Source organism: Mustela nigripes, chromosome 12 (assembly GCF_022355385.1).
Source record: "Mustela nigripes isolate SB6536 chromosome 12, MUSNIG.SB6536, whole genome shotgun sequence".
Classification (NCBI taxonomy): Eukaryota; Metazoa; Chordata; class Mammalia; order Carnivora; family Mustelidae; genus Mustela; species Mustela nigripes.
In genome coordinates this window covers 96,748,270-96,883,547 of record NC_081568.1, presented here as the reverse complement: position 1 = coordinate 96,883,547, position 135,278 = coordinate 96,748,270, and the positions used below count along the sequence as shown (strand labels likewise).

Below are 135,278 nucleotides of genomic sequence, written 5' to 3'. Positions count from 1 at the left end.
AAGAACTTTCTAGGGTCAGAGTAAGTTGAGACCATCTTTTTTTTTTTAAGATTTTATTTATTTATTTGACAGAGAGAGATCACAAGTAGATGGAGAGGCAGTCAGAGAGAGAGAAGCAGGCGCCCTGCTGAGCAGAGAGCCCGATGCGGGACTCGATCCCAGGACCCTGAGATCATGACCTGAGCCGAAGGCAGCGGCTTAACCCACTGAGCCACCCAGGTGCCCCAGTTGAGACCATCTGAAGAGGGAATGGGGGTGTGACACTTTACCCCACATACTTCAGCGTGGACTCCTAAGAACCGAGACAGTCTCCTACACAGCCACAGTCAGTGTGTGCTGCTACAAACAGAATACCGTAGACTGGGTGTGTTATAAACAACAGAAATTTCTTTCTCACAGTTTGGAGCATGGAAGTCAGGAGACCAGGGTGCCTGCACGGTCAGGTTCTGGTGAGAAGCCTTCCCCCAGATGCACATAGTAGTTTCCCCTTACCGGCTGAAGGTGGGGAGATCTCGCTCTGGGGTCTTTTGGGAGGGCACTATTCCCATTCACAAGGGGTCCACCCTCGTGACCTAATCTCCCAAAAGGCCCCACCTTCTAAAACCATCAGGTTGGTTAGGATTTTAACATAAGAATTTCAGGGGGATACAAACATTCAGATCATAGCAACCCCCATACCACTAGCAGACCCCCGAAAATGAATACTAATACATAATCATATCTAATACGTAGAACATACTCACGTAGTTACAGTTGTTCCAGAAATGTCTTTTATGGTTTGTTGTTGTTGTTCAAAGATTTTATTTATTTGAGAGGGGGGGGGTGTGCACAAGCGGGCGGGGAGGAGCAGAGGAAGAGGAAAAGAAATTCTCAAACAGACTCTGGAAGAGTGTGGGCGGTGGCTGGGCTCGATCTCACGACTCCAAGATTACAACCTGAGCCAAAACCCAGAGTCAAATGCTCAATGGGCTGAGCTGCCCAGGCAACCCCGTTGTTGCTGTTGTTTTAAATCCAGGCGCCAGGGGTGCCTTGGGTGGCTAGTGGGTTAGGCCTCTGCCTTTGGCTCGGGTCGTGGTCTTGGGATCCTGGGGTAGAGTCCTGCGGTACTGAGTCGAGTCCCGAGTCAGGCTCTCTGCTCGGTGGGGAGCCTGCTTCCTCCTCTCTCTCACTCTGCCTGCCTCTCTGCCTGCTTGTGGTCTCTCTCTGTCAAATAAGTAAAATCTTAAAAATCAATCAATTAATCAATCAATCCATGAACCAGGGTTCCTGGATGGCTTAGTCAGTTAAGCATCTGCCTTTGGTTCAGGTCATGATTCCAGGATCCTGGGATTGAGTCCCCACATCAGGCTCCCTGCTAGTCTTCTTCCCTCTCTGCCTTTCCCCCTGCTCCTGCTTGTGCTCTCCCTCTCTCTCATACACAAAAATAAATAAAATCCTAAAAAAAAAATCCAGGAGCCAGTCCAGGATTATTCCTTGGATTGCACTGTCGTGTCTCTTTAGTCTCCTTAATTCTTGAATAGTCCCATTACCATTTCTGTCCCTCATGACATTGTCATTTTTAGAAAAAGAATCTGGTCCAGTTGTTCTGTTGAATGCCTCATGATTTGGATTTGTACACCCCCTCCCCCTGCTAAATGTTAAAGCAAACCTTACTGGCAAGAACACTATATAGATGATGGGACTCCATCCCATTAGGAGGCTGACACTATGAAGCTGTCCCAGTATGAGTGATGCTAACTTTGAATCAGGTGGTGTCTTCCCTTTATAATCAAGAAGTACTCCTTGGGGTCTTACTCTGTAGCAACCTTTCATCGTGAAAGCTCTCAGTGTCCATTGCTGACTCCTGCCCCACTCAAGTGTTCCATCAGTTGGTGCGTTGTGTCTGCTAGTACTAATCAAGAATTAGCATCAACACTATCGAGTACCACCAAGAAAAAGAAAATACAAAGAATTTCCACATGTTAGAAAAAGAAGGTGGAACACATTCTAAGTCATTAACATATTGACCTCACATGAGAAAAGTTTCCTTTTTGAGGTACAATTTTTTTTCTGTGTTGCCTTTAAAAAGTCAACCAGTTCCTGGGGCACCTGGGTGACTTAGTTGGTTAAGTGTCTGCCTTTGGGGGGCGCCTGGGTGGCTCAGTGGCTTAAGCCTCTGCCCTCGGCTCAGGTCATGATCTCAGGGTCCTGGGATCGAGGCCCACATCGGGCTCTCTGCTCAGCGGGGAGCCTGCTTCCCCCTCTCTCTCTGCCTGCCTCTCTGCCTACTTGTGATCTTTCCCCTCTGCTTGTGCTCTCTCTTTCTCAAATAAATAAATAAAATCTAAAAAATATTTTATTTATTTATTTGAGAAAGAGAGAGCACAAATTCGACCAATTCCCTTAACTGCATAATATATATACTGAGTGTTTATTTGGGAAGGAGGGCAGCTGATGTGGGAAGAATGCAAAGCCTACTTTTGTAGAGCTCTCTTCCCTCACACAGCCTACGAGATAAGGTGTACACTCATAAAAATGAAAAATAATAAAACAAAGGACAGATAAGTGCTGTGTGAGTGGTAACAATAAGAACACTCTCTTTTCTGAGTAAGTGCACCTGCTTACCTGACCATCTGTATGCTCTTCCTACTTGTGTCTCTGCAACTTGCTCTTTGCTCACACTTATTCTTCTACCTGGAACCTTCTCCTTCCACCTTTGCATCTGCAGGCTCATGTATTAAGATATTGCTGCTGCTTCAAGGCTGAGCTACTCCATCTTCTATTAAAAAAAAAAAAAAAAAAGGCAACAAAGACACTTCTTTAGTTTCTCCTCTTCTTTATTTTTTTTAAAATTCTTTAAAACATTTTATTTTATTTATTCATTTGACAGAGGGGGAGAGTACAAGCAGAGGGAGAAGGAGAAGCAGATCCCCACCGAGCGGGGAGCCTGATGAGGGACTCGATCCCAGAACCCCGGGATCATGACCTGAACTGAAGGTAGTCGCCCAACCGACTGAGCCACCCAGGCGCCCTCTCCTCTTCTTTAAACAGTGGTTTCTCCCAGTTCTGCACAAATTCCAGAATCAACTTATCTACATCTTTTGGCTGCCCAGTGTCACACCGCTTTCTAACTTGGATTATCTAAGTGTGTGGCTCCTTCTAGACTGTAGGCTGACTGAGGGTGAGCTCCCCTTCTGCCTTGCCTGGGTTCCCAGCGGGCCCCTCTCTCTGGTATTTTGCACTTGTCTTGCTTTGAGTAAATGAACAACAGTCAATGCTTCAATAAACTGTCCTTATATTTATTGAGGTTGAATTATGCTGGTAATAATCTTGATGAGAAACTCTGCACTTGGCCTCTGTGCTTATTTTTTTCCAAACATGTTCCTTAGAGTACTAAGTTAACCAGGAAGTTTCCTTTACTCCCTTCCTCTAGACAGAGGGAAAAAAATAACAGGAAACCAACCCGCAGCAAACAATGAAGATGAATATCAAATATTTATTCCTTTCCGTCCTACAGGAGTTAGCACAATATTAGGTCATCATGGTACCACTTGAAACAATCAAAGTTGCTTTGAGCTTTAAGAACTTTCAGTAGAGCAATTTGGCTGTTTTTATTGAAATGAGGTCAAGTTAAAATACAGCTACAGAAATCAGTAGATATTATTCCAAGTGTCCACAAGTGTCACTTGAAAGCCATGCTTGCTCTCAACCTTGTGATTCAGGAACGAGGTCTGAGGCTGTTGGCAGACAACTTCCTTTCTTTCTGTGCTCCCATACATTTTGGACATGGTAAGAAAAGAAATCGGAACTACCAAGTAACTTTTCTGTGTCACTATGACATCACAAGCTAAATATTAACTCCATCTTGTAGATAAGAAAACTCAGTTTCATAGACAATAAAAACTTGCTTCAAATTACACAGCTAGGGAAGGTTAAAGCCAGGATTCAAACATACATGTCTTTTGGACCCAAATCCATGCCATCATCACAGGACATGCTTTTAACAGATTTTTTTTTAATTTGAGAGAGAGTGAGAAAGAGAGAGACAGTGAGCAAGAGAGAGAGAGAGACAGAGACAGAGCATGAGGAGGGGGGAGGAGCAGAGGGAAAGGGAGAAGAGATCACGACCCCAGCCCAAGGCAGCACTTAACTGACTGAACCACCTGGATGCCCCAGGACTGTGCTTTTGTTAGATGCCTGCCCCCTATACCAAAGTGTGCGGTCCTTCGGTCCACAATACCTACCATAATGGCTGGAGCATGAATACTGAATATATTCGAGTATTTCCCCGTTTCCATTCCCCCTTTCCTCTATCTCACCGAATGTCAAGTTCAGTCTTATATTCATCCTCCCCATACAGCCAGAGGCTTCAGAAGAAGCTGACTCCACCCCAGCTCCATCAGCGGGAAACTGGACCTCCTGCTCCACTGCTGTTGGCAGCCATCTTACAACCACAAGGGGAATCAACATAGACGACATCAAGTCCACACCAGACACGGCAGAGATAAGAGAACCAAGAAAAACCAGAGCCTAGAGTCCACTCTGGATTTCCACGAATGTGAGATAAAACATTACCTTATTCTTTAAACTACTTCAAAAATGTTCATCGTTGTTGCATTGAGCTGAAATGGTCCTGATACAGAGTGTGTACTTCATAAATGTCCATGGATGAATATTTCTTTTGCATCAGGAATAGCCCTTCCAAGGCCCTTCCTTATCCTGGATAAGGAAATTAAACCTCAGCAGGTTAAGTGATTTGCTTAAGGTCACAGAACTGTTGAGGTGAAAAATGAATTCAGAACTCAAACTAGGATCTCTTGATTCTGTGGGTCCCTTACCTCCCATACAAATGAAGGGGGTGAGGGTCTTCATTCTGTGACAACCTTTTGCTTAAGAAAAAACTTACAAGAAGTGATAAGACCATTTCTTGGCAAGATTAATTTTTCTACCTCATTTACTAAACAGACATTTCCACAAACTTTCGTTGACATTGACCAAAACATCCATGTCCAAAATGGCCAAGCACTCATGGTGATTCAATCAACATAGTCTAGGTTGTGCAGAATTAACAAAAGCCTCACAAAGTCTTGGTGCCTAAACACAACAAATGTTTATTTTTGTTCATGCTCCATATCTAAAGAGGGTTGGTTAGACACACTGCATCAGAGTTTTCTTACTCTAGGACCCAGGCTGTCAGAGAAGCCACCATTTCAAATGTTACCCAACACAGTAAAGGAAAAGAAAGTTCTGGAGGCTCTCACATGGACAGTTAAGTGCTTTAGGTCAGAAGTGATGCAAGTCACTTTCATTAACCATATACTGCCAGAACTAGACCTATGGCTCCACCCAGCCACAGTCTTCTGTGTGCCTGGAAGGGGAAGAAAACCGGGTACCTAAGTGGTGAGCAGCAGTCATGACCACACGGCAGGTTATATTGATGACTGCGCTAATGTTTGTTCCTTTTTTTTTTAAACATTATTTATTTATTTGATAGACAGAGATCACAAGCAGGCAGAGAGGCAGGCAGAGAGAGGAAGGGAAGCAGGCTCCCTGCTGAGCAGAGAGCCTGATGCGGGCCTCAATCCCAGGACCCTGGGATCATGACCGGAGCTGAAGGCAGAGGCTTTAACCCACTGAGCCACCCAGCCGCCCCTAATGTTTGTTCTTAAACGAAGACAACATAATGTAAAATGTAGAGCTTACAAATTTCACAGAGCCCTTCAAAACACTTCGCCAAAGTGCGCCTGGGTGGCTCAGTGGTTAGAGACTTTGCCTTCAGCTCAGGTTGTGATCCCAGGGTCCTGAGATTGAGCCCCGCATGGGGCTCTCTGCTCAGCAGGGAGCCTGCTTCCCTTCCTCTCTCTGCCTGCCTCTCTGCCTGCTTGTGATCTGTGTCTGTCAAATAAATAAATAAAATCTTAAAAAGAAAACAACAACAACAATTCGCCAAGGTACTTTTACTAACATTTTTATCTGCACCGCAACCCTATGACAGCGTGTGAGCACATCAAAGTGTCGTCAAACACAGGACAAATATTAGCCTTAGAAATAAGACAATACATGAGGTTTCCTCTGCCAGATTCCATAACTCGATATACTAATAGGACACATGGTAAGAGTCATCCATTACACACACACATAATTAGGCTGAAGGATAGAGGTAGCCTGGTTACCTACCACACCATGGCCTTCCAGGGACAAAACCGTATGAAGCCTTCTAAGAAGTAGTGAAAGAATGACCAAAATGTCTCTTTCTTCTTTCCTTCCCCTGTGACATCAGTGATGGCAGCAAGAGAGAAGAAAGAGGAAGAGAGGAAGACTTGCTAAGGAAACTGGACTAGAATTGAGGAGACCCAGTTATTCTCAGTTCTGTCAGAAACCAGCTATGTTTTTTAAAAAGTTTTATTTATTTATTTAGCGCATGAGAGCTGGGGGAGGGGCAAGGGGAAAGAGAGAAAGAGAGAAACAGGTTCCCTGCTGAGTGCAGAGCCCAAAAGAGGGTCATAGTGCAAGTGGGGGGTGGACTCTAGCCCATCACCCTGAGATCATGACCTGAGCCAAAACCAAGAGCTTGTTGCTTAACCAACTGAGTCACCCAGACACCCCAGAAACCAGCTATGTAACTTTAAGCCAGTTTTTTACTATCTTACCAGTGACAATAAAATGATGTCTATTATTTTAAAAGGTTTTGTTATATATTATTTTTACTATACATTTTATTATATATTTTAATAATGTCTATTATAAGAGGTTTTAGAAATATAAAGTGCTCTAAGTAATTAATCATCCAATACTAAGCTGTTCTTTGTGCTTGGTCTCAGGGGAATACAAGAATAAAGACATGATCTATGCCATGGGCATCTGTTATTTTTGAATGGCTGACTTCTGTTAAGAACACCCAGCTCAGGTGAGCCTTCAGCTTAGGTCATGATTCTGGACTCCTGGACGGGACAGAGTCCCAAATCACATGGGGCTCCCTACACAGCAGAGCATCAGCTTCTCTCTCTCCCTCCACCCCTCCCTCCCCTCATGCTCTCTCTCTCTCTCTTTCTCTCTCTCTCTCTCACTCTGTCTCTCTCTCAAATAAATAAAATCTTTAGGAGCATGTGGGTGGCTCAATGGGCTAAAGCCTCTGCCTTCGGCTCAGGTCATGGTCCCAGGGTCCTGGGATCGAGTCCTGCATGGGGCTCTCTGCTCAGTTGGGAGTCTGCTTCCTGTTCTCTCTCTTTCTGCCTGCTTCTCTGCCTGCTAGTGATCTCTCTCTCTGTCAAATAAACAAATAGAATCTTAAAAAATAAAATAAAATCTTTATGTTTTTTTAAAGATTGTATTTATTTATTTGACAGAGATGGAGATCACAAGTAGGCAGAGAGGCAGGCAGAGAGAGAGAGGGAAGCAGGCTCCCTGCTGAGCAGAGAGCCCCCAAAATAAAATCTTTAAAAAAGAAAAAGAACACACAGCTCTTCCTTTGAAGACTTGTCCCTTCCCCTACTTCATGAGGTCTGCCAGAGCTGTCAGTCACAATGCTGTGTCCCCACAGCAGAGAGTAGACTAATGAGATGTGGCAATTGGCTCACAGAGGACACGAGACCCAGTCAAGTTTTCCCAGAGATGTGGTAGAGAATTGCTGGAAGAGAATCTCGTGTAATCCTGGACATAACCATGGCACATAGGGGGCTGAGCCATCTTCCTCAGTTACACAGGATTATAAATAGAGGAAAATGAGACTAATGCGCTGTGAGAAGCAGAGAAGACAGAGGATGGGCTGCCAGGGAGCGCTGAAGCCAAGTCAACTCCTGAACTGTTCTGTCCTTTAAATCAGTACGTTCAGTCAGTCTCACTTTCTTACCCTGCTTTGTGAGGGCTCAACTTTGTGAGGGCTCACTCCGGGCTCAATTCCCACCTTATCTCTTTATCCAAATATTCTCTGGCCATTCCAGCCTATGGTAGCCTCTCTGGAACTCCCCTCCCCCTCCCCAGAATTCCTGGCTCTACTGGGCTCTGTTAATCCTGAGATGAGCTCTATAAAAAAGTGCTTAAGAGGGGTGCCTGGGTGGCTCAGTGGATTAAGCCGCTGCCTTCGGCTCAGGTCATGATCTCAGGGTCCTGGGATCGAGCCCCACGTCTGGCTCTCTGCTCAGCAGGTAGCCTGCTTCCCCCTCTGTCTCTGCCTACCTCTCTGCCTACTTGTGATCTCGCTCTCTGTCAAATAAAAAATAAATAAAATCTTAAAAAAAAAAAAAAGTGCTTAAGAAAGAAGGATTACATAAATGTGAAAGTATCTGTTGTGAAAGTAAAGTAAAAGAGAAAATAGTGTGTGTTGAATTGTTAAACATATTCCATCATCCTGAGGTCAGCAGAATTAAAAACGCTCTTCAAACTGCTTTAAATACCAAAGAGCACTCTACTTGCTAATACCAGCTCACTTCATCATTCTCAAACCCTGTCTAGCCTTCACATTCTTTCAAGCTTGTCTCAACCAAGCTTTGTTATTACTGAGAACATCTGGGCCACTTCACCCTTCTCGAATGGTCTCTAGAGTCAACCCCAACCCTCTCCTTCTGTTCTCCGCTCCCTCTCCCCACATTACACCCCCCCTCAGAGTTAGCTTTTGCTCTGCAAGTGCACCTCCTATGGCTGTCCACTAATCCCCAAACTGGAAGTCCTTTCCTTGATTCCTGGGTTCAAAAATGCAGGAATTCCTTTTTTCTTTTTAAGGAGTAAATTTTTATAGAACACCAAGTCATTCAAGTTATTAAAGGTAACTCATCTTTGCTATTCATAAACCAGAGCATTGGCTCTTCACTCAAGTTTACATTGTGCTGAGAAGCTGAGTTTCCAGCAATTTTGCAAAGCTCCCACTACACAATTACCCGGATAGTTGGAATTCCTTAGTTTTCCAGCTAGAAGGCTTTGCTAAGGTGCATTATCAGTGTTGACTCAGGTTTGTCTTTAGGTATTAGGTTGGTTTAGTCCTTCCTTGAAATGTCAATTATTGTTAGTCTAGCTTTATTATTATCCTTTGGTGGGTTGCTTTGCTAACCATATGGTTTTTTTAAGGCTTTATTGTACCACTAGGATTTTGGAGCCATAATTTTCAAGGAACTAGATTCTAAGATGTGTATGGTTTGTATCCTAATAGAACTCCTTTATACCTGTAGAGCTAAATCAGATGTTTTTATAATTCCCTAGAATGTGCTCATATTATGACACTTCATTGTTTATATGCTTTTCATGAATGTGTGTTACTTATATAACTATGACCTAGAATCCAGATTAAGTGTAATGAAACCACTGGGTTATTTTTATATTTATGAGACTTTGTTTTACAATATAAAATCATGTGAGCAAGCTCATATTTTTCTGTTATCAAGTAAATGGTAAGTGTCTGACGAAAAACATATTAATGATACCCTTTGTCTAAAATGTGGTATCATGTTGTGATGTAATATTGCCATTTATTGTTTTGTTTAAAATATATTGCTATTTTAGGGCGCCTGGGTGGCTCAGTGGGTTAAGCCGCTGCCTTCGGCTCAGGTCGTGATCTCAGAGTCCTGGGATCGAGTCCCGCATCGGGCTCTCTGCTCAGCAGGGAGCCTGCTTCCCCCTCTCTCTCTGCCTGCCTCTCCATCTACTTGTGATTTCTCTCTGTCAAATAAATAAATAAAATCTTTAAAAAAAAAAAAAAAAAAAAAAAAAAATAAAATATATTGCTATTTTAGACAAGGATGCCAAGGCTATTCAATGGGCAAAGGACAGTCTTTTCAACAATTGTTGAGAAAAACCAGATATCCATAAGCAAGGAAATGAAGTTGCATGCCTACCTTTGACTGTATAAAAAAATTAACTCGGGGTTATTATATTGCCAAATTGCTACCTATAGAAGATGCAACAATTTATACTCCTTTTGCTAAAAATGTAAATGATGGTTTCCCAAACTCCGGTCAACAGGGGGTTATCACATCTTTGGTACTCTGATAAATGACAAAAGAGCATTTTGACTTAATTCTAATTTGTATTATCTAATAATAGTGAAGTGAGCTGAACAATTTTGCATGTGTTTAACAAGCCATTTGTATTATTTTTCAGTGAACCGTCCCAATCCTTCCCAAATTTTCTATTGTATTATCCATCTTTATTGATTTATAGGGACTCTATTTATTAATGAAATTAGCCCTGTGATGGACACTGGGCAGCTTATGTGCTATGGGGAGTGCTATGAATTATTTAAGACTGAAAAACCACAGACCTGTACCCCTAAAACAAATAATACATTATATGTTAATTAAAAAAAAAAAAAAACAACACTTCACCAGATACAAGAGGGGAAAAAATGATATTCCTGAAGGAATACCAATCCCTTCCCAGTCTTTTTTATATCACTGCTGATCATAGGGTTCTGGTATGTTCTCAGTGTTTATTTGTCTGCTGGTGCTAATTGTGTTTTTAATACTTCTGCTATTCACTGTCATATTACATTCTGTGCTTTCTTATTTACTTGAAAAATATTTACAAAACAAAATAGAATAGAAAAGGAAATTAGCTCTTTGCACTACAAGTGACAGATTTTTCCCCCTGGTGTGTCACCTGTCACTTTTCTTTTTGTTTTTTGGTGGTTGTTTTTGGGGGAGGCATGGGGCATTGCCATGAAAACATGTGTTGAGATACTGTACACCCAAATTTCAGATGGATCACATGCCAACATTAATAGGAAACTATGGAAGAACTTTCTTTTGGTCTCAAAGTAGGAAGCGCCTTTCAAAGAATGAATTAAAAACCCCCAAAGACCCATAACCTTGATTCTATGAATAAAGTATGTCTTCATAGCAACATCTGACAGACTAACGCCCAGTACCTTAGAATGTAACCTTATTTGGAAATAGAGACCTTGCAGATATAGTTAAGGTAAAATAATGTCCTACTGGAGTGAGGTGGGTCCTGAATCCACCATGACTAGTGTCCTTATGAGAAGAGAAGAGAAGAGAAGAGAAGAGGACTCAGAGATAGAGACCCAGGGAAGACACCACATGACAATAGAGACAGAGACCCATTGTGCTGCAGCTAAAAGCCAAAGAATGCCGAGAGTGGTCACCAACCACCAAAAGCTGGGAGAGACACAGAGAAAGATTCTCCCCTGTGGGTTTCAGAGGGAACACCACCCTGCTATCACCAGAACTGTTCAACAATATATTTCTGTTGTTGTAAGCCACCCAGATAGTGGTACTTTGTTACAGTAGCCCTAGGAAATGAAGAGACCCAGCTTCCTTTCTGGCTGGGTAAGACAACTAGTCTTTTTTTTTTTTTTTTTTTTTTTTTTTTAAGATTTTATTTATTTATTTGACAGACAGAGATCACAAGTAGGCAGAGAGGCAGTCAGAGAGAGAGAGAGGAGGAAGCAGGCTCCCCTTTGAGCAGAGAGCCCGATGCGGGCTCCATCCCAGGACCCTAGGATTATGACTTGAGCCCAAGGCAGAGGCTTTAACCCACTGAGCCATGCAGGCGCCCCAGACAACTAGTCTGATCAAATGAAAGGTTTTGTTCTGAATCACTCTGGGAAAACGCATGGAGGTATAAAACACAGGGTACATTTACTTGCCTAGAAGTATTCTTATGGTGATACATTGTGAGCAATGTATAGAATTGTTGAATCACTGTATTGAACACCTGAAATGAATAGAACATTGTATGTTAATTACATTGGGATTAAAAAGGTAAATAAATAGGGTGCCTGGGTGGCTCAGTGGGTTAACCCTCTGCTTTCAGCTCAGGTCATAATCCCAGGGTCCTGAGATTGAGCCCCACATCAGGCTCTCTGCTCATCTGGGAGCCTGCTTCCCCCTCCCTCTCTGCCTGCTTCTCTGCCTACATGTGATGTCTCTCTCTCTCTGTCAAATAAATAAATAAAATCTTTAAAAAAAAAAAAGGTAAATAAATAAAAGTTTGTTAAAGTGGCCTCCCCTGACCCCCCACTTTTAGGTAGCCATAGAGCTCTCTCTTTGACATCATAATTCCTCTCTGATACTAATCTTATTTACCTTTGCTTCATGAGAACACAAACTGCATGACAGGGAGAATTTTCCTTTCTGTTCACCACTCTGTCCTGAGGTGATCCCTTAAAAGATGGTAGATAGTCAATACTATTTGGATGATGAATGAATAAAAACCATAAAGAATTCTAGCACATCACTGATTCTGTGCCCTAAGTCATGTTCTGGAGCTGTTCCATCTCTCTGGGTCTTCATCCGTGAAATGGGGAGAAGGGTCCGTGCTGCGGGTTGAGGAGAACGGGGGCCACGGGGAGTGGTGGTGTTTTGGGGGGAGCAATCAGCCAGACTGTAAGCTCTGCTGGGTTCCCCACCAGACTGATTAACGGCCGTGTGCCCCACAGCTACTGTGGCCTGACACATAGTAGGTGGTCAAGAAATTTACTGAGTAAGTGAATGGAAGGCCTCAGGAGGCGGCGGTTTGGAGAAATACTTGGAATGTAAAACCTGGTACTGAAGTGGATGTTGGGGAGATTAAAGTAATGACGCCACATCCTCTCTTCAGCCTTGGGAACTGGTGTGAGCTGTCCACAGATTTTAACACTTGTGAAGCAAAGGAAATAACACCCCTCCAGGGCTTTTGAACCGTCAAGCCTTACCCTTGGATTTCCACCACCCCAGCCCCTCAGAGAAGAAAAGGCAGACTTTCAAAGCGGGCAAAATAACAAAGTTTGGCGTTTTAAATGGAAACAAAAACAAACATGAACAAGCCTTTTTCCACTTCTCAGCCTCCTCCAGGCAAAGGTTTAATAAGTAAATATTTGCCTTCTGTCCTCTCAAAAAAACCCACAACACTTTTCTCCTTACAACTTAATATATTAAATTAAGTGCGGATGCGATATTCAAATATATATGATTTCAGTCTCCCTCCCTCCTTTTTTTTTTTTTTTTTGAAGATTTCATTCATTTTGACAGAGACACGGCAAGAGAGGGAACACAAGCAGGGGGAATGGGAGAGGGAGAAGAAGCAGGCTTCCCGCTGAGCAGAGAGCCTGATGCAGGGCTTGATCCCAGGACCCTGGGATCATGACCTGAGCCTAAGGCAGACGCTTAATGACTGAGCCACCCAGGTGCCCCTGTTTTCAGTCCCTTCTTATAGATTAACAAACCCCAGGATTTTAAAAATTATTTATGTATTCATATTAGGTAAAGATTTTGTTAAGTGATTTTGGGAGCATTTTTTAACTGTTACCCCCTTCTTGTTTGGAAAATATGTTGAATGAATATAATGAAATGGTACATAGAGATCGTTTTCTATAAAGTTAGATATTTGGATAGAACCGTTTTTTGTGTTGCTATTTTGAAAAGATGCATTTTTGTCAGAATGGTGCTTTGGTTATTTGTAACATTCATGGGACTGTCTCAACACTTAAATGCTTATATCTTCAGTGTAAAGGCTTCAACTACACTGCAAACAAGGCAAAGGTTACATTGTGAAAGTAAACATTTCATTGTTTCTTAAAATAACTCTGCCAGCTGCAATATTCCCATAAAACAGTGTTTCTAAAACCAGCTCCAAGGGTGAAAACCATAACTGGGTATTTAAAAAAATTTTTAAACTCTATCTCTAAAAGTATACTTCTGAAAAATGACTTTCATAATCTTAGTCAATATTTATACATCTAAATGTCCATTCCTCAGTGTCTCTGAAAGTGACCTGTCACAGTGTACTCCTAATTTCATTCTTAGGTCTTACAGTATGTTCATCAAGTGTATACTCTATCTGCTTCAGACTCTTTTGACCTAGAAGGTCCTTGAATGATACCCTGGAGCACTCCTTCTCCCACTACAAGCCATAATACCTCTGAAACTTCTCCCTTCATTTCCTGGTGGTTCAGTAAAGAGGCCAGCAGCAACCCTGGGTACCACGGTACCCGGAAACACAGGCCTAAAAAGAGACTTGACTTTAGTTGCTTGCCATTTTTGTGTATGTGACCTACTGTCCTGACCTAATCTGGCGAGGCCAGCCAGCAGTCTATCTGTCATGCCTGTTGACTTAAGCACACACACACCCCCAACATTAAATTCCCATCAGATTTTATTATTTTATATTATGCTTCTGAAGATAATCTAGTTAAGATTATTTTCTGGAGTGTATATTTATAGATTTTTCTGATGAACAAACATGGATTTATTCAAGTTCAAAACTAAATCAAGTCCAGAATAAAGAACGTTTACAACTCAACAATGAAAAAAAACAAATAAACAATAAAAAAAGGGGACAGAGGTCTTACGTAGACATTTCTCCACCAAAAATACACATGTGACCCATAAGCACATGAAAAGATGCTCCACATTTCTAATCATTAGGGAAACACACAACAAAACCATAATGAGATATCCCTTCACAACCACTAGGATGGCCATTTTTTAAAAAGGAGAAAGAAAGTAACAAGTGTTGGTGAGAATGTTAAGAGATTGGAACTCTCAAGCACTGCCAAAGGGAATGTAAAATGGTGCAACCACTGCGGAAAAGAGTTTAGTGGTCCCTCAAGAAATTAAACAGAGAATTACACATGATCCAGCGATTTTGCTCCAACGTATATAAACCAAATAGCTGAAAATGGGGATTCAAACATATCAATATTCATAGCAGCATTATTCACAATAGCCAAAAGATGGAAACAATCCATATCAACAGATGAATGAATAAGCAAATACCCTACCACAAGCAAAGAGAACTCATTGGCATAAATAAAACCATATTAGAAAAAAAGCATATTTTGTGACAATTTGCTAATAATTTGCAAATGTTTGGTCTGCTACTGTGTGCAAAGACACTGTCCTAAGTGTGCTTTACATGTTTTAGTTCAATTAATCTTTACAAAGGCCTTAGGGGGCAAGTGATATTATTCTCATTATACAATAAGAAACCTGAGGCACAGAGAGGTGAAGTCACTTGGCAAAGGTTACACAGCATGTAAGTGGCACTGCCAGGATTTGGACCCAGACAGTCTGGTTCCGGAGCCAGTACTCTCTGCCACTCCATTCAAACTTCCCACAAAGTTCCTGAGCATATGGTACACAAATGAACTCTGTGAGAGAAAGAAAACATGGTTATGTCTCATGGACAGTGTAACCAAAGCACTTACTTTGTACACGGGAGGTGCTCAAGTCACAGACAGCTAACGTTGCAAAAGGGAGATGGGTAGATCAGGGAGGCACTGAAAATTATTCCAGCCTCGACATGAGCTGATGAGGACTTGAGTGTCCCCCAAATTTTCAATGGTCCTCTCATGCAGTACCAGTTTCTCATCATGAGAAGAGGGAAAATCAAGGAGCCCCCTGTAGTGACTCTCGAAGAGTCACTCACCCACGCTGGCATATTGACCACAGACACCGACAAGAACCCTTTTGCAGTATGTGATCTCTCCAAATTCTCTGCTTTCAAGCCCTTAGGCCCCAGGGTTTCTAAGAAAATCCTAGATATCACCACTGATTGTACGAGCAGCCACAGACCGTTTCCACCACACTGTTGTATCTGGGTGGCTAAATCCCACAGCGGGCACCTTCCAAATACTTTTGAAGGCAGTTCTGCATAGCTTCATCCCACGGCTTAACTTGGGCTTGCCCTCTGGCAAGATCAATCTGCAGAGTACGCTTGAATATTAACAACACTGGCAGGCTTCCTGGTCACGAACAAGATTTAAATAGAGAAGGGCTGCTGCTTTTCACACATTACCAACAAACAGTATTTTCCTCACCAGTTGTCCATCCTGCAACCAGCCCCTTGGCCTACACCCAAAGGCAGTTCATGGGCACTGATACAGCAATGTTGGAGGGAAAGCATGTCAACAGGTAAAAATAATTTTAAGGTTCACTCATTTGTAAACTTTATGTTTTTGAGCTGCACACAGAGGAAAAGGTGGAGAAAATGATTAGAATCTGCCATCTCAGATGGAGACTCAGTTCACAGTCACAAACACAATCTTGGATTTCAAACAGGACTCATCAAGCCAACAGTTTCAAGACTGTTGTGTTGCTCTAGTTATACATGTTCTCCAGAGACTGCTAGAAAACTAAGCAGTTTCTTTTCCCTTTTTTTTTTTTTTTTAAGATTTTATTTATTTATTTCACAGAGAGAGAGAGATAACAAGTAGGTAGAGAGAGAGAGGGAGAAGGGCGCAAGCTCCCTGCTGAGCAGAGAGCCCAATGCGGGGCTCGATCCTAGGACCCTGAGATCATGACCTAAGCCGAAGGCAGAGGCTTAACCCACTGAACCACCCAGGTGCCCCTAAATTTTTTAAATAATTATTTTTTATATAAAACAGACATATGTTAGGGGCAAAAAGTGAGCAAATCTCAAGGGTAGAGCGAAACAAATATTTAAATATGTATGTACCTGTGTAACTACCATCAAGAATAGTATACAGAACATTCTCATACCTAAGAATGCTCCCTCATACCCCTTTCCCAGTTAATAACCAGCTCTCCTGGAAACAAACAAACAAACAAACAAAAACAAAAACAAAAAAACACCTGCAAAAAACTGGGAGCCTGCCTGGCTCAGTCAGTAGAGCATTCAGCTCTTGGTCTCAGGGTCCTGAGTTCAAGCCTCATGTTGGGCATGCAGACTACTTTAAAAAAATAAATAAAATGGGGCGCCTGGGTGGCTCAGTGGGTTAAGCCACTGCCTTCGGCTCAGGTCATGATCTCAGGGTCCTGGGATCAAGTCCCACATCGGGCTCTCTGCTCAGCAGGAAGCCTGCTTCCTCCTCTCTCTCTCTGCCTGCCTCTCTGCCTACTTGTGATCTCTCTCTGTCAAATAAATAAATAAAATCTTAAAAAAAAAAAAAAAAGTCTTAAAAAAAAAAAATAAATAAATAAAATGACTGGCTCTCCTGAAGTCATCCCTATTTGTACGTCACCCTTGCTTAGTTTTGCATCTTTGGGGGTTTAGATAAATTGTGCACTGTGCATTCTTGTCTGGCTTTTGTTCAACACTATGTCACGGTTTACATAAAACAGCAATTTGTCCTTTATTTATTGCTCTGTTATATTCTATGACTATTTCATAATTTGTTCTTATTTCTACTACTCAGCTGGTTTTTTAAATATTTATTTATAAATAATAAAATAAATAATTAATTATAGTTATAATAATTAATAAATAAATATTATTCATAAATAAAAAATTAATTATTTATATATAGAGAGAGAACACACGTGCACAAGCAGGTAGAGCAGCGGGCAGAGGGAGAAGCAGACTCCTGGCTGAGCAGAGAGCCCAATGTAGAACTTGATCCCAGGACCCTGAGATCATGACCTGAGCCAAAGGCAGATGTTTAACCGATTGAGCCACCCAGGTGTCCGTTGACTGTTTATTTATTTATTTATTTATTTATCCGACAGACAGAGATCACAAGTAGGCAGAGAGGCAGGCCCAGAGAGAGGAAGGGAAGCAGGCTCCCCACTGAGCAGAGTCCGATGTGGGGCTTGATCCCAGGACCCTGAGATCATGACCTGAGCGGAAGGCAGCGGCTTAACCCACTGAGCCACCCAGGCGCCCCGACTGTTTCTTTTTAATGTAGATTTTATTTATTTATTTTAGAGAGAAAGAAAGTGTGTGGTAGCAGGGGAAGGGGCAAAGGGAATATATCCCAAGCAGACTCCCCGATGAACCAGGAGCCCAAGGCAGGGCTGGATCTCATGACCCGGAGTCGAAAGCAAGAGTTGAACGTTTAACTGAGCCACCCAGGTGCCCCTCTACAATTCTACTGTTGATGGACATCTGGGTTATTGCCTATTTGGGGCTATTATGTGTAAAGCTGCTAAGCACATTCTGTACATGTCTTTGGCAAACATATACACTCATTTCAATAAAAAGTACAGGAGTCTTGGGTATATAGGAAAATTTGACCTATTCTAGTAAGTCCAGGAAATTATTGCACTAAAACGCTTTTTGGGTGCTAATGTTTTCTGAATCTCAAACTTGGAGGTCAGGAACACATCTCCTATGTCTAGGAAGTTAGTTGGGACCCTTCCTGCCTTTTCTCTTGGTCCTAGAAGTGCTAAGGTTAAAGACGTTTTGGCACTGGCTGTCACTTATGTATTTGGACTCTGTAAATGAGTAAGATAAAGCCCTGACTACACTCACAATTCAGACAACTACTATTCTGTAGGAGATAGCTGTTTTCCTTTTGCTGTCAGCATCCAAATCCCTTCATAGCTTGGGGATTTCCCCACGGGATGACTCTTAGTTGCAAGGCCCAGCCCACATGCTGAAGCTGAAAAGGCCCTTCTACCGCAGTCTCCTTTGTAACCAGAGCACGGCAAGTGACGTGCTTGCATGGATCCACCTGTTGCTCTGAATCACCTGAGTCTGGGTCATGAATCTTCCCGGCGTCCAAGAATGGTAGAGTTGGCGTTGCATTTAGCACACAGAGGGCAGCAGGAACGGCAGAGCTGCTCCTAGCAGATGGGAGTGTAGTCATTTTTTTAAAAATTTTTTTAAAAGATTTTATTTATTTATTTGACAGGCAGAGATTACAAGTAGGCTGAGAGGCAGGCAGAGAGAGAGAAGGAGGAAGAAGGCTCCCTGCCGAGCAGAGAGCCCGATGCGGGGCTCGATCCCAGGACCCTGGGATCATGACCTGAGCCGAAGGCAGAGGCTTTAACCCACTGAGCCACCCAGGCGCCCCTAGATGTCATTTTCAACATTGTTCCTGTTGCATGGCCTCCAACTCAGTTCCTCAGCTGTCCCAGCCATGCCGTAAGCTAGCAGTACATGCTAATCCATTCCTTTTTTTTTTTTTTTTTTAAAGTACGAGCAGAGAGCCTGAAGCAGGACTCGATCCCAGGACCCTAAGATCATGACCTGAGCCGAAGGCAACGGCTTAACCCACTGAGCCACCCAGGCGCCCTAATCCATTCCTTTTGTACTTCAACCCGCCAGCTTTGGTTTCTGTGGCTTATAACTAAGAACCCTGACTGCTAAATCCTCCTAAGCAAATTTTCCTGTTAATGTTGATTACAAGTATTTGCTGTTACTACAGAACTAGAACAAAAAAACCCTAAAGAGGGGCGCCTGGGTGGCTCAGTGGATTAAGCTGCTACCTTCGGCTCAGGTCATGATCTCAGGGTCCTGGGATCGAGCCCCGCATCTGGCTCTCTGCTCAGAGGGAAGGAGCCTGCTTCCCCTTCTCTCTCTGCCTGACTCTCTGCCTACTTGTGATCTCTCTCTTCTCTGTCAAATAAAATAAATAAAATCTTAAAAAAAAAAAAAAAAAAAAGAACCCTAAAGATTGTATGAAGTCACAAAAGACTTTGAACAGCCAAAGCAATCTTGAGAAAGAACCACCAAGCTGGGCTCACCTGGGTGGCTCAGTCAGTTCAGTGTCTGCCTTCGGCTCAGGTCATGATCTGAGGGCCTTGGGATCAAGCCCCACTTGAGGCTCCCTGCTCAGACCCTGTTGCTCCCCCTGCTTGTGCTCTCTTTCTCGTTTACTCTCTTTCAAATAAATAAATAAAATCTAAAAAAAAAACCCCCAAAACAAAAAACCAAAACCACCAATACTAGATTTCAAGCCATACTACAAAGTTACTGGTACTGGCACAAAAAAAGACACATAGATCAATGGAACAGACACAGAACCCAGAAATAAACTCGCCCTTAGGGGCGCCTGAGTGGCTCAGTGGGTTAAAACCTCTGCCTTCAGCTCGGGTCATGATCCCAGGGTCCTGAGATAGAGCCCCGCATCAGGCTCTCTGCTCTGCAGAGGGCCTGCTTCCTCCTCTCTCTCTGCCTGCCTCTCTGCTTACTTGGGATCTCTCTCTGTCAAATGAATAAATAAAATCTTTAAAACAAACAAACAAAACCTCGCCCTTATATGGTCAATTAACCTCCAATAAATGAGGCAAGAATATACAATGGGAGTAAAGACACTCTCTTCATAAGGATGCTGGGAAAACTGGATGGTTTTAGGCAAAGAATGACACTGGACCATTGCCTTACACCATACATAAAAATAAACACAAAATAGATTAAAGACTTAAATGTGAGACCTGAAACCATAAAATTCCTTGAAGAAAACATAACCTATATACCCATGGACATTAACCTTAGCAATATTTTCCTGGATGTCTCAGGAAATATGTTTCCCAAGAAAGAGAAACAAAAGCAAAAATAAATAATTGGGGCTACACTGAACCAAAAATCTTTTGCAGTGAAGGAAATCATGAACAAAACAAAAAGGCAATCTACTGAATGGGAGAAGATATTTACTAATGATTTATTTGATAAGGAGTTAATATCTTAAATATATAAAGAATTTATACAATACCAATGCACAAATCACCTGAATAAAAATGGACAGATAACCTGGAGACATTTTTTAAGGATTTTTTTTTTTTTTTAAGTAATCTCCACACCCAAAATGGAGCTCAAACTCCTAACCCTGAGACCAAGAGTCACGTGTTCTACTGACTGAGCCAGTCGGACTTCCCTGAATAGACTTTTTTCCAAAGAAGACATACATACAGATGGCCAACAGACACATGGAAGGATGCTTAATATCACTATTCATTAGGGAAATGCAAATCAAACCCACAATGAGATAACACATTACACCAGTCAGAATGGCTAGAATCAAAAAGACAAGAAATAACAAGCATTGGTGATGTTGTAGAGAAAAGGGAACCCTTGTGCACTGTTGGTGGGAATGTAAATTGGTGCAACCACTGTGGAAAACAGTATGGAGTTTCCTCAAAAAACTTCAAATAGGACCAAAAATGTAAAATTAAATGTAAGCATTTTCATAGAGAGTTTGTTTACGATATGATTGCAGGTTTGTTTGTTTGTTTTTTAAATCTCATATGCTCTCATTGCTCAGAAGAGTTAAGTGACTTGCCTGAGGGTCACACAGTTTAGACTTAGATTTAACTCCCATTCCTTGCTTTTTATGATGTGAACATCAATAACTTTAAAACAGGAACATCTGGGGGCACCTGGGTGGCTCAGAGAGTTAAGCCTCTGCCTTCGGCTCAGGTCATGATCTCAGGTTCCTGGGCTCGAGCCCCGCTTCGGGCTCTCTGCTCAGCAGGGAGCCTGCTTCCCCCTCTCTCTCTGCCTGCCTCTCTGCCTACTTGTGATCTCTATCTCTCTCTCTCTGTCAAATAAATAAAATCTTTAAAAAAACAAAACAAAACAGGAACATCTGGTGGCTCAGTCAGTTTAGCATCTGCTTTTGACTCAGGTCAGGTTCCCCCTGGTCCGAGGATCAAGCCCCTTGTCAGGCTTCCTGCTCAGAGGGCAGCCTGCTTCTCCCTCTCCATCTGGATTCCCTCCCCCATTCCCCCAGTGTGCGCATGCTCTAATAAATAAATAAAATCTTTAAAAGAAAATAACTTTAAAACAATTATGTAACTGGGGCGTCTGGGTGGCTCAGTGGTTTAAGGCCTCTGACTTCGGCTCAGGACATAATCCCAGGGTCCTGGGATCGAGCCCCACATCGGGCTCTCTGCTCAGTGGGGAGCCTGCTTCCTCCTCTTTCTCTCTGCCTGCCTCTCTCACTACTTCTGATCTCTCTGTCCTGTCAAATAAATAAATAAATAAAATCTTAAAAAAAAATTATGTAACTGAATTGCATTAAAATGAAATAGAGAACATAAAAACTCAGAAAAATTAAATGATCTAGTTTTAGTTAAAACACAAAAATTTAAAAAAAATTTTTGTGGATACCAAAGCTCTTCTTTATATATGTAAGAAATACATACCTGAGTAAGATGAGAATGGAGGGATATGCTCCAAAATGTTACCAGGGACTACCTCTGAGGGCTGGAATTATGGGCAATTTTATTTGTGTGTGTTTGGGAGGACAAGTATGAGCTTACCTTCATCTTCTAAATTTTCTGCAATAAATGTGCTACCTATACTTTCTGAAAAAGCCTTTTATTACTGATATTATTAGTCATTTTGATATTGTACCTTTAAAATAGCCAACTCATTATCTAACTCAATGACAAGTATACTTTTCACCACTTATTGAGCAACATCTCCCTGATGCATGTATGTCACATGCATCATTCCGTTTTAATTTTTTTTTTTACTTTCTTTTTTTTTTTTTTTTTTTAAGATTTTATTTATTTGCCAGAGAGAAATCACAAGTAGATGGAGAGGCAGGCAGGGAGAGAGAGAGGGAAGCAGGCTCCCTGCTGAGCAGAGAGCCCGATGTGGGGCTCGATCCCAGGACCCTGAGATCATGACCTGAGCCGAAGGCAGCGGCTTAACCCACTGAGCCACCCAGGCGCCCCGACTTTATTTCTTTATTTGACAGAGAGAGAGCATAAGCAGGTAGAGAGGCAAGCAGAGGGAGAGGGAGAAGCAGGCTCCCCACTGAGTAAGGAACCTGATGTGGGGCTCATTCCCAGGACCATGGGGTCATGACCTGAGCTGAAGGCAGACACTCAAGGAACTGAGCCACTCAGGTGATCCCCCTGCCCCTGTTTTAATTTGTACAACAGTTTCATCAGGTAATAATGGTATCATCATGTCACAGATAAAGAGGCTGATGCTTACAGAGGTTCAACGGTCAAGATCACACAGGAAGTAATGGAGTCTGGGTTGTAGTGAGCTCAAAAGTCCACCTTCTCCGTCTGCTGGGCTGCACGAACTCTCCTACCTTCTGACTGCTCCCAGTTTCTCTAGTATAGGAGAGTTGCTCTTTAAAGGCTGGTGTGGCCTCTCAGTTACTCTTCTTTAAAAACACACTTAAGGGGGCACCTGGGTGGTTCAGTGGGTTAAAGCCTCTGCCTTCGGCTCAGGTCATGATCCCAGGGTCCTGGGATCGAGCCCCACGTCAGTCTCTCTGCTCAGCAGGAAGCCTGCTTCCTCCTCTCTCTCTCTCTGCCTGCCTCTCTGCTTACTTGTGATCTCTGTCTGTCAAATAAATAAATAAAATCTTTTAAAAAAACACACACACTTAAGGTATTAAACAATTTAAAAATGATTATATGTATCATAAAGACTGGAAGGATATGTTCCAAACAGTATATACTGCCAGGGCATGGGATTGATATCAGTGGGACTTTTATTTACTTATTTTTAAAGTACTCTGTCCCCAACGTGGGGCTTGAACTCACAATCCCAAGATGAAGAGTCACATGCTCTACTGAATGAGCCAGCCAGACATCCCAATAGTGTTGGGACTTTTATTTTCTAAGCTTTTATACTTAACTAGTTGTTTTTACTTAAAAATTTTTTCTGCAGTGCCTGGGTGGCTCAGTGGGTTAAAGCCTCTGCCTTCAGCTCAGGTCATGCTCCCAGGGTCCTCGGATAGAGTCCCGCATCTGGCTCTCTGCTCAGCAGGGAGCCTGCTTCCTCCTCTCTCTCTGCCTGCTACCTGCTTGTGATTTCTGTCTGTCAAATAAATAAATAAAAATCTTTAAAAAAGGGGCGCCTGGGTGGCTCATAGGTTAAAGCCTCTGCCTTCAGCTCAGGTTGTGATATCAGGGTTCTGGGATCGAGCCTGTTTCCTCCTCTCTCTCCGCCTGCCTCTCTGCCTACTTGTGATCTCATCTGTCAAATAAATAAATAAAATCTTAAAAAAAAAATCTTAAAAAATTTTTTTCTGTAATAGTTTTCTTTTTTTAAAAGATGAGAATCAGAAAAAAATTACAGATTTTTCCTATATTGCCTATCTTTTGAACACTGGTGCATCCCAAGATTAGGCTCAGTACACAAACCATTTCTAGAGATGCGCATAACAGAAACATGTACTTCGTCACCAAGCCCAGGCCTTCTCACTCAGATATCCCCTTAGACAATAGCCCCAGGTTCTTGGCTTTACCAACTACTGGGTCCTCCATGCTAGAACAGTATCTGGCCGACAAAAGCATTTGGCACAGAACTGGCAAATGCATGACTTAAGAATATGTACTTTCTTCTAAGTTTTAGATATACTGACATATTCTCCTATTAAGTTTCAAATTAGGATACATGTTAAAGTCATCTGGAAAAAGGAAAATGTACAGGGAAATATCTTTGCTTCCAGATTTCACAACTTTGCTACAGGTAATAGCAAAGGTTGAATAGTATTCCTCCCCCTGGAAAAAAAGTTCTAACCTCTGGTACACCAAGAATGTGATGTTATTTGGAAACTGAGTCTTTGCAGGGGTAATTAGTTAAGATAAGGTCACAGATGAGAGGGTGGGTCCATAATCCAATATGACTGGTGTCCTGAGAAGAAGAGAGCCAAATGAAGCCTAAGACACAAGGAGAAGGCAGTGTGAAGGCAGAGGACTGGGGTGAGGATTGGGGTGATAAACACACAAGCCAAGGAACGTCAAAGATTGCCAGCAAACCACCAAAAGCTAAGAAGGATTTCCCTACTGGTTTCGGAGAGCATGGCCCTGCTGACATCTTGACATCCGCCTGCAGAACCGTGAGACAATAGATTTCTGTTGTTGTAAGCCACTCAGCTTGTGGTACACAGTGGCCTTGGCTTTGAATTTTTGCAAATAATGGGGGAGGAGGAAACTGTCACCTGAACATCATGACCTACAGGTTTTCAATGACTTTCCAGTTTGTTTTCTGATAATGGAAAATATTTTCAAGAACATGCCCAGTCAACACAGGAATGCTAAAAAAACAAACAAGGAAGGGCACACAGAAAAAACAAGTAGTTGAAATTTTAATAAGCCTAGGTACTGACATGAGAAATTTTAAAAGTTAGTGTTACAACACTGGTTTTCAAAGATTAACATTTACAATTATAGTAAAATTAAGTTTCACAAAGTTAAACATTTTAACACCTTATTTCACTATGAATCTAACTCCTTACGATCCATCAAAATCGTATTGTTCATGGTTTGGTATTTTTTTTCCCTTTTTTAAAGCACCGGTGTGCTTCTTAAGCAAAATATTAAGATGGGACCCTAACATATAAAACAGAAAGTGAGGCTGTTCCAGTTAAAGGGGGGGGCTTTGAAAGGGATCTCACATTTCCCTAGGTGTCACCTCTTGAGACACACAGGGTATCTCAGAGTAAGCATACTCTGGGAGCCACGGTATTAAAATAGTACCAATAAACACTAAGTAAGATTTCAAAGATAAAGAAAAACAAGGAAGTCCATTCAATATCCAACGCTTTTGCAGTCAAATGCTCTACCCCTGAGCTCTACCCCCAATATCCAACGCTTTTGAAGGCTCTGCTTTTCCACATGCTTTTCTTTGGTTTCATTGCTTTAGAAAATTGTCTGAACATTACTTGTTTGAATGGCAGCTGTGTGTACTTCTGCACCCAGGAAACTTGCCACAGGACAGATGCTGCTGAATAGGATCCAGGAGCAATGACTTCTTAAAAACATTTGTTTAGGTAGTCCATTGTTCATACTACCAAAACTACTTCTCATGGACAAAGCCCCACAGCCGAGAGAGTGTTTGGGAAGATGAAGCATCACAATAAATCGAAAGGAGATTCTAAACAAATGTAGGGTCATGGGGCCTTAGCCAACAGGGCAGAAGAGGCAACGGGGGTCACACAATCCTGGCATCGGGCTGGGCTGTGGGGAGGTGGACCTCTGTGCACAGTGATAGCGATTCATGATAGGAAGGGTGCGGTGGACCCCAGTGGCCACAGAACCACAGGGAAGCACCTGCTTAAGGCTACATGTGGTAAGAGTTATTAATGACAAAAAAAGAAACCCATGAGACAGGTGGGCCTTCTGGTTAACTGGTTGAGCGTGCTCAGTAAGAACCTTCCCTTGGCAGTGTGTTCACGTCACAATCACTTCTATGGACTGCATGTGCTAATGGACTGTGTGTAATGTGCCGCAGTCTCTTTTAAGAGCTTTACAAACATTACTTACTTCAGCCTCACAACAACCCTACAAGGTAGGCACTACCATTAGCTCCATTTTTGCAGATGAGAAAATAGGCACAGAGAGATATGGAAACTTGCCTGAGATCCCAAGACTTGGAAATGTTGATCCTGGATTCAAGGCCCTTCCAAGAGAAGGCAGGATGCCTTGGCTCGGAAGACAAACATGTCCGAGAGAAACCCCAGGAGCTGGCCTGAGTTAAAAAGGAGAAAACGGCCCCAGAATGATGCTCTGTGTGCTCATCACACTGTGAGGATAAGACCTCTAAACAACTTTTACCTCTAACAGGTTAAATATAAACTGTACACAGATGGACACAGCATTTCTTCCATTCTGAGTAAAGGTCCTTGGTAAATCTGGACTTGTTTTGAAATGTCTGAAGTGAAGTCATACTATCATAGCATGGCAGACCAGCTAAACCAACAAGAAGCTGATGCAGAAAGCACATGTTTCTCTATCACAGACTAGCATGGAAAAAACAGTAAATAAATATTAAGTTTAACATTAAAAAAGTGGTTTCAAATAAGGTTTAAGAATAACCTTGCACATTCCAGTTCATTACTTTATCATATTCTTGAATTCTTTGCTTTATATGAGAAAGTTTATTTTTCAGATAATCACAGCGTTCTTTTTTTTCCAGAAATGTGGGATCCTGCAAAGGAAACACAACCAATATTTTCATTTCTAGTTTCCTCAGAGAAGAACACAGAAACGTATTATCACCTAGAAAATGACCCTTCATAGCAGATTTCTTGCAACAGATTTTAAAATCTTCCTAAGAAGAATAGCGGCTCCTTACATTTTTAAAGATGATTTTATTTTTTAGAATACTTTCCATTTCATAGCAAAACTGAGTGGGAAATACAGAAAGCTGAGAACAACTTTAACTTCAATAGTTTAAAATATATTAAAGAGCAAATAAGTAAGTACAGAAAAGATTAACAGAAGCTCTCTCCAGCCTCTACTGTGCAATTAAGGATGGAATGAAAAATAGAAAATGACTTTTTTTTTGAAGGAAATGTCAGTGAGAAGTCCTATATTGGTGCTCCTTTCTATAGGTTGCTAAAAACCAGGTTGTAACAGAATGCGCTCACGACAGAGAGGAGAAGAAAAGGCATTCAGGAGCCACTCCTGTTCTCTAGTAAGTAGCATCTGAAGAAATATTTAAAGAGAACTACTTTAGCTGAAAGAATCTAAGGTCTGTCAGCTGTCACCACTGTACATGCATACGAATATACTCTGAAGAAAAAAATGGGTTTACTCACATTCTTTTTTTTCTTAAACTCTTCATGGATTCTTGAAATTCTCTCACGTTCCTAAAAATAATATATTGTACACTTGAATTAAAACACCTGCATTTACTCAAATCATATCTTAAGAATATCTAAGTACACTGGGAATTTGAACAGAAAATTATTTTTATCTAAGACTATAATGAAAGTATTCACACACTAAAATTCGATTCACTGGACAAAGGTTAGAAGGCTTCCTGCCTGCCACACACATTGGAGTCTAGGGGTGAACAAAAGAGGAAGGCCCCGCCCGCATGAAACCAGCACTGAGTCCCAGGGCCACCACACAGCAGCTGTGTAGCCTGGGCAACCAGTTGGTCCCAGGACTCTGTTACCTTCCTGGCAACCCCAAGTTTCGGAGAAGGTTCACATATTTGAAATGACCCTGGTAAAGTGCTTAGTATGTAATAACCACATTACACACTGGGATTAAGAGGCTGAGACTATTTGACTTTCAAAAATAACTAAGTAAGGTTCCTTCTAACTAAAAATGTATTTATAACAAATACGAAATTTGTTAATGGACTGAACAGTCTATCCAAGAGGAACAGGTTACTAGAGCAATTGATCCATGTAAAACCTGTGCTTTAGAGTTGTCAGATACCATAAATCCAATAAGTAAAACAGGAAAAAAAATATTTGTAGTTCTAAAAAGCTCTCCCTGAGAACATTTCTCATCACCCACCCACATTCTTTTTGCGACCTATTCTAATTCTTTCGTGCCTTTTGCAGGAGTGTCATTTGTGCTTTGATTGTTTGCCAGCATAGAGGTGACTGGCTAATTTAGTTGTCACCTCTCTGAAGAGGGCCTGGCCTGGGAAGAAACTAGCTGCTGGGGCCAGCGGTGTGGTGAGGGTGATGCAGGCTGAGATAAGAATGGCAAAACCTAGGGCGCCTGGGTGGCTCAGAGGGTTAAACCTCTGCCTTCGGCTCAGGTCAGGATCTCAGGGTCCTGGGATCGAGTTCCGCATTGGGCTCTCTGCTCAGCAGGGAACCTGCTTCCCCTTCTCTCTCTGCCTGCCTCTCTGCCTACTTGTGATCTCTCTCTGTCAAATAAATAAATAAAATCTTAAAAAAAAAAAAATGAATGGCAAAACCTATCCTAGAGGCTGTCAGAAAAATGGAACTTTAGGGACACCTGGGTGGCTCAGTGGGTTAAGCCTCTGCCTTTGGCTCAGGTCATGATCCCAGGGTCCTGGGATGGAGCCCGGAGGGCTCTCTGCTCTGCGGGGAGCCTGCTTCCCCCTCTCTCTCTGCCTGCCTCTCTGCCTACTTGTGATCTCTCTCTCTGTTAAATAAATAAATAAAATCTTAAAAAAAAAAAAAAAAAGACAAACAGAACTTTAGAAAGTGAGGATCAGATTATTTTGAGCAATATTCTTATTTTATAGGCATAGAAAAGTCATGTAATTTATTTTTCAAGGGCACACAAGCAGGTCCGTGAGAAAACCTATCGCTCCAAACCAGACCGCTGGGCTTTTGAACACCACCCTGGGGACCTGTCAGGAAACCAAAAGGCCTTCCCTCTGACTCCAGGCAATGGCAAAGCTCAGCCTGTGGCGGATGAGAAGTTAACTTTTGTGATACAACTAATATTTCTACTTTAGATAGGGACTTGAGGAGACATGGAGACTAACAGTGGCCTTGTCATTTGGCTACTTACTTACCATGCTCTGTACAAACCACAGAAAACAACTACTGTTAATACTGTACAGAAATATCACGGGAGGACCCAGTCTCAGTCCCTACTATAATCAGGTCCTTCCCATCCATCAGGTGCAGACTCAATTGGCAGAGCTCTTGCCCATTCACACAAAGCCATAAACCAGAGCCCACTGAGTCCAGGTTCAAAGATGACAACACTAGACTGCTCAGCATCCTGTCTGTCAGCCAGCTTGCTCTTCCCAGGCTGTGCCGACACAGTCTCCAGGGGCCTGCTCAATCCTTCCTGCACTCCTTTGAGGGCCTATAAATTTGGGCATCCTTCTTGGACCTCTGAACCCTGTTTGTCTTTCAAATGGTACCAAGTGATCCTTGACCTGCAATATTTGCGGGATTTTTCCTGCTTCCTGGTACTGGCACCTCCTAGAAAACACCATTCCTTTGCTCCAGGAGTGGGAAAAGTTACTACGCTGGACATTATGGCTTAGAGAGGTCATAATTATAACTGATTTAAATGTACACTTAATAGTCTGTGGTCAAAACAAAGATGCCTAGTCCTTACGGATCACAGGAGCAGAAAACACATATATAAAATATGTGTTAGTTATATATATACATTAACTTGCTTGACATTTGTTAAAAATGCTGTGAGTTTTAAAAATTTGAATTATAGGGGCACCTGGGTGGCTCAGTCAGTTAAGCATCTGCCTTCGGCTCAGCTCATGATCCCAGGCTCCTGAGCCCCGCAACAGGCTCCTTGCTCAGTGGAAACCCTCTTTCTCCCTCTCCCTCTGCCTGCCATTCCCCTTGCTTATGTTCTCTCTGCGTGCCAAACAAAGAAATAAAAATCTTTATAAAAATTTTTGAATTATACAAATAATATCTTAGACTAATACACAGTCTTTTAAAAAGTTAGGATATTACAGATAAATGTTCAGAGCATTACTCATAACAGACAAAAAGTGGAAAAAAACTGAAATGTTCATCAGGTGATAAGTTGATAAAGAAAATGTGGTACATACAATAAATATCACAGATAGGAATGAAATACTGAATCTTACTACAATATAAATGAACCTTAAAAGTGTTATGAAAAGCCAGATGCAAAAGGCCACATATTACATCATTCCATTTATAAAAATGTTCAAAATAAGGAACTCTATAGAGAAAGTACATTATTACTTGTCAGTGGGAGAGGGGCAGGGATGGGGAATATGTACTGATGGGTATGGGGTTTCTTGCTGGAGTGATGACAATGTTCTGGAATTACGGGGTACTAATGGTTATACAACTTTGCGAATGTACTAAAACCCTGTGAATTGTTCAGTCTAAAAGGATGAATTTTATGGCATGTGAATTGTGTCTCAATAAAAAATGTACATCTGATAAAAAGTGCTACAGATTATCACGGCATCCTGATTTCAGAAATATTAAAATGCGACACCCTCCCCAACTCCCACCCAAACTCTAGAACCTTACGGAAAGTGACTGAGTCCCTGGTGACTGCTGTGACTCTTCCCTAGCTCCCACTGTCATGATCACAGTTATCCGTATAATGTGTGGATGTGTGTGCCCAGTGGCTCAGATCTACTCTGTTGTTACGCACTGTGCTCTTTGGATCTGGGGTGCTCACGGCTTGGCTGTCACTTACCCCTGGACAATCTGGAGAATGCATTAACCCTGGTTGCTCCCCTACACCCTGCCCACACCTTTGTGAATAAATCTTTTTCGAATTGTCTCAGTTTGAGTGTGCCATCAGTCTCCTTTAGGACCCTGATGGATTCAGTATATATTTTAGGAAAATTTATTTTTTGCCTAAGAAAACAAAATGATTGTTTTATAACTGTTTAATAACTAAGAGCAGAAGATATGAAACTATATAATGTGAATTATAATCCTGACTAGTGCCCTTGAAGACCTCAAATAACTTTCTGAGACATAGACAGCAGATGCACATGGTGATTATGGCTGCCCCACATTCACGTGAAGGCCAGATTTTACCTTTCCTTCCTCAGGGCCCTTCCTAGGCAGCTGCAGGCACTGACCTGTTGGTTTTCTGAACAACGAGGCAATCTGCTCATCACTGCATCCAGCTCGTCGAACTTCCTCAAGACGGCCTGGACTTCTGCAGAGAGCTCTTTGTACTCTGAAAACTGGTCTTGGAACACAGCTTTGTAGCGTTCTCGTTCATCTTCCGTCTGAATCACAGGGTATTTTCTGATGGAAAAAATTAACCAACGCTGTGACTTTTTCATTGAAAACAGGCTGAACGGAAAATCAGCCTAGCTTATTCCTCACTGACCATGCCGTATCTTCAATTCAATATCCTACCTCTCTAGGAACAAACAATTGTTTAAATATAAATGTTGTAAAGCAAAGAGCATGACCTTGGAGACAAATGGGATCTCTCCATTTCTGCCTTGAAGAAGAATTTAAACAGACACTCACGCGACATAGTCAGGCATCACAATAGGTTTAGGGATGTGGCCTGCAGGGATGTGCCCACTCAGAAGTTCGGGTTTCATTTTTGTTGGTCTCAATTCTTTGACATTAACTTCTTGGTCTCTCTGTCTGTCACCACCAGTGGCCATATCACACTACAGTATGGGAGAAAAAGAGGATTTATTTGTAAATGGAAGTGGAGGAAGAGGAAAAAAAAAAACACATGAATTTATGTTAGAAGAAAATGGTGGGGAGAAACAGAGGGAAGAAAAGTAGAAGCAGCAATTAACATTTCACTTGAGAACTGCATGTTTTATAGTCACAAAATCATCTGAATGTCTTTGTAATAGCTAAGGGGAACCACACTGAGGTACAGGAGTGAATGACAGGTAAAACCATTGTGTGTATATTAAATGTGGATGATGAAATACTAAATGTAGGGTCTTAAGTACTTTATTTAGGTTGTATACCCCAACTATAAAACAATACAAACTGCAGGGCGTCTGGGTGGCTCAGTGGGTTAAGCCTCTGCCTTCAGCTCAGGTCATGGAATCAAGTCCCACACTGGGCTCCCTGCTTAGTAGAGAGCCTGCTTCTTCTTCTACCCCTTCCCCAGCTTGTGATCTCTCTCTCATTCTCCCTCTCAAACAAACAAACAAACAAACAAACAAATAAATAAATAAAATCTTTCAAAAAGAATACAAAATGTAGTTCAAAATAGGAAATTCGGGGGGAAATATGGAATAAGGGTACTTAAATAGAAAGAGAAAAAATGTCCTGGGGAACTTGAGATGAATCAGCCACAAGTAGCCAACACTTAGTTTGGAAAGGGAGATGAGTTACATTGTTTTCACTGCCTGAAAAGGAAAGCAAGCAAATCCAGAGGAAAGGTGGTAGTAAAGGCCTTTCAGCTATCCATGAGTTCTGAACCTGTGGCTCCTTGTTTTAAGTCACCCTGGTTTCTCAACTGGAAAGATCTCAGAAGTCTTTAGCAAAAAATGGGACATTCAAAAGAGGAGAAGTAGCAGAAGATAAAATAACCTGGAGAGGAAGTAGCTCTGACGTATGATGTAAGGAAGCAGGGGTGTCAATGTCCAGGGAAACCCACTCTGGAATGGGCAGGCTCACACAGACATGCAGATTTAGGGAAAGACCGTTGCATGGCCCCAGGGGGCAGGGCCCACAACATGGACCACAGTGGTGAGGTAGGTGGATGCCAGGAGAGGGGTTTCCATTTTACACGGGAACCAGCAAGGTTCAGAGAGGTGAAGTAAATTTTCTAGGGCATCAGAGCTTGGAAGTGGAAAAACCACAATTAAAACCCTGAACTTTTGGGGGGGCACCTAGATGGCTCAGTCTGTTAAACGTCTGATTCCTGATCACACAGCTCAGGTCTTCATCTCAGGGTTATGAGTTCAAGCCCTGGCTTGGGGTCCACGAAGGGCATGGAGCCTACTTAAAACAAACAGGGGCATCTGAGGGGCTCAGTCAGTTGAGGGTCTGCCTTTGGTTCAGGCTGTGATTTCGGGGTCCTGGAATTGAGTCCTCAGTTGGGCTCCCTGCTCAGTGGGGAGTCTGCTTCTCCCTTTGCCTCTGCCCCTCCCCTGCTCCTGCTCTGTCTCTCAAAAAACAAACAAAAAAACAACAATAGAACTTTTCAGCTTATTGATGCTTTAAATGGTATACTTAAATGCATACCATTCAATCCTAAAGTGCCCTGCAATTCTGGTAGCTCCCTAGAAATGGCTGATTTCTCATTACAGCAGTCAGCCCCCCTCCACTGGGCCCCTGGGACTTTGGCATACACTTGTTGAATTAAACTTCCTGAACTAAACTGAGAGCAGCTCGGGAGGGCTCCCACTTGGCTGAAAACAAACTACAACACATTTAAAAAAAAAAGATTTTGTTTATTTATTGGGTAGAGAGAGAGAGATCACAAGTAGGCCAAGAGGCAGGCAGAGAGATGGGGAAGCATGCTCCCTGCTGAGCAGAGAGCCCCATGCGGGGCTTGTTCCCAGGACCATGAGACCCTGGGACCATGACCTGAGCTGAAGGCAGAGGCTTAACCCACTGAGCCACCCAGGCGCTCCAACTACAACACATTTTACAACTTTGCTCTTTCTCTTGCCAGGCAGAGCTTTAAAATCCTTTTGTTCCCGGGCGCCTGGGTGGCTCAATGGTTTAAGCCGCTGCCTTCGGCTCAGGTCATGATCTCGGGGTGCTGGGATCGAGTCCCGCATCGGGCTCTCTGCTCAGCGGGGAGCCTGCTTCCCTCTGTCTCTCTCTGCCTGCCTCTCCATCTACTTGTGATTTCTCTCTGTCAAATAAATACATAAATAAAATCTTTAAAAAAAAAAAAAAATTCTTTTGTTTCCCTATCTCTGAGGCGGTGTCTGAGGTGTGGCTTAAGATTACCTCATCCTAAAAATCACCAGCTTTTAACTCCCCAAAGAGCACAGACCACGCATTGGCGCATTGGAGGGTGAGGTAGCTAACCAACCCTGGGGGAGGGTTGTGCAGAGAAGGGCTGCCCACAGCATCCAGGAGAAGGCTGGAAGTGGAACCAGACGGCCTTGGTGTAGGAGACATGCTGGCCACTGGGTCCCAAACAGCAAGGATCCAAGTAAGGAGCAGGAAACTCCCAAGGAAAGGAGACTAAGCAGGAGTATTTCAGGGTACACTTTCTGAGGTTAGTATTTATTCTCCTTTTTCTCCACTTTTTAAGAAGCCATTTCTTCAAATGAATGAATTCTTACCTGTTTGATCTTGATAATGAATGACAGTATTAAAAAGAGAACAGGGACCCCTGGATGGCTCAGTCAGCTAAGCGTCTGCCTTCAGCTCAGGTCATGATCCTGAAGTTCTGGGACTGAGTCCCCATCAGGGGACTCAGTGGGGAGCCTAGTTCTCTCTTCCTCCCTCTCCCACACCCCATACCCTCGCTTGTATTCTTTCTCTCTCAAATAAACAAATAAAATCTTTAAAAAATAAAATGAGGTGAAACTTTTTTTGCTTAAATAAATGGATCTCTATTTCATGGTCTCCCTCTTTAGCTTCTAAATAGTTAACAACCCATTTGTCACACTGCTGTCTGAGGGGGACCTGGCTGATGGAGCTGCTATGGATAACGCTGACCCTTCAGAGCTTAGCAGCAGCCGCAGGTGTCAAGCTCAGATTTCCGGGTCAAAATCATAAATTCTGCCCAGGTAGAATTTTTTCCCCTAAGTTAAGTTTTTCAAGCAGGAAGTATTCATTTTCCTTACTTGCGCATCCCTAATTCAAAGATTCACTTTTTATTTAAAAAGGAAGCTTTAAGAAGTCAGAATATTTTCAGACTACTTCATCTGCTTTAAATTATTATTTTTTAAAGATTTTATTTATCCATTTAACAGACAGAGATCACAAGTAGGCAGAGAGGCAGGCAGAGAGAGGAAGAGAAGCAGGCTCTCTGCTGAGCAGAGAGCTCAACACAGGGCTGGATCCCAGGACCCTGAGATCCTGACCTGAGCTGAAGGCAGAGGCTTTAATCCACTAAGCCCCCCAGGCACCCCTAAATGTATTCACTGTATTTGGGTGAAGTTCACTGAACCTCACTGAACATCAATTCAGAAAACCTTACTGAGGAAAAAAGAATCTGAAAGTACACGGAAGACAAATAATCAAAACCTCATTAGCCTCTTATTAGAAGGCTGTGTTTGGCTCTAGCCCTGGGACACACCAATCTCAGTATTCCTGACTACAAACACAGGGCCCCAGGTTTCATAGGACCTTTCTTTGCTTCTAAAAAAACTGAGTCTCTGTCAGCAAATAACAGAAAAGCTTTATTGTGAGGCAAAATAAAGTAATTAAACAATGGGGTAAGTAATGCTATGGTTACAATTACTAAGCTTTTCAAATTAAAACATGCACTGATGAGGAGGGTGGGGGTAGGCATAATGGGTGAAGGTGAGGGGGAGGTCCCTTTCCAGTTAACTTATTCAAGGCGATGAAAGGCACAGCATAAGGAATACAGTCAATGTGACTGTTGTTTGATGACATATGGCAGCTACACTGTGGTGAGCACAGCATAGGTGTATAGAGAGGTTGAATCACTACATTGTACACCTGAAACTAATGTAACATTGTGTGTCAACTAACTTCAATTAAAAAAAAATGCTTTAGACAAAAATGGACTTAATATGCTACCAAGTTAGAAATAGTGTGCAGGGCACCTGGGTGGCTCAGTCAGTTAAGCATTTGCCTTCGGCTCAGGTCATGATCCCTGGGTTCTGGGATCAAGCTCCACATCAGTCTTCTTGCTCAGCGGGAGGCCTGCTTCTCCCTCTCCCACTCCCCCTACTTGCGTTCCCTCTCTCACTGTCTTTCTCTGTCAAATTAATAAATAAAATCTTAAAAAAAAAAAAAAGCGTGCACTTGTCCAAATACTAAGTCTCTCTCTCTGAGCACACCATGCACTGATGCAGAGGCCGTGATCCCAAACCCACACTACCACCTTCAATGTTCAGGTTAGATTCTGACTTTTCTAGCTTGGAAAAAAACCTGTCCAGCACTTAGGGATTTATTAGAATTTGTTTCTGTCTCTGTCTGATCTTACTTTATGTCTGTATATTTCTTTTTAAAAATGATTTTGCTTTTCAAAAAGTATATTTGTTAAAATACAAAATAAAAAGTTACAGGGTAGTATATGATTGCAAACAAGGGACAGGAAACTTACGTTCAGAGAGGGTAAGTAACTTCTTCAGAATCACAGAGCTAGTAGTAATAAAATTCAGATTTGCCTGATTCCAAGCTTTATTTTGTCTTCATCATACTACACTGCCTCTCCTGTGGTAGCCTGCCAATTCTTCCCTACCAAGAACTGGGAAAGAAGCAAGTGAAAAATCAATGAGAAATTGGAGATCCAACCTTTCCTAAAGGTTTCTAGTAGGTAAGTCTAATAGAAATTACCCAGCTGAGTCACAGGATTCCCTCCCAGAGGTCTGCCTCTAGAATATACCTGAACGTGGATCCACTGTGATTCACTTCCCAGAGAAAGAGCCCTGTGAAACGGTGCCCTCTGCATTCGGCTCCCATATCTTGAAAGTTTAAGTTAAAGGGATTGGTAGGATTTTCAAAGGAGCCCTATGAATGGGGGTTCTAACTCCACTAAAATTATTCCTGACTATTCCAGGACCTCTCGGGAGCCGGGAACCTACAACAGACCCCGGACATGCCCAGTACCAGCCTTCTAGGGCAGCCTGAAAGGGGTACCCTAGCACTTGCTGGCAGAGCTCCCTAATCCTGTCCTACCTGTCCAGTCCACTTCAGCCATATTCTCACCAAACAATCATGCTGACCACCCTCATTGCATTCGGGGCAACTTCCCCAATTCAGCCAGGCCTTTCAGGTTGACTCTACTCTGCGCTTAAACAATTGGAAAATCCCATTACCTCAAAGGGAGTGGTGAGGAAGCCCATAAATTCCACCATGGCAAAGAATGACTACCATTGCCACATCATTGCCACATTGCAGCCCCATGAGACAGTCCGGTCTCATGGACTGAACAATCAGCATCTGCAAAATGTACATCACTGTTAACCCCCACAAGCAAACAGATTCTTAAGTCCCTGAGGATGATCAGAAACATACTTCCTAATGCTAGCACTCTGAATTGCTACCCCTGATATCAGAGTATGCTATCACCTGTTCCCATGACTGCCAACTTTTTTTTTTTTTTTTTAAGATTTTATTTATTTATCTGACAGACAGAGATCACAAGTAGTCAGAGGCAGGCAAAGAGAGAGGAAGGGAAGCAAGGTCCCCGCTGAGCAGAGAGCCAGACTCTGAGCTCCATCCTAGGACCCTGAGATCATGACCTGAGCGAAAGGCAGAGGCTTTAACCCACTGAGCCACCCAGATGCCCTGTGAATTTCCTTATATAGAAGATTTTAGACCCCTTTTCCATTATAAAACAGCTGTGTAACCCTGATCTATCTTCTACACTAAAGTCTTTTAAAGTTGATATTTTCCATGCAGTGAGCATGATTTTAGGACTCTCACCAGGCTGTGATGCAGCCATGATGGTCATTCCTGGCCAGGGTAGGGTTCATGAGTCTCCCTGTCAGTCCCTCTGAGGGAGCAGGATTTACAGAAGAGTTAAAGCAGTGCTGGCAATCTGGAATAAGAGTATTGGCAATAATTAGGCCAAACCACTCTCATGACTCCCAACTGGGAAGAGTGCTCTCTTCCTTTGGTCAAGGTCACTAACACTGGAAGGCAGGCCATAGGGTAAGTTAGGGAAGCTGCTCTTAAATCTCAGACAAAGGGCCAGTGTTATTAATTATTTAAGCATTAGCTCTACATTGCTTATGTCAATTTTATTTGAAGTATTTATTTAATTTGTTAAAAACTTAAACATTTTTGAATAGGTAATATGTATATACATGACATATAATTCAAACATCCAATAGGGTATATAATGAAAAGTAAGTCTCCCTCTCTCCTTGTCTTCCCAAAGTTAGGCAGTGGCCCTCCTAAAGGTAACTACTATCTACCTAGCTATTCATCTATCTATGTAACAGTTTAAAAGTGAGCATCCATTTCGCTTACTGTGACTGTACCACTGAGTTAAGAAGTCTAACTGAAATACACATCCTGAAAGCAATAATAAAATATTTAAAGCTAGGAAGTTAGGAAGTGAAAGTTAGCTAAAGTTAGAAAGTGAAAACAAAGTACAATAAAAGCAAATTAAAAGCCACAGGCACAGAGTCGTGTGTGTGACTAACTCTATGAAGAATGTTTCAAGTGCATAGGTTTATAGCACTCAGGTCCACGCTGCAAGAGGAACTCTTCAATATTCCGTAGACCAACCGATCCCAGCCTCATTTATCCCATGCCTGGTTAGTCAGGGCTGCTCAAGTATCTCATGATTACTAAAGATTTATGGATCCTGGTAAGACGCAATGGCAGAATGCAATTCAGATGACTTTACATACATGTCAGAAGTAATTTAAGGCAACTGACCCACTAAAATCTGTGGCTAATTACAGATCCCAATTGTTTTGACCAATAACAATGCTGAATTTGAAACATTATCATCCATAATCTGATTTCCCCAGAAGATAGCAGAGAACTCCAATCTCTCCTTTTTTTGAGAAACAAATCTTTTTTTTTTTTTTTTTAAGATTTTATTTATTTATTTGACAGAGAGAGAGAGAGAGAGAGAGGTCACAAGTAGGCAGAGAGGCAGGCAGAGAGAGAGGGGGAAGCAGGCTCCCTGCTGAGCAGAGAACCTGATGTCGGGCTGGACCCAACACCCTGAGACCATGATCTGAGCTGAAGGCAGAGGTTTAACCCACTGAGCCACCCAGGTGCCCAAGAAACAAATCTTTAAGCAACTTCAGTTTTAGGGTTCTTGCTCACTCTTTCACATATATACATACTTTACTAACACTGTGGGTTTTTTTTTTTTTTTTTTTTTTCACAAGATTTGTAAGCTCCTGGGAAATGGAGATGATGTACCTTGTAGTATCCCTATCACTAGCCTACAATCTAATTGGGACATGTTTGTTCAATGAATGAATGATAACACTGATGTATTAATCACAATCCCTTGGACAAAGTGTCATTTGTCCACTTCAGAAATCCCTTACTTTACTGCGAACAGAACATTTTCATATTATATTTGTGTTAAAGAGAATAATGTTTAGAAAAACCTATAAAAGGTATTTTCAAAATGCATGCACTTAAAGGATTTGTATAAATTAGCAACTCAATTAAAAAGTAGAAGGGGGAGAGGGGTGCCTGGGTGGCTCAGTGGGTTAAGCCCCTGCCTTTCGCTCAGGTCACCATCTCAGGGTCCTGGGATTGAGCCCCGCATCAGGCTCTCTGCTCAGTGGGGAGTCTGCTTCCCCTCCCTCTCTGCCTGCCTCTCTGCCTACTGTCTGCCTATTTATCTGCAAATAAATAAATAAAATCTTTTTAAAAAATTAAAAAAAAAAGAAAAAAGACAGGATACGAAGAGTAAACAGGGAAGAAAAAGCAAACATAACATGTGAAAAATGGTCAGTCTCACTCCTTAAAAGACAAATGCAAATTATAACTACCTTAGACACCATTTTTCACCTATCAAGTTGACAGATGTCAACAATTTTCCTAACACTGTGTTGGTCAAGGTGTGAGGAAGACTATAGTGCTTCTGGGAGTGGAACTTGGTAAAACTACCATTGGGCAACCAGGCAGTCAAAATAAACAAGAGCATCCATACAATGCAGTACTATACAGTTATAAAAAGAGAATGCAGAAGTTCTTTATGTACTAATAAGGAAATGTCTTAGAAATGTATTGTTAAGAGAAGAAAATAAGGGGCATAACAGTGGGTATGGTATGCCAGCATTTGTGTGAAAGGGGGAGTAAAGTGTGTGTGTGTGTGTGTATACATTTCATATACAGATAATATAAACACATGTCTAAAAGGAAACACAAGGCACTGATAACAATGGTTCCTTCCAAGTGGGCGAGCTGGGAAGCTGAGGCATGAGGTATGAGAGAAAACATTGAGAGAAGACATTTAGTTTTGAACCAAGTACTACACTCCCTTTACAAAGAAGGGAAATCCAAAGGCTGGATTCCAACTTCTTGCTTAGAAATAATGCTCAATATCTTTACAAAAAGGACTTTAAAATGAGATAAAATTATGATTATTAAAATATATTGTTTTTACATATATGCTATTAAATATAATAACAGTATTTCATTTAATTCTCTCGGCAAATGTGAGGTAGGAATCAATTTTTTTTTTTAAGAGTCAAAAAAATTTTATTTTTTTTTTTTTTAGGAATCAATTATTATTCCAACTTTACAGAGGAACAAATGAAGGCATGGAAAGGTAAATATCTTGACTACTGCCATGATATTAGTCAATTCTGGAATAGGAATTTTCTTCTTGCCACAACAAAATTTAGCATCCAAAAGCAAGGTGAGAAAAAGAACAGCAAAGAACTTTGAAAAGAACTTTGGGGGGCACCTGGGTGGCTCAGTGGGTTAAGCCTCTGCCTTCAGTAGGTCATGATCTCAGAGTCCTGGGATCAAGCCCCACATCAGGCTCTCTGCTCAGCAGGGAGCCTGCTTCCCCTCCCTCTCTGCCTGCTTTCTGCCTACTGTGTTCTCTCTCTGTCAAATAAATAAAATAAAATAAAATAAAATTAAAAAAAAAAAAAGAAAAGAAAAGAACTTTGAAAAGACTAAAGAAAGTTTGAGAGAATCCCCTGGGCTTAAAAAATTTTAACTTAATTTTTAAAATTAAATTTAATTTCATTTGTAATTTAATTTTAAACATAAGAAGAAATGGCTGTTCACTTGCTTAATCTTAACAAAATGAAAAGAAGCTAAAAAAATGATAGCCCTTACAGTTTTGCCAACATACACCATGTGCACATCTAATTTGATCCTTTCATTATGAGAAAAAAGCTGAAAGTTGAACTAGATATTCAGTTAGGAACTCAATGTAATAGATACACTTTCACAGACAGATGATCTACTCTGTAGGTAACAGGTAAGATAGAAAACATTTAACAAGCTAGACATAATATACAATGTGAACTTTATTCTTACCATTTTCCTTTTGGATGGCAATGATGGCTCACTTATCTAGAATAAAAAAGAGTGAAAATGATTTTTCAGTGAGGTGTGAGTCTACTTTGTAAATATTTTCATCCATTTGTATTTATAGCCCAATCTCAATTTCACAGACTTGGATTCTCTACTTGACAGATGTTCCCTGCTCATCTGGGTGACTTTGGATGGGCTAGCGAAGAAGCAGAGGAGGTGGGTTAACTGTAACTCCCTGTCTGTCAGGAACACACAGAGGTACAGACCTAATACAGACTATTAGGTAAATTGCATTGAATTACCTAGAAGTTTTAATTTATTCTTGGCTTCCACTACCCTCTGCAATTAAATAATTTAAACTGTTATAGGTATAAAATTAGTAGAAAAAACCCACAGGCCATTAAAGCCGCTAACTCTTAAGAAGTTACAGCAACTGGGACACCTGGGTGGCTCAGTCGTAAAGCCTCTGCCTTCGGCTCAGGTCATGATCCCAGGGTCCTGGGATTGGCCCCACATCGGGCTCCCTGCTCAGCGGAAAGCCTGCTTCTCCCTCTCCCATTCCCCCTGCTTGTGTTCCCTCTCATGCTGTGTCTCTCTCTGTCAAATAAGTAAATGAAATCTTTAAAAAAAAAAAAAAAAAAGTTACAGCAACAAAGTGGCGCAACCTCCTACATGAGAGCTAATTCAAGTCTAATCAACCAACATAAAAAGTCTTACAGGGGGCACCTGGGTGGCTCAGTCAGTTAAATGTCTGCCTTTGGCTCAGATCACAATCCCAGGGTCCTGGGATCCAGCACCACATCAAGCTCCTTGTTCACAGGAAGCCTGCTTCCCCCTATCCTCCCTGCTTGTGCTCTCTCTTGCTTGCTCTCTCTCCCCCAAAAAAGGAAAAAAAAAGTCTTATGGAAACAAGTTTTGAGAAAGGAGACAGAAATGAATGTTTTATGTTGATAATTATAGTCACACTCATGTAGAATTTTGAAATGATGTTAAGAAGTCTGTTGACGGGCGCCAGGGTGCCTCAATACATTTAGCATCTGCCTTCAGCTCAGGTCATGATCCCAGGGTCCTGGGATCAAGGCCCACATTGAGCCCCTTCCTTGGCAGGGAGCCTGCTTCTCCTTCTCCCTCTGCCTGTTGCTCTCCCTGTTTGTGCGCTCTCTCTCTCTCACTCTGTCAAGTCAAAAATAAAATACTTAAAAAAAAAATAAGTTTGCTGTTATTAGACTTACATAAAATCATGAAGAAGTGTGTTTCACTATCCACACTTCACACTGATTAAAATTTGAAATTATTTTGTATACACTGATGTAAATTTAAGAAATATGCTTAATGTGCTGAGATAAATTTTTAGAAATAACTTGAATCTATGTGGAGTTCTAATAAGATTAATATATTTTGTGATGAGAGAGTATGGATCACAATGAAACATGTTGAGGTTCTTCATATAACACATGAGGTAGCTGTTACAAAATTAATGCAGTTTTTTGTTGTTATATGTAAGATTGTACAAAAGATTAAACACAAAATGTACAGGTGAGTAAATAAACAGGTTACTGAGTAAATAAGGGCAGGATTTTATTTTATTTTATTTTATTTTTATTTATTTATTTATTTTTAAGATTTTATTTATTTATTTGTCAGAGAGAGAGAGAGAGAGCAAGAGCGAGCACAGGCAGGCAGAGTGGCAGGCAGAGTCAGAGGGAGAAGCAGGCTCCTCGCGGAGCAAGGAGCCCGATGCGGGACCGATCCCAGGACGCCGGGATTATGACCTGAGCCGAAGGCAGCTGCCCAACCAAGCCACCCAGGCGTCCCGGGCAGGATTTCATTTTAACCTAGATTTGCCCATATATATAGTATTTGCAATTATATAGTATCTAGGAAATCTTTGAAAAGTGGGAAAAGAGGGCACCTGGGTGGATCAGTCAGTTAAACATCTGCCTTCTACTCAGGTCATGATCCCAGGGACTTGGGATCAAGTCTCGCATCAGGCTTCCTGCTCAGCACAGAGTCTACTTCTCTCTCTACCCTCCCCATGTTCATGTTCTCTATCTCATTCTCTCTCTCAAATAAATAAAAAATCTTTTTTTTTAAATAAAAAATCTTAAGAAAAAAGTGGGAAAAGAAAAATGCATAATAAGGTGACTCAAAATTAAGAAAAAATTAATAAGACATTGTTGGTAGCATAGGTAATTCTACTGCACACTTCTCCTTAAAAGAAAACAAAACATTAGCTCATTTCAGGGTATAATGAAGCTAAAGGAACACACTCTAATATTTTTGCTACTGTTCAAATAAAATAATTTTAAATATGGCTTTTATATAATCTTATCCTCCAGGCATCATTATCATTATTATTATTAGTCCTCCTTCTCCTCCTTCTTCTGTTTAATTAGTTAAATCCTGGAAATAAAAACAAGTGCCAGGCTCCCATTCTAATTTGGGAACACTCAAATCACTTATATCCCAAAATAAGAATGAAACATCAAAATGCCTGGGCAAGTTTTCAGAGTATGTTCATTACAACTCAGCCTCTCAATACTTAAAAAAAAACCAAATGTGGTTCACTGTATTCTTACATGACTTTATTTAAGTCACTGGAGGAAAGTGCCACTCATCATAACTTATAAATGAGCACTTTCCACCTAACACCTAAAAGTTTTGTTTTTTTATTGAACTTTACCACACTAAAGAATCAACCCTGTTCTCAAATTTGCTTTAATGACCAGACAGTCATTGTACTGAAAACGGTATTATTCTTTGTTACAGAAATTTTCCCAGTAAGCATCACAGGCATAGCACAGCTGACAAACCATATACCGTGTTCCCCCATCGGATGCCCACTCGCAATGTTACACATCAGTGACACGCCACAGTGGGTTATCTCACCAAAAGCAGGTCGGATACTGAGCCAGGACTTTCGAATTTTGGATCATTTAAAAAACAAAAATGGCTTTTATAAAATCCTTGTTTTGACAACTGTACATATTTAGCAAGAAAATAACCAAAAAAAAAAATTGAAAAATGAATGAAGGATGGTGAAATTCCTTACCTCCTGATGTTCCATCCACTCCCTGTGTCTCCGAGCTGCCTCGTGCCTCCACAACTTTAGGCAAACCAAAGCACTAATGAGATAAACGATCATGGTAACAAACAGGAAGATCATCGCTGCTATCTGCCCTCCTTCCACGCGGCAGAACACCGCATTCATCGGAGTATTAAATAACGGATAGTAGCAGAGTCCACCTCGGTTGGTATCATTCACATAGACTATGGCTGCAGCCATATACAAAATAAACAAGGCAACGTTAATTCCAAATTCAGTTAGAGGCCACCAATTAGAATCCAAAAGAATGGTCCGATAATACATGGACATGCCAAGAACTAGAATAATAACGGTGGTGACCCAAGCTAATCCAGCGACCACGAGTACAAAAGGGGTTTTGGGGCCACTGTAATAATATCCCCCATATGTGCTGCCCAGGCCACCAATGCCTCCCATGCCATAGGGCTGTGAATATCCAAACAGGTTATACCACTCGCTGTCCTTGTAAATGTAAGCTGTGACACAAGCAAAGACGCCAGCTCCCAAAAGCAGCTCCACTACACCGAGAATTCGCAGCAGGCCTGCCCACGACTTCATGTAGGAATACCTCAGGTTATACTCTTCCACCTTCTCACTGTACGTTTGGGCTGTCTGTGTGTGTCGGCCGAGGGAACTGTAGGGATCGTGGTGAAACATGGCCTCAGCCTCTTTCTGGGAATTAAAGGTTCCTTCTGACCCTCCGCAAGGATCTTTGCAGGAGTTGAGGGGTGAGCGGTGGTTTGGTCTTGCTGGAGAGGCTGGAGGTGAACACAGCACTCCATCCGAGATGTATCTGATGTCAGACACTGGCTTATCCCATCCTAGGTCCTTTTTCTTCCCTCTGAAGAAGTTCTTCCAGGACTCAGGGACAAAGCGCCTTACGGGTTTGAGATCTGGGGCTATGGCCGGTTCCTCTGTGTCACTTGAGTAGAAGTCGGGGCCGAATGGTGGCTGTAACGGGAGAGGGGGTGGTGGCAAGGGATCAGCGCTCACAGCCAGCTCACTGTCACGAAGAGTCTGGAGGGTTCCTATGGTGCCGTCGTGATAGGGTGAGTCCCTATCTCTTGGGACTTCATCATAATGTCTGTCCCGATTCCTGAACCTTCCATCATTGGACAACATTTGTGACTTTATACCTGTGGCCAAGAAGTTAAAATTATCACTTATGCCTAGCTATTTATTCCTTCACTGATCCTGATTTTATTTACTTAATGGCAGATGATCATATTTAGGAAACCAATATGATCATGTCTAATTATCATGATATGTAAAAAGGATAATAGATATATTTTAAAAATATACAACATATTAGTCAGGGGTAACATCATCATTCTATATGATTTTAAGGGCAATCAAAATTAAAATCTTAGTTCTCAATTTAAAATATTTCTAAGTCTAACTTACCTATGAGCCCTTTAAACAACAAAGTGTAGAAACCATATAAAAGCTAAATTTTAATAATACAGGATACCAACAGATCCCAAGCAGAACTCTTTTCTCAAATGCCTAAATCAAAATATTTAGTAGTTTGGGCATACCGAAGTTTGATGTGTCAGCAAATACTCTTCATTCATTACCTCAAATCTCCTTTGGAATGGCCTGGGAGAAGCAGCTCTATTAAATACAGGGACTGAAAAGCCCCTTTCTTTCTCGAATCAGGGAAGTTAGTTTAGGGGAAATTGCTTCTTCCACTCTAAAATATTAATTATTGATACTCAGTTTTAAAAACTGAATTCTCAGAGGGAAAAAAAAATCACTGAAGGTTGATTCCCCAGAAGTACAACACAGAGCAACCATGTGTATCACGTGTAGCACTCTTTCCAGAGGGGCCACCTAAAGGTGATTTGCTGTTGCCATAGCAACACTCAAACAGTATCTCAGAGGTTTTATCCACCTAAAAAATAAAGCAGACAAAAAGCACTTTTACTAAACCTGTTGACTTCCTTCACGAAATCAGTGACCTACATGTACACACAAAAAAGGATACTATTCGCTAATATAACTACTAGGTTTAAGGACAATGAATTTCTCCCTCTCATTGTTTATAAGCAAGTATTTACTGAAAACTAACTGGACATACAGTACTATACTTGGCACTATGAAGCTCTCAGAATTTAAATGGAGAACCCCACCTCTGTAGTGTTGAACCATTTAGAAGTTCCTTAGGCTTTGGGTGTTTTGTTTTGTTTTGCTTTTAAATTGAGAGAGAAAGAGAGTAGGAGAGAGAGAATCTTAAGCAGACTCCATGCCCAGTGCGAGTCTGATGAGGGGCTCGAGCTCATGACCCTGAGATCATGACCTGAGCGGGATGCTTAATCAACCGAGCCACACAGGTACCCTCCTAAGGCTTTGCTTTATTTCATTTTGTAAAATGGAGACCTATCCATTCAACAAATATTTACCAAACATCTGCTATGCACCAGGTATGCTAAAAAGTGTATTAGTGAAAAAAAAAAAACCAACAACAACTGAGGGGCGCCTGGGTGGCTCAGTGGGTTAAAGCCTCTGCCTTTGGCTCAGGTCCCCGAGCTGAGCCCCGAATCAGGCTCTCTGCTCAGCAGGGAGCCTGCTTCCTCTCCCTGTCTGCCTCCCTACCTACTTGTGATCTCTGTCTGTCAAATAAATAAATAAAATCTTAAAAAAAAAAACAAAACCAACAACTGAAATCTCTGAGTTCATGGAACTTAAGTCTCAATGGGGGGATGACAGATGACAGATTAGGAAAATGAAATACACTGAGTGCTAAGGAACAAAGTTAAGAAAGGTGATAAGGAGCTCTCTGCCACAGGGTGTTACAATTTTACATGGAATGACCTGAGAAGCCTTCATAGAGAATATATCATCTGAACACAGAAATGAAGGAGGGGAGAGGAGGAAGCCAGACAGGTTATCAGGGGAAGCGGTCCAGGTGGATGGAACAGCTAGTGCAAAAGCCTTGAGGCAGGAGTGCCTGGCAAGTTCAAGAACTATTAAGTCATGGAGGCAAAGGTGGCCGCAAGAGTGAGTGAGAGGGTAAGCAGCAGAATTAAGTCCATCTGAATCATTAGGGCCTTGAGAACCAGGGGAAAGGATTTTGGTTTTTACCAGGAGTGAGAGGAGAAGCGCATGAAACATTCTGAGTAGAGCAGTAACAAGATCTGACATGTTTTAATAGGATCACTCTGGATACCAAGTCGAGAGTACACTCCAGGTGACAAGGAAGAAAACAGGGAGATTGGCTAAGATGCCACTGACTGAATCCAATGGATCATGGTGGTAGCAATGGAGATAGAAAGAAGTCAGGTTTTTTAACACAAGGAATTAAAATTTTTTTATTATAGAAAATTTCAAACATAATAAAAAGTGAAAAGAATAGTATCATGAACCCTATGTATACCCATCAACCAACTTCAATAATTATCCATTGATGACCGATCCTGTATCGTCTATCTCTCCTGCCAACAGATTACTTTGAAGCAAATCTCAGACATCGGATAGTTTCATATGCAACATTTCTCCACCCCTCCAAACTGGAGAAAGCCCTGGGGATATGCAGCCTGAAGAGTTTTAGATACCCATTAGAAATCCAGGTGGAGAGGAGCAGTAGGCAGTGTACACACAGAAGGATAAGTACCACCATAGACTAGTCATCCACGGAATGGGTGAAAATGTAGAGAGTTCTAAATTTCTGGGTTTTCTAGTGGGGTATCCCAATTTAGAGAATTAACTGCTAGTTCCAGCATGGTGCCCAGGGCAAAGTAGGATATAAATGACAGCAATTAGCAGTTATTTTTGTCTCTGTCATTTATCTCATCTGTGTCTAAAAACATTGATTTTACTTTTTAAAAGACTTTAAATTTACTTGACAGAGACAGAGAGAGCCAGCGTACACGTAGGGGGAGCCGAAAGCAGGAGGAGAGGCGGAAGCAGGTTCCCTCAGTCCCAGGACCTTGGGCTCTGAAGGCAGAGCCTTAATCCACAGCCACGCAGGCGCCCCCTGTGTCTAAAAACATTTCAATTCTAGAAATGCCCTGTACTATTGCTGTTTCTAAATATATTTTCTTAAGAAAAGTCGAAGCAAAAGCGCAGAAATAACTGCAGCAAGTTCTACATAAGTCAATATCCCAATGCTTAATTTAACACACTGGTAAAAACGTGTGCTTCACTGAAATGGGTTTATCTTCACCTGTGTGAAGTGACTCATTTAAATCAGAACACCTTATCGACGTTTACATAATAAAAATAATTTTTACATAAAAAGCAAAAAATAAACGTGGGGAATCATGGAATAACAAAAGACGTGATTTTAGAAGGAATGGCCAGCGGTATTCGCCGACGTCGCGGTTACTAGCTACGCCTCGCGTCTCTCTCAGGGCGCCCCTGGTAGCCTTCTCGGATTCAGCACGCTCAGGCACTGAGGGTCTTTGTTTTGGACAAGCCCCGGACTCTGGCTCCCTTCCGTAGGCGCACACAGCTCTGAAAGCCAGAGCGGGGGGAGGATACGTGGTTTCCCCCCAGGAAAGTGACACGGGAACCGAACTTGTCGCCTTTACAAAAACCTGAAGCATCGCTTTCAAGTTCTGCTGGGCTCACGAGATGTTTCTGGGCTTCCTGGGAGCTGGGAAAGGCCCGAGCGTTTTAAGTTAACTCACGCGTGAGTGACAAGGGACACCGAGCACGGGCGCTGGGGTCGCTCCCGAGCCCGCCGCTCGCCGTTCGGTCCGCTAGTCTCCCTCTTACTCCCCGGGACTGCCCACCCCGGGGACCGCTCGGTCTGCGCGTTCGACAGAAAATCCAATCTCGGTCAGTCGAGACGACGCCCCAAAGCGGCCGGAACTAAGTCCGCGCGCAGATCGGGATCAGAGGATCCCGGCGCCGGGGAAGGGCGTCCGCTGGACGCGCCTCGCCGCGCACCTGTGTCCCCTGAATGAAAGCGGGCTGGCTAAGCGGCCCTCCTGACGCGCAGGCCTCGCGCTCCCCGGCGCCCTCACCTCTCTCTCTGCGCCTCCGTCCGGCCTCGGCCGCAGGTTATGGCGGGGGTGAGTGGCGAGCGCCGCGGGCCCGGGCGCGCGCCGAGGGGCCCAAGGCCTCTCCTTCCCCAACCGCGCACCTGCCTGGGCGGAGGGGGGGTGGCGGGAGCGGGCCCCTCCCCGTCCGCCGCCGCCTCACGAGGGCCCCACCCCTCGGGCCCACTCACCTGCGCGGCTGCCGGGAAGAGCGTGCACGCCGCCCACCGCAGGGAAAGCCCGCTCAGCTCTCGGGGCGGGGCCGAGCCAAGTTTGCCCCGCCCGGCTTTGTCAGGCCCGGACTTTCGCTCCGCACCCGGGAGGGTCGCGGCCCGCCCCGCACCTCGGAGCGGCGGTTACACACTCAGCTCCGCCCGCGCCTCGGAGCGAGCACACAGCTCGGAAAGGTAGTAAAAGGTGTGATTAGTCCCACCGGAGAGTTCTCATCGCAAGGTTGCCATTCCCTTCCCTGTTTTTGAAAAGTTAACAACGGATAAAGGGAGAGTCATGTATGCCCAATGATACGTGGCCGAAACTATATGTTAGGAAACAGTTAAAAAAAGAAACGAAAAGAAATTCAACATTTTAATTTTGATATAAATTAAATACTTTCCAAAAAGCATCTAAAATAGTCCACTGTACAGCATATAAAAACGGTACTTGAGAAGTTAGAGACCATAGAGAAATTGTGGATAAGGCACAAGGTTTATTTACACTCATAATTGCATGCTAAACTGTTTCATAATTCATATTTACAACCCCATAAAGTTTTAGTATTCTGAGTTATTCCTTCACATTCTTTGATATTTGGCATAATGTTCAAACACACGTCATTCACACTGACCTCCTCTCCCAACCACTCACAAGACTAAATAAATACTAGAGAAAAAAAATTAAGATATTATTTGAAACTTGATCTGTTTACTTCAAAATGACAAGAGAAGTCAGTTTCTTGTGCTGAAATACTACAAGAGTGAAGTATTAAGCTGTCATTCATTTGAAAAGTATATTATCTCTGTCCAAATACCACTGAATAAAATGCACATGAACCTGCCAAGTAGTACCACGACCGGCAGGCTGGTTTCTATGTCCCATCGCTCTCATAGTCTTCTATTATCAGCTCTTCTTCTTCCATGTCTTGTGCGGAAAAGCGCTGAGGCTGGCTGGCAGGCAGTTCACTCCCACTATTTTGACTCAAAGGCAGACAGCACGTTTCAGTTTCCGCGGTATGAGTGGGTTCACCCAGAGCTTCCTCTGCAGGCTGCCCTCCTCCATTAAGATGGGCTTCATCTCCACTGTCTGGGTCTATCAATCCAGGTTCCCGGTCGGTCAGGGCTTCCATTTTCAACCTGCCAGATTCATAATGCAGGCATCATAATAACGAAAAAACAGGTTATCTTTAAATTATGCCATGCGTGTGAGAATTATGAAGCCATCTCTAGACTTTCACTTACCCTGACTGAGCTCGCTATTTAGTCAAGCCCTTTAGTTTATTTCATGGTATAAAAGAGTACAAGGTAAATGACAATATGTGAAAAAATCATTACAACTTACAATATAAATGACTTGATCAATGACTTTGCTAAACAGTTCTTACAAATTAAAAAGAAAAATTAAATAGAATAGTAAAATGGGTAGGGGCGCCTGGGTGGCTCAGCCGGTTAAGTGTCATACTCCTGATTCAGACTCAGGTCATGATCTCAGGGTTCAGATCGGCTCCACACTGAGAGTGGAGCCTGCTTAATATTTTCTCTCTCCCTAGCCCTCTGCCCTTCCTTCACCTTGTGGGTACACATCCATGCACTCTCTCTCTTTAGAAAAAAAAAAAAGAAAAAAAGAAAAAGAAAAAAATGGGTATAAATGGGAGAATTTACATAAAAAATAGAAATGGTAACTAAATTGTTCAACCTAATTAATTTTAAAAATTGAAATTAGGGACACCTGGGTGGCTCAGTTGGTTAAGCGGCCGCCTTCGGCTCAGGTCATGATCCCAGCGTCCTGGGATCGAGTCCCACATCGGGCTCCTTGCTCGGCAGGGAGCCTGCTTCTCCCTCTGCCTTTGACTGCCACTCTGTCTGCCTATGCTCACTCACGTTCTCTCTCTCTCTGACAATTAAATAAATGAAAATCTTTAAAAAAAATAAAAATTGAAATTAAAATAATGTACTACCATCATCTTTAAAACTGGCAAAGACCTTTATTTATTTAGTTAGTTAGTTATTAAAGTTTCATTTATTTACGTAATCTCTACACTCAATGTGGGACTCAAACACAAGATTAATCTCTACACCCAACGTGGGACTCAATCCCGAGATCGAGAGTCTCATACTCTTCTGACTAAGCCAGCCAAGTGCCACAAGACTTTTTAGGAAGATTTTAATAAAACCCAGTGATGCTAAGAGCTAGGAGAAAAGAATATATTGATACACTGTAAGTGGACATAAAACTGACAAAATATTCTTGGAAGTAATCTGGCAATATAGAATAAAGGCTTCAGAAAAGTGTATATCTATGGATCCAGCAAGTTTATTTTTAGGAATACATTCTATGTAAATAGCATTTGATGTTCACAATGATTAAAGCTACAAGGAAAATTGTGATAAAATTGGAAATAAGCTAAATGTACAAAAATAAGGTGTAGGTTATATTACAGAAACTAGAGAACTATTAAATATTAACTATCAAGCTATATATTAATGTTTAATATTGTCAACATGAATCAATGATAATATTAAATATGGTCATCATGATTGTTTATTTAAATAATCTCTATATCCAGTGTGGGGCTCGCACTCACAACCTGAGATTGAGAGTCTCATACTCTATCTTCACTGTGCCAGCCAGGCATCCCTAAATACGGTTATCATGAATGACTATAGTAAATAGCACTGACAAATCCTGTCTCCCAAGTTAGATCAAGTAGTTGAACCAGTAATAGCAGTTAAAAAGCCCTTTTAAAACTTTTAAAATTTGACCTTACAAATAAGCTAAGTAGAAATGAAACATAGGTATTGTCTTAATCACTGTATTAGCCCAGAAGTGATTTTGGAATAAAAGGAATAGCACAAATAAAGATTTACCTCTCTATATCTGTGGTTTTGTTTTGTTTTGTTTTTTAATTTGTCTGAATCTACTAAGAGAAGGAAGTTTAAAAAAAAAAAAAAAAGAGTGCTTTTGTGGTAGTTGCTGGTCAATGCAGGCATGAAACACAGGCTAAGAACACCTCTGGGCAGGAAAGGTTGAAAAGGGGTTTCCACGTATGCAAGATTTGTTAAATGAAGAATTTTTAAAATCCCCTTACTTTTATGATTGTGAGCCAGTGAAAATATATGTGAGCCAGTGAAAATATACTGTTATATGTAATAAAATGATGGATCTACAACACAATCATATGGTCACTAATCACTGGGAATAACAACTATTTCTTAGATTTTACAGATAAATTTTACTGGCTGTATACTTAATAAATAGGTAACATTCAGTGGACATTTCAGTAACAGGTTTTGAAACAGGTTTTTTTTGTTTGTTATCTGCTTTGGTTTTTTTTAAGAATTTATTTATTTATTTGACAGAGAAAGATCACAAGTAGGCAGAGAGGCACGCATAGAGAGAGAGAGAGGGGGAAGCAGGCTCGCTGCTGAGCAGAGCCTAAAGTGGGGCTCGATCCCAGGACCCTGAGATCACGACCTTAGCCGAAGGCAGAGGCTTAACCCACTGTGTCTCCCAGGCGCCCCTTGAAACAAGTTTTTAAAATTAATTCAGCTTACCTTCCAAAGTGTCGTTTCAGAGGAAGCCTTCCAATATCTTGAATAAAAGAAATCTGAGCTGAAACAGATTTTTAAAAAGCTTTAGACAGACAATTCTCTGAAGATAAACAAATGGACAACAAGCACATGAAAATCATGAATACTCTGGAAAATTCAAATGAAAACCACAGGACACCATTTCACATCCTTTACGATGTCTATTATTAAAAAAAAAAAAGAAAAAGAAGTTTCACAAAGATGTGCAGAAAGTGAAACCCTTGGGGATTGTTAGTGGAAATGTAAAATGGTATAACTGCTGTGGAAAATGGTAAGGCAGTTCCTTAAAAAATTAAATACAGAATTACTGTATGACTTAGCAATTCCATTTCTGGGTATATACCCAAAAGAACTGACAGCACAGTCTCAAAAAGTATTTGTACACCCATGTTCGTAACAGCATCATTCACAATAGCCAAAAGGTGGACAACTTATACGTCCATCAGCAGATGAATGGATAAACAAAATGTGGTATATACACACAATGTGGTATTATTCAACCTTAAAAAGGAAATTCTGATACATATAATTTTAAATATATATTATTTTATTTTGTGGGGGGAGAGGGATAGAGGGAAAGGAGAAAGAGAATCTTAGGCAGGCTCCACAGCCAGTGTGGAGCTCGAAGTGGGGTTCCATCTCATGACCCTCAGATAATGACCTGAGCCAAAACCAAGAATCAGATGCTTAAATGACTGAGCCAAATTGGCTCCCTGACATATACTGTAATATAAATGAACTTAGATGCCATGCTGTGAGAAGTAAGTCACAAAAGGACAAACATTGCATGAGTCCACTTAGGTGAGGTACTTAAAGTAATCAAATTCAGAAAGAGAAGATAGGTGGTGGGCAGGGAGTGGGAGGTAGTGTTTAACGTGTGTAGTTTCAAATTTGCAAGATTACAAAGTTCTAGGGATTGGTTTTACAAAGTGAATATGCTCATCTCCACTGAACTACATACTTAAAAATGGTTTAAGATGATAAATTTTTATATTCTGAAAAAACATTTATTCAGGAAAATCTAACAACAAGAGTCTGTGGCATTTGAACCAGGACTCACTCCATTGCTTCTTTAGCTTTAGAGAGACTTCATGCTAGGTGGGTGCAGCCAAGGACCCATAGGACTCCTTCCCTCCTGTGGCTAGCCAAAAATTCAGGACTCCCTTTCTCCAACCTAAAGCATGAAAGCTCTATCCTATTAGAACAGCAGGCTGAGAATCCTGCTTCCTCCTTGAACTACAATGGCCCTCACCCAAGTTCCTTTAGGGAAGTGGGTCCACACTGTGAAGGTCCCAGCCATGATGATCAGAGGCTACTTACTTACACTTTAGCACTCACCTAGAACAGTGACTCACTACAGGGGCTCAAGAGTAGATTTGAACTGGCTGAAGAAAGAATTAGTCAACTTGAACAGGACTGATAAATACTGTGTAATCAAAGGAGAGAGAGAAAATGGAGAGAAATGAACAAAGCTATCAAAGGTATGTGGTATACCTTTAAGCATAAATAAAAGACAAAGAGAATAAAAGACAAAGAGAAAGAAGTAAAAAGTAAATAAATAATGTCTAAAATGACATGTAAATAAAGAAATGGGGCAAAAATGATAAGTAAAACATATATATATTTTCTTTTTTTTAAAGTAGGGTCCACGCCCCAATTTAACTCCCACCCCAAGATCAAGAGTTGCATGCCTCGTTTTGCAGTGGGTTGAGTGTCCAACTCTTGGTTTCAGCTCAGGTCACGATCTCAGGGCTGTGGGATGGAGCCTGAGGGCTCTATGCTCAGCACTGAGTTGGCCTAAGACTCTTCTCTCTTTCACCCCACCCAACCCTCCCCCCTGCACATGCTCTTTAATAAATACTGGGGGGAAAAAAAAAGTTGCATGCTCTACCAACCCAGCCAGCCAGCCAGGAGGCCTCAAAACATTTCTTCTTACTTTGTTATGTTAGTCACCATACAATACATCATTAGTTTTTGATGTAGTGTTCCATGACTCATTGCTTGCATATTATACCCAGTGCTCCATGCACTATGTGCCCTCCTTAATACCCATCACCGGACTAACCCATCCCTTCTACCCCCTCCCCACTAAAACCCTCCGTTTGTTTCAAGGAGTCCATGGTCTCTCATGGTTTGTCTCCTCCTTCATTTTCCCCTTCCTTCTCCTAATGTCCTCCATGCTATACTTTATGCTCCACAAATAAGTGAAACCATATGATAATTGGCTTTCTCTGCTTGTCTTATTTCACTCAGCATAATCTCCTCCAGTCCCATTCATGTTGATGCAAAAGTTGGGAATTCATCCCTTCTGATGGCTGAGTAACATTCCATTATATACATGGACCACATCTTCTTTCACCATTCATCTGTTGAGGGGCATTTCAGCTTTTTCCACAGTTTAGTTATTGGGGACACTGGTGCTATGAACACTGCGGGGAGCATGAGGTCCTTCTTTTCACTACATCTGTATCTTTGGGGTAAATACCCAGTAGTGCAATCGCTAAGTCATAAGGCAGTTCTATTTTTAATTTTTTGAGGAATTTCCACACTGTTTTCCAAAGTGGCTATACCAACCTGCATTCCCACCAACAGTGTAAGAGGGTTCCCCCTTCTCCACAAGCTCTCTCAACATTTGTTGTTCCTTGCCTTGTCAATTTTTGCCATTCTGACTGGTGTAAGGTGGTATCTTGATGTGATTTTGATTTGAATTTCCCTGATGGCTAATGATGATGAACATTTTTCATGTGTATGCCTTCTTTGGAGAAGTGTCTGTTTATGTCTTCTGCCGATTTCTTTTTTAAAGATTTTATTTATTTATTTGACAGAGATCACAAGTAGGCAGAGAGAGGGGGGAAGCAGGCTCCCCACCAAGCAGAGAGCCTGATGCGGGGCTCGATCCCAGGACCCGGAGATCATGACCTGAGCTGAAGGTAGAGGCTTAATCCACTGAGCCACCCAGGTGCCCCTTTTCTGCCCATTTTTTTACTTGGTTATTTGTTTTTTGGGTGTTTAGTTTGAGAAGTTCTTTATAGATCCTGGATATCAGCCCTTTGTAGTGTCATTTGTAAATATCTTCTCCCATTCCATGGGTTGCCTCTTTGTATTGTTGACTATTTCCTTTGCTTTTCAGAAGCTTTTTATCTTGATGAAGTGCCAAAAGTTCACTTTTGCTTTTGTTTCCCTTGCCTTTGGAGACGTGTCTTGAACGAAGTTGCTATGGCCAATGCTGAAGGTTACTGCCTATGTTCTCCTCTAGAATTCTGATGGATTCCTGTCTCGCACTGAGGTCTTTCATCCATTTTGAGTTTATCTTTGTGTATGGTGTAAGAGAATGGTCGAGTTTCATTCTTCTGTATACAGCTATCCAATTTTCCCAGCACCATTTATTGAAGAGACTGTCTTTCATCCATAGGATATTTCTTCCTGCTTTGTTGAGGATTACTTGACCATAGAATTGAGGGTCCATATCTGGGCTCTCTATTCTGTTCCACTGGCTTATGTCTCTGTTTTTGTGCCAGTACCATGCTGTCTTGGTGATTATAGCTTTGTAATATAGCTTAAAATCAGGCAACATGATGCCCCCAGCTTTTCTTTTTCAAAATCATATCCTTGGCGCTTCGGGGTCTTTTCTGATTCTATACAAATTTTAGGATTGTTTGTTCCAGCACTTTGAAAAATGCCATTGGTATTTTGATTGGGATAGCTTTGGAAGTATAGATTGCTCTGGCCAGCAGATTTTAACAATATTTATTCTTCCAACCCATGAACATGGAATGTTTTTGTATCTTTTTGTTTCTTCTTCAATTTCTTTCATGAGTGTTCTGTAGTTTCTAGAGTGTAGTAGATCCCTTGCCTCTTTGGTTAGGTTTATTCCAAGGTATCTTATGGGTTTTGGTGCTACTATAAATGGAATCTATTCTCTAATTTCTCTTTCTACAGTTACATTGTTAGTGTATTAGAAAGCAACTGATTTCTTTTTAAATTATTAACTTTATTAACATTACATCAATTCTTATGTATTAATAATATTAATAATCATATTAATAATCATGTATTATTAGCACCATTATTAGCCCCATACAGGTCTGTGAATCGCCACATTTACACACTTCACAGCACATACCCTCCCCCAATGTCCATAACCCAACCACCCTCTCCCCCACTCCCACCCCTGCCAGCAACCCTCAGTTTGTTTTGTGAGATTAAGAGTCTCTTATGGTTTGTCTCCCTCCCAATCCCATCTTGTTTCATTTTTTCCTTCCCTACCCCCCAAGCCCCTACATTGCTTCTCAAATTCCTCATATCAGGGAGTTCACATGATAACTGTCTTTCTTGGATTGACTTATTTCACTCAGCATAATACCCTCTAGTTCCACCCATGTCGTCACAAATGTTGATTCTTTTGATGGCTGCATAGTATTCCATTGTAGATATACCACATCTTCTTTATTCATTCATCTGTTGATGGACATCTAGGAGTTTGGCTATTGTGGACATTGCTGTTATAAACATTCGGGTGCACGTGCCCCTTTGGATCACTCCATTTGTATCTTTAGGGTAAATACCCAGTAGTGTGATTGCTGGGTCACAGGGTAGCTCTGTTTTCATCTTTTTTTTTTTTTTTAAGATTTTATTTATTTGACAGAAAGAGATCACAAGCAGGCAGAGAGAGAGAGGGAAGCAGGCTCCCTGCTGAGCAGAGAGTCCGATGCGGGGCTCCATCCCAGGACCCTGATATCATGACCTGAGCCAAAGGCAGCGGCTTAACCCCCTAAGGCACCCAGGCACCCTATTTTCAACTTTTTGAGGAGCCTCCATGCTGTCTTCCAGAGTGGCTGCACCAGCTTGCATTCCCACCAACAATGAAGGAGGGTTCCCCTTTCTCCACACCCTCACCAGCATCTGTTGTTTCCTGATTTAGCAACTGATTTCTGTACATTGATTTTGTATCCTGCCACATTACTGAATTAGAGTTCTAGTAATTTGGGGGTGGAATCTTTTGGGTTTTCTACATAAAGTATCATGTCATCTGCAAACAGAGAGAGTTTGACTTCTACTTTGCCAATCAGAGTACCTTTTCTCTTTGTTGTCTGATTGCTGTGGTTAGACTTCCAATACTACGTTGAACAAAAGTGGCAAGAGTGGACATCCTTGTTGTGTTCCTGATTTCAAGGGAAAGGCTCTCAGCTTTTCCCCATTGAGAATGATATTCGGGGTGGATTTTTCACAGATGGATTTTATGATATTGAGGAGTATTCCCTCTATCCCTATACTCCAAAGAGTTTTAATCAGGAAAGGATGCTGTATTTTTTCAAATATTTTTTTTTGCATCAATTGAGAGGACCATACAGTTCTTCTCTCTCCTCTTATTAATGTGTTCTATCATATTGATTTGTGAATGTTGAACACCGTTGCACCCCAGGGATGAATCCCACTTGGTCGTGGTGGATAATCTTTTTAATGTACTATTGGATCCTATTAGCTAGGATCTTGTTGAAAATTTTGTCATCCATATTCATCAGGAATATTGGTCTGAAATTCTCCTTTTTGAAAGGGTCTTTGCCTGGTTTGGGGAGCAAGCAAGGTAATGCTGGACTCACAGAATGAGTCTGTAAGTTTTCCTTCTAATTTTTGAAACAGCTTCAGGAAAATAGGTTTTATTTCTTCTTTGGATATTTGGTAGAATTTACCAGTGAATCCATCAGGTCCTGGACTCTGGTTTTTGGGAGGTTTTTGATCACTGCTTTAATGTCATTACTGGTTATTGGTCTATTCAGGTTATCCATTTCTTCCTTGGTAGTTTCTAGTTTTCCAGAAATGCATCCATTTCTTCTAGGTTGCTTAATTTATTCACATATAGTTGTTGTTGATAATTTCTGATAGTTGTTTCTATTTCCTTGGTGTTAGACATGACTGTGCCCTTTCATTCATAATTTTATTAATTTGGATCCTTTCTCTCTTTTTTTTTTTTGGATAAGTCTGGCAAGTGGTTTATTGATCTTATTCTTTCAAAGAAACCGCTTCCAGTTTCGTTGATGTGTTCTACTGTATTTCTGGTTTCTAATTCATTGATCTCTGCTCTAAACTTAATTATTTCCCTTCTAGTGCATGCATTGGGCTTAATTTGTTGTTGCTTCTCCAGTTCAAGGTGTAAACATAGTTTGTGTATTCTGGCTTTTTCTATTTTCTTGAGTGAGGCTTGGATGGTATGTATTTCCCCCTGAGGACCACCTTTGCTGTATCCCATTGGTTTTGGACTGATATGTTTTTGTTCTCACTGGTTTCCATGAATTGTTTAAGTTCTTCTTTGATTTCCTGGTTGACGCAAACATTTTTTCTTTTTAAAGATTTTATTTATTTATTTGACAGAAAGAGCGAGAGAGAGAGATCACAAGTAGGCAGAGAAAGAAGGAAGCAGGCTCCCTGCTGAGCAGAGAGCCTGAGGTGGGGCTCAATCCCAGGACCCTGAGATCATGACCTGAGTGAAGACAGAGGCTTCTGAGCCACCCAGGTACCCTGACCCAAACATTCTTGAGCAGGATAGTCTTTAGCTTCCGAGTGTTTGAATTTCTTCCAAACTTTTTCTTCTGATTGAGTTTTGGTTTCAAAGCATTGTGGTATGTGACTATACATGGAATAATCTCAATCTTTGGTATTGGTTGAACCTGATTTGTGACCCATTATGTGATCTATTTTGGAGAAAGCTCCATGTCTGCTGAAGAATGAGCATTCTGTTGCTTTAGGGTGGAATGTTCTGTATTTATCTATGACGTCCATTTGGTCCACTGAGTCATTCAAAGCTCTTGTTTCTTTGCTGATTTTCTGCTAAGATGTGGAGTGTTGGGTCTCCTATTAGTGATTGTGTGGAGTGTTGAGTCTCCTACTAGTAATGTATTATTATCAATATGTCTTTCTCTCTCTCTCTCTTTTTTTTTTTTTTCAGTATGTCTCTTTATTTTGGTTAACAGGTGGCTTATATAGTTGGCTGCTCCCACGCTAGGGGCATAGATATTTAAAATTGTTAGATCTTCTTGTTGGATAGATCTGTTTCCCCCTCTTCCTCTGCCTGCCTTTCTGCCTACTTGTGATTTCTTTCTCTGTCAAATAAATAAATAAAATCTTAAAAAATAAAAAAGAGTATCTAGATTAGACTGGATCTCATTGATAGCATTTTTAAGTTCTGCCAGATCAGCTCTCATTTGTGCCCTTAGAGAATATATGTTGCCATTAATGGTTTTCTCCATCCTAGCTACTGTCTGCATAAATGTTACCTTGAAGTCTATTTCTGACATCTTTTTTTATATCCATATCCATTAGTTCTGTAGCAGAGGTCACAGTCTGGGGGTTCCTCCCTTAGTCATTCTGTTGAGGGATGGCTGAGGGAATGTACAGAGTCCGAATTATTGATCACAACTCAAGCAAGATGCCCCTATTTTATAGAGACCTTAAAGTTGTCAGCCTCTTGTTCTCCCATCCTGTCTTCTGGGGAGGGACCTGCCTTGCTGTTACTCAGGCAATCGTTTTTGGGCAGAGTTGCCCTGCCCCTTGTTGGTGGGGGATAGACTGAGTGAAAACTGGTTTTTTGAGGCTTTTGTTCTCTGGTAGCTTTCCCCGGCATCTTTCTGCATTTCTTCCAACAGAGCAGAAGTGATCATATCTATAAACCTCTGTCTCAGAACAGAGAGAGCGCAGTCTGTTCTTCAGTGAACTTTCCAAGCGATAGTATCTCTGTTTTTGTCTGTGCTGCTAAAAACCACAGCATCCTGGGTTGTGTGCACCCCACAGAAGCACTCTCAGCCCTCACGTCCAGGTCCAGCCATGTCTCTGCCCTTTGTCTTTCTAAAACTGTCAGCAACCCCCAGTTCGCATTTGCGCCCCTGCAGCTTCAGGTTTCAGCTTGGGGGGCTGCCCTAAAGTTCTTCCTCCACCTCTATGGTATGCAAGTCTCTGTTTGGGCCCCAGCACGAGAGCCTTTTGCACTCCAGTGGTATAGGATCCCAGAGGCTCCCTCCCACTTCCATTTATCTTCCAATACCTGCCCATAAAATCATGGCTCCCTGCTTCATACCTCGAAACTAAACACTGGAGATATCTGTTTGTAGAGATCCAGATATATCCTCCTATGTCTCAGGCAGATTTTGTAGGTATTCAGAGTGCTGTGGTAGATATCCAGCTTACTTACTTCAGGGGACTGGCTAAAATAGGGTCCCCTATCCTCCACCATCTTTGCAACCTCCCCAAACACCTTATTTTTGACTGAATTTTATAAACCCTTCGACGTTTGTTAATCTAACACTGTGAGGGGTCTTGCATACTCACCTTATTAAAGATCCACTACAGAACAGAATTAGGATTTTTTTAAAAACAGCTTTTTGATATGGAAAACTGAGTTTGTGATCCCATAATCTGAATTTTTAATTAGTAGATAAATGAATCTCCAGATAATTCCAATGTAAGTAGTCTAAACCAGTACTAGATAATAAACTGGGAAAGGTGAGAATAAACTCTGTGGTGTTAGGCTAAAACAGAATGTATTGTTGTGAACTCATGGTTTACACACGCATCATACACACACACATGCACACACACTTCCTAGCTTTGTTCCACTGAAACAGCCTAGACACAATGATATTCCAGTAGCAAGGACCATATCTAGTGTCCTGATCCTAAATTCTTTTTTTTTTAGGCTATATGCCCAATATGGAGATTGAACTCACAACCCCTAGATCAAGAGTCACATGCTCTATCAACAGAGCAAGCGAGGCAGCCCCAGACCCTAAATCTTAAATATCATTTCCACTATAAGGAACCAGGACTCCTGAAATTCCTAATTCCAGGACTAGGGCAAGCGAAGTATAAAATGATCCTGGATTTTTGATATTTATAAAAGGGACATCAGAGAGGGCTTTCTCTTTGCTCTGCTTTCTGCCATGTGAGAATATAAGATGACAGCCATCTACAAGGTAGGAATGAGGTCTTCACCAGACACTGGATCTGCCTGTATCTTGATTTTGGACTTCCCAACCTCTGGAGCTGATTTAGTACTTATTTATAAAATATGGAGTGCTACTCATGATAAATGTCATATGCCAATTAAAGCATATGTCTAATGTTTGTATATGCACAGAATAAAGTCTACAAGAATTTGTAGACTTTTGTAGTCTTTGAAAAGCAATTACCTGTGGTTATAGAAGACTTTTAGCTTTTACTTTATATATATATCTGTATTGCTTTCTTCCTTTTTAAGTAAAAAGTACATATTAATTCTGGATCAAAAAATAAAGGGGAAAAAAAACTTAGCTCACTAGAATAAAGCAATGAGTTGACCTACAGAACGTTATAAAGTTGTAAAATACTAATTCTTGGGATAAATAAAAACCCATGTTATTACCTGGATTTCTCATTGGAATGGTTAGCAAGGCAAGGTATGGCAACAGCTGAGTTTGGAGGCATAAAGCTGGTAAGCAGAAGTCAGAAAAAAGTGCTTTTGCTGTCAAGCAATTTTCCCGATACTGTATAGGAAAAAAAAGATGAAATGAAAAATAAAAAAATATGGAGATGTATTCCTAGACAAACTAAGTTTACTGTATCCCAAATTGTGTTTATATACCACATATTTTAAGAGTTTATGTAATTAGTTTTTATAACTGTTCTAATCTTACCTAATAAAGCATTTTACCTGTAAAACTATTTCCTATCTGACATAACAGCAATAAGACTTTTTTTTAAGAGACCTAAATGTAGAAAGAAAAAGAATCTTAAAAACGAAAGGAATTTGGCTTAATTTATGTGAGGGTTTGTTTCTCAGTTAAAAAAAATTATTTTCTTTAGTTAACATGGGTACAATGCTAGGCTGAGGAGGAGAGAAGCACAATCTGCTTTCAAGGACCTTACAGTTTTACAGAGACAATCTGTATGGAACTATAAGGAAAATTAATATTCGTATTATAAAGAGCAAAGCAAATCAATAAGGGACATAAACTGGTTAAAAGTCATCAAATTCTCCAAGAAATCTGTTGGAAAAATGTCTTAGGTAACGAATTGCAGGCTCATATTTAGCCATATGATTTACAAACTGGAAAACATCTTAGAGATGACGTAGTCCAAGGGCCACAAATTTGGATGCTGTAGAAGATAGGCAGGTATATAAAATCAGTGCAGTGAGACAGCTGGAGAAAGTAGTACCCACCACTCCCATCTTCAAGGGACAGATGCTACTTGGCTTGATCAGATTGCTGCCATGTAAAAACATAGACCAGTGCTGCCTTACTTTGCATTCTTTTCAGGAGTTAGAGGAATTCTGAGCCAGAAATCTGTATATGAACTTTAATTATTATACTCATTTTTTAAAGATGAAAATTCATGAAAAAAAATCTTTCTGTGTGCAGTATTCAAAGTGGGGGGGCCACCCATTTTTTATTGCTAATGAATCCTTTAAAGCTGTGGAAACTAGCGGCACCTGGGTGGCTCAGTGGGTTAAAGCCTCTGCCTTTGGCTCAGGTCATGATCCCAGGCTCCTGGAATTGAGCCCCGCAACAGGCTCTCTACTCAGCGGGGAACCTGCTTCCTCTTCTCTCTCTCTGCCTGACTCTCTGCCTACTTGTGATCTTTGTCTGTCAAATAAATAAATAAAATCTTTAAAAAAAAAAAGCTGTGGAAACTAAGTGCACACTAGGTAAAATAATTCGTCCAAATGGTTAGAGGCAAAGCAAAGATTTACCTTTTTTCCTTCTTCTTCTTCTTCTTTTTTTTTTTTAAAGTAATCTCTACACCCAATGTGGGGCTTGAACTCACAACCCTGAGATTAAGAGTCACACATTCTTCCAACTGAGCCAGCCAGGTGTCCATATGTTTTTTTTTTTTTAAGATTTATTTATTTATTTATTTATTTGACAGACAGAGATCACAAGTAGGCAGAGAGGCAGGCAGAGAGAGAAGAGAGAGGAGGAAGCAAGCTGCCTGCTGAGCAGAGAGTCCGATGCGGGGCTCGATCCCAGGACCCTGAGATCATGACCTAAGCCGAAGGCAGAGGCTTTAACCCTCTGAGCCACTCAGGCTCTCCCCACCTATTTTTAATTAAAACTGAAAGATAATTATAATGATCCTGTGAATTCAATAATAATCAACTAAGAAATAAAATATGTACTTTTAAATTTTTAGTGTTTTTTTCCTTAAAAATAATGAGGCATTCAAGAAGAGCGTCCTTTTTATGTCTTACTACAATTCTAAGAAAATTGCAGGTTTTAGCAACTATTTCTTGCTTATAATAAAACACTTTTTAAAAACTTATAAAAAATAACTGCTTTACTGAAATATAATTCACATACTATAAAGTTTACCTATAAAAAATTAAAATTCTTTTTTTACCTTTTTATTTATAAGAAACCACTGGGGTTTGTGCAAGGGTCGAAAACTTGATCCTCCTCCTTGGCAATGAGCAAATCCTCGGGCTTTGTTGGAATGTATCACACCTCTTGTAGCTATGGATATACTATATTGATTGAGTAAAGACCGTGTCTAAAAAGGAGACAAAATGTAAAATAAAGAAAATAAGAGATTTACAATGCAGTGCTACTACTGGTACTGCTGATGCCAAAAAAATACTAATCATATTTACTTAATGTATGTTCCCTATATTTTTTTTAGTATTTATTGATTTATTTTAGAGAGAGAGAACATGCACATGTGTGATTCAGGGAGGGGCAGAGGGAAAGAATCTTTAGCAGACTCTCTGCTGAGTGTGGGGAGGAGCCCCAAGTTCAGGGCTCGATCCCATGAACCATGAGATCACAACCTAAGCTGAAACCAAGAGTTTTATTACTGTTATTAAGAAGTTACATAAGGGGTCCCTAGGTAGCTCAGTCGGTTAAGCATCTTCCTTTGGCTCACATCATGATCCCAGAGTCCTGGGATCAAGTCCCGAGTTGGGTTTTCTGCTCAGCAGGGAGTCTGCTTCTCCTTCTGCCCCTCTCCCTAGCTTGTGCTCTCTCTCTCAAAAATAAATAAAATCTTAAAAAAAAAAAAAAAGAAGTTACGTAAGAAGTCAAATAATGAGGGATAAAAATAAACTTTCTAAATTGAGGAAATATTCATAAACAAAAACAGTTAAGTCAAATGGTCTTACATTCCAGTCACTGCTGAGGATATCTGCAAAACTCAGAAAATCACTGGCTCTGACAAGATCATCTACTTCCACAAAGAAATCTATGTAGTTTTGGTGAAGATATAAATTAAACAGCTCTCCTGGCATGTGTGACATTTCTACTACTTCCTATAAAAAGAAGCATACACACATAATTTAGGTAAAATGCAGTGGTTAAACGTACATACGCATAAATGTGAATAATATATATCCTGTAAAAAGTACTACATATTATTAAAGACTTTATTTACCTCAGGTTGAACAAGTAAGGTATCCCGCTCATACTCTGATAAATGCGAAGGCAACCGAGGAGAATCTATTTCTGCTAAAGATGCTCCTATAAAAAAATTTCTGGAATTATTAAAAATAGCACCACCTACAGTTCCATAGAACCACTCATTCCAAGGTTCTTTCAACACTTTAGACACATAATACCAAACACATTAAGCAAGATGTTAAAAATAAAAAAACTAAGAAAACTGGAAGCTTATGTGAGTTGCCTCACTATTACAGTGCGTTGCTGTTGTATATACATTAAGTTGTCTTACATCATCACTATTCTTAAGAACTCAAATTAGAATTCTGGTACCTGGATTATGGTTTTTCTAGAAATAAAATACTCCAATTGTCAAAGCACTCTGCAGCATTTCACCTTTTCAGTTCTGCATTGCTTTCTTCTTTTGTTTTGTTTTAAAGTGTTTTTTCCTTTTTTTAATGTATTTGACAGACAGAGGTCACAAGTAGGCAGAGAAGCAGGCAGAGAGAGAGGAGGAAGCAGGCACCCCGCTGAGCAGAGAGCCCTATGTGGGGCTCCATCCGAGGACCTAGAATCATGACCCAAGCCGAAAGCAGAGGCTTTAACCCACTGAGCCACCCAGGTGCCCCTTGTTTTAAAGATTTTATTTATTTATTTGACAGAGAGAGATAGACAGACAGCAGGAGAGGGAACACAAGCAGGGGGAATCAGAGAGGGAAAAGCAGGCTTCCTGCCGAGCAGGGAGCCCAAAGCGGGTCTTGATACCAGCACAGTGGGATCATGACCTGAGCTGAAGACAGATGCTTAATGACTGAGCCACCCAGGCATCCCATGCTTTCTTCTTTTAATTCTCATTCTCAATATAAAGATCTTTACTGTTCTCTTTACTGTGTAGGATGAAGCTGCTTTCTGCATGAGAGAACAGAAACCCTGTTCCCTGATTCAAGAAGTTATAAATGAATGTTGAGAAGGAAAACAAAAGGGAGAAGGAAAACAATCAGTGGGAAGAGACTCAGATTCAGAGGTAAGAGATCTAAGGACAGAAGTGTGTCTTCACTTCCATCTAAGTGTGCCTGTTTCATTTTGTTTGGGTGGCATGAAGGCTTCCATTTAGAAATCCCTAATTTTCAACTATCTGGAAAGAAGAGACTGAGAGATATTAGTCTAAAATAAGAAGGATGCCAGGACTGAGAAGCAGTAATAGACAACAGAAGACAAAGAAGCAAGGAAGATAAGAAGATGGAAAACAGGTACGGGAGGCACTCAAGAGTTTTACAGGAAGATTAAAAACAGTTGTTTAAAACAGCTGGGTTTTTAGCAACCAAAAATTAGTTTCAGATAGTAAGAGGTGTGATAAGTATGAAGCTTCAATGAATGTCTGTTCAGATACTATTTATGACCCACTGAAGCATGTATTTTACAAGAGGTTTGAAAAACTGAGAGGAAATTGAGAACTTTTCTCAATGGTCCATTATGATTATTTACTTTGTGCTTTAACAGATAAAACTATGGGAACAGTTTCCTTCAAAATTTTTAAGAACTGTTTCAATCTATATAAAGGCATGTCAGATCCTGCCCCGCACCCACAATCCTAATTCTCTTCCTTCAGGATCAGCACACTAAAAACTGATATTTTCTACATGAAAAACAGAAGTCTGGGGTTTTATTGAAGGGAAAACCAATCTGGGAACTTAGAGATCAGTGATCCGCGTGTAGGGACTGAAGGGATCCAAAGAAGCCTGAAGCTACCTGGCTACTTGCCTAGGATTCTGGTGTCCAGAGTTTACGCCCAAGAGGGCTTTGGGCTATCAACACCTGCCACTAAAATTCTAGAGAAACTGGTGTCTTACCTGCAGCAAACTATACTTTTAAAGATTTACAGACATGGATATTTGGTCTATAGTAGTTTTCACATTTAGTCCTACCCAGTCTAAACACACTCTATCTGAATACACTTACCTGCTATGTCTCAGGCTTTGCTGAACAGAATCAGACCTACCCCTAACTGCCAAATACGTCACATTTTCAACTCGTATTTAATTTTAGTTGTAAGACTAATGTCTAACAGATTAAAAAAAAAAAAAAAGTAAGGCTTTCTTACTTTTACAATATAGTATTTTCCCCAGAGCTCTGAAGAGAAAAAGAGAAATATCTTTGCCACCAATAGCTTGGACCTCTTGGTTTTCAAAAACCCTATCAGTTTTTTTCCTTTGTTTTGATTTTGACAGTGCAGCAGATGATTTTATTGAAGACAATGCTTTCTTCCTTGGCCATAAACGGTTTTCTCCTAAATAATACAATATTGAAAATAAAATTCAATATTTTATTGAATATATTGACAATATTGAAAATAAAATTAAAATATGAAAAATAAGACTGACAACATTTTATATGGTTACACTAGTCTAATTAAAATATATTTTTTCTAATAAAGTGTAATTATAAAATATATGAATTGAGTAACAGTCGTCTTTGGGTTGCTACACTATGAAAATGGAATAAAACATCACCTGAAAGTACCTCATGACACAGATTTTAAATTTTATGCATAGAAATGACACATTCTCTAATATAGGCCTATCATTTTGATTTCTTATGGCACTGCTTGTGCAATGTACTGTTCTTGATGCATGATAGATATTAGTCAATTAAATCCTGAAAATAACTTGATTAGGGGAGAACTCTTACTATACACATTAAAGATAGAAGATATAAAGGGATTAAGTAACTGCCTCAAGGGCATCAGCTTCTAAGTGATATGAATCCAGACAACAGTTCTGTAGTGCATGTTCAACAACTATTCTGTATTACCCTCCTACCGATTTGGGTACTCTTCAATTTATGAATATGCCAGTGTTGAAATTTCAGTGGTCAATCTACTGTTCAAAACTCAGAATGCATCCCTTAAGAAAAGTAGCCTGGAAGAGCAGAAAAAACTAGGATCTGGGTTTGATTCTTATTACGGTCTATCTCATTAAGCTGGTCAAGAATTAAAGGAATCAATATATGATTGCTAATACGGTTCCTAACCCACTCAAAAAACATTATTTTCTTCCTTTTAACATTTCTGAGCTAAGAGTAATAATGTTGTAAGTGACAGGATAGCAAACTGGCCTACTTCAGCCTTCCCAACCCAAAGTTCCAGTAGTGAACCTAAGCACCACTTACATTTATTTTTCTATTTATTTTATTTTTCTCCTTAATATTTCTACAGGAATATACAGAATTCTGATTTCAGTTGTATTAAGCTGCCTATTTACTTTTCTCTACAGTTATTTTGAAAAACAAAGATATAAACTAAACAAACAGATTATTCTTATAGGTAAACACTAGGATTTCAGGTGGGTTCTGAGAACTCCAAAGATGGCTTTTAATTTTTCAAGGTGAATTCCTCAATGTGAAACATCAAGCAGGGTGCTTGTTAAATGTTTTCTGACAAGGACCATGTACAAGAAACCATGTGCTATCTCTCTATATCCATATACATTTTTAAAGATTTATTTATTTGAGAGAGAGTGCATGTGGGCACACGAGAAGGGAGAGGCGCAGAGGGAAAAAACCTTTAAGCCGACTCCCTGCTGAGCACTAAGCCCCACAGGGAGCTCCATCCATGACCCAGGAGAACATAACCTGACCCCAAACCAGGAATTAGTCGCTCAACCTACTGAGCCAACCAGGCACCACTTTCCCTTCTCACTTTTTTTTTTTTAAGTAGGCTCCATGCCCAACAGGTAGCCCAACACAAGGGCCTAAATTCAGGACCCTGAATTAAGACCTCAGCTGAGATCAAGAGTCAGATGCTTAACCAACTGAGCCACAATGGCACCCCTGTGCTACCTCTTTTAATATAGCATGACACTGTATCTTCCTTACAATAAAAATAAATCAATTTATTAACTGTACCATATATAAATTAAAAATAGGGAACCTGGGTGGCTCAGTTCGTTAAACATCTGGCTTTGGCTCAGGTCATGATCCCAGAGTCCTGGGATCAAGTCCTGAATCAGGTTCCCTGCTCAGCAGGGGAGCCTGCTTCTCCCTTTCCCTTGCCTGCAGCTTCCCCTGCTTGAGTACTCTCTCTGTGTCAAATAAATAAAAAACTTTGGGGTGCTTGGGTGGCTCAGTGGGTTAAGCCTCTGACTTCAAGCTCAGGTCATGATCTCAGGGTCCTGGGATCAAGCCCCACACTGGGCTCTCTGCTCAGCAGGGAGCCTGCTTCTCCCTCTCTCTCTGTCTGCCTCTCTCTGTTAAATAAATAAATAAAAATCTTTAAATAAATACAAATCTTAAAAAAATTAAAAGTAAATACAAAGGTGAACCTATGTAAGCACAATACTATATATTTCTTAAATATTTTTTTAATATACTTTTTAAAGATGTTATTTATTTATTTGAGAGAGAATGAGTGAGAGAGAGCATGAAAGAGGAGGAGGTCAGAGGGAGAAACAGACTCCCCAAGGAGCTGGGAGCCCGATGCGGGACTTGATCCTGGAAGTCCAGGATCATGACCTGAGCCAAAGGCAGTTGTTCAACCAACTGAGCCACGCAGGCGCCCAAAGATTTATTTTGGAGAGAGCACACCCACGTGCACTCAGCGGGGAGAGGGAGAGAGAAAACTTCGACCAGGCTCCATGCCCAGCATGGAGCTCCAGGTGGGGCTTGATCTCACAACCCTGAGATCATGACCTGGGCTGAAATCAAGAGTCGGACACTTAACTAACTGAGCCATGCAGGTGCCCCTCAGCACAATACTATTAAAATTCACTAACAGCTGATCATTTATTGACTCCTTAATATATATTAAGCACTGGAATAAACACTCTACAAGTGTTAACTCACTTTTCACACAACTCTGTAAGAGAAGTTCTCATATAAAAGGTGAGAATATGCAAGCACAAAAATAACTGTCATTTGCAAGATTCTTCACCAGTAAATGGCAGAGCCAGAATTTTCATCCAGGAAGTCTCATCCAAATTAACTTTAAAAAGTCAAGTAGCAATAAATAAATTAATTAACTTAAAAATAAATTAATAAATAAAAATTAAAGTAGCAAACCACCTAATTGAATCAGGTTTTATCTCAGGTATACAGGTACATACAATGACATATTCATAAGGCGTGTGTATGCATGTGTACATACATGATTTTATAGAACAGTCTCAAAAAAACTATAGATGGAGATATATATCAATTATAAGTTAAAATATGTTTAGTTTGATTTCGATTCATGAACTGAAGTCAGTCACCCAAACAATGCAGTAAGAAATTTATCTTTCACAGTTACCTTTTGAAGAAGAAAACTGGAGGCTGTTTATTGCACTTCGGATATCACCAGAACACCCTTGACAGAGCAACTCTAGAGAACGTCTATCAGGGACAGTAATATTTCCTCCATTCTAAAATGAAAAAAATTGAAGTTTAAAAAACTAGTTTCTAAAACCAAAAAAACAGCTCTCCCGTTTCTAAACGAAAAAGTAAATTAGAATCTTTTAAAGTTAGATGCTAAAAAGCTTCCATGTTAAATGCCAGTCTGCTCAGGAAAGCCAATGACTTATCATACCTTAAGGTAAATTCTCAAGAGCATAAAATACTTTCACTTGTTTACTTGGACTAGATTATATTTTGAAGTTCTCTTACTATAAACACATGTATATATAAATATATACATATATATACACACACACATATATACATACATATAAACATCACTCCCTTGTCAGTTCAAGTATAAGACCAGAAAAATTTATCTATCCCTCTCCACCTTAAGAAACTCTTAATTGTTTCCTGACAACATGATTTAAATTGATTCCAGGTCATGATCTCAGGGGCCTGGGATTGAGCCCTACAGTGGCTCCATGCTCAGTGGGGAGTCTGCCTGAGATTCTCTCCCTCTGCCTGTCCCCCTGCTTGTGAATACACACACATGTTCTCTAATAAATAAATCTTTAAAAAAGATATATATTTCTGTGGAAGGAAAACTGCCTCCAAAGTCTCTAACAATTACTAATTTATTTTTTTCTACCAACAGTTATGTGAGAGTGCCAATTTTTTATCTGTGGCAGCCCTGTTTATTGATCTCTTAAAATTTCTACAAACTGATATGTGAAAAATGGTGTCTGGTTTAAATATTAATTTCTTTGATTACCAGTAGGGCGACATACCTCTCATGTTTACTGGCCATTTGTGTATTGGCTTCTCTGTTCTTGGAATTTTCACTGATTTATTTATTTTTTTTAAAGTTTTATTTTTGCAAGAGAGAGGGAGAGCACACTAGAGAAAGCACAAGTGGAATGAGGGGCACAGGGAGAAGCAGACTCCCTGCTGAGCAGGGATTCCCAATGTGGAGCTCGGTCCTGGGACTTCAGGATCATGAACTGAGCCAAAGGCAGATGCTTAACTGACCGATTCATCCAGACACTCCTGTCCTTAGCCTTTTTAGGTAGGCACATTTTTACATATTCATATATTAATACTTTATCTGTTATATAAATTGCAAATATTTTCTTCCACTCTCATGCTTATCTTTTACCTTAGCTTACCAGGCCTTCTATCATTCCCTGAGCTTTTCATTTTTCTGAAGTAAATCCAATCCAATGTTCTTAGGGCTTTTGTTTCTTTTTTAGGAAAACTATCCCTCAAACCAAAGTCAGTACTTTTTCTTAATACTATTCTCATTTTGAGGGTGCCTGGGTGGCTCAGTGGGTTAAGCATCTGCCCTTTACTCAGATCATGATCTGACTGATCAGATCATCATCATGATCTCCAGGTCCTGGGATCAAACACCAAGTGTGAGAGTGCCAATTTTTGGGTCATGATCGAAGGGTCCAGGGATCGAGCCCCGCATCGGGCTCTCTGTTCAGCAGGGAGCCTGCTTCCTTTCCTCTCTCTCTGCCTCTCTGCCTCCCTGTGATTTCTGTCTGTCTGCTTAGCAGGGAGTCTGCTTCTCCCTCTCTCCTGCTCTGTCCCTCCCTACTGCTCATTTTCTCTCTCAAATAAATAAAATCTTTAAAAAAATACTATTGTCATTTTTTTTTGCATTCACATCTTTCATTTACTCAGAAATCTTATTTTGATTACCAGTAGGTAATCAAATTTGTTTTACAGAGAGCACATGTGTGAGTGGGAGAGGGAGCAGAGGGAAAGATTCTCAAGCAGACTCCCCATTGAGTGCATAGACCAAGGCAGGGATCATGTCAGGACCCTGAGATTGTGACCTGAGCCAAAATCAAGACTCAGAAGCTGAACTGACTGAGCCACTTAGGCGCCCCTACCTAGAAATTATTTTTGTGCAGAGTATAAAGATGCAACCTTATGTTTCCCACATGGATATCCCTTATGTTTTCCACATGGATATCCAATTGTGTTAATATCACTTTTTAATTATAATAGTTTCCTCTCTCCCCACTCTAAAATGCTACTTCCATTATACAGAAAATTGTCATTTACACATACTGATATATTTCTGTGCTGTCTTCTAACTGAATCCTTCCTTTTGTGTGTCAACAGTACACAGCTGTAAAATTTACAGTTTTACATTATGTTCCAATACCTAGATAGCAAGTCTGTCTTCACTATTCTTTTACCAAAATTTTCCTGCTCATGTTTGTGATTTTCTCTTCCAGATTACTTTCACTTTTATTCTGAATACATTTATTTTATTTATTTATTTATTTTAAAAAAGATTTTATTTATTTTGACAGACAGAAATCACAGGGAGGCAGAGAGGCAGAGAGAGAGGAAAGGAAGCAGGCTCCCCGCTGAGCAGAGAGCCCGATGCGGGGCTCGATCCCCGGACCCTGGGATCATGACCCAAGCCGAAGGCAGAGGCTTTAAATCACTGAGCCACCCAGGTGCCCCTACATTTATTTTATTTAAAATTGTTTCAAGAGTATTTGTTTTTGAAAACTTCTAGTGTGGACTACTTGCCAAAAAGGAAATGTAATTTGGTTTTTTTTTTTTTTAAAGATTTCATCCATTTATTTGAGAGAGTGTGAGAGAGAGAACATGACTGGGCAGGAGGGGCAGATGGAGAGGGAGAAGCAGACTCCCCACTGATCAAGAAGCCTGACCCAGAGCTCGATCCCAGGACCCTGAGATCATGACCTGAGCTGAAAGCAGACATTTAACTGACTGAGCCATGCAGGCACCCCAGGAAATGTAATTTGAAATCATGATCCTTTGTAGCTGAAGGAAATACCATAGATGTTAATCACTTTGAACACAGAAATGTGACTGAAATGTATGATCACACTTTACATACATAACAGTATCAACAAAAAGACTAAAGATCTTTTTTTCCTTGTAAAAACAGAAAAACATCTATTTAAACTAAAAACAAAACACAACGACAACAACAAAAAACCCCAAAACCTAAGATATTCACCATTCTTTTAAGTAAATCACTTAAGATGTCAATAGTCTTGGGACGCCTGGGTGGTTCAGTCAGTTAAACTGCTGCCTTTGACTCAGGTCATGATCCCAGGATCCTGAGATTGAGTCCCGTATGGGGCTGCTTGCTCGGCAGGGAGCCTGCTTCTCTCTGCCTCTGTCTGCCTCTCTGCCTGCTTGTGTGCACTCTCTCTCTGACAAATAAATAAAATAAATCTTAAAAAAAAGAGAGAGAGAGATGTCAACAGTCTTTCTTAATATAATTAACTGAGCTACAGAATGCCAGACATTAAAATGATCTTTTGATTTTCTTCTACCATCATTATCATTGTTAAGACGCCAGATAGTATCTTAACATTTCATTTTATAAAAGTGTGAAAGACTTGAATAGTGTGCTAGTTGCTGCCCCTGTGATGTAACAGTGTAAACAATAATATCAAAACTACACCAGTTTTAGGGGCATGTGGCTGGCTCAGTCAGTAGCGCATATAACTATTTTGATCTTGGGGTTGTAAGTTCAAGCCCCATGGTGGGTGTAGAGGTTACTTAAAAATTTTTAAAATCTTAAAATAAAAAAAAAGGTATACTAGTTTTAACATTCTTGCAGATCCACTATTTAAGGTATAGCATGTTAATTACGTAACAAAAAAGTCATGGAATCTCTTTTCACTATTCCAACACAAATTGCTAAAGTGAATGCCATTTGCAATCTAATGACTTAGTCTTTTTTTTTTTTTTAAGATTTTACCCATTTATCTGACACAGAGAGAGAGATCACAAGTAGGCAGAGAGGCAGGCAGAAAGAGAAGGAGAAAGAAGCTCCCTGCTGAGCAGAGAACCTGATGCAGGGCTTGACCCCAGGGCCCTGAGACCATGATCCAAGCCGAAGGGAGGCCCAACCTCCTGAGCCACCTAGGTGCCCCTAAGGACTTAGTCTTAAAAAAAGTTTTGAGTTGGGGCGCCTGGGTGGCTCAGTGGGTTAAGCCGCTGCCTTCGGCTCAGGTCATGGTCTCAGCGTCCTGGGATCGAGCCCCACATCGGGCTCTCTGCTCCGCAGGGAGCCTGCTTCCCTTTCTCTCTGCCTGCCTCTCTGCCTATTTGTGATCTCTGTCTGTCAAATAAATAAATAAAATCTTAAAAAAAAAAAAAAAGTTTTGAGTTAATGTGGTAAGGTGCTATGATGTTAACTATGTTTATTCTCAATGTTTGTTTAATAAATATTTAAAAGCTCTAATTTATAGTTATGTTCCTGGTACAGAATGTAGTTTTTTTTTTTAAAAAGACATTAAAAAAACACATCACAAGTAATCCTACCATCCAGAACCAATCACCCTCAGCATTTTTATGTACTTTCTTCTAGTATGTACAGGTTCAAGTACATATGTGCATTCTGCTGTTACTGAAAATGTTTTAGCACAGTGAAATGGAGTTAGAATGAACTTCCAACCTATCTGATACGTAATAGTTGTGGGATATTATGAAGTTATTCCCCCACCCAAAAGTTATTTCCTTATCTGTAAAATAGGGATTATGTACCAGTTTTGTATGGTTGTGGTGAGATTTAATAAGATCAAGTATGTAAAAATATTCTGTATAGTGCCTGACATACAATGACCTGAGCCAAAGGGAGAGGCTTTAACCCACTGAGACACCCAGGTGCCCCCGGGAAACAGTTTCTTTCGTTTTTTTTTTTTTAAGATTTTATTTATTTATTTGTCAGAGAGAGAGAGAGAGCGCACAGGCAGAATGGCAGGCAGAGTCAGAGGGAGAGGCAGGCTCCCTGCGGGGCAAGGAGCCCGATGTGGGACTCGATCCCAGGACACTGGGATCATGACCTGAGCCGAAGGCAGCTGCTCAACCAACTGAGCCACCCAGGCGTCCCAGGAAACAATTTCTTGACAGTAGACACAATTTATAGCACTGAGCCAAGCAAAGGGAAATTTACCTCAATGTGAAACAGAAAACTAGGTTTAATAATAGAGAAATGTAAGGGATTTTTAAAAATCAGTATTTCCTGCCTTTTCAAGAATGACAGGCCTGATGAATATAAGCAAATATTTGGCTCAGTGGGTTAAAGCCTCCGCCTTCGGCTCAGGTCATGATCCCAGGGTCCTGGGATTGAGCCCCGCATGGTGCTGTCTGCTTGGCAGGGAGCCTGCTTCCTCCTCTCTCTCTGCCTGCCTCTCTGCCTACTTGTGATCTCTGTCAAACAAATAAATAAAATATTTAAAAAAAAAAAAAGATTCAGATTAATCAGTTCTTAAGAGACTTACCTTGTTAGCTTCCACTGTCACTATTCGATTAAGAAATTTCATCATAATTGTTGGTGCCACAGGGTTAAAACTGTTAAAAAGGTATTTTAAAGAAAAATAGTGGTTAAATGATCAATTTAAAAATATAACATGTATATAAGCTTATAAGCAGAAATTTCATTCTTACCTAATGTTTGCTATAGCACACTCTTCCTGAATTTCTTTGGGAAACAATAACCTCTGATTATTATCTCCACTGAGACTGTCAGAAATTATAAATATTAGAGGACATCGACCAGTGTGCACATATTTCCTAGAATAAAGTACAGCAATGTTTAAATACAAGCTAATGCCATTTAATTCAAAGTTTGAGAAAACTTCACTGAAACTCACCTGAGAATTTCATGTAAAGTATGAGAATCTCGATAAAACTGGTTAGGTAAATCCTATCGAAAAATGGTAAATATTACTCAGTTATTTTATTGTGTAAGTTTATGTAAGACTTGTATTTACCAAATTAGAGAAAAAATGTTATATATACAATTCAGAAATTAAGGAAAACATGAAAAAGTGGATTACTAAACAGTAAAATCCATCAATAGGAAACCCAATTTTCATTCAAATTTCTTAGGATCACTACTAGTTATAGTATTTTCACTAAAAACATCATTTGCCAAATAATTTTTTGCTTTTCTATACTGAAGACATTAAAATTTTAAAGTTCATTTACTTATAGCTTCTATTCAAGTTTACTGAAAAAGACCTGAGGTTTCCGCTATCACTGAGCCTTTACATTACATTTTACCACTATTAATACCATGGAGAGAGTTAATGCCCCTATCAATAAGATATATCTTGCAATTATTTACTCAATAGTTACAGCAGGATCTCAAAATCTGTCCATACTTCAATGAGAATTATCCTTTTATCAGTTCTTAGATCATCTCCAAGCATTTGTAGTTTGTTATACTTTGTTGCTCTTAGTAGAAACTCTTTAAAAACTGCTATCTGAGACTGGTAGGGAAACACATGGAAGCTGGATTCTGAAAAAAAAATTTAACACTTTTACTTTCAACAAATTATGTATACATCAAAATTACACACCTAACTAACACACACATATACATTACTGATTACATTCACATATACCTGAAGCTTACAACATTGTAGATTTTTTTTATTTAGGCAAAGCTGTACAAATTTAAAATAGGATATTCATGGGGCGCCTGGGTGGCTCAGTGGGTTAAAGCCTCTGCCTTCGGCTCAGGTCATGATCCCAGGGTTGTGGGATATAGCCCCGAATTGGGCTCTCTGCTCAGCAGGGAGCCTGCTTCCTCCACTTTCTCTCTCTGCCTGCCTCTCTGCCTACTTGTCATCTCTGTCAAATAAATAAATAAAATCTTTAATAAAATAAAATAGGATATTCATGGGGTGCCCAGGTGGCTCAGTGGGTTAAGCCTCTGCCTTTGGCTCAGGTCATGATCTCAGAGTCCTAGGATTGAGCCCCACACTGGGCTATCTGATCAGCAGGGAGCCTGCATCCCCCTCTCTCTCTGCCTGCCTCTCTGCCTACTTCTGATCTCTCTCTCTCTCTCTGTCAAATAAATATATAAAATATTTTTAAAAATAAAATAAAATTGGATATGCATTTCAAAAAACAAGAGTCATCATGGACCACAATGAATTTTCTATAACAATGAATGTAATATGGAATTAACTGACTTTAGAACACAGTTGCTAATATAATAGTCACACAACTGGTAAAAACATTTACATCTTTGCCTATACAATAAAAAACTCCAAATGAGTGTGTTGACGACGAATCAATTAGTCAGACTTAATCCTTAAAGAATCCCATTCTCTTGGGGCACCTGGGTAGCTCAGTGGGTTAAAGCCTCTGCCTTCTGCTCAGGTCATGATCTCAGGGTCCTGGGATCAAGCCCTGCATCGGGCTCTCTGCTCAGTGGGGAGCCTGCTTCCCCCTCCCTCTCTCTCTGCCTCTCTGCCTACTTTGATCTCTGTCAAATAAATAAATAAAATCTTTTAAAAAAAGAATCCCATTCTCATCTACTAGAAGCAAGCTTCCCTTCTTCTCAAAGTATTTCTGTCTGAAACTTGGAAGTAGGAAAGAAAATGGTCTCATATGGTTTCATCTGATCGCTACTCTCATTTTGTGAACCTACTGATAGTGGGTAGATGTCAATCTAGCATAGGAGTGACAACATATATTTTCGCACAAAAACATATACCCAGGGGCGCCTGGGTGGCTCAGTCATTAAGCCTTTGCCTTCAGCTCACGTCATGATCCCAGGGCCCGGGGATCAACCCCCACATCAGGTTCCCTGGTCAATGAGCCTGTTTCTCCCTCTCCTTCTACCTGTAGCTTCACCTACTGTGCCCTATCTCTGTGTCAAATAAATTTTTAAAATCTTAAAAACAAAACAAAACAAAACAAAAAACATACCCAAAAGGATCTTAGGAATCTCAAGAATATAGTTGGGGAGGTTACTTCAAACCTCCTTCAAACATAGACTTTTCCCACTATTTCTACTACGTTCATAGCTAACCTTACCAGGATTAAGTATCTCCTTGAAATCATCTTTTTGGAAGTCTGGTAAAATTGGATTAATCCACTCTTGTACTTGAATACCATGCTCCTTTGATAGTATTTTTAGAGTTGTTGTTTTCCCACATCCAGGAGGACCTGTTATTAATAAAATAGATCCACCCTAAAACCAAATACAAATATAAATCAAATATCAAAATCACACACACACAAAATCGAAATCACTGGAATGCTAGAATATTATGTTTGAATTTTTTTATGTTTGAATTTTCTTTCAAATATTACATCCATAAAGATTTACTAAATATCTGGGGGCGCCTGGGTAGCTCAGTGGGTTGAGCCGCTGCCTTCGGCTCAGGTCATGGTCTCAAGGTCCTGGGATCGAGTCCCACATCGGGCTCTCTGCTCAGCAGGGAGCCTGCTTCCCTCTCTCTCTGCCTGCCTCTCCATCTACTTGTGATTTCTGTCAAATAAATACATAAAATCTTAAAAAAAAAAAGATTTACTAAATATCTGAAATAAGCTAACTTTTACACAGATGTTACCTGGATTATACCAGCTTTAGATGAAAGAGGATAATCTTATTTCTTCAACTTTAAGCATAACTTCTGATAGTTCTTCAATTCTTACACTATGTCTCTCCCAAGGACTACTGAGTAGCCAAATTAAAACAACTAAACTTCAGCTAGACTAAGGAGATAATGTCTGAAACAAGTATTTTTAGAGGTTACCTGAACTCAAAATTCAAACTTAATACAGATCTCTTTGGATTATATGCTTTAGTATTAAACAAGTATAATATTCTGATGGGAAATGTAGGATATCAGAATCGTTACAAAATGTGTCTTAAGAAATATATTTTCCAGGGTGCCTGGGTGGCTCAATTGGTTAACCAACTGCCTTTGGCTCAGGTCATGATCCCGGAGTTCCAGGATTGAGTTCCACATCGGGGTTCCAGCTCCACGGGTAGTCTGCTTTTCCCACTGACCTTCTCCCCTCTCGTGCTCTCTCTCAAATAAATAAATAAAATCTTTAAGAAAAAAAAGAAAAATATTTTCCAGAGATAGAACTCCAAAGAGAGACTATAGGTTGTGGGTCATAATAATATCTCCTCGTGTAATAAATCTGATAAAAAAAAAAGTTAAAGTAAACAATATATCAGGGGAAGATGATCTCCTACATTCCCTGGTGGGCTATAATCCTTGCTCAACTGTTTACCTTTACTAACTAATGCAAATAAGGGACCTTGTACATGGCCCCAGAGGACAACCCATCCTACTTTTTAAAATGTATGAGTGCATGAGTTATAGTGATATTAGCCATGACTTTAATGATTAAATAATATATATTAAATATGGTGTCTCTGATCAAATACAGAAAACAAGGTTATATATTGATGAGTTGATGTAAAGGTGACCAAATAAAGACTGTTTTGCAGGAATCTAAATCCTTACTTCTCTTTGGAACTATGACTCAGTATTTGCTTACTATTTCTAGTAACTTTACAGGGCATACCTAATGTAAATAATGAGAACTGACTACTTCCAAGGAGATTTAAAAAAAAAGAGGATGATCAAACACAGACACCCGTGCATGTTTCTTTTTCTTTCTTTTTTTTTTTTATTAAGATTTTAATTTATTTATTTGACACAGAGAGAGATCACAATTAGGCAGAGAGGCAGGCGGGGGGGTGGGGGAAGCAGGCTCCCTGCTGAGCAGAGAGCCCGACACAGGGCTTGATCCCAGGACCCCGAGATCATGACCTGGGAGTCACCCAGGTGCCCTCCATGTATGTTTCTTATATAATAAAGTGCCTTATTTTTTGACAGAGTGAGTAGAGCCACATAGCAAAAGTTTTGCTTCCAGTAAGTGGGAGATAGTCTATGAGAACACTAAAACGTGAAGACTTTTGTTAATGTTCTCATTGTCTACATTACAATAGGCTTTTCTTCATTGTTTTAAATTGAAGTAAAAATGGCATATAGTATCCTAATAGTTTGTACATCATAGTGATTCAATATTTTTATGTCTTACAAAATGATTGTAAGTCTAGTTATCATGTCACTATATAAAGTTACTACAATGTTACTGACTATATCCACTATGCTGTACATTACATTTCCATCACACTGTTAACAGTTTTACTATATTCTGAAAATGTTGCTCTGAAAAATTAAATTAAGTATTTTAAGTACTTACAATAAATTTAAGAAAAAATAATTTTAGCTTGTCCACAGAAAAATCTATACATTGTCAAAAACGGGAGGGCGGGCTGCCTGGGTGGCTCAGTGGGTTAAAGCCTCTGCCTTCGGCTCAGGTCATGATCTCAAGGTCCTGGGATCAAGCGAGTCCGGCTCTCTACTCAGCAGGGAGCCTGCTTCCCTTCCTCTCTCTCTGCCTGTCTCTCTGCCTACTTGTGAACTCTGTCAAATGAATAAATAAAAAATCTTAAAAAAAAAAAAAATGGAGGGGGATAAGCCTGGGTGGCCTCAGTTGCTTAAGCATCTGCCTTCAGTTTAGATCATGATCCCAGGGTCGTGGCATTGAGTCCCATGTGGGGAAACCTTGCTCAGCAGGGAGCCTGTTTCTCCCACTGCCTGCTGCTCCCCCCACTGCCTGCTACTCCCCCTGCTCGTGTTCTGACAAATAAATAAATAAAATCTTTAAAAATATTTTTCTTGAATAAAAATGTCTTATAATTATTGACATCATTGAACTTTTATATAATAAAGAGTATACATGGGCCCCTAGGTGGCTCAGCAGGTTAAAGCCTCTGCCTGCAGCCCAGGTCATGATCCCAGGGTCCTGGGATCGAGCCCCGAATCGGGCTCTCTGCTCAGTGCAGAGCCTGCTTCTCTCTCTCTCTCTCTGCCTGCCTCTCTGCCTACTTGTGTTCTCTGAGCCCCGAATCGGGCTCTCTGCTCAGTGCAGAGCCTGCTTCTCTCTCTCTCTCTCTGCCTGCCTCTCTGCCTACTTGTGTTCTCTGAGCCCCGCATCGGGCTCTCTGCTCAGTGCAGAGCCTGCTTCTCTCTCTCCCTGCCTGCCTCTCTCCCTACTTGTGTTCTCTGTCAAATAAATAAATAAAATCTTAAAAAAAAAAAAAAAAGAGTATACAACTGGTGAGAGTTCAACTTCTTAGCGGGAAGATTTTATTTTTATTTTTTTTTAAGATTTTATTTATTTGTCAGAGAGAGTGGGGGGAAGAGGGAGAGAGAAAGAATGCACACAAGCAGGGGGAACGGCAGGCAGAGGGAGAAGCAAACTCCTGCTGAGCAACGAACCTGATGAAACACTCGATGGACCCTAAGACCCCTAACCAACCGAGCCACGCAGATGTCCCAATAAATGAAATCATGAAAAAAAAAATCACCATTTCACAATCTTAACAAAATAATTGATTCAGGCAAGGACTGAAAATGGACACTAAGGCACCTACGTGAAAGGAGGAATTGGACTTTTTTTTAAAAAAAGATTTTATTTATTTATTTGACAGACAGAGATCACAAGTAGGCAGAACATCAGGTAGAGAGAGAGGGGGAAGCAGGCTCCCCGCCGAGCAGAGAGCCTGACGTGGGGCTCGATCCCAGGATCCTGGGACCATGACCCGAGCCGAAGGCAGAGACTTAACCCACTGAGCCACCCAGGCACCCCGGGAATTGGACATTTAACATTGTGAAATTATCTCCCTATAGATTATGTGGCAGTCACAAGGGAAAATTACTTCATAATGAAGATTTCTGACTATTACTGGGGCTCCTGAGTGGCTCAGTAGCTTATGTGTCTGCCTTTGGCTGAGGTCATGAGTCCTGGGACTGAGCCCCCAGTTGGGCTCCCTACTTAGTGGGGAGCCTGCTTCTTCCTTTCCCCGCCTCTCGCTCATGCTCTATCTCTCTAATAAATGAATAAAATCTTTAAAAAAAGAAAGATTTTTACTATTATTTCCTTAATTTAGTGATCAAAGTTAACATGAAAAACAGGAGAACCAAACATATTTTCTGATATGGTGCAATATAAAACATACACCACGACCTAAAAAGTATTCTTAAAAAATGTTCAACTGAGTCAAATCAAACCCTTGATTCAAACTTCCAAGCCACAGGAAATGGAAGATAGAAGAACAGGTTAGTCATCATGAAGAGGAAACAACCTGACAAATCTAGAAGGTTAGGGTTCTACACGTCACCTGGCCTGGACTCTCTGGTAAGTCAATGTCTTAGAGTAAAAAAGAGGGTGAAAGAGGATCGTTCTAGATTTTAAAAGACCTAAGGGGTGTAACAATCAAAAGCAACATGTAGTCCTTGATTAGATCCTGGTTGTAACAAATCCACTATAAATAATATTTTGCAGACAAATAGAGAAATGTGAATATGAAATGAGCATTAGATAACATTATCTAACATAACACTAGATAATTTTGTTAGAATAATATATATATATAATGGAATACTATGCAGCCATCAAAAGAAATGAAATCTTGCCATTTGCAACGACGTGGATGGAACTAGAGGGTATTATGCTGACCGAAATAAGTCAATTAGAGAAAGACAATCATCATATGATCTCCCTGATATCAGGAATTTGAGAGGCAAAGTGGGGGGTTTGGGGGGTAGGGAAGGAAAAAATGAAACAAGATGGGATCGGGATGGAGACAAACCATAAGAGACTCTTAATCTCACAAAACAGAGGGTTGCCGGGGGGAGGAGGGTAGGGAGAGGGTGGTTGGGTTATAGACATTGGGGAGGGTATGTGCTATGGTGAGTGCTGTGAAGTGCGTAAGCCTGATGATTAACAAACCTGCAACCTGGGGCTAAAAATACATTATATGTTAATTTAAAAAAAAAAAAAAAGAGTATTCTTCATAATATCATTCCATGTTTGTCCATGTTTGAAATTTTCTATATTAAAAAACTAACAAAAAGATTAAAAAAAAGAATAATGGTATATACAGTCAATTAGGAAAGTGCTTTATTTTTAAAAAAGAGGTATATGGATATTTCTAGAAGTCTGACTAAAACGTCACATATTCATAATTGAAAATACTTTAAAATACTTAAGAGTGAAAATGAGGTATATAGTAGGCATAAGACTATTCATTTATTATTCTACTTTACTTTACTTTTTAAGAATCTCAAAATAAAGTTTAAAAAGAGAGAAAAAAAAATTCTAGCTTGAAGGCTAAAAGTAATTACAGAAGTAGGAAGTGAAACAAAAAACATCAGCCTTAAAATGAATGATGACTGTTTTAGGCTGTATTTAGTACAAAACTAATATGTAATTTGCCTGCTTGCTTCAGCATGAGATAATCTGATGTGCTAAATATACTGGCACCCTAACGAGTTCATTATGCTTAATGATGATGATGAGACATAAGTAGGTAAAAGAAGTTTAAGAAAGAAACTCAAAATCTCTGAGTCTTTTGGTGAAGTGTGTAGGAGTAAATAAAAGACTTTTTTATTGTAGGTGATTTGGACTTAACAAAGTCAACATAAAAGTTTAATTTCTGGAAGACTGGGTGGTTCAGTTAGTTAAACATCTGCCTTCAGCTCAGGTCATGATCCCAGAGTCCTGAGATCAAGCCCTGCATCAGGCTCTCTGCTCCATGGGGAGCTTGCCTTTCCCTCTCCCTCTGCCTGCCGCCTCCCCTGCTTGTGCACATGCACACTCTGTCAAATCAAGCAATCAATCTTAAAAAAAAAAAAAAGAAAAAAGTTCTTACAACCAACTATAAAACAGAGAAACATTTGATGTTATATATTTTAAAACACATTTCTTATTCAGTTACCTGTTTTGGTTGCCTTTCTAAGACTTTAGCTTTTAACCAGGTTTCAACTTCTTCAATTTTCTTTTTATGCACAGCAAGTTCATGCTAAAAATTTCAAGTTTAGAACAAATTTTAACTCAAGGATTTTTGGTACAGCAGCCCACATTAATCTAAATTAAGCATTTTCAATGAAGAAAACTAGCAAACAACATGATAAGAGAATTTAAAAGTCTTTGCTATTATACTTCATTTTTTATATTGAAAAATTCTGGGGGTGCCTGGGTGGCTCAGTGGGTTAAAGACTGCCTTCGGCTCAGGTCATGATCCCATGGTCCTGGGATTGAGCCCCACATCGGACTCTCTGCTTGGCAGGGAGCCTGCTTCCCTTCCTCTCTCTCTGCCTGCCTGTCTGCCTACTTGTGATCTCTGTCAAATAAATAAATAAAATCTTAAAAAAAAAAAATTCTATCCTTAACACTGATACCATTGTCTGAGAATTTGGGGCAGGTTGGGAATTACAAAACTTTAAAATCCTGACATACATTTTTGGGAAGGGAATAAATAGGGAGAGATATCACGTTTAAGAAAATAAACAGATCAATTCTATGTTGGGATTAAATTAAATCTATGATAAATAACCAACGATACAATTTCAGAATAACTTGAAAAATGCTGAGCCATGGAACATAAAAAAACTATGAATTACTGGGTTTTTTTCCTAATTCATTTAGAAAGATTTTTATGAGTAATAATCTGAAAATATATATTTCTCTCCTTCCTGAAATTGCATTATATATACTTGTTTGCATCCTTTTTAGTACCTGAGTTTCTGGCTTGTATTTATCCACCCATGGTTCATTTTCAGACAGATATTCTTTTGAATTCTCAAGACCATAAGTCTTTTCTGAGGAAGATGGCTTTTCTCTTTTTCTAGCTGGAAATCTGCTATTGTCTAATCTGGAAGGCACATTTTTCCTTCTGTGACTTGAGTTATTCACACCTAATGATGTGGCAGTAATAGAGATGCCTGTATTCTCTGAAAAATCATCAAACGATGGGTCCACCCAGTCTGTTACCTGAAAAAAAAAGAAATCATGTAAATATTAAATTATCTACCTCTATTCCCTATATAAGTAAACTACTCTCTATAAAAAACCATATTCACATATCTGCAACATTTTATTTTTATTTTTTTAGAAGATTTTATTTATTTGTCAGAGAGAGAGAGTGCACACAAGCAGGGGGAGCAACAGGCAGAGAGAAGCAGGCTCTCCCCTGAGCAAGGAGCCTGATGTGGGACTTGATCCCAGGACCCTGAGATCATGACATGAGCCAAAAGCAGATGCTTAACCAACTGAGCCACCCAGGCGTCCCTATCTGCAACATTTTAAATCAAAACCTCACAAATTAGTTCTTTAAGTAAAACTGGCATATACATATTAGTTATTTTTTTACTTCATGGTAAGAACATATGCATACTTGTCTGCTTCACCAGGGTAATAACAAATGCCATATAAAGGAATATAGAATATAAACTTAATTCTTTTTACTAATCTTCCTAGTATAGAATAGGCTGATTCTTCTTAAGCTCATTTGTAGGACTAAAACAGAAATACTAAAAATTACGTGCCAAAAAAGAAGCAAAACAAAGAAATAAAATATTATTTTAAGCATATATAACTGTAAGAAGAATAAAACTTCTGTTTTGACCAGGTAATTAATTCACAAACTAAGAACCACTGCAGATATCCAAATAATCCCTATCAGCTTCAGGACTTTGAGAAGATACAGCCCAAGAATCCTGATGGTATGGATAATTTGTAAATATGACCTGATTTTATTCTCTTCAGCCCATAAAGCAAATAGTATTTTCATAAAGGGAGGCAGGCTTTCCAGGCAGGAGGACTTATTTCCCAGATTTGTCTAAGAAAACAGAACTGGGATAATAGAACAGCAAAATCGATGGTTCTACTTCACGTTCTTCTGTATTTTTGAGAAATTGCTGATCTCTCTGCATTTCCTCCATCATTCCCTTTCCTTTAGAATCCTCTGTAAGTATACACAGATGAAGATGATGAATTCAGCTATTTAAAACTAAAAATACTTCGGTGTGTTTAAAGGTTTTTTTGGGAACAAAAATTTTTATGATGAATTTTCTTAACATTCCTGAAGTATAAATCTAGAAAAACCTAGCTTAGTATGTGGCTTTTGAAATTCCTTGGCTGCCTAATAAGGGGGAACCAAGATTATATTTTCCTTGAAGAACACTTAGCCATAGTTGTGAACTATTTACTAGACAATGCTAAGGAAAAGCAAGCTGGGGTTTAGAACTATCTGAGGAATGAAAGTCACACTTCATTCCCCCTTTAAAGACAGAAGGTTAGGAATACTATCACCAATAAGTAAAGAAATGAAGACCTGTGGGAAAAAATTTCAGTCACAGCCTAAAAATTCATTTCTCAAAAAAAAAAAAAAAAAAAAAACAACAATTCATTTCTCCTTCTTCAAAAGACTGTCGACAGTACTACAATTTTGGCTCCTCATCTGTTTTTAAGAGTTTAGGGGCACCCGGGTGGCTCAGTTAAGAATCTGCCTTCGGCTCAGGCCGTGATCCCGGGGTCCTGGGATTGAGCTTGCATCGAGCTCCTGCTAACCAGGGAGCCTGCTTCTCCCTCTGCCCCTCCTCTCTCCTTTTCTCAAATAAATAAAATCTAAAAAACAAACAAGAGTACTTAGGGGCACCTGGGTGGCTCTGTCAGTTGAGCTTGAACTTTTGGTTTCAGCTCAGGTTGTGATCTCAAGGTCATGAAATGGAGCCCCCCAGAGTTGGGCTCCACACTCAGCACAAAGTCTGTTTAAGACTTCCTCTGCCCTTCCCCACCCCCTGACCCTGGCTCGCACATGTTCTCTCTCCCAAAATAAATACATCTTAAAAGAAAGAAAAAAAAGTAAAAATACCATGTTATAGTAAAACTTTTGATAGCATATCTGATCTTGCAATTCTGATCTGTAAGTTATTTATACATTTTATAGTTTTATATCTTGCATAAACATGGAGTCCTATTTACTGGGGAAAAAAGAAACACCAAAAATTAATAATTTACTTAAGATCAGAGAAAAATAAGACCCACCAGTATGAAAATAACTACCCAACAAATAAGCATGATACTGACTGACCCCGTCCTACCCTATCACTAGCCTTGCTAAGAACTGGCACTCTAAAACATGATATTTAAGTGGCAGGCCTTGTGGTTAAGCTTTATTTTTATTTATCTGTTTTTTTAAAGATGTTATTTATTCATTTGAAAGAGAAAGAGACAGTAAGGAGAGGGGCAGATGGAGAGGGAGAGAAAAGGAGAGAATCCCAAACAAACCCAGCACTGAGTGCAGAGACTGCCAGAGCTCCATCCCACAACCCTGAAATTATGACCTGAGCCATAACCAAGAGTCAGATGCTCAACTAACAGTGCCACTGTTGCCCCTCATTGTTACGCTGTAATACTATGACTCCTGTTTTTCTTTCTTCTATTGATCTTCCATGCAAGAGTTTTCAGCCTTTCTTCCGACTGAAATTGAAAACACTTTTTTTAAAAATTAAGATTGTACTTTTAGTCATTTCACACTTAATATTGCAATTTTTAGATCACCAGTTACAACAGATACTGTACACTATTACTTTGACGGCAATAACAAGTCATTAAAAACATACACAAAAACAATCCTTTCTTTTTGGGCAATTATTACATGGCCATTTTAGTATATCATACCTTTGTAGAAGATACCTTTGGTCTAAGAAAAGTTTTTGACATTATAAACTTTAATAGTTCCCATCCGTAGTATACAACCTGTAGTAATACATTAAAGTATAATTCACCTAAGGAAACAAAAAAAAAATTCTCAAATTAGGAAAACTATAAAAAAGAAATATAGTAATATAAGCCAATATACTCTACAGTATGATAATGGCTCAAAAACTAATGAGAGGACATAGTAAACACAGGTGAAGAGGTCAAAATGCTAAAATAAAGTTTACTTTTAATCACTAGAACTGTCAAATAATCCACACGTGGTGGTATAAACAGTCTTTCATACGAACTCAACAATGTATTAGAGAAAATAGAAAAAATGCATTCGACATTTTGTGCAGCTTTTGTGCTGAAAATTAAAATTTCCCTCACTTCAAATCACAGTTCTAGGGTTTTTTTCTGCGAAATTTCAAAAAAAACCCTCACCATTTAACAAATTCAGATTTTCACTTACTTTGGAAAAAGACTATAAATCTAACTGTATATATTTTCTGTAAGTGTTCTTCTTACTTGAACATACTGGAAAATATGGGGACAATAATGTTTTCCGACTTTAATAATTATTCAATGTTTACATAAACTAATGAATTCATCAGTTTGAAGTGAGCTTGAAGCAAAGTTTTTTAAGGTCTGCAAATTTATAAATTGGAAGGTGTATATGGATTTTAAGGTTTGGACACACATATGTTACATAACGTGAAAAGATTCCATACACGAAAAAATAAATTTTACACACACACTCACACTCACACACACACACACACTGTTCACGATTAAAAAGGTTTTTGCTTTGGAGATTCAAAGAGATACATGGGTGGGGAAAAAAACACTTGTTGGTTGTCAGGTCGAAATAAAAGACGCAGACTGTTTTTACGGTCAGGACTCCAGTCGCTCTTTAAAAACAAGACTGACAATTACCTCCTTTAAAAAAGAAGATAACTGTCCCAGATGATGTCAGGTTCCTGAAATGAGATGTCAGAGGTAGAAAAGACCTTCAAGAATATTTCTAGTCTACCCACCACCCGCCCTCACACACTGGACTGGCGATACTAAGCCCAGACACTCGTCCAGCGTAAAGTTACTAATCAGCGGAGAGCGAAGAAGATCTCGCCATGTCCCCACGCCAGGCCAGAATTTTGCACCCCCACCCTCCAACCCCAAATGGAATGGGCAGGTCGGGAGGAGGAGCGAAAACAGATCGGGGAGGCGTGAAGGCAGAGATGGGTTCGCGTCTCCAAAACATACATAGACCAAAGCCGCAATCGCGGCGGCCTTACTTTCCGGGAGCTGCATCCCCTCGTGGCGGGAGAGGAGTGGAGGAGCCAGACAGACTTTGCTCCAGCGGAAAGGCAAGTACCTGGCCCTAGCCAGGCTCAGCGCCGAGCCTCTCGGAGGTCCCGCCTCCCGGGGACCTTCTAGCCGGTCGGCGCTTCCGCGACACAGGCAGAAGGACAGCCGCCAACGGCTCCGGTGGCTTAGGCTTCTACCGCACTGCCTGACCCAAATCCAGGACCCGACCTGTGCCCCTGCCTTGGACTCCGCGCTGCAAGCGTGCTATAGAAGGCCAGGTAACCAATATTCAGTGGCGAAGCGGTGGAGACGGGCCGCGAGCGTCGCGCACGGCCTCGAAGCCGTCGGGGCCACTGGCGCTTGCCGCAGCTCGCCGCTTCCGGCTCCTCCCTTTTGTGCGTAAAGCGCGTGGGCCTAGACGCCCGGAGCCAGCGCGGTGAGGACCATGTTGCTTCCGAACATCCTGCTCACCGGTCAGGCTCGCGGCAGGGCGGCGCTGGGTGGCGGGGCAGGCCAAGGGCGTCGAGTGCGGTGGGGCGTCGGACGTCCGAAGGGTGCCGTTCTGTGTTCTGTTTCGAGGCTAGTGGAGGGCCGCGCGGCGTGGCGGTTGTCAGGACCTCGAAGAGACGGGTTCCTCCGACCGTTGTGGGAGGCGGGGTGGGGGGCGGGGAATGTTGATTGTGTTGGCCCGAGGCTGCTCGGTGAGAGAGGGAGACTTCTTCAGGTCCTCTTTCTGGCACACTGCCGAAATCTTTCGGAATCTGGTTTTTGTTTGTAAAAGTCTGATGGGTTTTTTGTTTTTGTTTTTAATTGGCAGGGTTGGTCTTTAGAGTAAGGGTCTGTAAGTCGCTTTCAGACCCTTAGTGGATCTTTTAATGCTGCTGGAAACGCTTGTCCTTAGGCCTTCCTGGGGCGTATCTCTTTTTCTTTTGTATCTGCCAATTACGGTTGGACAAAAGGGTTCGAATATATATGGCGCAGGGTGATTAACTTGCTGTGTACTTTTATTGAATTAGCATCAGAAGCTTTTTTATCGTGAAGTTCCCGGATGATAGTTGTCTTTCATACTGTTTAAAGGTTTTCCCCATAAATAATTTCTTAATTAAAAAAAATAAAATAAATGATGGTAATTTGAGGTACTTAGTGTTATTCTGGGAGTATCTGTTAACAGTGGCAGGTAGTCTGAGAATTCTTATTAATCCCCCAAGCCCCACTCCTGATAGATCAGATTCACTTGGTGAGATTCCCTTATGCAACAGACTTTGAGTAGTTTTGATTGGTTTTAGTGTTTATTCACAAGGAATTGCTAATTAGGATATTTTTCACTTCAGTTGTTAAAAAACTTGAAGAAGGGTAGATAGGTGGCTAATATCTAACAAGTATCTATGGCTTGTCTTACAGGTACACCAGGGGTTGGAAAAACCACGCTAGGCAAAGAACTTGCATCAAGATCAGGACTGAAATACATTAATGTGGGTGATTTAGCTCGAGAAGGTAAGGGATACATTGGTGATGGTTTTAAAAAAGAGACTAGATAATAGAGTATTAATATTATACTCTGAGGGCACAAAAAGCAGAGACAGACCATTAAGGAATTTATGCTCTGTTGGGAACCTTTAGAAAGAGAAAGTAATATAAGTGTAGTACTGTCTTGGGTTGTTCTGACTATTCTGATTATTCTGCCCCATCCTGCCCCACTCTGTTGGCCAATAGTTCTTAGTGGTAATAATTGGGAAGGCTACCATGAGAAGATGGGACATAGAGAGAATGTTTTTGAAATGGGCAAACACATAAAGGTTTGGATGGTCCTAAGCATATCTGTGGAGATGGTGAGTAGAGATCTCACTGGAAGGATATTATTTTGAACTCTTAGGACATGACTGTTCTATGGTTTCTTCTTAGCTTTGTTTGATAGTTGCATGCCTGCACACAACTGCACATTATTCTAAAGTGATAAATGTTTTTATTTTACCTCGTTTTTTCCCAATTTTTATCACTCCCTTATTTGTCTTCATTTTTTATATATTCTGTAATTTGTATAGGGCAGAAATTTAATAAACTTAAAGGGACCTTAATTAAAATTAAAAAGATTTAACACTTAAAAATTTAAATATATTTTCAAAAATTTAACAGTATTTAAAATTCTTGAAGTTCCTGACAGTTGCTGCTAAAGTAACTATTTCAGATTTGATCTAATGTCCATATTTTTTTCAAACGATCTAAAGTCTGATCAACGGATATCATGGAGTCTGGCAAGATGGCTTCTCCCAAGAGCATGCCGAAAGATGCACAGATGATGGCACAAATCCTGAAGGATATGGGGATTACAGAATATGAGCCAAGAGTTATAAATCAGATGTTGGAGTTTGCCTTCCGATATGTGACCACAATTCTAGATGATGCAAAAATTTATTCCAGCCATGCTAAGAAAGCTACTGTTGATGCAGATGATGTGCGATTGGCCATCCAGTGTCGTGCTGATCAGTCTTTTACCTCTCCTCCCCCAAGAGATTTTTTATTAGATATTGCAAGGCAAAGAAATCAAACTCCTTTGCCATTAATCAAGCCATATTCGGGCCCCAGGTTGCCACCTGATAGATACTGCTTGACTGCTCCAAACTATAGACTTAAGTCTTTACAAAAAAAGGCATCTACCTCTGCGGGAAGAATAACAGTTCCACGGTTAAGTGTTGGTTCAGTTACTAGCAGACCAAGTACTCCCACTCTTGGCACACCAACCCCACAGACCATGTCTGTGTCAGCTAAAGTAGGGACTCCAATGTCCCTCACAGGGCAAAGGTTTACAGTACAGATGCCCACTTCACAGTCCCCAACTGTAAAAGCATCAATTCCTGCAACATCCGCAGTTCAGAATGTTCTGATTAATCCATCATTAATTGGGTCCAAAAACATTCTTATTACCACTAACATGGTGTCATCACAAAATACTGCCAATGAATCATCAAATGCAATGAAAAGAAAACGAGAAGATGATGATGATGACGATGATGATGACGATGATGACTATGATAATTTGTAATCCAGCCTTGATGCTTGTAACATGTATACTTGGTCTTGAATCCATTGTACTAGATTAAACGTGCATGCTGGGTATTTTCAAGTTGTGTTGTAGAAAACTTAAATGCTATTTAATGAGTAAATATAGTTATCCTTTCCGATTGAGATGTTGGGTTTTCTTTAATAGGATTAGTAATGGTTATTCATCAGCCTTTAAGTGTAAAAAATAAAACTTTTCATCAGTTTGACTGTTGGTATTTTGGCAATTATGTTTTTAGAAGCAGTTTTCTCACGTGTCACCAACAAGAATAACAGTAACAACAACTTTAGTTGTTCATAAACTAGAGTTTATGGGGCTCCTGGGTGGCTCAGTGGGTTAAGCCGCTGCCTTCGGCTCGGGTCGTGATCTCAGGGTCCTGGTATCGAGTCCCGCATGGGGCTCTGCTCAGCAGGGAGCCTGCTTCCCTTCCCCTCTCTCTGCCTGCCTCTCTGCCTACTTGTGATCTCTCTCTGTCAAATAAAATCTTTAAAAAAAAAAACCTAGAGTTTATGAACTCTAGTGTTCATAAACACTAGAGTAGTACTTCTAGTGTCTTAAGATGTTTAGATCACAGCATGATCTCTAGTGTCTAAGTCATTCTTATGGCCCCATTTTCTAAAATTGCTGAAGTGTAACCATGTCTCTTTTGTAGAGTCCATTTCATCTGTTTGGATTTCTCTTCTTCAATTACTCAACTTCTTCCTGGGTCCTTTTTTCTCTCTGGTTTTATTTAAGGACCCTTAATGTGTCTTCCAGGATGTCCCCACTTCAGAACTTAATTTTTTTCCCCATTATCTCTTTTTGCAGGTCAGTTTTGCATATCTTAGCTTTGTCATATTTTTGATACTGTAAGTATCATGATCATATTTTTAATCCAGGTTTGGTATTTAAGTATAGTGAATAAAACTTGGGTATTGTTTTACATGACCAGTCTCCCATTTTACACCTACATAAAAAAAATCTTTTGGGGCGCCTGGGTGGCTCAGTGGGTTAAGCCGCTGCCTTCGGCTCAGGTCATGATCTCAGAGTCCTGGGATCGAGTCCCGCATCGGGCTCTCTGCTCAGCAGGGAGCTTGCTTCCCTCTCTCTCTGCCTGCCTCTCCATCTACTTGTGATTTCTCTCTGTCAAATAAATAAATAAAATCTTTTAAAAAAAAAAAAATCTTTTTTTTCCTTTGCCTGTTGAACTTTACAGTCTCTGACAAGTGATTTTAGAGTAACCTACAGTTGTCAATTTCAGTCTTCCAGTTTATCTTACCGAATTTAATACTTTAAAAAAAAAAGACTTTATTGGGGCGCCTGGGTGGCTCAGTGGATTAAAGCCTCTGCCTTCGGCTCAGGTCATGATCCCAGGGTCCTGGGATCGAGCCCCGCATTGGGCTCTCTGCTCAGCAGGGAGCCTGCTTCTTCCTCTCTCTCTGCCTGCCTCTCTGCCTACTTGTGATCTCTGTCAAATAAATAAAGTCTTAAAAAAAAAAAAAAGACTTTATTTATTTGACAGATCACAAGTAGGCAGAGAAAACAGAAGGAAGCAGGCTCCCTGCTGAGCAGAGAGCCCACTGTGGGCTCCATCCCAGGACCCTGAGATCATGACCTGAGCCGAAGGCAGAGACTTTAATCCACTGAGTCACCCAGGCACCCCTGAACTTAACACTTCTAAACTTAAAGAAGTTACTATATAATCTGATTGTGTAGTACTGAGAAGAATAGTAACACTAGACATTTGGTTCCTTTCATACTTGTATTCAACACTATTTTAGCCACTATAACACATCTAAGTGTGTATAGTCCCAAACATCCTTTATATATTTTTTAAAAGATTTTATTTATCCATTTGAGAGAATGCGCATGCACAGAGTGGGGGTGGTGGGGAGGACTGGAGAGGAAAAAGGGCTTCCCACTGAACAGGGATCTGGATGGGGGTAGGGGGGCGTTGTTTCTGGGATCCTGGGCTTGAGACTTGAGCCAAAAGCAGATGCTTAACCAACTGAGTCACTCAGGCATCCCTAGGTGATCGTCTTCATAAGGTTTTTCATAATGTACCAGATTGGTTTTTTCCCCCGATGCCATTTGAATATATCTGGACATCTTAACTAGAACATATTCCAAGATTAAATCTTAACTAGAAAATATACAAATATACTGAGACACCTGTCCTCATTTTTCTCAAATAGTTATATATTTTAAGGGATATCATGTAACCATCTATAAAGCAGTAGCTCTCAAATAAGTGTGATTTTGCCTTTCAGGGGACATTTGGCAATTTCTGGAGACTTGATAGTCAAGACTGGGGTGGAGGCCAGGGATTCTGTTGAACATCCCACAATTCACAGAATAGCCCCCCACTCCTATAAAAGAATTATTAAGCTCAAAATGTCAATAGTATTTGAGATTGAGAAACCCTGGTATAAAGAAACAAGACCAAAAAAAAAGCCGCCCTGATTTTATTTATTTATTTTTATTTTTAAAGATTTTATTTATTTGACAGAGATCACAAGTAGGCGGGGGGCGGGGGCGGGCTCCCCTCTGAGCAGAGAGCCCAATGCCCGGCCTGATCACAGGACCCAGGGATCATGACCCGAGCCGAAGGCAGAGGCTTAACCCACTGAGCCATCCAGGCACTCCGCCACCCTGATTTTAAATGAATTTGTCTAAATGGAGTTGACTGCCATTCTAGAAATCCTGTTGAAACTAAGAATTCTTAGGTCATGTGGAACCAAGGCAGGAAAAATTAGGTGGGGAATTTTTTTTTTTTTTTTTTAGATTTTATTTATTTATTTGACAGACAGAGATCACAAGAGAGGCAGGCAGAGAGAGAGGAGGAGGCAGGCTCCCTGATCCCAGGATTCCGAGATCATGACCTGAACCGAAGGCAGAGGCTTTAACCCATGAGCCACCCAGGCGCCCCTGCCCTTTAAATCTTGATGGTTTGCCTAAAAAATTGATATGGTACTCATCCCATTTTCAAGCCTATTTCCAGTGAATCTCTTACTCTTTGTATCTTTTCCTTCCCTCTCTGTTATGTCCTTTAAAAAAAAAAAAAAGAGGGGGAAGGAATAAACAAGACTTGACCTTTTTTTTGACAAAGTCCATCCTCCCTAGTGATAAACTGGTCATAGTTTACCTTCAGCCTTCCCTGCAGCCACTTCCCTAGGTCCCCTTCAGTCTACACTCCGTGCACTTCCTGTTCCTCAGACCCTGGGAATTGACCTCCATGTCTTTATACATGCTATTCCCTTCACCTATAAGTGTTCTTCCTTACCTGCCCTATAAACAACTCTTTAAAAGGCCCAACTCAAATGTCACATTTTGGTGCTCTCTAACTTTTTAAAGTAGATTTCATTGTGCTTTTCTCTACATGAAAGGTCAGGTATCAAAATACTCAATCCTAAACCAATTAACTTCTTGGTACTAGTTGCATCACAGACATAAGCTTCTTGTTGGATTGAAGTAAATGTGGTAAATATGTTTCCAGAGTAAGAAATCTGAGGGTCACCTGGCTAGCTCCATGGACAGAGCATGCAACTAGATCTCAGGGTTGTGTGAGTTCAGGTCCCATGTTGGGCATGGAATCTACTTAAAACTTAGGGGCACCTGGGTGGCCCAGTCAGTTAAGCATCTGCCTTCGGTTTGGATCATGATTCCAGGATCCTGGGATTTAGCCCCACATCAGGCTCCCTGCTCAGTGGGGAGTCTGCTTCCCCTTCTCCTGTGCCTCCCCCATCCCTGCTCGTGGGCTCTCATTCGAGGTCTCTCTCAAATCTTTTTAAAAACTGTATAAAGTAAGAAATCTGAAAATGTTTTAAGTACTGGGAATAGCATCAAAATAGATAGCATTACAATATTAAATAACAGCTTTCATGTGAGTATATTAATTCTGGGATGGCAGTTAAAATGTAATGATTTTGTAGTTTAACTACAGCTGGAAAGATCTTTTGAGGTAAGGACTTACCATTTAACTGGCCCCACAATCAATTTTTCTTCTCCAACTAACCTATATTTAAATAAATCATAAAACTTTGTTGAGAAAATTAATTGTCTAAGCTTTTGGTAGTTTAATCAATTCAAGCCTTTTCATCTCTTCTAGATTAGGACCCTATACATATACAACTCTAAATTTGACTTCCAACTGAAACTTTCTAAAGTAGCATACTTTAAAAAAAAAAAAAAATTACAAGTAGCATAGATTTTTCCCTTTTGGGGGGGAAATCTGAAATGAAGTTTAGAATCCATTTCTTCATTCCTTATGGTACAAGTTATAACCATCAGTCATCTAAAATTCTGCAGTAGCCTTGATTTGGTGTCCCTGCTTCTGGATTTGTTTCTTTCAACTCATTCTCTACAGAGAAACCAAAATTATTTTTAAATATTTGTAATTGATCACATCATTTCATGATTAAAATGCTTTAATGATTTTACTTTGCTTTGCGATAAAGTCTAACTCTGCAACTCTTTTTTTTTTTTTACCTTTTTTTTTTTTTTAAGATTTTATTTATTTATTTGACAGAGATCACAAGTAGGCAGAGAAGCAGGCAGAGAGAGAGAGAGGGAAGCAGGCTCCCTGCTGAGCAGAGAGCCCGATGCCGGCCTGGATCCCAGGACCCTGAGATCATGACCCGAGGCATGACCCGAAGGCAGCGGCTTAACCCACTGAGCCACCCAGGCGCCCTAACTCTGCAACTCTTAAGGCCCTTTTTGATCTGGCCTCAATTTACCTGACCCTTTATCTATTTTCCAACTAGTTTAAGAAACTTTCCCTCCCCTGAGTCTTCCCCTCCTAATTCTCTCGGTTTTGAATACCTTCTCTGTTGAAAATAGTCTTCCCTTGGGGCGCCTGGGTGGCTCAGTGGGTTAAGCCTTTGCCTTCAGCTCAGGTCATGATCTCAGGGTCTTGGCATCAAGCCACAAATCAGGCTCTTTGCTCAGCAGGGAGCCTGCTTCCCTCTTTTTCCCTGCCTCTCTGCCTACTTGTGATCTCTGTCAAATAAATAAATAAACTCTTTTAAAAAAAGAAAAGAAAAGAGTCTTCCCTACCTTTTCCCTTTGGTAACTGCTCCAAGTCTCCCCTTAAAAGTCACTTCCTCCAGGAAGCCTTCCCTAATATCCCACGTTTATGTTCCTAACATAATAGGTGTCCATACTTTTGCTCTTCTAACACTATGAATTATAACATTAAAGTACCAGCCTGATATAATTTCCAGGTTACATGTCTGTCCTCTCTTTTTATTTATAAACTTTTTATTGTAAAATTTTCCCTTTTTGAGGGAAAGACTATGTTTGCCCTCCTGGTCATTTTGCTTACTATTAAATCCTTATTACCCCTACAGACACCTGTAAATGGTATTTGATAATTTTTTTTAAATGAACATTTGAAAGCTTGGATTACACTCACTGTTCAACTACATTAATGTGATTTTAAAAATCCTGCATCTAAGCATTGCAGTCAACTTTAATTCTAATTTAATATTGCAGTAGTTGTCCTTATTTTCAACAACATATAATTTTAATGATTTCACTAGTCAAGGGTTTAGGAGGTGCTTGGGTGGCTCAGTGGGTTAAAGCCTCTGCCTTCGGCTCAGGTCAGGATCCCAGGATCCTGGGATCAAGCTCCCCGCATTGGGCTTCCTGCTCAGCGGGGAGCCTGCTTCCCCCACTCTCTCTCTGTCTGCCTCTCTGCCTACTTGTGATCTCTGTCTGTCAAATAAATAAATAAATATCTTTAAAAAAAAATTCAAGTTAGAAGTTAAGTGGTAGAGGAAACCTATCAATGGCATGACATTTTTCTTTTTAAAATTACTTTAAAAATACATTTTAATATACTATATATGTATGTAATTAATTCAACAGGCATAAAAAGGCTCATTTTAATTTATATCTCTTTAATAGCTGGGAAAGTCCATTTTTTCATGGTATGTTTACTAATTATCTTTTCCATCTTGTGGGAACTCTTATTAAGCTACTTATTTTTATCTTGATTTTAAAGGTCATTATATAATCTACATTTCAGTCCTTTGTCCTACTACAAAAATTTCTCCCAGTCTGTTATTTTTCTGGGTACATTATTTTTCATTGAACAGAGATTGAACTTTTCTTTTTTTTTTTTTTTTAAGATTTTATTTATTTATTTGACAGGGAAATCACAAGTAGATGGAGAGGCAGGCAGAGAGAGAGAGAGAGGGAAGCAGGCTCCCTGCTGAGCAGAGAGCCCGATGTGGGACTCGATCCCAGGACCCTGAGATCATGACCTGAGCCGAAGGCAGCGGCTTAACCCACTGAGCCACCCAGGCACCCTGAACTTTTCTTTTTTTGAGATTTAACATTTTATGTGTTTTATTTAGTCATTGTATTCTTTCACAAACTCAAATGAATCATTCCTTTATAGATTAAATTTTCCACTAGTTATCTTTGGAATTAAAAAATTAGCTCTTTAATTCACCTAGTTTATAATATAAAGGATTTAGATTATTTTCTAAATTGCTAACCAGTTTTCCCACTGTCAAGCAGTTTAATTTTTTTAACTAGAGTTTCTGCGGGTTGAGCAATAATTCAGGGAAGCAAAGGCCACACTAAGGTGCTCAAGAGGTAGCTCTTGTGCCCAGCATCTGTCCATATACCCTCCCGGCTCTGTGCCTCCCTCAAGGACTACTCTTTTGTTACTTCAGAACTCATGCTTGTTATAACCTAATTTCAGCCTTTTCTAAAATAGGTAAGATTTTATTTATTCTAGAGAAAAAAACACATATGTGCCAGCAGAGAGGAGACAATCTGCTGAGCACGGAGCCTGTCATTGTGGGGCTCAATCCCCGCTTCCCACCAAACGGTAGCTTAACCAAAAATAAAATACAGTCCTCTTCCAACAGTCCCACAAATTCTGAAATTATTCATTCTTTTTAGTTGGTTTCAATTTTGATAACTAAAATTGATATCAGATTGACTGCTGTCCAAGTTTCCTTCTAGATAAAATTCTAATTTATCAGTATTGCTCTTCACATGTCTCATCTACTGTGTAGTGCCCTCATCAGTCTCTAAAAGAGTAATTGGTGATGTATTTCCCAAAATATAAAATTAACTGAAGACTTCTGAAAGTTACTTAGAAAATACTACTTTTCTTTAATATGCCAATGTAAATCTCTTTTAGGGCAGTTATATGATGGCTATGATGAAGAGTATGAATGCCCCATTTTAGATGAAGATAGAGTAAGTACAATTTTTATTTATAAAGTATAAATTTTTATTTATAAAGTATACTTTTTTGGTTTGTGTTGAGAGAGAGAGAGAATACAAGGGGAGGAGTAGGAGCAGAGGGACAGTGTGAGAGACTCTTAAGCAGGCTTCATGTCCAGCGTGGAGCCTGACACCAGGCTTGATCTCACAAACCTGAGATCATGACCTGAGACAAAATAAAAAATTGGACACATAACCCACTGAGTCACCCAGGTGCCTCTATAAAATACACTTCTTAAAATTTAATAGGAAAGTTGACCTCATTTTTTTAAGAGCATTCTTTTTCTCCCTTTTTCACAGGTAGTTGATGAATTGGAAAGCCAAATGAGTGAAGGTGGAGTTATTGTTGATTACCATGGTTGTGATTTCTTCCCTGAACGCTGGTTTCATATAGTTTTTGTGCTGCAAGCAGATAACAGTGTATTGTACAAAAGACTTGAAACAAGGTAAGAAAGGAAAAACACTGAATTCTTAAAGTATGATATAAATCTTTATTTGGATTCCTGAAATTGGCCAGTACTACCATGAGAAAGGAGTGTATTTGAAAATGTGACGCTTGGTCTCTCGTTATAAACCATGTCTGTGTGGTACCAATGTTCTGAGTCCAAAAGAAAAAGATGCTTGTGTAAAACACAGGCAGTAATTTATAACGAGTAAATGAATACTGCAATTGACGGTTTGATTTAGTAAAATATACTATACAGCAACTCTATTTAGTCATGCTCTTTCCTTAATGTAAAACCTTGCTCGGAAAACAGCCAAGCCAAGAACATACTCTTAGAACTGGATGAACATGACCCTCCTTCATTATCCCCTCAACATGAGTGGGAGAGTTTATGAAAAACGGACATGATAAATCAACATTTCACCTTTTTTTTTTTTTTAATTTATTTATTGGCGAGACAGAGATCACAAGTAGGCAGAGAGAGAGGAGAAAGCAGGCTTCCCGCTGAGCAGAGAGCCTGATGTGGGGCTCGATCCCAGGACCCCTGGGATCATGACCTGAGCTGAAGGCAGAGGCTTTAACCCACTGAGCCACCCAGGCGCCCCTTAACCACCTTTAAAATATATATGAGTTGGTCTCTCCACAAGGACATCAGACTTAATCCAATATAACCAAAACGGAAATTTTTATGGAAAATGTTTTTCCACTGTCTTTTGATTCAAGCTGGGGAAGATGGAGGTTCTAGAGGGGTTTACCATGCAATCTCAAGGTTTACAAGCTCTGAAAGTTTGCCCCTAAGTTCAGGTTTAGAATTTGAAGGTCAGACTGACAGTGGTAGTCAGCTTTGACTAACCATCACTGCATGGGATACTTGCAAAATCCTTGCACCAAGGAATATAGTAGCAAATATACAGGGAAGGTTGGAGCTAGACCTAAAACTTTAATTATCTTTCTTTTGGCAGTGAAAAGCCATTAACAGTATTTTAAATGAGAAGTAAGAGAGATCATAATAGTACACATTCCTTTTCTCAAACAAGGCAATTTAAAAAAATTTTATTAAAAATTACTGTTTGGGGGCATGTGGCTGGCTCAGTCAGTACAGCATGCAACTCTTGAACTTGGGGTTGTAAGTTAGAGCTCCAGGTTGGGTGTAGAGATTACTTAAAATCTTAAAAAAAAAATTACTGTTTTATGTAAATAGGGGAAGACTGACAGGTCTGAAAAAGCTATGAGAGAGCTAGTCTTGTTTTTAGCCACGAAAAAGTTACAATGTAATCACCGTTAAAAAAAACAGCTTTATTTTTTGAGATAAGTTCTTATTGAGATAGTTCACATACATAAAATGTACCCATCTGAAGCATACAATTCAGTGGTTTTTAGTATGTTCACAGACTTGTGCATCCATTACTACAACCAATTTTATTTTTTATTTTTTTAAAAGATTTATTTTATTTATTTATTTGACAGAGAGAGAGAGATCACAGTAGGCAGAGAGGCAGGCAGGGAGAGAGGGGGAAGCAGGCTCCCTGCTGAGCCAATAGCCCATTGCGGGACTCGATCCCATGACCCTGAGATCATGACCTGAGCTGAAGGCAGAGGCTTAACCCACTGAGCCACCCCGGCACCCCACAACAACCAATTTTAGAAAATGCTCATTGTTCCCCTCCTCCCAAAGAACCCATAGCCATTAGCAGTCACTCTGCATATATCCCCAGTCCGTCAGTCCTAGGCAACTGGTAATTTAACTTCTGTCTCTGTGGACCTGCCTATTCTGGAAGTTTTTATATAAATGAAATCAATATGTGGTCTTTTATGGCTTCTTTTATTTAGCATAATGTTTCAGGGTTCATCTGTGTTGCAGCACATATCAGTACTTCATTTATTGTTTTAATCAAATACTATTCCATTGTATGGATATACCATATTTTATTTATCCATTTATCAGATTATAGATGTTTTGGTTTTTTCCATTTTTGGCTATTATAAATAATTCTGCTATGAACATCCATGCCTATGGTTTTGTGTGGACATTATACATTCTTTTATCTTGGATATGGAATTTTAAGAATGGGACTGCTGGGTGATATGGTAACACGTTTAATATTTTGAGGAACTCTTAGACTATTTTCCAACGTGGCTGCACCAGTTTACCTTCCCAAGAGCAAGGTATGAAGGCTTTAGTATTTCCACATCCTTGCGAACACTGGTTATGTCTTTTTTATTGTAGCCTACCCAGTGGATATAAAGTAGTATCTCATTGTGGTTTTGATTTGCATTTCCTTGATCATTAATGATGTTGAGCCTTTTCTCATATGCTTACTGTCCATTTGTATGTCTTCTTGGGAGAAAGAGCTCTTCAGATTCTTTGCCCAATTTTTTATTGGGTTCTTTTTAATTAAGAAGAGTTTTTGTGTATTTCAGATGCAAATCTCTTATCAGATACATGATATGCAAAAATTTTCTCCAGTTCTGTTGGTTATATTCTCATAAAGCTAATCAACTTTTAAGAAGTTCAATTTAATCTTGTTACAAGGTTGAAATAATTTGAATTTGAATATTTGCTTTATCTTTTTCATTAGCTAATTAGCTGGCTAATTCACATATCTTCCTAAAGATTATGTAAGTTAATTTTTTTTATGTAAGTTAATTTTTTAAAATTTTTTGGAATTGAGAAAAGAGAGATAGATCTATATGTATAATCAAGTACCCAATTAGGACACAGTATTCCCATCATAAGTATTCCACTCTTGGGGGGGGGTCCTTTTTTAATTTAAATTCAATTAACATGTAGTATATTATTAGTTTCAGAGGTAGAGTTCAGTGATCCATTAGTTCCAAAGAACTCCCAGTGCTTATTCCATCAAGTGCCCCCTCCTTGATGCCCATCACCCAGCTACACCATCCCCTACCTACCTCCCCTCCAGCAACCCGCAGTTTGTTTTCTGTGCTTAAGAATCTCTTACGGTTTGTCTCCCTCTCTGAGTTCATACTGTTTTATTTTTCCCAGGTTTGTTTCTTTTACTAACTAGAATCATGACGTATGTATTGTTCTTTGTTGCGCTCGTTGGCGATGTTCTCAGGCTAGCACACTCCTTTTATCCATTATATATTCCACAGAATTAGTGTCACTGTTTGGGTTGCCTCATTCTGCTGTTATAATTATGCCCGTTTTTGTGCACAAATGAGCACAAGGGCTGGAATTTGAGGGAAAGAATGCCAGTTTGAGCCCTTGGCAATGTGAGGTGAAGGCACGTTGACTTGGCACCGAACAGGTGGCAGGCCGTGCACGCCAACTCGGGTGTGGCTGGACTGTGAATTTAGGACCCACAGGCCAATGGCATCCTGTGTGACAGGGATGTGGCTGGTTTTGCTTTTAACTTTAGCTTTTCTGGGAAACTCTGTCTTTCCTTCTATTCTAAATGAAAGCCTTGCTGGATACAGTATTCTTGTCTGTAGATTCTTCCTTTTAGCCACTGGAATTTATTATGCCACTTTCTTCTGGCCTGCAGAGATTCTGCTGAAAAACCCAGTGATAGCCGTATGAGGTTTCTCTTGTATGTCACTGCTTTCCTTTCTCTTGCTGCTTCTAAAATTCTCTCTTTATCACTACTTTTGGCTATCTTATTTACTTTGTGTCTTGGTGCAGACCTTTTTGGGTTGGTTTTGTTGGGAGCTCTCTATGCCTCCTGGATCTGGATTTCTTTCCTCCCCCAGGTTCAGGAAGTTTTTTTAGCTATTATTTCTTTGGACAAATCTTCTGCCCCCTTTTCTTGCTCTTCTCCTGGGATCCCTGTCATGTGACTGATACGCTTGACAGTGTTGCTGAGTTTCCTGGGTCTGTTCTCATTTTGCATATTTTTTCCCCTCTGATCTGCTCAGCATGATTACTTTCCATGACTCTGTCCTCCAGGTTGCTGGTCCGTTCTTCTACTTCCTCTTGTTTGCTATTTATTCCAGGTGGTCTATTTTTATTTCCATTTAGTGAGTCCAATAGCTCTAATTGGTTCTTTTCTACATCTGCTGTTTCTTGGCGGGTGTGGGGAATTCTCATGGAGGTTCTGCACTCCTTTCTCAATTCTAGCAAGCATCTTTATGAGCATTACTTTAAATTCGCTATCAAACATATTACTCATCTCCATTTTGTTTAGGTCTCTGGCTGTGATTTTGTTCCGCTCTTTCACTTGGGACATATTCCTCTGTCTCTTGCTAATTCTATTGCTGTGTCTGTTTTTCTGTGTTAGGAAAGTCAGCTGCGTCTCCCGCACTTGAAAGTAGAGGCTTTATGAAGAAGAGGTCCCACAGTGCAGCGTCTCCTGTTCCCTAGAACCTGGCACTTCAGGGGTGTTTCCAATCTGTGTTGCTAAAGGGGTGTCCTACCTTTCTGGTGGAGCTGTGTTTGCCCTCAGTCCAGCCTGTGATGGCACTCTGCCTGTTATGGGCAGGGTTTGTTCCCAGTGGTGTTAGTGGGCTAGGCTAGTTGGGAGTTGCTTTGAGCTTGCGCTGAGTCAGACCAGGTGTTTACTGGAGATGAAGGAGCAACAACCTGCAGGCATTTTCCCTGTGTTGTCCCCTCGGAATCTTTTGGTGGTTGGGGGGGCCTATAGTCAAGACCAGCTGCCTACCCCAGCCCACTGCTGGAGTCACAGTCAGACTGGTGTGTGGTTCTCCTCCCCCTCCCTGGAGCAGGACTCCGTCTGGAGTGGTGCTGGCCTCGTCTGGGCTGTGCACACTGGCAGGCTTGTGGCAGCGCCTTGATGGGATCTGGCCAAGAGCGATCGGAGAGGGTGCATCTGCTTCACTGTGGTCTCTTGTCTATGTCAGTCCATGGAGAGTCTGTTCCACCAGCTTTCCAGTTGCTTTCTGGGTTATTAATGCCGATTTAGGTGCTCTCTAGACCACCACGCAGCAAGAGGTGATCCCAGGATCCTCCTACTCTGCCATCTTCCTAGCAACCTCTCATAAGTATTCTATTTTTTTCTTTGTAAAGATTTTATTTATTTATTTGAGAGAGAGAGAGAGTATGAGAAGGGGGAGGGGCAGAGGGAGAAGCAGACTCCCTGCCAAGCAGGGAGCCCAATGCGGGACTCGATCCCGGGACTCCAGGATCATGACCTGAGCTGAAGGCAGTCGCTTAACCAACTGAGCCACCCAAGCACCCAAGTATTCCATTTTTTTATAAAGATTTTACTTTTCAGTAATCTCTGCATCCAATGTGGGGCTCAAATTTATAACACTGAGATCAAGAATCCCATGCTCTGGGGCATCTGGGTGACTCAGTCATTGAGCATCTGCCTTTGGCTTGGGTCATGATCCCAGGGTTCTGGGATCGAGTCCCGCATCAGGCTCCCTGCTCAGCGGGAGGCCTGCTTCTCCCTCTCCCACCCTCCCTGCTTGTGTTCCCTCTCTCATTGTATCTCTGTCAAATAAATAAAATCTTAAAAAAAAAAAATAATCACATGCTCCACCAACTGAGCCAGCCAGGCCCCCCCATGAGTATTTCATTTTTATATGCCATCTAGTTATTTTATCTGTCTATATCTTAGCTCCTCTAATGCTTTTAAAAATTTTTTTTAATTTTTTAAAGATTTCATTTATTTATTTTACAGAAAGAGAGAGAGATCACAAGAAGGCAGAGAGGCAGGCAGAGAGAAAGAGGGGGGACGCAGACTCCCCACCGAGCAGAGAGCCCTATGCAGGGCTCGATACTAGGACCCCGAGATCATGACCTGAGCTAAAGGCAGAGGCCCAACCCACTGAGCCACCCAGGCACCCCTCTCTAATGCTTTTTCAATCTAGGACTACAGCTATAACCTTATTTATCTCATAACTCAATATCTGGCTTGAGGTAGGTAGATATGTTTGCTAATTGATTGGATGACAAACTGTGTGGAGAAAATTAAGATAAACCTAAACACTGAACCTTTGTTTAACCCTCTTGTCAAAAAAGTCTCTCATAGAGTCAATTATCATATGGTTTCACTTATTTGTGAAGCATAACAAATAGCATGGAGGACAAGGGGAGTTAGAGAGGAGAAGGGAGTTGGGGGAAATTGGAAGGGGAGGTGAACCATGAGAGACTATGGACTCTGAAAAACAATCTGAGGGGTTTGATGCGGCAGGGGGTGGGAGGTTGGGGGAACCAGGTGGTGGGTATTAGAGAGGGCACGGATTGCATGGAGCACTGGGTGTGGTGCAAAAACAATGACTGTTATGCTGAAAAAAAAAAAAAGTCTCTCATATTACAAGTGCCAATCTAATTTTCTTGAGGTAAACAGGCTACAAGAAATATTTTTGCATGATTTTTCATGTTTTTAAAAGTGTCCAGTTTCTAGTGTGTTTTTAAAATTCCAGTTAAGGTATTTTAGTTTGCTTTTTGTTTTATCTTCTCATTTTCTTCTAGGGGTTATAATGAAAAGAAACTAAAAGACAATATTCAGTGTGAAATTTTTCAAGTACTTTATGAAGAAGCATTAGCATCCTACAAGGAAGAAATAGTACATCAACTGCCCAGCAATAAACCAGAAGATCTAGAAGATAATATCAATCAGATATTGAAGTGGATTGAGCAGTGGATCAAGGATCATAGCTCCTGACTTACAAGACTGGCCACTTTACAACCACTCTTGTTATATCCCTGCCATAATGAATAAATTGTCCAATTATCAGTAAAACTTCTTTATTAAGATTGTGCTGCAGGACTAGTAGATGGATAATCTAAAGGTTTATGTTTGGGCTTTTTTCTTCCATGAGAAATCAAAACATTCTCAAGTATAGTATATATAATATCATTAAGAATTTAGAGTAAAAACTGTCATCTTAAATGCTTCACCTGCTAAAGAATAAATAAATCTGACCAAAGGGGTGGCTATCTTCTAAGCTGATTGCAAAAGAAAATGAAGATGATCCCTTAAAATAAAAATTAAGACTAAGGATAAAACATCAGAGTTTTTCATTTTTATTTCTTAAATTAAAAAAACAGAAACACGATTAAGTGGTAATAAAATCAAAAGGTACAAAAGAGTATCCTGGAAAGGTAGGTTTCCCTTCCACGCTGCCCCTATTCTTCAGCCACCCAGATGCCCTCCCTTTAGAAAGTAGTATCAAGAGTCAGAATTCTATCTTAGCAAGCTCTAACTTATTAAGTTACGTTGCTTAATATACGTGGAACTTTGCACATGAGCAAGTTTATCTATAAATTCCTGTATAAATTATATGCAACCATAACATTTAGTAGATTCATTTTAATAACCATATATTGTCTATTATATAAGATTATTATATATGTGCAAGACTCCACCCAAATAACTGGTGGGAAATGCCTCCCAAGATAAGTTCTTCAGCTCCAGACAATCATAACCTAGATTATACATGGAAGATATACACAAAAATGGACGCTTTAGACAAATCAGTTAGATTGTGGCAAGTGCCTTACTAGAAATTCTAACATAATGAGAGAACAAAAGAGAAAACTCTCTTCCTACTATGAATATCAGAAAAGGATAGAATATTAGAAAAGGGTGAGTATCAGAAAATTATATAGGATGCAGGGCTTTGAAGAATAGATATAGAAGGAGAGAAGAGTAGAAAAGTGCTATCCAGTATTACCTGGGTCAAATCATAAAATAAGCATAATTACTTCATAGGGCTATTGTAAGGATTAAATGATATTTGAACTTAGTACCATATATGTGTGTGTTTCTACTTTTTTTTTTTTTTTAAGATTTTATTTATTTATTTGACAGAGAGAGATCACAAGTAGTCAGAGAGGCAGGCGGGGTGTGAGAGGCAGGCTCCCTACTGAGCAGAGAGCCCGACGGAGGGCTCAATCCCAGGACCCTGAGATCCTGACCTGAGCCGAAGGCAGAGGCTTAACTCACTGAGCCACCCAGGCGCCCCATGTGTGTTACTACTTTCAGTAATTCTAATGGCTATTTTGAAAAGACAGTATTCTTTTCATTACTGGGATTCACTAAATTATCAAATGATTGCTAATTATCTTAACACTAAAATTGACTCATCATAAAGATTTTCCTTCAACAGAAGGGAAATGGTGATCCAATAGGGAGCCTAATATGCAGCTATATAGCTTTTGGGAATTTTGTAAATATACTTACGAATTTCAGTCCTAGGTATTCATGTGAAACTGGTAACAATTCTTTAACATCTTACAGTTATTTGAAGACGGTCTTAGGGACGCCTGGGTGGCCTCAGTTACGCATCTGCCTTCAGCTCTGGTCATGATCCCAGGATCCTAGGATCAGTCCTGTGTCATGCTCCTTGTTCAGCGGGAAGCAACCCTTCTCCCTCTCCCTCTCCCCCTGCTTGTGCTCTCTCTCTCCTTCTCTCAAATAAATAAGTATAATCTTTTTTAAAAATGAAAACAGTCTTAGAAATAGCCCTATTTACTCTTTGGTTTTATTCAAACCTAATTGTTAACTTTTTTTTTAATTAAATAGATTAATTTAAAACAAACTTAAGGGGGGAGTGCCTGGGTGAGTTAAGCAGCTGCCTTTGGCTCAGATCATGATCTCAGGGTCCTGTGATGGAGCCCACATCCAGCTTCCAGCTTAGTGGGGAGTCTGCTTCTCCCTTACCCTTTCCCTCTGTCCCTCTCTTCCACTTGTGCACCCTCAAATCTCTCTCAGATAAATAAAATCTTAAAAAGAAAAAGAGATAAAAAGTGTACCAAGTTTTGGGGCGCCTGGGTGACTCAGTGGTTTAAGCCTCTGTCCTGGGCTCAGGTCATGATCTCAGAGTCCTGGATCGAGCCCCGCATCGGGAGTCTGCTTCCCCTTCTCTCTGCCTGCCTCTCTGCCTACTTGTGGTGTCTCTCTTTCTCTCTCTCTCTCTCTCTGTCAAATAAATAAATAAAATCTTTAAAAAAAAAAAAGTGTACCAAGTTTTTATTCATTTTATTTTCTATAAATGAGACTTTTTAAAAAAAGATTAATTGATTGATTGATTTGACAGAGACACAGCAAGAGAGGAAACACAAGCAGGGGGAGCAGAAGAGGGAGAAGCAGTCCTCCCCCTGAGCAAGGAGCCTGATACGGGGCTTGATCGAAGGATGCTGGGATCACAACCTGACCTGAAGGCAGATGCTTAACAAGTGAGCCATCCAGGCGGCCCTAAATGAGACTTTTTTTTTTAAGATTTTATTTATTTATTTGACACAGCACAAGCAGGCAGACAGGCAGGCAGAGAGAGAGGGGGAAGCAGGCTCCCTGCTGAGCAGAGAGCCTGACTCCGGGATCCATCTTAGACAATGACCTGAGCCGAAAGCAGAGGCTTAAACCCAGGCACCCCTAAATGAGACTTCTTAATAAGATTTACTTAGTTCCTTAGGAGTGCTTAATAATCTTAGATGTATGCATAACCACTCTTTGTTTTCCTTCTGCCCACCCTGATTAGTATATATATTCTTGTATGGGTTTTGAAAAAGGGGTTTGGCCTCACGTCATCTATTTCTTCTTACTGCTAATCTCTGGCCAACATTTAAATTTGTTTTGTTTTTTTTTTTAAAGATTTTATCTATTTATTTGACAGAGAGAGGTCACAAGTAGACAGAGAGGCAGGCAGAGAGAGAGAGGGAAGCAGGCTCCCTGCCGAGCAGAGAGCCCGATGCAGGACTCGATCCCAGGATTCTGAGATCATGACCTGAGCCGAAGGCAGCGGCTCAACCCACTGAGCCACCCAGGTGCCCAAATTTGTTGGTTTTTAACAAAAAGTGATAGGGGTCATCAAAACTGCAAAGAAGCATTTAACCTTTCCTATGGAGTGGGGAGAGTCCAAGATAAAAACAAAACAAAGAAAAAAACCACACACAGTCTTAGTAACTCTAACTGCTGTATCTGTGAAAAACAATATCATGAAAATTATTTATCTAACCTCGGCTTTTATTTAAAATTTAGTTCCTTGGGGTGCCTGGGTGGCTCAGTTGTTAAGGGTCTGCCTTCGGCTCAGGCCATGATTCCAGGGTCCTGGAATGGTCCAGGTGCCCCAATATAGCAATTTTTGATGGAGGTGCAAAATGCAAATCAATGGGAAAATAATTTTTTAACAAATGATGGATGCGCATATCAAAAAGTGAACCTAGGGGCGCCTGGGTGGCTCAGTGGGTTAAAGCCTCTGCCTTCAGCTCAGGTCATGATCTCAGGGTCGTGGGATCGAGTTCCGCAACGGGCTCTTGGCTCAGCAGGGAGCCTGCTTCCCCCTATTTTTCCTCCTGCCTCTCTGCCTACTTGTAACCTCTGTCTGTCAAATACATAAATAAATAAATAAGACAGCAACTTTCAAACTGATATATCTCCCTCTCTCTCTGTCAAATAAATAAAGACTTAAAAGGTAATTTTTTAAAAAAGTGAACCTCAAACGTAAACACATACCATATTAATGCAAAATGTTTCAGAGAGCTAAATGTAAAACCTAAAATATGTAAAACTTCCAGATGAAAACGAAGTAGAAAATTTTTGTGCTCTTTGATTAGGCAAAGATTTCTCTGATAAAACACAAAAAACACAAGCCGAAGAAAAAATCGATAGGTTTGACTTCATTAAAATTTGACTTCACTAAAATTTAAAGCTCTCCCTCTCTTCAAAAGACATCATCAGTGGGGTGCCTGGGTGGCTCAGTAGGTTAAATCCTCTGCCTTTGGCTCCGGTCATGATCCCAGGGTCCTGGGATCAAGCCCCACATCGGGCTCTCTGCTCAGCAGGGAGCCTGCTTCTTCCTCTCTCTACCTGCCCCTCTGCCTACTTGCGATCTGTGTCTGTAAAATAAATAAATAAAATCTTAAAAAAAAAAAAAAAAAAGACACCATCAACGGACACCGGCCTGGCTCAGTTGGTAGGGCATGCAACTCTTGATCTCAGGATCATGAGTTCGAGCCCCTCAATGGGTATGGAGTCCACTTTAAAAAAAATAAAAATAAAAAAGACACTGTTAAAAGCAGAAGCCAATGATTGGGAGAAATGTAAAACAAATATATGAAACAGATTTGTCTTTAAAATATACAAGGTAGGGGCGCTTGGGTGGCTCAGTGGTTTAACCTGCTGCCTTTGGCTCAGGTCATGATCTCAGGGTCCTGGGATCAAGTCCTGCATCGGGCTCTCTGCTCAGCAGGGAGCCTGCTTCCCTCTCTCTGCCTACTTGTCTGCCTACTTGTGATCTCTGTCAAATAAATAAATAAAACCTTAAAAAAATATATTTAAAATATACAAGGTAAATGGGGCACCTGGGTGGCTCAGTGGGTGAAACCTCAGATCATGATCTCAGGGTCCTGGGATTGAGCCATGCATTGGGCTCTCTGCTCAGCATGGAGCCTGCTTCCCCCTCTCTCTCTGCCTGCATCTCTGCCTACTTGTGATACCTCTCTCTCTCTGTGTCAAATAAATAAAATCTTTGAAAAAAATGAAATGAAATATACAAGGTACTCTCCATTCGGTGGCAGCCACTGAGCAGACCAGTCATCACTCACTCACACACCTCACCTCATTCCCCTTCCTCTGCAACCATGTTTGAGAAACCTGATAAGATTGAGAAATCTGGTAAGTCGAAATTGAAGAAGACAGAAACACAACAGAAAAATCCACTGCCTTCAAAAGAAATGAATGAACAGGAGAAGAAAGCAGATGAATCATAACAAGGCATGCAATGCCAATATGCACTGCACATTGCACAAGCATTGCCTTCTTATTTTACTTCTTTTAGCTGTTTAACTTTGTAAGAGGCAAAGATGTTGGATCAAACTTAAATGACTGTGCTGCCCCTTTTCACATCAAAGAACAGAGAACTACTGACGATGAAAGCATCTGCCTCTCCCATCTGCCTGTCTGACTGGCAGGGAAGGAAAAGAACTTGCATGTTGGTGAAAAACACAAATCAAAACCATAGTGAGATACCACCTCACACCAGTCAGAATGGCTAAATTAACCAGTCAGGAAACGACAGGTGTTGAAGAGGATGTGGAGAAAGGGGAACCCTCCTACATTTTTGGTGGGAATGGAAGCTTGTACAGCCACTCTGGAAAACAGTATGTAGGTTCCTCAAAAAGTTGAAAATTGAGCTACCCTGACCCAGCAACTGCATTATTGGGTATTTACCCCAAAGATACAAATGTAGTGAACTGAAGGGGTACGTAAACCCCAATATTTATAGCAGCAATGTCCACAACAGCCAAACTATGGAAAGAACTTAGATGTCCATCAGCAGATGAATGGATAAAGAAGATGTGGTATATATACACGATGGAATACTATGTAGCCATAAAAAAAAAAAAAAACGAAATTTTGCCATTTGCAACAATGTGGATAGAACTAGAGGGTATTATGCTGAGCAAAATAAGTCAATCAGAGAAAGACAATTATCTTGTGACCTAACTGATATGAGGAATTTGGGAAACAAGACAGAGGATCATAGGGGAAGGGAGGGAGAAATGAAATAAGATGAAACCAGAGATGGAGACATACCATAAGACACTGTTAATCTCAGGACTCAGAGGGTTGCTGGAGTGGAAAGGGGTGGAGGGATAGGGTAGCTGGGTGATGGATATTGGGGAGGGTATGTGCTATGGTGAGTGCTGTGAATTGTATAAGACTGATGAGTCACAGATCTGTATCCCTGAAAGAAATAATACATTATATGCTAATAAATAAATAAATAAAATATACAAGGTATTCTCAAAGCAGTAAGAAAATTAAAAACTTGATATAAAATATCAACACAATTAGCAAACCTTTATCTAGAAAAAGAAAAAAGAAAAAAAGACACAAATTACTACAATCAAGAATGAAAAAGGCAGTATTACTACAGATTTAACAAATCAGATTATAAAGTAATACTATGAACGTCTATATGCCAACAAAATCATTCAGATGAAATGTGCAAATTCCTAGAACTTCACAAGTATTGAAACTTACTCAAGAAGAAACACAAAATATGAATAGACCTATAACAAGTAAAGAGAATGAATTAGTTTTTTAATTTTCCCCATACAAAAGCCCAGGCCCATATGGCTTCACTGGTGAATTTTATTAAATATTTAAGTAAAAGTTAACAGCAATTCTTCACAAACTCTTCCAATAAGTAGAAGAGGAAGATGTGAGGCCAGTATTACCCTGATACACAACCAAAGAATCACAAGCATAAAAAAAACTACAGACAAATACTTTTCACAAAAACAGATGCAAAAAATCCTCAATTAATACAACATGTCAACAGAATAAAGGACAAAACTACATGGTTGCAAAAACAGATGCAGAAAAAGGATTTCACAAAATTCAACATCCCTGAAACAAGTATTATGCTGTATGTTAATTGTAATTTAAATAAAAAACTTGGATAGAAAAAAATACAACATCCTTTCTTTTTCTTTTTTTTAAAGGCAGGCAGAGAGGCAGGCAAAGAGAGAGGGGGAAGCAGGCTCCCCGCTGAGCAGAGAGCCTGATGCGGGCTCAATCCCAGGACCCTGAGATCATGACCCAGACCAAAGGCAGAGGTCTGACCCACTGAGCCACCCAAGTACCCCTATCCTTTTTTCATATAACAGCTAAACTAGGAATAGAAGGGAACTTTTTTCAACTTGACGAAGGGAATCTATAAAAAAACATACAGCTGGGGCACCTGGGTGGCTCAGTGGGTTAAGCCTCTGCCTTCAGCTCAGGTCATGATCTCAGAGTCCTGGGATCGAGTCCCCATCAGGCTCTCTGCTCCTCGGGGAGCCTGCTTCCCTCTCTCTCTCTGCCTGCCTCTCTGCCTACTTGTGATCTCTTGTGATCTCTGTCAAATAAATACTTTTTTTTTTAAGATTTCATATATATATATGGAGATTCTAGGCAAATAAATTAAGCAAGAAAAATAGAAGGTAAACTTCCTTTATTTGCAGATGACATCATCCTATATATAGAAAATACCAAGGAATCTATTTTTTATTATTTATTTATTTAAAAAGATTTATTTCTTTATTTTAGAGAGAGAGAGAGAGAGAGCGTGCATGTGAGCATGAGTGGGAAGGGGAGAAGGAGAGAGATTCTCAAGCAGACCTCACACTGAGCACAAAGCCCAACGCAGGGCTCCATCTCGTGATCCTGAGATCATGACCTGAGCTGAAACCAAGAGAAGGACACTTAACTGACTGTGCCACCCAAGTGCACCTGGAATCTACTTTTTATATTTTATTTTTTAAAATTATTTTATTTATTTATTCGAGAGGGTGAGATCACAAGGAGGCAGAGAAGCAGGCAGAGAGAGGGGGGGAAGCAGACTCCCTGCTGAGCAGAAAGCCTGATGTGGGGCTTGATCCCAAGACCCTGAGACCATGACCTAAGCCGAAGGCAGAGGCTTAACCCACTAAGCCACCCAGGTGCCCCAGAATCTACTTTTTAAAAAGCTATTACACTACTAAACAAATCAGCAAAATTCAAGATTAATACATAAAAATTAACTATACCTATTTTAAGAGAAATGACAGGGGCACCTGGATAGCTCAGTCAGTTAAGCATCTGCCTCTGCTCAGGTCATGATCATAGGGTTCTGGGATTGAGTCCCACATCAGGCTCTCTGTTCAGCAGGGAGCCTACTTTACCCTTTCCCTCTGCCTGCGGCTCCCCCAGCTTGTGCTCTATCTGTCAAATAAATAAAATCTTTAAAAACAAACAAATAAATAAATAAAATCTTAAAAAAGAAAAATAAAGTAATTAAGAAGACATAAGGAAATGGAAAGACATCCCATGTTCATGGATCAGAAGCCTTATTGTTAAGCTAGAAATACATGCCACTAATCTACAGATTTAACCCAATCTATATCACAACCCTTACTAGTTTCTTTGCAGAAACTGGTAAGCTGATCCTAAAAATCATATAGAAATTCAAGGGACTCAGAACTGTCAAAACGAAGTTGGAGGAATCACATTTGCTGATTTCCAAACTTACTACAAAGTGACAGTAATCAAGACAGTGTAATCAAGATCTGCAACATATGCCACAGAGTGTAGCCCAAGAATAGATCTAAAGGATCAACAGAGTAGAAATAAAAGACCAGAAATACATCCTCACGTTTATGGCCAGTTGATTTTCTTCTACATGGTTGCTAACACAACTAAAGGTGGAAAGAACAATCCTTTTCACAAATGGTGCTGGCACACCTGGAAAACTACACGCAAAGTAATGAAGATGGATCCCTTTCTTACACATACATGAAAATTAACTCTTAAGAATCATAGACCTAAATGTAAGAGCTAAAACAATACAAAAGAAAACAGGAGTAAACCTTTGACCTTGGGCTATGCAAAGCCTTCTTGGTAAAAGTAAGAAACAAGAGGCGCCTTGGTGGCTCAGAGGGTTAAAGCCTCTGCCTTTGGCTCAGGTCATGATCCCAGGGTTCTGGGATCAAGCCCCGCATCGGGCTCTCTCCTTGGCGGGGAGCCTGCTTCCTCCTCTCTCTCTCTGCCTGCCTCTCTCCCTACTTGTGATCTCCCTCTGTTGAATAAATAAATAAAATCTTTAAAAAAAAAAAAAAAAGAAACGAAAAAAATTGGACTTCAACAAAAATTTTTAAGTTGTGTGTTTCAAAAAAGACACCCTCAAATCTCAGTGTAGCTCCATCAATTATAATAAACATATCACTTTTGTGAGAGATGCTGATAATGGGGGAGGCTGTCTACGTGTGCATGTAGAAAGCATACAGGGAATCTTTGTACCTTCCTCTGTTGTACTGTGAACCAAAAAATGCTCAAAAAATAAAGTCTTAAAAAAAAAAAAAAGACAACATCAGGTGCACCTGGCTGGCTTGGTAGAGCATGTGACCCCTGATCTCAGTATCATGAGTTCAGGCTCCCGTTGGGCATAGAGTTTATGTTAAAAAAAAAAAAAAAGACACTATCAACAAAGTGAAAAGATAATCCACAAAATGATAGAAAATATTTGCAAATCATAAATCTGATAAGGTTAAGTATCCAAAACATACAAATTAATACTCACTATTCAATCTTAAAAAGGTATATAATGCAACTGAAAAATGAACAGTAGATTTCAACAGACATTTCTTCAAGGAAAATATATCAATGGCCAGTACACACAAGAAAAGAGGCACAACATAATTAGTCATTAGGGAAATGCAAATTAAAACCACCATGAATACCACTTCACACCCATTAAGATAGCTACCATTAAAAACAAATAAACAAACAAAAAACCCCAGAAAATATCAAGTGTTGGTAAGGATGTGGAGAAGTTGAAACTCTCACATATAGCTAGTGTTAATGTGAAATGGTGCAACTGCCTTCAAAAACCTTTTGGCAGTTCCTCAAAATGTTACTGAGAAAGTATTATATGGCACAGCAAGTCCATTCCTAGGAATATAACCAAGACAAATAGAAACACATATCAGTCCACACAAAAACCTACTGATGAATGTTCACAGTAGCATGATTCGTACTAGTCCTAAATTGGAAAAAAAAAAAAAAAAAAACGATGTCCATCAACAGATGAAAGGGTAAATAAAGTGATAATACCCATAAAACTGAATTATTATTTGGCTATAAAAACAATGAAGGGGGCACCTGGGTGGCTCAGTGAGTTAAAACCTCTGCCTTTGGCTTGGGTCATGATCCCAGGGTCCTGGGATTAAGCTCCGCATCTGGCTCTCTGCTCACCGGGGAGCCTGCTTCCCTTCCTCTCTCTCTGCCTGCCTCTCTGCCTGCTTGTGATCTCTGTCTGTCAAATAAATAAAATAAAATCTTTAAAAAATAAAAAATAGGGACGCCTGGGTGGCTCAGTTGGTTAAGCAGCTGCCTTCGGCTCAGGTCATGATCCCAACGTCCTGGCATGGGGTCCCACATCGGGCTCCTTGCTCGGCAGGGAGCCTGCTTCTCCCTCTGCCTCTGCCTGCCATTCTGTCTGCCTGTGCTCGCTCGCTCTCCCTCTCTCTCTCTGACAAATAAGTAAAATCTTAAAAAATAAATAAATAAATAAATAAATAATAATAAAAACAATGAAGTACTGATATTATGCTACAGTTTCAAGGTAAACCTTAAAAACATAAAGGTAAGTGAAAGAAGCCAATCACAAAAGACTGTATATTTTATGATTCCATTTTCAAGAAATGTCCAGAATACGCAAATATTTAGAGACAGACAGTAGAGTAGTGTTTTTTCTAGGGCTGGGGCAGTTGAAAGAAAATGACTAATGGATAAGGAGTTTCTTTTTGGAGTGATGAAAATATTCTAAAATTGGTTGTGCTGGGGTGCCTGGGTGGCTGTCAGTTAAGCATCTGACTTCAGCTCAGGTCATGATCTTGGGGTTAAAAGATTGAGCCCCCAGACAGGGGGCTCAGCAGGGAGTCTGCTTGTCCCTCCCCACTCTCCCCTTCTCCTGCTGGAGCTCTCTCTCTCAAATAAATGAAATCTTAAATAAATAAATAAATAAATAAATGAAAGAAATTGGGACACCTGGGTGGCTCATTCAGTTAAGTATCTACCTTTGGCTTAGGTCATGGTTCCAGGGTCCTGGGATGGAGTCTCACATCGGGCTCTTTGCTCAGTGGGAAGCCTGATTCTCCCTCTCCCTGCCACTCCCCTTCTTGTGCTCTAACAAATAAAATCTTTAAAAAAATAAAAATTAGGGCGCCTGGGTGGCTCAGTGGATTAAGCCGCTGCCTTCGGCTCGGGTCATGATCTCAGGGTCCTGGGATTGAGTCCTGCGTTGGGCTCTCTGCTCAGCGGGGAGCCTGCTTCCCTCTCTCTCTCTCTGCCTGCTTCTCCATCTACTTGTGATTTCTCTCTGTCAAATAAATAAATAAAATCTTTAAAAAAAATAATAATAAAATAAATAAAAATTTTAAAAAATGGTTGCGCTGATTACACAACTAAAAATTGTTGAGTTGTATACTTTAAATTGTATGCTATGTAGCTAAAAGCTAAATAAAGCTGTTAAATAATACACATCAGATTTGAAAGATATTCAAATTGGTAAATACAAGTTTTTAAAGACATTCAGCACACGTTTGTTATGTAATAGTTTAGCAGCATTTCATATAGTGATGAAAACCAACTTTAGACTGATGTCGTATTTATTTATTTTAAAGATTTTTTTTATTTATTTGACAGAGAGTGAGCAGGGGGAGCGGGAGAGGGACAAACAGTCTCCCCACTGAGCAGGGAGCCCAAGGTGGGGCTAGATGCCAGGTCCCTGGGACCATGACCTGAGCTAGAGGCAAACAACCAACTGGGTCACCCAGGCGCGAGGACTTGTCTTTTTTAAATAAAAATTTTATATGCATGCATTCAAAGTTCTACTTTCTGAAGAAGTCTGACAAAGAAAATAGAGTTAGGGGTGCCTAGGTAGCTCAGTCCTTAAATGTCTGCCTTCAGCTCAGGTCATGATCCCAAGGTCCTGGGATCAAGCCCTGCATCAGGTTTGGCAGGATGTCTGCTTCTCCCTCTCCCACTCCCCCTATTTGTGTACCCTCTCTCATTGTGTCTGTCAAATAAATAAATACAATAAAAAAAAAAAAGAGTTAAAGTTTTTCTAGGGATAAAATTTTGAAATATTTTTAGGGTAAAGAAGGCTATTTAAAATAGGTCAAAGTTTTAAGAAAAACTATTTTTGGTTTGCAAAGCTATTGAATACACTAGGTAGTAAGCAAACTGACTTTAAAGTTGTAAATATATTAGTCTCTTAAGAGAATCTTTTTTTTTTCTTAAGATAATCTTAAGTCCCCCAAGCATCTACCATGCAAATAGCATTGATCTTGGTTTTTTTTTTGTTTGTTTTTTTAAGGTTTTCTTTATTTATCTGAGAGAGAGAGAGAGGGAGAGAGCACAAGCAGAGGGAGCAGCAGGCACTGGGATCACGACCTGAGCCAAAGGCAGACGCTCAACCCACTGAGCCACCCAGGAGCCCAACACTGATCTTGTTTTATGTCTGCTTTTCCATATGTTTCCTTGGGGAAGTGGGTGGTTAAGGGAAATGTGGGGTGGATCTGGAGACGAGGAAGAATAAAAGACGTCTGTTACTGTGAAGAAAAGGTTCATGCGCTTGTTTTAATCCAGAGGAATCTTTAAATCCCGCCAAGTGTCTGGACCACCATGAAGTCCCTTCAGCTACTTCAAGGTCGTCGGATATCAGGAAATACTATCAAAATCACTTCACTCAGGTAATGAAGCTACTGACGTGGCGCGTTCCGGTGGGGCTGGAGGGGGCTGGGGCCCGTCTCCAGAAATCCACGGGAATCATTCCCAGCAGCAGCTCTCTAAGGCCCCTCTTGTTCCTTCCCACGGCCACGCCTTTGCCCCAGCGGCAGGCCTGGCCTGCAAAGCCCTCCTCGTTTCTCAGCGCCGACAGCCTGCTTTCCTGGTCCACCTGCACCGCTCAACTTCAGCTCGGATCCAGCTTCCTCCTGCGGGACCCCGGGGCACTTCATGTTTCAGCTACCTCAGTTTTACGCCGTCTGGTTCTGTTTCTAAGTCTCGCACTGCCGTTTCTAGTTCGGTCACTCGTACTGGGCAAATCTTGGGACCGGCAGCCGGACAGAGAGCGAGCACGCCCCGGCGAGCCGCGGAAGCGTCCCAGTCTGCGCCGGGCGCCACGGCGGCCTCGCCCCTCTTTCCGGTCCGGGCGGCGCGCGCTCACGTGGCTGGAGGGCGGCGGCGCGCACGGCGTAGACGCTCGGCGCCAGGTGAGCGCGGTGGGTGGGGTGCGAGGGCGGCGGGGGTCCTGCGCGCGGAGTCGGAGTCCGGGGTGCGGTCCCAGCGGCGCACGCTGCAGGGGTGCGGGGCCAGGCCCGACTGGTGGGGAAGGATGGGGGGGAAGACCCCGGGCCCGCGCTGCGCGGGTTCGTGGAAACTCGGCAGGTTGTGGACAAGCTGGCACATCGGCAGCTTTCCCCCTAAATGCTAGTTTAATGGCGTTTTCTCACGTAGAAAAAATAAGGAATAGATTTGAAAAATTCTGTTTCTGCCGCTTCCCCCTCCTCCTTTTATTTTACCTATTAGTCTTTTTTTTTTCTTTTCCTATTAGTCTTAAAACTACGGCGCATTAAATGCAGTGTAGCGTCCTGCAACAGAAAAAGGACATCAGTAGAAGTGGGAAAATTCTCATAAAGTTTGGGGTTTAGTTAATGGCATCAATATCAACTTATAGTTTTGATCATTGTACCCTAATATTAACAGAGGAATCTCAGCAAAGGGTATACAGGAAATCTCTGCACTGTCTTTGCAACGTAATGTAAATCTCAAATTATTTTCACAAAAAGTTGAAAAACAAAATGCCAGAGCAGGATGTAACAAGCCATTTTTCACCAGGGTGGACCCACAATAGTTCCTCTTTGCAGAGCCTGACAGGAATTAGGTGTCTGTTTGACCAATCTGTTTACTAGGGCAGGAGTTGTCAGGCTAGTGGGTGTGGATGCTTCTAGTCCAGGTTTTCTGGGCAGGAGTCTTTTTTCTTTCAGTTCCGTCTATCACGTCTTTGGATACTCCTTGCAGAAGGGGCATGTGCAATAAAAATGTCAGGAAGGACTATTAAAAAGGCAGAGATGCCTGGCTGCCTCAGTCTGAAAAGCATGTGACTCTGCATCTTGGGGTGCTGAGTTTGAGCCCCAGGTGGGGTGTAGAGATTACTTAAAAACTAAAAAAAAAATAATAATAACTTTTTAAAAATGGCATGCCTGAGTGGTTCAGTCTGCTAGGCATCTGACTATTGGTTTCTGTTAAGGTCATGATCTCATGGATCATTAGATCGAGCCCTGTATTGGGCTCCAGGCTCAGTGGGAGTCTGCTGGAAGATTCTCTCCCCCAGCTCCTCCTCCCACTCACTCGCTCTAAATAAATCTTAAAAAAATAAAAAATAAAAAGGTACAATAGAGAGCTAGGAGAAATCACATCTGAGTCAGGAGCATCAGGAGGGCTACTGGAGGGAGTGGCTCTCATGAACAGAGGGGGACTTAGAGGAGAAAGCCTTCCTGTGGTGAAGAGCACCAGCAGAGGCTTGAAGGTGACTGCATAGAGGCGGCCTGGGTGCAGGTGCAATCCTTTTTTTTTTTTTTTTTTTAGGGTTTTTTTTTACAGAGATCACAAGTACTCAGGGAGGCAGGCGGGGGTGGGGTGCGGGGAGGGAAGCAGGCTCCCCGCTGAGCAGAGAGCCCAATTCGGGGCTTGATCCCAGGACCCTGAGATCATGATCTAAGCCAAAGGCAGAGGCTTAACCCACTGATCCACCCAGGTGCCCCAGTAGGTGCAGTCCATCATAATGGAAGCACAGAGCCTGACCAGGGACCAGTGACAGCTGAAATGGGAAGTAAAAACTAAAGTCTCATTATATGTAACAGGGTGACACTTACTTTAATTATATATGCCATGGGAGCCATGGAACGTCTTAGGGTAAGCGAAGGCCATCACTAGATCTGTGCTTGGAGCAGCAGTGTATAGGATGGCTTGGAGTAGAACAACTAGCGAACTATTGGTTTAGCCCAGGAGAGGTAATAAATTCAGCTAGGGCTGCAAAGATAATATCCAAAGAAGGATATGGTTTGGGGAGATTTTGTAGGCCTAGAGGACTTGGTAACTGAAGGGATCAAGGAAAAGAGAACTACCCACGTTTTGGATCTGGGTGTTTTGGAGCTTGAATGATACATATGCAGAAATAGAGGACTTGATGAGATCTAGTGTGGGGTAGGAGGGCACTGATTTCTTTTTTGAACGTCTGTCTTTGAATTGGGGCAGGACATCCAGTTGGAATTGTGTATGTAATTGTGTTTACTGGTGGAAGCCAAATGTACCCAGCAGGGACAGAAAGAGGAAAAGGAGCCTGAGCAGGCAGTCATTCCCATAAGGCTGAGGAGCTAAGATCAACAGGGAGCCTGCACATGAGGGCGTGGGAGATGAGTTGTGTCACAGCTTATGCACAGGTGGGAGAGGCTGAGGGGCAAGCCTAGATCTTGAATTTAGCAATTAGGAGGTCAGTGATCACTTTCCAGAGAGTTGTTTGAGTGCAGATGTAGGAAGATTGCTCATTGCCTTCTGTTCATCATATGGCTTTTCCCAAGTGACCAGAACACTGGGCCAGGAGCCAGAGATATGGCTTCTAGTTCTGGTTCTGTCACTATCTGTGTATTTTGGGGAAGTCATGTATAGCTTTTACTAACATAGAAAAATAAAACTAGAAGAACCCTTTTATTCCTAGAAACACCTAATAATCTGTATAACTAGTGTTCTACAGGGCACACTTTGGGAAATGCTGATATAGAAGCAGAATTTTGGAGCCTTAAAAAACCAAAAAATCCCGGGTTTCGGCACAAAAAAAAAAAAAAAACAAACCAAAAAATCAGCTTATCCAATCCTCTCATTTAACAAAGAAACTGATACCCAAATTCCAAGTCAATGAACATTGATTTCAAATGCATCAATGGTACCCCAAATAACCCTATGAAGTAGTTAAACTTAAAACCCATTTTGGAGACTGGAAAACATGCTCCAAAAAGTTAAAGGACTTGCCCAAGATCACAGAGCAGCAAGTAGTGGAATAAAATCTGAACTCAGACCTCCTGAGTCAGGGCCTTCTCTGTCACATACCCTGCTGCCTCCCTAGTTTTCAACACTGAATCCTTTTAAAACTGCCTGACTGGAACATTAGTAACTTCAAACATTTTCCCTTTCTTAGAAGGCATCCGTACTTTTTTAAAATTTATTTTTTTTCAAGATTTTATTTATTTATTTGACAGACAGAGATCACAAGTAGGCAGAGAGGCAGGCAGAGAGAGAGAGAGAGGAGGAAGCAGGCTCCCCACTGCGGGGCTGGATCCCAAGACCCTGGCAGAGGCTTTTAACCCACTGAGCCAGCCAGGTGCCACCCCCCTTTTTAAAATATATATATATTTATTTATTTGAGAGAGAATGAGAGAGAAAGAGAGCATGAGAGGGAAGAGGTCAAAGGGAGCAGACTCCCCGCCAAGCAGAGAGCTCGATGTGCAACTCCATCCCAGGACTCCAGGATCAGGACCTGAGCCAAAGACAGTCCCTTAACCAACTGAGCCACCCAGGCACCCCGGAAGGCATCTGTTCTAAAAGTAATTTAGTTTAACTGAATTACATATGAATATTAGTATATAATAAGTGGGAGAGTACACAGCCAGCAGTTCCCAAAGTTACATTTTTTAAAACGGTGGAGTACTGGATTGTGGGAAAGTTCATTTATGTTCACCTGTGAACAGCAGAAAGACAGATACCTGAATTTATGTGGTACACTAAAAAATATTCTTCGCTAATCCCACGATTGCTTACTCTTTCCTCTTGCTACTTTTGTCCTTTGTGTTGACCAATTCCATTTTCTCCACTGCCAGCTGCCTAGTCCTGACCACACCCTCCTTACACAGAGGTATGAGATTGCATTTACAAATAGGAATTTGTGATAGAGGTAAAAACACAGCTCCTTAAGGATTTTCTATCTTGACAAATCAAAACAGACAAACTTACTTATTTTGGAAATAAACTTGTAAAGGAGCCAAGATGATTTTGTAAAAATTTGGGTAAAAAATGACTTACTTTCAGTTCTGTTTGATGTTATAAATGATAGGAACGTGGTTTATTCTGATGTTAATTTCATTCAGGTTCTTGAAATGACAGAAAGCAGTGGCTAAGAGCGCCACAGTGTCTCTGACATTAGGGATCAGAATTCAGAATCTGGTTCTATCTCTTGTTAGCTACATTACTTAACCACTCTGTGCCTAATCAAGTTCAGTTCTCTTAAACAATAACAGTATTGTCTTGCAAAGTGAGATTAAATAGAACAATCTAAGTAAAACACTTAAGTAGTGCCTAGTACACAGAAAATAAACCACAAGTGCTATTATTACATCACTGAAAAAGAACTGGTGCTGATTTAAAGCATCTAGGTTAGTAATTTGCTTAGGTAGGAGGCCACACAATTCTCATCTTGTTCCTCAATCCAGTTAAAGGTCCCTTTTATTTATTTATTTATTTTTGCTTAAAAAACAACTGGGTTAACACAATTCTCATCTTGTTCCTCAATCCAGTTAAAGGTCCCTTTTATTTATTTATTTATTTTTGCTTAAAAAACAACTGGGCCACCCAGCACCCTATGTGTGGTTTTAATAGTGGAAGAATAAGAGAAACATCTCACTAAAAAAATGCAAGACTTTAATTATTTTTTAAAATTATTTATTTATTTGACAGATCACAAGTAGGCAGAGAGACAGGCAGAGAGAGAGGAGAAAGCAGGCTCCCTGCAGAGCAGAGAGCCCGACTGGGGGCTCATGACCCGAACCGAAGGCAGAGGCTTTAACCCACTGAGCCACCCAGGCGCCCCAGATTTAATTATTTTTTTAAGTCCTGGTAAGCAATTATTTAAACAGCAGGATATTTAGAGAGGATGTCAGATGTATTTATTTATTTTTTTAATGAGTCTTGAGAAAAGGAGATGTTTCTAAACAAGTACATCACAATAGAGGTTTTGAAATCCCTGATGGTGAAAGTCCTTCTCAGCTGTACTCTGTGCAAGAGGAACAAGGCTGAGCAGTTAAGGTGCTCTCCAGGCCCTGGGGTAGGTACCTCCAGTGGTCAGTGGTCTTCCCTCAGGGAGGGCTTAGTGGTGGGCACTGTAAGGCATTTTTTTCTTAAAGATTTTATTTATTTATTTGATGGAGAGAGACACAAAGAGAGAGGGGACACAAGCAGGGGGACTGGGACAGAGAGAAGCAGGATTCCCGCTGAGCAGGCAGCCCAATGAGGGGCTTGATCCCAAGACTCTGGGATCATGACCTGAGCCGAAGGCAGACGCTTAAAGACTGAGCCACCCAGGCACCCCAATAAAGCATTTTTATCTGGAATCTTTCCTCTGGGAAGAATGGCAGGCACTTAGCTCCACAGTATGCAGAGCCTTGCTGAGGTGACTGTTTTTCTGCTGTGCAGGAGAATATTTCAATGCATTTATTCGTTCCTTCTTTCACTTATTTAAGAAGTATTTCTTGAGTACCGATTATGTCCCAGATACTGTCTTAGGCATTGGGAACGCAGGGATGAGCCAGAAAGACAAAATTTTCTCTTCTTAAAGAGCTTACTTTCCACTTAGAGCCATCCAGAGCAGGTCTGGGCTTCAGCAGAGGAGAAGTTTCAGGTTGCCCTACCTTTTGAGAGGCATCATAGGCAGGGCAGAAGCAACTCCTACTTTCCTAGACCCCACCTTTATACTGCCTTCCCCCTTTCAGTGGTGTGATTGGGAAAATGAATAAAATAGGGAGGCGTATGTTAGAAGGTCCTAAGTGCTTCCCGGCAAAAATAAAGCAAAGAAGTGGGATGGGGAGGGGTTTGCACTTTTAGACCCCATGTCGGTCATGGAGGTGCCACTGAAGGAAAGACACAAAGGAGGTGAAGAACCAGTTGAGCGGCTGCCTGGGGAAGATCATCCCAGGTGAACTGTGTCTTCATAGAAACAGAGGATGAACCAAGTAGAGCTAGAGGAGAGACTCTAAGAACACCAAGCGCCTAAAGGGCATGAAGCCCTGTGAAGGGACAGAGGCAGGTGGTCTCTATAGTCACTGCAAGTCCCACTTTTCAGACACTCCCTGAATTCTATGTAGCTCTTAGACTTTGTGAAAACCATACCCTTTCATCTCTTTTCTTGGCAGAGGCTGATCTGCTTTATCCTGATCAGGAGATTATTAGATTCAGTAAAAAGATTGTCCTGCTTCCTTACCATTCCCTGCAATCTTTGAAATAAGAGGTTGGATCTTTTCCTACTTAAGAGGTCCTTAAATGTTAAATGAATAGGATTGCAAGGGCTGTTTGTGTGTTGATGCCTTGCTGGGATAGTCACTCCTGTATAATGGAGAAAGAAACTTTTCTCCCCTAAAACTCAACTTTATTATACTGATGGTTTTTAAACTCTTTCTCTTAATCATAGATAACCTGCTTTCCTGATGTTGAATACAGCATCTGGCTGATGAGCAGGGTGGCGAGGTCCCTGAGTGAGGCGGAGGTTCGGACATGGGAAACGGAAGATGATGACATGGCAGAAGGTGACTTAGGGTATGGTCTCGGAAAAAGGCCTGGCAGTATTTATGAAGTCCAAGTTTCACACCTGTCAACATCGAGAAAAAGATCTGATGGCAAGAACTTTAGCCCGCCCCCATTTCCAGGAAAGGGGGAGGAAAGAAGTGGTGCCATTTTCCAGTACTCCAGGCATGAGAGCTTGCAAGATACATACCCAGAGGACTACAGAACTTCACACTACAGACGACAAAGTAGCAGCGGTAAGAGTGTCTAGTGCCCTCTCCTTTCTCCTTCTCTGCTGTGAATTTTATCAGTGCTTTCACTCTTCCAACACCAGACAGTAGGTCACTATAGTGGATTCTGGAAATTCATCTTTATTTGTCTCTTGGGATTGGTGATATTACAAAAGTAACCCACGTTTCTATTTTCAAGGATTGTACAAAGGGAGTATTCTGCTTTAATACAGATACGTTAGTGATATCAGTGATTACCTACCTTGCCTTTGTGTGTGTGTGATTTAGTGGTATGCTTCATCCTTTTTTTTTTTTTTTAAATTCAAGTATTTATGAGGTACCTCTTAGATGCCAGGGGCTGTTCTAGGCTCTGGGAACATTAGTGAATAGTCTCCATGTCATGAAGTTCACATTCTAGTAGAGAAGAGAAAAAATTACTCTACCAGTCAACAGCTATGTCACTCGAGGCAGTAGAAAGCACAGGGACAGTGATCTCCCATCCAAGTACTAACCAGGCCCAACCTGCTTAGCTTACGAGATCAGACAAGATCGGGCACATTCAGGGCCATAGACAACTGTGAGTATTTGGAAGGGCTGGCATATGCTCTTCCAGGCAAGGGTCAGGCCTTACCACCCATCTAAGGAGGTGGCTCTTGAGCACCAGAATGAAATGATGTCCAAGCCTGGAACTTATCTGGGGAAGGCATGTTCCAGGCAAAATATATATGTTTCTGGTTATTTTAGGAAAGTCATGAAATTCTTCCCTTAAAAATTAATATTTTTTAAAAGCAACCTCTACACTCAACATTGGGTAGTGCAACCCAGGGATCAATAGTTGCCCGCTCCATCGTCTGAGCCAGCCAGGTGCTGGCTCAAAAGATTAATCTTATCAGAACAAAAAATAAATTATGCCATATATCAAGGAAAAAATAAAATTCAGAATCTTGTCGTGATAGAATGTTACAACTCCAGAACAATTGGGAACCCAGGGGTGACTTATCTGCCTGGTGGCACAGCTTTTGTCTGGCTGAATCTTCTGTAATCCATGTAGTAAAACTTACCCCACCCATGTGGAATGAACACAAAGTAGAACAACATGAGAATAATTTAAGAAACATGGTTTCTAGATTTACAGAAAACAGACTGCAGCTGAGGATCTTAGCCACCATCTTTCATAATCCCTCTTGAAATTAGGATGGGATTATTTATATATTTTTCTTTCAATTCCTTATCATGCAGAGAGGTTGGGTTCTATTTTGCAAGCAAGATGTTGAAAATCGCATGTGATGCTAAGATGCCTTTGTAAGAACATGAGGAAACGACTGGGATATAAACAAGATATAAAAGTATGAGCTCCTGTCTTGTTGGGCAATGGACTTTTATCTCAAGTTAGCCTGATCCTCCATAAGGATATTGTATTGGTTTCTTAATCGCTAATAGGTAATTTCCAAATTATCACAGATCTAATGCCTTAAGAAAACAATAGCTTATTATCTTACAGTTCTGCAGGTCAGAAATCCAAAATAGGTTTTACTGGGCTAAAGTCAAGATGTTGGCAGGGTTGTGTTCCTTCTGGAGACTCTAAGGGAGAATCCATTCCTGTGCCTTTTCCAGCTTCTAGAGCCCACCTGCATTCCTTGCCCTGTGGCCACCTTCTCCATCTTCAAAGCCAGCAATGGCTGGTAAAGTCTTTCTCATGCTGTTTCACCCTGACACTGACTTTCCTGCCTCCCTCTTTCATTTATAAGGACCCTGGTGAGTACAATGGGATCCTTTGGCTAATCCAGGATAATCTCTTAGTCCTTAATTTAATCATACCAACAAAGTCCCTTTTGCCCTGTATTCACAGGTTCTGGGGATTAAGATGTGGTCATCTTTTAGGGCCATTTTAGGGCCGTTTTTCTGTCTACCACAAGTATTACTACAACAGGACTTATCACTGCCAACCCAATATCACTTGTTTCTGCTTGGGGCCTTGTGCCATCAGAGTAAGAACAAGATTTAGTTTTTGCTTCTGATACTGTCATATTGAAAGTTCAGAACAGCAAAGAAGAAATTGTTTTGAGGGTGCCTGGGTGGCTCAGTGGGTTAAGCCGCTGCCTTTGGCTCAGGTCATGATCTCAGGGTCCTGGGATCGAGTTCCGCATCGGGCTCTCTGCTCGGCAGGGAGCCTGCTTCCTCCTCTCTCTCTCTGCCTGCCTCTCTGCCTACTTGTGATCTCTCTCTGTCAAGTAAATAAATAAAAAAATCTTTAAAAAAAAAAAAAGAAATTGTTTTGAGAAGTTTTTAATGTCCCTCAAAATACTCTTTCTAAAAAACCTTTTCTTCCTCTTACTTCTTAATCTTCTTGCTTGTAATTTACCACTTTCATGTTTTTCTATTACCAGTGAGACCACAATGAAAATGAAGCTCCTGGGAAGCTCAGTTTAATGTCTCAATTGATCACGTTAAAGAGAGAATAACTGAAGTTATGGGAGACTTCTGGTCATTCTCCTTAGAAAGAAATTAAACAGGTTATTTCTTAGATATTCATATCACTACATTGATCAGACTTAAGCCAAACACCAAAATTTATTTCACTCACCAACATTCATGTTTTGTTTTTTTTTAAAAGATTTTATTTATTTATTTGACAGACAGAGATCACAAGTAGGCAGAGAGGCAGGTGGGTGGGGGGTGGGGGGGGAGAGCTGAGCAGAGAGCCTGATGCGGGGCTCGATCCCAGGACCCTGAGATCATGACCCAAGCCAAAGGCAGGGGCTTTAACCCTCTGAGCTACGCAGGTGCCCCCCCAACATTCATGTTTTTAAATAGTTTGGCATCTATTAATTAACCAATTCATTAACAACAGTTTTATTAGAGAGTCTCTTTTTAAAGAGTATTTTTAATTCAAAAGTATGTATTTTTTCATTTGTGCAATGTTTAAAGCTACCTTTTTTTTTTTTTTAATTTAAGATTTTATTTATTTGACATGGAGAGAGATAGTGAGAGAGAGCACAAGCAGGGGGAATGGCAGGCAGGGAGAAGGAGTGGGGAGAGGCAGATGCCCCGCTAAGCAGGGAGCCTGATATGGGGCTTGATCCCAGTGCCCCTTAATTAAGCTACCTATTTTTATCGTTATTTGGTTTATTACAATTCTTTCATCTTGACAAAAGATTGTATTTGATATTTTGTGAACAGATGTCCTGTATTAACTAGTTAAAAAAGTATTTGTTGGGGCTCCTGGGTGGCTTAGTCGTTAAGCATCTGCCTTTGGCTAGGGTCATGATCCAGGGTCCTGGGATTGAGCCCCAGGTGTGCTCTCTGCTCAGCAGGGAGCCTGCTTCTCCCTCTCCTGCTTTTCCCTCTACTTGTGCCCCCCTAAATAAATAAAATCTTCTAAAAAATCTAAAAAGTATTTGTTTTGTTTTGTTTTCCTAATAGATTCTAATTTGGAATTGTCAAATGTAGAATTAAAGCAACGTCTTCAGGCTACTTTAGAGGTAAGTATTCTGGCTAATATAAAAATTCTCATGTGAACAAAAAGCCCACTGATATTTTAAGTAATACTACGAGTGTCTGGAAAATCACGCTGGCTTTCCAGATATTCTCAGCGAGCCACAGTGTGAGGCTAGTAACTTTCTTTTTTTTTTTTTTTTTAAGATTTTATTTATTTATTTGACAGACAGAGATCACAGTAGGCAGAGAGGCAGGTAGAGAGAGAGGAGGAAGCAGGCTCCCTGCTGAGAAGAGAGCCCAACATGGGGCTCGATCCCAGGACCCTGGGATCAAGACCTGAGCCGAAGGCAGAGGCTTTAACCTCTGAGCCACCCAGGTGCCCCGAGGCTAGTAACTTTCAACTGGCCTCCTTTCTTATCTTCCTCTTCTCTCAAGAAAGCTATATTTACATAAACATGCCCTCCAGCTTGCCTCACCACCCCCACACACACCCCAGCAGTGAAAGCACAGCTTCTCTAATCTGCTCCTGGAGAAAAGAGTAACAAACTTCCATCCATCTGTCTTAACTGTGTGTGTGGCCTGACATAAACTCATTTAACCTCTTGGAAGTCAGACCAGCAGGTTTCCCAGGCACTGCTAGGAGTAGGAGTATCTCCGTGGGGTCCCTATCTTTTGGGAAACAGGAAGCCCGTGTAACGTGTATTTCTTACTCTTCTGGGGAAAGCTACCAAGCTACGGGATTTGTCTTCCAAGGCTGCTGTAGCAAAGCACCACAAACAGATGACTTACAAAATACAGAGATGTATTCTCTCTCAGTTCTGGAGGCTAGAAATCTGAAATCAAGATGTCAGTTGACCATGTTCCCTCTGGAAGGTCTAGAAGAGAATCCTTCTTTAAAGGATTTAAAGATTAAATCTTGAAATTTAAGATTAAAGATTCTCTTCCTCTGGAGGTTACCCCTGACAGTCTCCTCCTTCCTTGGTTTATAGCTCTGTCACTCAGTCTTTGCCTCTGTTGTCACATGGCCTTCTCCCCTTTGTGTCTGTGCCCAAACTTCCCTTGTGTTAGGACAGCAGTCATTGGATTGAGGCCTACTCTAACCCAGTATGACCTCATCTTAATCTGATTACATCTGCAAAGACCCTCGCTCCAAATAAGATCACATTCTTAGTAGCAGGAGTTTGGATTTGGACATATCTTTATTTGGGAGGGACATAATTCAGCTGATGATAGGTACTATAGCTTGTGGATGATCATGTGCTTATTTTAGGTGCTCTAAAGATTATTTTCAGATTATTCGCTGTGTGGTCTAGAAGGGTAAAAGCAAAAGGTCTGGGCTTTTACAACAGGTACCTGATGGTGAGAGTTTCAGTCTAAAGCCTGCCTGGGGGACGCCTGGGTGGCTCAGTTGGTTAATCAGCTGCCTTTGGCTCAGGTCATGATCCCAGCATCCTGGGATCGAGTCCCACATCGGGCTCCTTGCTCCGCAGGGAGCCTGCTTCTCCCTCTGCCTCTGCCTTCCACTCTGTCTGCCTGTGCTTGCTCTCACTCTCTCTCTCTCTGACAAATAAGTAAATAAAATCTTAAAAAAAAATAAAAATAAAAAAATAAAGCCTGCCTGGGCCACTTAGGAAACCTGGAGGAATTTCTAGCCTCTTTTGTAAGGTCAGAATGCTTAGATTCAAAGTGCTGTGTATCAGAGTGTTGTAAACTATCCAAAGTGATCATTTGGGGAGTTGCATATCTTAGAGATACGTAGACTAATTTTACTTCTCTCCTTAGGAGGTAGAACTTTTAAAAACAGAACTTGAGGCATCTCAAAGGCAACTTGAAGGTAAAGAGGAAGCACTGAAAATTCTTCAAAGCATGGTAAGAAGTTATTTTATAATTATGGTCACTTACACATTCCTACCATAGGTAGCATGGTTTTATCTTTTATTATTTATTTATTTATTTAGAAGATTTTATTTATTTATTTATTTGACAGAGATCACAAGTAGGCAGAGAGGCAGGCAGAGAGAGAGAGGAGGTAGCATGCTCCCTGCCAGGACCCTGAGATCATGACCCGAGTCAAAGGCAGAGGCTTTAGCCCACTGAACCACACAGGCACCCCTGGTTTTATCTTTTAAAATAAAAGCATCAGTGCTTAATATAGGTGTTTTTTTTTTGTTTGTTTTTGTTTTTGTTTTTGAGGTGGAGATTGTTAAAACAGTTTTGTTGAGGTAAAATTTTATATGTTCTGGATTTAATTTGTTTTCAGTACACAGATTATTTTTGCTGACCTTAGAGTTGTATAACCATCACCATGATCTAATTTTAGAATATTTTCATTATTCCCCAAAAGGAAGTTCTAACCCATTAGCAGTTACTCCCCATTCCCATCCCCCACCCTAGACAACTCATCTCCTTACTGTCTTTTGGATTTGTCTTTTCTATTTCATATAAATGGAATGCTAGAATATGTGTCTGGATTCTTTGAATTAACATGTTTTAAAATTAATTAATTCTTTGAATTAACATGCATGGTGTGGCATGTGTCAGTACTTCCTTCCTTTTTATTGCCTAATACTCTATTGTATGGATAAGCCATATTTGTTTATCCATTCACCATTTGATGGGCACACACTGTTTCCTCTTTTGGGCTCTTAAGAATAACACTGCTTGGCTCAGTCTTTAAGTATCTGCCTTCGGCTTAGGTCATGATCCCAGGGTCCTGGGATCGAGCCCCACATCGGGGTCCCTGCTCTGCAGGAAGTCTGCTTTTCCCTCTCCCACTCCCCCTGCTTGTGTGTCACTGTGTCTCTCTCTGTCGAATGAATGAATGAATGAATAACACTGCTTTATTTGTTCATGTACCAATCTTTGTGTGGAAAGTTCATTCATTTATTCCCAGATGCATCAGGAGAATCAAATGAAGATCTTTTGACATGTGAACTATCAAATTCTCCATAAAAGGTGGTCTCTATGGAAATTCTCTGGTGGTCTATTGTGAACCTTACTCTGTATATAGGAGTAATGAGAAACTTAATTTGTACTGATATGATTCTTATTCTTCTTAGGCAATATTTGGCAAAGCCACAAGTCACAACCAAATGATGCTTCAAAAAACTATGGAACAAAAGAGATCCTTAGAGAAGGTATTTGCCATTTTTAGTATAGACTTGTTTAGTCCATGGAGCTTTCAAATAGAATTTCCTTTAAAAAAATCACTATATCAATGGCTGTGTCATTTGTGCTCACCCTCTTTTAGTTGTGCTTCTATTTTATACAGACCCTTCCCTTTTGGGGCTCACAGTCCAAAACATATTGTTACACAGGCAAAAATTAAGATTTCTTTTATCTCCTTATTTTAAGTTAGTGCCAAGTTGACACTTCCTATTTTTCTTCTTTTTCCTTTTTTCTTTCTCTGCTTGCCCAGCAGAGCCTGCCTCTTTCTGACCATCTCATGGTCACTAAAACAGTAGTCAGGAGTCATCTTGGAAAGTCTTGTTCCTATGCCTGTTGTAGTCGCCCTTAGTGACAGTGTCCTGGGCTCAAACTTCAAAGCATGTGTCTCGCTTGTGGGTCTGTATGGGTTGGGAATGGGGACAACGAGGAATGCAGGTTCTGAGCAGCAAAATTTGAAGCTATTTCTTACAGGAAGGTTTGGCAAAGTTTTTCTTGAGTGCTAAAAGGCATGTTATAGGTGTTTACAAATGTCACAGACTCTTTGTGAATAATTAGTTTCTCTTTAACCTATTCCTTTTAAGTAATTAACGATTTATTTCAGCTATTCACAATGTCCTGAAGTGATTTACTTGTAGTAATTTTCCATGAAAAGTGCTATTTTCTTTCCATAGGAAATAAATGCTTTGCAGTGGGAAAAAGAATTTGATCAGAATAGATTTAAAAATATAGAGGAATCATGGACCCAAAAATATGACAGGTTTGTATATTCTTATTTTATAGTTTTTCTTTGTATATAATTTATCTATATATTTTTTATTTTTAATATTTATTAATTTGAGTAATCTCTACTCCCAACATGGGGCTTGAACTCATGACCCTGAGATCAAGAGTCTGGGTGCCCCATTTTTTTTTTTTTTTTTTAGATTTATTTATTTACTTGAGAGAGTGTGTATGTGAGGGATAGAGGGAAAAGCCAACTCCCCACTAAGTGTAGAGCCCCACTTGGGGCTCAGTCCCAGGACCCTGAGATGACTTGAAAGGCATATGCTTACCTGACCAAGCCACCCAGGCGCCCCTGCTTCTCTATTTTTTACTTTAATAATTAATTAACTAATTAAAGGGAGAGGGGGAGAGAGAATCTTAAGGAGGCTTATGCCCAGCGTGGAGCCTGACCTGGGGTTTGTTCTCACAACTTGAGCATGACCTGAGTTGAAATCAAGTGTCAGGCAGACACTTAACCCACTGAGCCAGCTAGGCCCCCCCACAACTTTTATTATTTTATTTTTTAACTTGAGATACTTCTGATGCTTTCTCAGCTAAATATACAGAAGAATTGAGTATGTTCAAAATCTTTCCACACTCTTTTAAATTGTTTTTGTTTTGTGACTCATATATGTTCTAGACTGTTTTGAAGTAAAAAAAAATTTATTTGGGTTTTTGTGTTCTAATTATGAGATAAAAATCTTATTCAGTCATGAAATGTTAATATTTTAGTTATATGGAGGGTACTTTTTTCCTAGGCTAAACTGTGAAAATGCAGTCCTCCAAGAAACTTTGAATGTAAAAACAGAAGAAATTAAAATGCTCAAGTCAGAAAATGCACGTAAGTGAAGAGTGATAGTTTGATGATTCTTTAAAAATATTATGTTAGAAGATCATTTTTATTTATTTTTTAAAAAAAGATTTTATTTATTTGACAGACAGAGATCACCATTAGGCAGAGAGAGAGGAAGGGAAGCAGGCTCCCTGGCGAGCAGAGAGCCTGATGCGGGGCTCAATCCCAGGACCCTGGGATCATGACCTGAGCCAAAGGCAGAGGCTTTAACCCACTGAGCCACCCAGACGCCCCAGAAGATAATTTTTAAATAGAGTGTTCTACGTTAAGAACATACATACTGATAGACACGGTGCTATTATTTTGAAGTAATATACTTTAAGGATGATAGATACGCATCTTTTAGGGTGTGTGCAATTAAAAAGAAATTCTTAGGTGAAATTCAATTAACAAAATTAACCTAACCATTCAAAAGTACATAATTCATTAACACCCACAATGTTTGCAACCATCTAGTTCCAAAAGACTTTCGTCACTCCAAAATAAAACCCTATATCCACTAAGGATTTTTCCCCATTCCCCCTTTATCCTATAGTTTTTATATTCAGTGTAAAACAAAATTGTAGAGCACCTAATGTTGAGAAACTTCGTAAGTGTATGTTTTATTGGAACATTAGTAGGAAACATATGTAACTCTGTAATTCAACATTTTCTCTCAAAAATATCTTCTGTGACTTTATTGCTAAAATTAATATTCTTAATTTTTCAATATGACCCATTAAAAACATGAAATTTTTTACATGTATGCTTATACATATACGCCCATTATATGTGATGAGCCACTTTATGACAAAAGCTTATAAGAGAATAGTAAGGTGTCTTAAGAATATTAAGATGGCATTGGGGCACCTGGGTGGCTCAGTGGGTTAAGCCTCTGCCTTCGGCTCAGGTCATGATCTCAGGGTCCTGGGATCGAGCCCCGCATTGGGCTCTCTGCT

At 40.6% G+C, this 135,278-nt stretch overlaps 5 protein-coding genes across 12 annotated transcripts in view; 3 read left to right on the top strand and 2 right to left on the bottom strand.

The window, feature by feature from the left end:
* Nucleotides 1–24,635: 24,635 nt before the first annotated feature.
* Nucleotides 24,636–49,182, bottom strand: MARVELD2 (MARVEL domain containing 2). Of its 5 annotated transcripts, none has more exons than XM_059418022.1 (8): nucleotides 49,087–49,148; nucleotides 45,449–45,804; nucleotides 43,878–45,046; nucleotides 40,829–40,864; nucleotides 31,244–31,392; nucleotides 30,841–31,012; nucleotides 27,107–27,157; nucleotides 24,636–26,493 (listed from the first exon to the last, which is right to left on the bottom strand). In XM_059418022.1, the coding sequence occupies exons 3-8, from the start codon at nucleotides 45,030–45,032 to the stop codon at nucleotides 26,371–26,373; spliced, it is 1,686 nt and encodes a 561-aa protein (XP_059274005.1). In that variant the 5' UTR covers nucleotides 45,033–45,046; nucleotides 45,449–45,804; nucleotides 49,087–49,148; the 3' UTR covers nucleotides 24,636–26,370. The 5 variants fall into 5 exon arrangements, with proteins under 5 accessions (XP_059274005.1, XP_059274001.1, XP_059274004.1 ...); XM_059418018.1 differs by lacking the exon at nucleotides 49,087–49,148 and adding an exon at nucleotides 48,881–49,067; XM_059418021.1 differs by lacking the exon at nucleotides 49,087–49,148 and adding an exon at nucleotides 48,881–49,067 and having other exon boundaries at nucleotides 45,488–45,804.
* A 285-nt stretch (nucleotides 49,183–49,467) lies between these two features.
* RAD17 (RAD17 checkpoint clamp loader component) lies at nucleotides 49,468–89,471 on the bottom strand. Of its 3 annotated transcripts, XM_059418013.1 has the most exons (18): nucleotides 89,147–89,471; nucleotides 88,788–88,831; nucleotides 87,831–87,937; nucleotides 84,885–85,139; nucleotides 84,085–84,168; nucleotides 78,309–78,465; nucleotides 76,643–76,779; nucleotides 76,130–76,182; nucleotides 75,924–76,049; nucleotides 75,758–75,827; nucleotides 70,381–70,492; nucleotides 67,198–67,383; nucleotides 65,092–65,177; nucleotides 64,823–64,969; nucleotides 64,066–64,215; nucleotides 62,090–62,210; nucleotides 52,663–52,720; nucleotides 49,468–50,244 (listed from the first exon to the last, which is right to left on the bottom strand). In XM_059418013.1, the coding sequence occupies exons 3-18, from the start codon at nucleotides 87,870–87,872 to the stop codon at nucleotides 49,980–49,982; spliced, it is 2,049 nt and encodes a 682-aa protein (XP_059273996.1). In that variant the 5' UTR covers nucleotides 87,873–87,937; nucleotides 88,788–88,831; nucleotides 89,147–89,471; the 3' UTR covers nucleotides 49,468–49,979. The 3 variants fall into 3 exon arrangements, with proteins under 3 accessions (XP_059273996.1, XP_059273995.1, XP_059273997.1); XM_059418012.1 differs by lacking the exon at nucleotides 88,788–88,831; XM_059418014.1 differs by lacking the exons at nucleotides 49,468–50,244; nucleotides 52,663–52,720; nucleotides 88,788–88,831 and adding an exon at nucleotides 54,026–54,124.
* A 59-nt stretch (nucleotides 89,472–89,530) lies between these two features.
* On the top strand, nucleotides 89,531–106,828 carry AK6 (adenylate kinase 6). The gene is made up of 5 exons (XM_059418016.1): nucleotides 89,531–89,632; nucleotides 90,561–90,653; nucleotides 99,356–99,414; nucleotides 99,742–99,887; nucleotides 106,287–106,828. Exons 1-5 carry the CDS (start codon nucleotides 89,605–89,607, stop codon nucleotides 106,477–106,479), a joined length of 519 nt encoding a protein of 172 aa, XP_059273999.1. The 5' UTR covers nucleotides 89,531–89,604; the 3' UTR covers nucleotides 106,480–106,828.
* On the top strand, nucleotides 90,561–92,425 carry TAF9 (TATA-box binding protein associated factor 9). The gene is made up of 2 exons (XM_059418015.1): nucleotides 90,561–90,653; nucleotides 91,385–92,425. Exon 2 carries the CDS (start codon nucleotides 91,402–91,404, stop codon nucleotides 92,197–92,199), a length of 798 nt encoding a protein of 265 aa, XP_059273998.1. The 5' UTR covers nucleotides 90,561–90,653; nucleotides 91,385–91,401; the 3' UTR covers nucleotides 92,200–92,425.
* An 11,616-nt stretch (nucleotides 106,829–118,444) lies between the features above and the next one.
* CCDC125 (coiled-coil domain containing 125) overlaps nucleotides 118,445–135,278 on the top strand; it is a 27,724-nt gene continuing 10,890 nt past the window's right edge. For both annotated transcript variants that reach the window (XM_059418008.1, XM_059418007.1), the window contains exons 1-7: nucleotides 118,445–119,558; nucleotides 125,798–126,146; nucleotides 129,543–129,601; nucleotides 131,340–131,426; nucleotides 132,617–132,694; nucleotides 133,397–133,482; nucleotides 134,246–134,328. In XM_059418008.1, coding sequence (XP_059273991.1) covers nucleotides 119,040–119,558; nucleotides 125,798–126,146; nucleotides 129,543–129,601; nucleotides 131,340–131,426; nucleotides 132,617–132,694; nucleotides 133,397–133,482; nucleotides 134,246–134,328 — 1,261 coding nt within the window. In that variant the 5' untranslated portion in view covers nucleotides 118,445–119,039. The remainder of the gene's footprint in view (nucleotides 119,559–125,797; nucleotides 126,147–129,542; nucleotides 129,602–131,339; nucleotides 131,427–132,616; nucleotides 132,695–133,396; nucleotides 133,483–134,245; nucleotides 134,329–135,278) is intronic.

Bases quoted from the DNA above. Each gene is read 5' to 3' on its own strand.
- MARVELD2 (XM_059418020.1), bottom strand. From the start codon at position 45,032: ATGTTGTCCAATGATGGAAGGTTCAGGAATCGGGACAGACATTATGAT. The intron at 31,393-40,828 runs GTAAGAATAAAG...CCCATACTGTAG, and splicing joins TGCCATCCAAAAGGAAAATG to TGTGATATGGCCACTGGTGG. The intron at 31,013-31,243 runs GTGAGTGTCTGT...TTTTTCCATCAG, and splicing joins GTGATGCCTGACTATGTCGC to AAAATACCCTGTGATTCAGA.
- RAD17 (XM_059418012.1), bottom strand. The intron at 65,178-67,197 runs GTAAGAAAGCCT...ATTTTTTTATAG, and splicing joins GAAAATACTATATTGTAAAA to GAGCATCTTTAGCAGAAATA. The intron at 64,216-64,822 runs GTAAGACCATTT...TCTCCTTTTTAG, and splicing joins TCCTCAGCAGTGACTGGAAT to ACACGGTCTTTACTCAATCA.
- AK6 (XM_059418016.1), top strand. From the start codon at position 89,605: ATGTTGCTTCCGAACATCCTGCTCACCG. The intron at 89,633-90,560 runs GTCAGGCTCGCG...CTTGTCTTACAG, and splicing joins TCCGAACATCCTGCTCACCG to GTACACCAGGGGTTGGAAAA. The intron at 99,888-106,286 runs GTAAGAAAGGAA...ATTTTCTTCTAG, and splicing joins TACAAAAGACTTGAAACAAG to GGGTTATAATGAAAAGAAAC.
- TAF9 (XM_059418015.1), top strand. From the start codon at position 91,402: ATGGAGTCTGGCAAGATGGCTTCTCCCAAGAGCATGCCGAAAGATGCA.